General features: G+C 38.4%; 3 protein-coding genes, 1 long non-coding RNA gene and 3 pseudogenes across 5 annotated transcripts in view; 4 read left to right on the forward strand and 3 right to left on the reverse strand.

The window, feature by feature from the left end:
* LOC146463785 (neuronal pentraxin receptor-like) overlaps window positions 1-3,955 on the reverse strand; it is a 9,064-nt gene extending 5,109 nt beyond the window's left edge. Inside the window, exons 1-2 of the mRNA XM_085084378.1 lie at window positions 3,815-3,955; window positions 307-521 (exon numbers count right to left, since the gene is read on the reverse strand). Of these exons, the coding sequence (XP_084940504.1) occupies window positions 307-521; window positions 3,815-3,947 (348 nt within the window). The 5' untranslated portion in view covers window positions 3,948-3,955. The remainder of the gene's footprint in view (window positions 1-306; window positions 522-3,814) is intronic.
* A 4,407-nt stretch (window positions 3,956-8,362) lies between these two features.
* LOC146463786 (uncharacterized protein KIAA1958 homolog) lies at window positions 8,363-9,665 on the forward strand (annotated as a pseudogene).
* A 7,287-nt stretch (window positions 9,666-16,952) lies between these two features.
* Window positions 16,953-90,574, forward strand: LOC146463787 (uncharacterized). The gene is made up of 13 exons (XM_085084379.1): window positions 16,953-17,072; window positions 18,418-18,574; window positions 21,221-21,393; window positions 22,380-22,616; window positions 29,671-29,791; window positions 30,784-30,855; window positions 33,879-33,950; window positions 35,592-35,663; window positions 84,609-84,680; window positions 84,847-84,918; window positions 85,050-85,121; window positions 87,052-87,123; window positions 90,379-90,574. The coding sequence occupies exons 1-13, from the start codon at window positions 16,967-16,969 to the stop codon at window positions 90,572-90,574; spliced, it is 1,494 nt and encodes a 497-aa protein (XP_084940505.1). The 5' UTR covers window positions 16,953-16,966.
* LOC146463788 (uncharacterized) lies at window positions 24,751-27,344 on the reverse strand (annotated as a pseudogene).
* Window positions 53,208-54,579, reverse strand: LOC146463789 (uncharacterized). Of its 2 annotated transcripts, XR_014856820.1 has the most exons (3): window positions 54,169-54,579; window positions 53,930-54,050; window positions 53,210-53,832 (listed from the first exon to the last, which is right to left on the reverse strand). It is a non-coding gene; the product is annotated as an uncharacterized LOC146463789 (long non-coding RNA). The 2 variants fall into 2 exon arrangements; XR_014856821.1 differs by having other exon boundaries at window positions 53,208-54,050; window positions 54,165-54,579.
* A 10,124-nt stretch (window positions 90,575-100,698) lies between the features above and the next one.
* Window positions 100,699-115,943, forward strand: LOC146463790 (uncharacterized). Its single transcript, XM_085084380.1, has 13 exons — window positions 100,699-100,704; window positions 101,964-102,035; window positions 103,352-103,423; window positions 105,038-105,109; window positions 105,986-106,057; window positions 107,674-108,676; window positions 109,861-109,942; window positions 110,215-110,283; window positions 110,510-110,572; window positions 111,706-111,738; window positions 112,109-112,147; window positions 112,800-114,185; window positions 115,455-115,943. Exons 2-13 carry the CDS (start codon window positions 101,968-101,970, stop codon window positions 115,559-115,561), a joined length of 3,066 nt encoding a protein of 1,021 aa, XP_084940506.1. The 5' UTR covers window positions 100,699-100,704; window positions 101,964-101,967; the 3' UTR covers window positions 115,562-115,943.
* Window positions 115,944-123,953: 8,010 nt separating this feature from the next.
* Window positions 123,954-125,843, forward strand: LOC146463791 (putative ATP-dependent DNA helicase Q1; annotated as a pseudogene).
* Window positions 125,844-144,179: the final 18,336 nt, after the last annotated feature.

Genomic DNA, 144,179 nt, shown 5'->3' on the forward strand with positions numbered 1-144,179 from the left:
CCGACTTATGGAAATGGCCCAAAGTAAAACGGTTCCTTAAACTGTAAGCACCATTTTTTTTTCCTCAAAATTTTGTGCTATTCGTAGGCTTTCGAAATTCACTCGTACTTTCTAACAGTACGAGATTTCAACGTTTTAAAGTTGTTGAGTACAGAACCCGTTTTTGCGAACTGAGCTTTATTAACTGACTGTTTTGCAGTCTGGTTGATATCATTTTGTTGAGAGAGGAGTATGCAGGTAAGTTGAGTTGTTACTAATCGAATGAATTGAGTTTAACGTTTAAACATTCAAATATTAATTTCGTACCTTAGCATCATCATAGTAAACGACATCGTGCTCAGCATGATAACATTCTGGGCAAATTAGTCTGTTTGCGTTATTCAATTGACACTCGTGGGCTTCGCTGCTGATTGATTTATAGTTGAACGATAAACACTTTGTGTGGCGCAGACATCTGGTACCACAGTCCAATGCAGATGTCACGTGATAGCTGCCGATGACGTGATTATCTAGCATATGGCCTGCAAAAAAAAAAACGGTATCAGTATGAAATACGGTAAGTATGAAGGAATAAATGCCTGTGTAAGTGAGTGAGGGAGGTGGGGGAGGGGGATGGAAGAGAGGGAAGAAACAAGTGGGAAAATGAATAGCAATGTTAGTAATTATTGTAATAGTATATCTTTATTCCACCTTAATCAAAGGTAAGCATTTCTCTTAAAACACAGAAGAGTGAACCTCAACTAACAGAATGAAATAAAAACTTACAGAAAGTTACAGCAAAAGGGAAAAAAAGGTAAGTAGTTAATTCAAAAATAACATTTGGACTAAGGAACTCTTTTTTTCTGGAACATTACATTGGTATACTTTCCAACCAATTTAAACTTATCACTTATATCTAAATTAGCTAAATAAATATTTTTATTGCTGATAAGCAAGGAAGCGTCTGTTTTTCAAGTGTAAACTATCGTGTCCTCTCAATACATGAAATTCTGCTCATCTTCTAAGGAATTCTACCTTCAAATTGAGCGTATCCTTTCTATGTCTGGTTTTGATGATCATTTCGTTTCCCTGTTTCCTGCTTGTATTTTTAATGGCTAATTAAACTTCCAGTCGTAGGTAGTTTTGTTACACTGATTTTATGTACCGCATTTCTAACTATCTTAAGGTACTTTTCGATGGAATGGGTGGATTTATGACTGAACGAACGAACGGACGGATTAACGGACGGACGAACGAACTAGCGAACGAACGAACGAACGAACGAGCGAAAAAAAAGGATAGAGAGACGGATAGATACACGCCGGACAGACAGAAGGATGGATGGATGGATGGATGGATGGATGGATGGATGGATGGATGGATGGATGGATGAATGGATAGACGAACGAACGAATGAAGCATACCCCATTATAACAAACATGTGAAGGGTGACATAATCAGGTATTAAATAAATAATGGGGATCCTGTATATAGTAGACAACAGCTTTGAATACTCAAGGAATATGCATACCTCTAAGAGCGCAGACATGGTGAAAGCACAAATAATCTCCATGCAGTCAAATGAAATCGTGGGTTATTTAGTCATTTCTCGACATCGCCATGATCAAAAATAGCAAAATGATCTGAACAGTTCTTACGTTGTTTGGTATTTTAAAAATCTCCAAGAATTTGAGATAAAAGTATCCGTTCGTTGTGCTGAAAAAATTGTCCAAGTAATTCAGTGCAATGGTCAAAAACAGCCGTTTGAACAACTTTATGGTGAAACGTGGATCTAAACCCTATCTTCGTAGACCGGTTTTTTTTTTAGTCTCCTGGGATCGTGGGGAGGTGGGTGGATTGTGCCCTTCCCCCTCCATAGCTCTACAAGTATAAAAGCTATGATAGTGAGACTTAAAGGATAGATAGCAGGTTCGAGGTCTGCAACACGAAGTGATGTCGTCATATCACGGGGTAATAAGGTCGTGATTGCTAAATGGTGGCCATCTTGGATCCGTCATCTTGGATTTCTGAATTTTTCCAAAACCTTCAGGAAAGCGCCGAAATTGAACGAAAAGTAATCAATGACCAATACAGGAACCCTATTAAATAACAATTACGGGGAAAGATTCTGAATAAAATGCCTGTCAAAATTGGCTGCCATGGTAACATCAAATTTTATGAATACTAACCGTACACATCCAATTTTTTCCCAGATAAATTTTTGAAAATGTCCTAAATTTTGAAAGCGTTTGCTCAAATATTTAAAACGTTATTCAGGTTCAAAGTCGCCGCGGGTAGAATAAGCCCCCCCCCCCCCCCCCCCCCGCTTACCCCCTCGTCATCGGATAGGCTTAATTATTTTTATTTTCTATTGCACCCAACAAAAATTTGCTAGTTGCCATGGAGATAGCCTCTTCACTACGAAGAAAAAAAAGGGAAATACACAAAAAATTTACCGGTATCCTAACTTGAAGAAAATTGCGAGACAAGAGAATATGATTTCCTTTGTAACAGATACAATTTGGTGTTAATGTTTTAGTCAAAGCGTTTGCAACTCTCTCGAAAGCGTTCAAAAGAGATTGTGAATTGCCATATGATCACGTCGCGAAGGATAGAATTTCAGAACATTAACGCCTAATGTCCTACTCTTGCCTGACAGTAAGTTGACGATTGAACTACAATTTTTTTTACAGGTCTATTATCCAAATTGACTTCCCCTTATGATTTAAATTGTTGGTATCCATTATCAATATAGTGCTTCCTCATAACCAAGACAGCTGTATTGACATTTTTATGTATACAGTACAATCTTAATATATCCAACTTTATTTTTCCATGCAAAAATTACCCGCATGCAATTTTCTCTGCTTGGCTGTATTGCACTAATTTAAACCCCAAAACTCAAAAAAAATTGTTAACCGGGGCAACTTTGCAATTCAGCCCGTTCGAGTTAGCGCACAGTGAACCCATCTGCGGCAGATTACGAGAGAAAATAGAAATTGCTATATGCATCAGATTGCAGGAAGTTGGAAGTTGTTCTTACTTGTAATACCTTGACACCGCTTATTCTCATCCCGTTTCAGTCCGGTTGAATATAATTCGAGTTACGTTCATAGGAAACGAAATTTATTCAAAATTTTGGCCATTCGTTGGTCACGTTTGTTCTTGTAGGGCTTCAATGCTTTTTGAATTGACTAAAGTCAATACGATGTATGAATTGAGGCTAAGTGTTGTGGTTTTATTTTGGCGCTTTTTTTCTTTTAATGTTAAGCTCTAAAATTACAATTCGCACCGTATATTATTTATTTCAGGACATCCTGGATCATTACAGTAAATATATATATTGTTTTTAGTTTTTACTACTGAACTAGATGCACAATTATACAAACTGGCCGGCTAAAATACACAAAAATATTCCAATTCTAAAAGCCAACACGGATAGTCGTGCTGCTTTTAGTTTCAAAAATTTTTTTCCATAAAAAAGGATCAATGAAGATGACAAAAGCAGTCAGCGATATGCTATAATCGTCGAGCGACGAGTTCTCTTCTCAAGCGAAAAACATGCGTCTCAAATAGGCTTGTCAAATCCAAATAAAAATTGAAGTCACATTTAACTCTGCTTTCACAGTGATACTTTGAAGACGATGTTCATTTTAAACCATCTATACTGAGCTCAATGGAAGGGCTCTCGTTGATGTTTGGGAGACTCAATGAATATATACCGATGGAAATAGCCAGTAGTCACCAACGCAGACGTTTTCTGTGACTTATAATTACTCAACACCTTCAAAGAGTAGTTTAAAATATTTTAAAATTACCATAACTCTTGAATTACCTTCAAATGCTTGAAAATAAGCAGATCGTTGCGATGAACTCCGGTCTATCATCGAATCCACAGCGAAGAAAAAGACAGCCATGATAGAAATTATAGACCATACACACAACGGGTATGAACGCTGTCGACTCATTCTGTGATGGCTGAAAACAGAATTCTTGTGTTAGAACAACTTAAACTCTTCTCGACAAAATGAAACGGGCGTTTAAGTGTCGTTTTTGCAAAGGAAAGCTAAGTTGCCTCTATTTTTGATGTAAATGCTTTTTTAATATATGCCACCATCTATTAATGTGTATCTTTCATTTCTTGGTTGGCAAACGTAAAGACACTGTCAAGGTGTTAAGCATAAATTAGTTTGTACAGAGCAAGTCTTTAATTAAAATAAACGTGCTAGCATTGTGTTAATCTGATCAATAGCCGACGTACAAAGGTAAGAACGCTTAGCATGTCGATCCTAAATCGAGGGAAAAAAGTATCAAAGCTAATGTAATGAGACATTTTTAATAAAAAATATCTTATGGGGTGAACATTTTTCGGGAACTAATTCATAATATTTTAGTCTATTTCAACAAATTGCGACAGTAAACAAACAAGTGTCCTCAAAAAATTGTTCACGCAAAATTTTCGCCAAACTTCTAATACACCGACCGTTTGGCGGTATCACTATTTAAAACAAAACTGCGTTTGTGTGTATAATAGCTCAAAAAAAAAGAAAGAAAAGAAAAGAAATAAAGAAAGAAAGAAAGAAAATAAAAGAAGGACTCGTGTCTTTTAACATCACATTTGCTATACTCTTTTCATAGGATGTGATGTTTGGCGCAAAGCATCTCATAATTAACGAAGAAAGTTGTAAAATCCCAAACCAGATATCCATTTTGTTTAGTTTATACTGATCTATTTCTTTGAGTTGGAAGGACTTTGGGCATCTTATAACTTACGACCACATAACAGTTCTTTGATCACTAAGTAACTGAAAAGTTGTTCCGTATTCCAGGAAGAAAGAGGATTTCCCTTTTCCTCATAGATACCTCTGTTTTCGCATACACCACTAAAATGTTCTTGCTCTCCTTAAAAGTCTTTGACATTCTTGTAACTTGTTTCTTACTCCATTAGTTTCAGGATTGGTTAACCATAACTTGATTTTTTTTTTCAAAATGTCTAAGAAAAGGCTATTTGACGAGAGTGCATCGTATTAATTAATTGATTAATTAATTAATTTTAAAGATCAACTTGACGAGTTGCACTTATAATTATTTGATACAAAACTGAGAACAAAGATTTTATTTAAACGGCGTCTAAATTTCTTTGCGTTCATTCAAATTAGCCTCACTAGCTTCGTTCAAGGGTAATATTCTTTTGATTTTAGAACTCGAGAACGAGGTTGGTAGGGCCAATTTGAATGCATGCGCAAACAAAGAATTCTAAATGTCAGCCATTTTTGCATAGCGTCTATAAGTAGAATATTGTTTTCTCAAGATGCCTAAAAAAACTATTCCACGAGAGCGCACTGTATTTAAATTTAATATCAACTTTACGAGTTGCACTTATAATTATTTGATGCAGAACTGAGAAATAGACCTTAAACAAAAATGACTGACATTTTAACATTCATTTACCTGCGTAAGCCTCACTAACATCGTCCAAGGCTAATATTCTTTTGATTTTTCAACTCAAGAACGAGGTTAGTAGTGCTAATTTGAATGCAAACAAAAGATTACTAAAGTGTTAGCCACTTTTTGCATAGGGTCTTTAAGTAGAATAATTTTTGCTAACCATCGCTTACGAAATATTGTATACGGTCGTCGTCTTCTCAAACTGAATTATTTTAATTATTTTGGATTTCAAGGGATGTCTTTTAATTAAAGTAAAACTAAGACCAGTTAGGATAGTTCAAAAGTCTTCAGCACCTCGGATTTACCAAATATCCAGCATAAAGTTATCAGAACAGTTCAAACTGCGTTAGCTTGTAATACGACCCCATAAAGCAGAACAAGAAGCTTCGTTGCATAAAATCTTGATTCAACAGTCTTGGTATTGGAATCCTGTTTCGTCAAGCCAAAATTAAAATTAAATAATTGATACCATGATGCAATCCTACATGTTTATTTCCTTGGTAAAGCGACAGAGCGAAACATATAAACCTTCATAAATAATAAAATGTTTTCAACATACAGCGCCAAGACGTTTAAAACTATACCTTGAGAACAGGGGCCCGTTTCTCGAAAGTCCGGTAACTTAACGGGCCCGATAAGTGTCTTCGGTGATAAATGTTTCTTAACAGAAGTCAATTTTTGTTACCTTTGAATACTAAATTTCAAAATCTTATAATTCTATAAACACATTGGCCAAGTACCATGTCTGTAATCACAGTGTAATCGGCGAAAAAAACATTTAAAAATATATTTACCGGGCCCGGTAAGTTACGGGACTTTCGAGAAACGGGCCCCAGGGCTCAAAAAATTAAAATTCTGGGAGAAAAATCATCATTTTATTTTCCCAGACTCAGATCCCGATCGTTAGTTGGTATAGTCATCTCAAGCAGTTTAAGGCCTGGGTTAAGGGCTTTTAAGGGGAAAAATGGTTTATTCCAGATAACTTTAACAAATTCAATGGCACTGAACTGAAATTTGGAAGATCTTATCATTCTGAAAATTTCTAAGCGTAATAGCGTTTTTTTGGATTTCAATATAGCCACCATGGGAAATTTGACAGGTTTTTTATTGTTCGTACTACCAAACACGATATAAATTCATTTGCGTTGAAATTAAGAATTATTTGACAACATTTGTCTCCTAGGTTGGCAGATAATGCGAACGTTTTTTTAGTTTCAATTCTGGGAAACGGTCATTGGAGACTTCTCGTGCATATGGTGGATATATGTTTACATTGACCTCATTATATTTTTTTTTACCTGAATTCGAAATGTGCCAATAGGCCTCTGGTTGTAACATTGATATTCAGCTATGTCTTTGCCATGAAGGACATGTGATTGGGTACTTTTGAAAAGCTTGCGGGCAATTAGAAACAAAGGACGGCTGCAAAATATGCAATAGCCGATGATATAACCACATTAGGTAAACACAAAATCTTGTAACCGTTCGAGCCTTTATAGCAAAAAGTCAAATAATAAACCATTATAAACTTTTCTACTGGTGCAGAACTGTACTATTTCTTTGTTTCCCAACGAAATTTGAAATTAAATGGTATTTCCAGCAATGTAACTATTTTATATCGAAAGTGGAGGCTCCGTTTATTAACCTTTATCGAGCGCAGAGCCTAAAAGCAGCGCTGTACAGTAATTATTCCTTTAGAAAAAACCTTTTAATAGTCAGAAAATATTTTAACCTTTCCACAAGCATATTGCCAAATCTAGAGGATGACTGGCTAACGTACCAATAGCTCGAGACAGGTCTTAAAATGGTCTCCTTTTATGCAAAACAACTTTGCTGTTGTTTAACTTTATCGTTTGGTGATGCGATAATGAGACTTCTTTGAATGTCTGGTTATTCTTTTTTGTATCTTGCAAAGGAACTAATGAACATTATAATAATTTCATCGGCCATTGCGGCGTATTTTGCGGGCTAAAATGGAGAAAATGAGAGAGAAGAAAATAACGCAGCCAACCAATCAGAACTGGAAACCATTCAACTGTTCGCGCAGTTTTCTTCTTTGTTTGATTTGGTTTGACTGGAGGCGCTGCCATTTGCAAAGAAATTTTTTTGAGCTACAAAATGACTGAAAAACCTTACAAAGAAGCAAATTCTCCGTCGTCTGAGCTAGATGAAGAAGACTTACAGAAACTCGTGGGCGATGGTTGAAACAATACCTGCAGTAGCTCCATGGCCGACGGCGAGGTGAATGTAAATTTGTTTTCGTCGATTGAAACCTGCTCTGTTTAGCAACTGCACGATTAATTTTCACAGCTGTCACTATTTCTTCGCTGTTAACAAAATTCTGTTATTTTCCTTTTGAAAACCTAAAAGTAAAGATTCTTATGACAAATTTTGCGGTGTTCTGTTTAAGTTTTAAGTTTATGCGAAAATGAAAGCTTTTGTGCAATAAAATAAACCCCGACGCGACGCAGGCAACGTTCAAGATATCGCTTACTGTAGTGCTTTTGATTCCTTTTCTAAATGCCCTCTCAAATTATTAATATATTAGTATATTCTCAGCCCCGACTATTGCATTTCTAGCTCTCTAATTGGTTCAAAAACTCCGACTATGAGCCATTAGTCGGAGTTTTACCTAATATGGAAAATAGCGCGCCAAGCTTAAAACTTTTCCGCACGAAGTTTTTAACTTCAGCTCTCCATAATGACCGATACTGGCAGGTTTCAGGAGCTGTCTCCCACTAAACTTCAAGAGATACTAGACAATGCTGTTCCAGAAAAAACGAAAAAAGCCACAAAGTTCGGCATGAACATATTTAATGGTACGTATCTGGGGGTTTTACTCAAAAACAAGCAACAATTGTTACGTTCACTGTCGATATTTTGATAATTTTATAACTGCGTAACAACGACAATAATCTCACCTTGTTATTTACAGAATGGCTGTCAAGTCCTGTTGCCACAAAATTTTCGAAACAAATTGAAGACATGTCCAAAGAGGAGCTAAATGAATGCCTTAAATGTTTCTACACCTCCGCAAGGAAGAAAGACGGCACGTACTACAAAAACACATCCATGAAGTCCATTTGAGCCGCCATAGATCGCTTTCTTCGCTCGCCACCAAACAACAAGCCTTTTTCTATCATCTCCGACGCTGTGTTTAACGAAGCCATTAAAATTTTGGATGCGTTTGTAAAGGATCTCAGAAAAACGGGTAAAATAGCTGGAATTGTCCACAAGAAAGCAGTGTCAAAAGATCAAATCCAGAGGCTCTTTGAAAGCGGTGAGCTTGGGCCGGCCGACAGTCAAAATCCAGCCCAACTGCAGAGAACCGCATGGCTTTATCTCACCCTTTTCTTCGGACGACGAGGAAGAGAAAATCAGCGGCAGTTGAACCCTGGAATGCTCTCCCTAAGAACAACGCCACAAGGTGTCGAGTATTTTGAGTTAAACAGACGACAGCCAGGTTCCCTGCTCAGCACAAAAAATCATCAAGGCCGCCTTGGAGACTCTGAGGACGAAAGCGACGCGAAGATCTTTGCCGTTGCTGGTTCTCAGAGGCGCCCAGTGAAAACAATCAAGAACTACCTAGATCACCTGAACCCGAGTTCCGACGCTCTTTTCCAAAAGCCAAGAGACGGCCGATGTCAGAAATTCAGTCCAGCAGATAACAAAATCTGGTATTGCAATTCGCCGGTTGGCTCGAGCACGCTGGACAACATGTTGAAAAATATGAGCAGGCGAGCTGGCATAGAGCCCCATCTAACCAACCACTGCCTCAGGGCGACGGCAGTTACAGTTCTGTCTGACCACAAATGTGAAACCAGACACATAAAATCTGTTACGGGACACAGATCAGACCAGGCGGTCGAATCGCACAATGATCGCCCATCCATATAGAACAGCAGAAGAAGATGTCACACGTTCTCAGTGATTTTGTCTCAGCCAGAGCCTCTGAAGCTTCCCCATGCACTGGTATCTCTGCAGCTGAGAAAGAAAACGAATGCCATGGCCAGCAAGAACGGCAACCTCAAAGTGAAGGGACAGTATCAGTTCGTAAATACCGAGGTTCGGCAAAGCGAGCGAAGAAGCTTTCCGCAGGTTTTCTTCAACTGCAATGTCCAAGTTCACAACTATTACGGAGGCGGAGAATCAGGAAAATCTTCCTAAACTTTGAACACTATTTGACCACTTGAAAGCTTCCGAAACTGTCTTTTTTTCCTTGCATTTGAACGGTTGAATATTTCAAGGTTTATTTTCGTTAACAGTTGACCACAGTTTGTCGTAGCTGTCAAATTTCATTCAGCTCATCCAGTGATGTAATAATCAGGTGATCAGGGCGCGCATGTGACCGGAAGTTGTATGCTCTTTTGACCGCTTTGTAAAATTGTTGAAATAAAAATCAGCGGCAAAAACTCGATTCGAGAATATACTAAAACAATTATTCCATTCGACCTTGTTGGATATAAAGTGATCATAACCAACTCGCGCTACGCGCTCGTTGGTTATTTATCACTTCATATCCAACGCGGTCTCATGGAATAATTGTTATATAGTAATAGAGTTGATGTTCCTGGGCGTAAATATGTTTTTGGCCCGACTCAGAACTTATTTTAGCCCTCGCCGCAAAATGAGCCTGAGTCGGACCAAGAACATATTTAGCCCCCCCCCCCCCCCCCCCCCCTTCCCCTAAACTTCAACTCTATTGTTAAATTATATATTTGACAACTAGATTATGACCTTGAAATTTCTATCGCGTGATAGTTGTTCAAAACTTAACAACAAGACAGGTTCACACTTTTATTGAATTGTGATATAAATAGATCAAACCACGCATAGATGATTGACAACTGCACCTCATTGCATTAGCTTCTGTGTGCGCCTTTGCTTTTCATTCAAGATTTTATACTGAAACCGTCATTCGCTCGAAACTGAAGAGAGAAGCCGAGTTTTTTTTTTATTGTATATTGATAATCAAAGATACACTGACGTAAAAAAATCCCTTTGGGAGCCACGCTTTTAATCTGGAAAACGTAAATTTATGGAATGTTGAACGCAGTTCAGCAAAAAAAGTTGTTGTTTACAATTAAGAGCGTGCAATCATGGAACCTCAACGACAGAGAAAGATAGGCGTTTCATCGATGATAAACTTGGGATGCAACGACAGAAGAAGAAGTGGATGAATTTTTCTCGTTCAGAATCTGGACCTTAACAATGGAACAATTCCGAAGAGCTAGTGGCTGATCATCTTCTCCGGAGATGAATCCACTCAAAATATTTGAAATGTTCTCCTTCTGGTGGAAGGACGCCCGTGTGTTGTACAATTCAATCGAGCTGTATGATTTGTGGCCTGTCACTGCCTTGACTTGTGTCTTGCCTCCACATTGCTATCTGATAAAACGGTTACTGCTGTAGCTTTCACACAGTGGTTGTTAAGATGTGGAGTAATTGCAGCTGCCTTACCATTGGTTTTTATTATATTAATGAGTGTGAATTCACCGTCTGCTGAATTACAATACCACACGGTTTCATTCTGAGGATTAAATTTTCCTGAAACTTCCCTCGGTCTCTGGAACAGGCAGTCCAATTTGGGATTCAGATCCTTGAGGAAATTCTCAATTGTTTTCACTGGGCAGCGACTGGAATTAATTACTTCAAACATCTTTACATCGGCTTCGTCTGTTGAATCATTGAGTCCGCCTTGGTGGTTGTTGGTAGACATTAGAGCATCCCTTCAGAACTCATAGTACCACCTTACTTGGGGAGTAGTCGGCAGAACCAACATCTCTTTGGTAAGTTTTCTTTAATTTTCTCGTCCTCTTTTTCCAAAGCAAAAGATCAAGTAAAACCAAGCCGTTCGCAGTAGTTGTGGGGGATCTTTAGTGTTGGCGTCGCCAAGCTGACCGCTTGTGAACAATTCTTGCATTAGTTCGCTGTTTTGGGGATTTTTATTCACCAGGTTTTTCGCAACAGTCTGGTTGCGTAGATAACTGGGAGAATCTTTCTCTTATTTAATCTTTCATCTGCAGTGCGTATACTTGCTACACATATACATAAGTTTAATAAGGTTACCTCAGGTTAAAGCAAAACCCGGCTCGTGACTATCACAAATTAATAGAGTAGTGATCTGTATTACTTATTTATCTAATTATTTATCTATATATTCATTTTTATTACTTTAGTCTTAATTACCATTTTAAATAAAGTAATATAGTATTTCGTATTGTCACTGAAAAGCCCCACCCAGGGAGTGCCAATAATTTTATTATTATAAATGCAGTGTAAACTTGTGGATGCCCAGAACCCAAGCAAACGATGGTTGGGCGGCGAACCGTAGCCAACCTCGCGAAGACTAAACCGTAACAACTAATCACTAACTTCTAATCAAACCCCTAAATCCTAATATTCACTTAGAAAAATCATATACACTGAAGCTCTGAAAATGAATCAAATTATAAAAACCATCAATTACTTTTGGACTAAAATGCTTTGAAGACGTCTAAAATCCAAACCTCAGTCTTATATTTTCTTAAAATGAGCCTACGCAATTAGGCATCAAGATGGATTCCTGCAATAAAAATCTGAAAAATATTATTATTATTATTATTATTATTATTATTATTATTATTATTATTATTGATAATAATAATAATTCCCCCGCCTCCATAACTTTGCACTTTTATGACAGGGAGACTTGTATGATAGACAGCACGAGGCTTGAGGTCCGCAGCCCGAATTGAACCCGGTCTACATTGGGTTTTAATAGAGTAGATAAAGCCTATACATGGTTCCCCATTGAAGAGGGATTTTAGAAAAAATCAGCAGTGGTGAGGAGAAGGGAGCTTGAAGAGACAAAGTTGAAAGGGGAAATGGGAAAAAGTGTGTCCTGCCCTACTCCTCAGTCCATGCTCGGCCTTTTTCCTCACTATGGCGACGGTTCACAGAATCTTTTCTTTGTTTTTTACGTCAAGCAATGAATAAAACTTACAAAAAAAACACCCAACTTCACGCAAACTGGGACTTGTGTTGATAAGATCAAAAAGGTGATTTAAAAATATATTCAGGTAGTGGATAACAAGATGAATATTTCAGTAATGTTCAGATAATATTGCAATTACCACAAGTGTAGAAAACAGTTCTTTTACGTAATTCGTTGACCATCATAAACGTTTTGAGGCATCATAATTTTAAATATGGTTTAAACGTTTATTGAATTATTACACGGTTAAATAACAGCACAAGAACACAACAAGCAGCTTTCTCTTGCCTGATCGAAGACCAGCAGAAGAAACAGCGTCTGATAAAAACTACATCGTCCGCCATCTTGATTTTAAATTGAAAGCGGGACGCAACCCGGGATAATACCCGGTCCAATACTTGGGAAATATTGGACCAGCAATAGAGCAAGCTGATTGGTTGATTTAATTTCTTAGCCCCCTAACTGCCTTAGTCGTATAATAACACCAAATATTGATCACGTGTTTAAGTAATTGATAGGAAATTTCATCTAGCACTCACTTGCAATTGAATTAAAATGAAATGCCATTGTTGTTTCACAAAAAAGAACTTTATCTTCGGGAGAAAGACAGTATTACCCCTTTATTAGAATTTGAAAGTGAAATTAAATAATGAGCGAAAATTATGTAAGTCTTTAAACGACAGAAGGATGTATCACATGCTCACCTCTAACACTCGCATAATTATATGTTTTAAAATGAATTAACATTAAATCTTTAAACTGAAAGAATTAACGGTCACATAAATCCACACGTATATGTACAGTGGAGAAATTCAGAAGTGTTTATTTATTTTCATGGTAAAGCAAAAATATTGCAGGGAATATTTTCTTTCTTCAACAATATGGATCGTCCATTTCGCATAAATGCTGTCACATAAATGCAAAACGACACAAATGTCTATTTATTGAAGTTGAGTTCCGCGAAAAGTTTAACAGCTGATCGTCTTGAGGAGACTAAAAAGGAAACGCGTCAGTTTTTGGTTTTTATAAGCATTATTACTACAAGTTTTCAAGTAAGCTTTCAGTTAAAGAATTAAACAAATTTACTGCTAAATGGAGTACACATGTTTTTTTATGATTTAATGAGTTTTTCATGTTTCCCTTTTGGAGGTTGTCACAGAAAACAGCTGGACAGGGCTTTACTTTTCGAGAGCCTTCGGTGTTCTCACGCTGTTAATCCTGACGAAAAGTTTTTTGCAAAGATAACTCATTGTCATAATTCATTCAGGTAACTAGAGTTCTTTTTGTTTCTCACATTATCTATTTAATTGTTCTGCTCAATTTGGCTAAGGCATCCAGCGAGTGACACAATAAGAAGTAAAAAATTTAGGCGAAGAGAGATGCACAACACTGAGCGCTTTGGAAATGTCATAATTAACACAAATAAAACATCCTTTAAGCAGATAATTCAGTCTTAAACATCGCCTTGAGGAAATCTTGTATAGAAAAACTAAGTATTTTTCTCTGTTGGGCTATGGTGAACCGCGTTTTCGTAATTTCGTTTGAGTGAAAATTTCGCCACAGAATAACTTAAATGGGTATTACGCAGAGCATAATTATTACCAAATGCGACCGAACATTTATAAGTATTCACAAAGACAAAGGGCATGTCAAGGGTCCTGATAATAACGAATGCACTAAGGAAATAATTGCTATTTGCTCTTTTAAAACAAATCTATGAAATAAAGGTACCAGTATACAAGATATGAAATGGCTAACCATAGTTGAGCAGTGTTTTGCTTTGTTAAATTATCTTTAGTTTATTTACTTTTGTTATGAAGTAGGATACCTCCGATCAATGATAATGCAGCTTTTCTCCTTAAACATCTTAATATTACCACCGTTCTGTGTTTGAATTCGTATAAACTGACTCATTAATTTGTTTAAGGGTCCATAAGTGTTGTTATGGTGAAATTAAATGTCCGGTGTAAAAGCTGATAAAAATTTAGGGGTTACCAGATGCCGTTATCCTTATTGACTGCGCTACTTTGAATAAATTATCATACTGTTGACCAATTCAAGTTTCCATTTTATCATATTTGGCAAAATTTCATCACAGATTTTTCACAAAATGTCGAACATGGTCAAAACCTTGTTCCTCTCTGTATTTCCGAATCATTACAAAGTCCCCTTTATACACAATCAAACTCTTACTTATTGTAATTGCCAGTATGTTGCCAAACCTACAGTGAACGCCAGTTCCTCTCTGTATTTTATAATCATTACAAAGTCCCCTTTATACACAATCAAACTCTTACTTATTGTAATCGCCAGTATGATGCAAAACCTACAACGCCACTTAAAAGATCACTTTATGTCTGGGTATCGCTTGAGGGAATGTTATTTTTCTGCGTCTACCTCAGTTTCATTTTATTCCTTTTTCGTTGCTATTATTTTACCATGAGTGTTTCACATACATCGTAAATTGCCAAAAATCGTTAACACCAAGTTTCGTGTTATGTATTTACTCCAGCGCAAAGCATACATTTCACAACTCTTAATGTTTTACTTGGTCAATGTATCGCCAAACCTATTTTAGTAAATGACTGTTCAAGAAACTCCTTAAGTATTGGATATCGGTAGCACGAATGCTTGTTCTCTGCCATTACATCAGTTTAAGTGACTTATACACTCTGATTGGCTGTAGGAGTCTTCCAGCTTTTAGTCATCTGGAAGACTCGCATGTCATACGAAATTCTCTACTAAGGCAAATAACTATCTCATGCCATACGAAAAAGCTCACCGAATTTTTTTAAAAATAAAAATGTTTCGTATAAAGAAAATAAAAATATATATATATATTTAATAAAATATGATAATTCTGGGATTCATGTCACAGGATCAATCAATCATGGCATCATTTGTTCAAGTAACACGTCAAGCGCTAAAGAGAAAGCAAAATGCATCTGTTCCTTAATTAAAACTCTGAACGTTTCCAAAGCACACATTAACAACAAAACTTTCATCTCGCCGGCTCTTAAATGTCACGATAGGTATCCATGAAAGTCTCATGAGAAAGCTTCAAAATTGGGATGTTAACAAAGTGAAAAAAAAATTCCTCAAATCCTACTGCAAGAAAAAAGGCAATGAATTAACAGAAGCAATTATAAATTTATTTATAAAATACAAAGGGGTCAAGCTTGCATCATCAAACTTTTTCTTTTTCTCCAGTAACCTGCCGTTAATAGCAACACATAGTACTTTTATTTTCCGCCAAAAATGTGAGATTGGTGACTCTACTAACTATATTTATATTACAAAATTGCTACTTAATCTTGAACACTCGCCTTCAGTTCGTTGAGCCGTAATAATTAATGTATAAGATTAATGTTTTTAAAGTTAAATTAAGGTATCCAGCAGCTCTGGTGATAATTGCTATCTATTATTGTTATTATTATTTTATTTTAATATGTGGCGGCGTAAACAAAAGTTCCATTTTAGCAGAGAGCTTCTGGTTTACTACAGGAAGACGATTGTCTGCATTATAGTATTTTGACCAACACAATGAAAACATTTGCATTTCAACATAATGATTTCCTCATTAATTTTCATGTTAACCCATACAGTGGTCTCTCTGTGTTTGGTAACCTATAGAGGCTTCCAAAAGGGTCCTTTCCCATCCATGGACTCAATTTAACTGTCTTTAGTATTTTATGTAGGTGTTTCGCTATAGTGGCAGGTTCCTAGCTTTTACGTTGGTATAATTAACAGTTTTTTAACCCTATGTAGACCTAGGGGTCCCAATTCTGCCCGCGGGACTTTGAACCTGAATAACTTTTTCAATATTTAAGCAAACGGCCTGACATTTCAGGACTCACTCGGAAATTTATCTGAGAAGAATTTCATGCCATTTGTTACTGTTCATTGACTTTGATGTTGCCATGACAACCAATTTTTGACAAGCATATTTTCAGAAATGGAAAATTACTTTCTACTTACCGTAACTTTTATTTTTTTTTTCCCATATTAGTGTTCCTTTATTGGTTTTGATTACTTTTCGTTCAATTTCGGCGCTTTCCTAAAGTGTTGAGGAAATACAGAAATCCAATATGGCGGATACAAGATGGCCTCCATTTGACAATCATGATTTCATGGCATGACGAGCTGTGATTTCAGAACGATTTGAGCGCGATATCGTCTACGCCATCACTTCTCGTTGCGGACCTCACAGGAAAGATCTTTAGACGTATTATTTGTCCTCCAAGGCTCGTCGCCATAGCTTTTATACTTCTGAAATTGCGCAACCTGGCGCTGTGAAAAGGCAATGTAATTAACAGTCGTGCTATGAGGGCAAGTCTAAAGAAATCAAAATTGCTTATTTCGCCAACTCCAGGCATCTTATAAAACGATGCAACTAAAGTTACTTAATATAACTTACTGAAAAATTATCCAGGAGAATTAAACACAAGAAAAGGCAGTACTAATTTAGGACATTAGTTTTCAATGGTTTGCTTATTTGAACATTTAACTGAGCTACGATGACAGTTTTTTATTATCCTCTCTGCCTGTAGGAAGTAAAGGCTGATGATCGGTGCAATGGTGACGGCAAAAAATCATCTTTCCAGCATGGAAATGCTTGTCTTACTCTTTGTGCTGTTTTGGAGTGAGAACGGCATTATCGCCAGCCAAGGTGAGTTCATGTTGTTTCTCTTTCTGGCTGCAATATGTCTGTACATGTACACGTCCTTGACTTACAATCCATATCTTCAAAGCATGAAACATCTATTCCATGCTGTTCATGGACTGATACAACGAAAGTCTACCAGCGATCTAGGAATTACGAATTCTGGAACTGCCACGATACGTTGATCAGAATCTTTTAAGTGATAACTATTGTAGGGAAGATGAGCAACACGTCCTTAACACCTGTCAATTCTGGCTTGCGAAGGTTGCCACATTTTACATTGCCTTCACTTCTCTCACCTCCCTCCCCTGTTTCAAAATTGGGTGTCAGTGGTGACGTTTTATACATTTAATTGTCCACAAAGGATCCAACGATGAACCGTAAATGGGAAAAACGGCAAACAAAGACGGAAATTAAGTAACTTGGACCATCACCAGAAACTTACTTCAATGGGCTCCGTCAAACCATTCCAACAAAAAATGATAACCATTCCAGTTTAATTTAAAAAATAACAATGTAAGTCACTTAATCTTTTATTACAATGTAATGCCATTTAGGTGAGATATTAATCGGATATTTACTGAAGCCATGACTGGACTATTTGCTCCCGATATCCTATGCGTGATCCTTTGTAAATATAATTAGTGGTGTTGTCGTAAGTGGAATGTTTTCAGCATGTCAACCGCAATTAGTCAGGGACGGTGCCTACTAATACAGAGGTATTTTGCGCAGTTTATGACTATGTAGAAAAAGCAGATCTTATCAAGGGCTATTGGTATACAAAAAGAAAATTGCGGGTAACCACGCAACAATAATTCCAAAAAACTGAAACATTAAAAGCACTATATGGCATTTTTCCCCAAATTGAAGCTTTATTTTCACTGAAAAAAAAAGGGTTGCCCCAAATTTTCTTTTTGGATGCCAAGAGCACTTGCTAAGGTCTGGTTTTTCCGCATAGTTCAGTTTAAACCGCACAAAATAATATCCCTGTATTAGTAGGCACCACCCATAGAAAACTCGAGTATCTCGAAATGCGTAGAACGTATGCGCAGTAACAAAAGTAGTCACCGTTACAGTGATCGTTACAGTCATATGCTCCACATATAAAATACGTCCTGCAAAATCTGGGATCAGTGAAGTCGAAAACGTCCAGTGGGCTTCTTGATGAATAAAACAGATGGTAAATTCTGAGCTTCGTCGTGTGAAGAGTAAAATTGATTTACTTATTGCTATGGCCGGTAGAGGATGTTTCAATATCATAGAATTTTCTGTCACTGATTGTCTCACTATTTGTTTCATCGTGTCCATCTCGTAAGTAAGATGTTGATTGAACTACTTTTGCTTTGAATAGAATGTGGTTCAGTGGTAAACAACTCGCTTTCAAGTCCTGGATATCCAAACAACTACCCGAAAAATATGAACTGCAGTTATTCGGTTTCAGTTCTAGACGGCATGGCGCTGGTAATCAACTTTGACGAGTTTGACCTGGAGTATCACTGGTTATGTGAGTAAGTAAATGCACACCTGTTACCATGACATTAGCGATATAGTTTATTTACCTCTGCATGATGCCTTATTCATCGTTCATTCATTTTTTGACCAATAGTGTTAAGTGTACCCAAACGTCATAGATCGTAATTTTCATAATTAGGCGTTAGGCGTTAATCGTTTATCAGGGACTGAAACTTTAAAAGACGCAAACTTTAAATTGAAAGATATATTTAGTTTTTTTACGGGGAATCGTAGTTTGTGTAACATGTGATTGCAGAAAACAGTTACTGGAATCATCAAGCAACCTTTGAGATGAGGTGTTTTCCAATAACTACTCAAAACCTGTTTATACGTGCGGCTCAGTTTTGCACAACTTTTGACGCACTTTTTTAATAGTTGATTGATTGATTGATTGATTGATTGATTCCAGTGCGATTGATTGCCGAGATAATGGAGGGGTTTCGAACACAACTAAAACTTGTAAATTTGTATGGATATGTAAATTTACAGGATTTATTACATAACGTAGACGATATCGCGCTCAAATCGTTCTGAAATCACAGCTCGTTTGAACACAGGCGGCCCAAGCTCAAGCTGTGCAGTGAGCGGTGATCATCTTGCGTAATAGCGGTCACGGCGCAAATATAAGAGTTTGTATGGGAATATTTACGATCAGGTTTAGGAGGTACAAATATTGGAAAGTTCTAAATAAAAATGACATACCTTGCTTCTAAGGTGTATTGCTTATTGTTTGTTTGTTTGTTATTTTGTGCTGATCTGAGGCCATTTTAGCGAGTTATCACTTCCTAGGTTTCCCACTCCTAAGAGGCCATTTTAGTGAGTTATCACTTCCTAGGTTTCCCACTCCTAAGAGAAAGACTTTCTTTCTTCAGTTTCTTACTCTTAGGAGTGGGAAACCTAGGAAGTGATAACTCGCTAAAATGGCCTCAAATCAGCACAAAATAACAAACAGACAATACGCAATACACCTTAGAAGCAAGGTATGTCATTTTTATTTAGCACTTTCCAATATTTGTACCTCCTAAACCCAATAGTAAATATTCTCATACAAACTGTTACATTTGCGCCGTGACCGCTATAATTACGCAAGATGATCAACGCTCACTGCACAGCTTGAGCTTGGGCCGCCTGTGGTTTGAATGTGCGATTTGAAGACGCTACTTTTCAATAATAGAAACTCCCATGCTTTCCGTCTAACTTATGTTCGGACTATAATTAAGAAATTTTCTGTCTTTTTCCAAGAACCCAAATTTTCTAATTCGCTTGACAATGAAATCGTCAACTCAGGTTCTGTCTTTAATTAAAGAAATCTCTTAAGAATTGATTAATTCATTGATTACTATGAATAACATGAAATCTCTAAGCGTATGATTTAGTTTATCGTTTTGCTATCGACTTTATGCCATGTCTTTATCTCGACGCAAGTTAAATAATATTTCAAGCTTCCTTTGAGGAGGCGTCTTCGCATAATATAAGCCTTCTAGTTTCTTTTAAGTCATCTCGGCACTTTTTCTTCACATTTTATGTCCCATGTTCTAACTTCTTTGTTTGGTGGCAAAAAAAATAATAAGAAGAACTACGTAGTGCTGTAAAATCTCCCTCACACATTCGATTGTCCATGCAACTTTTGTCGCCAGTATCTAGAACTTCAAATTGGACGTGTGAACTGTCTGCTATTTTCATTGATATGATTGCGTCGAAATGACTTCGCGCGCTCCATAAATTAGCACACTTTTCCTCTTGAGACCTTTGTTATACCCATAGGTATTGGGCATAATATTCATACGCCCTGCACACTTGTAATCGCTCAAATATGATTTCAGGCCCCAAGAGGTCTGTTCATAGTTTCCCTTTTGCCCCACCCACCCTCCCCCAGCGACGGAAACTTCCACCTGCTGCACTTCTTCGCATGCGCGGAAATTATTTTCGCCCGTATGTTAGTATCTCCGCGCGTGCCATAGTTGCAGCTGGACACTGAGTAAGCATAAAAAAGTGCGACATTAGTCGAAAAAAAATTCGTATTAAAATGTAAACATGCCTTGAGACAACTTCAAGACATGAATTTTATTTATTTATTTTAGGTTAGTCTATAAAATATTAGTCATATTTTAATTGATAACAAACTTCACTAAATCAACGTATTTTACCTTGTCATTGCAGGAGTAACTTTAAGTAAATCCGCAACATGCTTTTACTTTTACAATCGTGTTTGTTCTTTCTTTATCGAGTCCCACGTCGTTTTAAAAGGATACCTTATTGAATGGAATTTTGACTTTTATTTCGCATATTACCCAAAATTACGAATAGGAAGAATTAAGGTGTAGCGAAAAATAATTGACGTGAAAGTCCCTTTTTTTCTATTATACTATTATCTTCAGAAAAAAAAAAAGCCTCCTGCAAGCACTCTGAAACAAACAGTAAAGTATTATTAAAATAATTGGGGATACTATCTTCTATATTCAAAACTACCTTCTTTATCACTGGTTTCTATCCTTCCCTCAGTGCAATACTTCATTTGGACCATACACGAAACTGTCTACCGGGTGCAACAATCATCCTTGTGACACCATTTCACTATTTCTACCTCTTTATACAACAACTCTGTTTGCATATCCTCTAAGGCTGACTATTTTGCTTTGTAGATGGGACTATTTGAAGATCACTAATGAGAAGAAACAATCACTTGGTGTGTATTGTGGTCAGAGGACTGGGGAGAAGATTTCTGTGACAGGGGGCAAGGCTGTGCTAACATTCCGCTCAGATAATATTATTCCAAGGAGAGGATTTCTATTGTCTTTCACCAGTGGTCCACCAGGTAGGAACGGATAACTGAAAATATCATCATCTTAAAATTACAAATTAAATATTAAGAAGTAAAAAACGTGAAGTTCAGTACCCACCCGACCTTATGTATTTCGAGGAAAATTTTAATAATTGTTAGTTTACAACAAGGCAATAATTGGGCAGATAGATGCGTATACTATAGTCCTGTGACACTCGCCTACGGAGTTGTTGTTGTGGTCGTTTTTGTTTAGTCTAACAGTAGTTCAACAAATACAATAGATACCACCTGCAGATGGCACAAGCTAATCACCGAGATGAGCGAAGCTGAAATAAATAAAAGCTTGTCGTAATTAATTTTAGAAATCAATTAAAGAAAACAGTAGGAATTATTTTAGAGTCACCCTGCGAGCAGAGACTCCCTTGATTCCCGGAAGGAAGAGAAAGAGAGGTTCTATAGAAATTGTGTTAAGTCCTAAAGTCACCGTAGTGTAGGCTGTTGGCCAAGTCACTCTGGTTTTCTGTCGGTAAACCGGTTTCAAAGTGCACGCTTTATTCTATTCTTGAACCTAATTTCAAAATGTAAACCAACTGTATTAACAAAAAATGATTCCGTTGAATCCGTGCTTTACGTAACTCCACTTCTGCACCTCCACCCCCACCCCCCCCCCCCCCCCACCCCTCTGTTTTGAAAGAAGAAGCAATACCCTCTTGCCGGAACAATGGACTCAGTGGAAGATCGAAATACACCAATCACAGCCGACCTTCGTGATACAATTGTTGCTACGTAATCATTTGACCTCATCGCCTGAAGAAGACTAGGAGTAAGCAGTCGAAAGGTGGCGAGTGACTACACCGCGAGATAAACGATAATACACTTTATTATTAATTCTCATTTATTTTATCTCGTTTTTTGTAAATGCTCTGTTTCATTTTCGTTTTTAATTTTTTTATTTTTGCTGTTATGGAGTGCCGCTAAGTTATACCTGTATTATATTTTTTTTTGTTTTCGTTTTTTAGTTTCACCAAAGGTGTTGTTACCAGCTACTGTTGTGCGAGCGGTACCAGGCCTCACACTACTGTGCTCAGCTTCAGGGTCCCTTCCCATACACATAGCGGTGATAAGGAACTCAACAACTCTGGTAAATGCAACTTCAAACATTGCAAGAGTCCAAGTAAATGAAGAAGGAAACTTTACATGCCGTGCCAGTAGCAAGTATGGAAGTGATGAGAAAAAGTTCGATGTTAATTTCATCGGTGAGTAACCAATAATGTTTCATTTTCAATGGTTCTGAGCATCTTGAACTCTTAAAATGTTGGCACCAATAATAATAATAATAATAATAATAATAATAATAATAATAATAATAATAATAATAAATTTAATAATAAAAGATAATATCGCTTAGTTTCTATAAAATATCTAACTGCGCCTAACAGTAAATTAAATTAATAGATAAAATGGGACTTAATAATAACTTTGCAGTAAGGTGAGTGAGTGTTACTGCATGGCCCTTTTGTCTTCTTGCATTATTTAAAATTATGTCAAAGTTATTTTGGTTGCTTTATATCCTTTCCACCCCAAAAGTTGAAATTCACTGTGACCACTCTGACGCATCTGCTAAGTGTCTGAAGGAGGCTGTTCGGTAATTTGCCTTTTCGAATTATAAATTTAAAAAGAAATGACTGCGACGTTTTGAGTTTTTTTTTTTTCTTTTTTAGCCTGAAGTATTCAGCGTTTTGGCTTTTATTATTATTTTTTTTAAAGTCTCTATATAGAATTGAAACTATGACAGACCAATATAGAGTTAAGTTAGTGGCCCGGAACATGTTTGCGGTGTGCAGTATCAGCTTGTGATTCGCATAAGGGGGAATCTAGTCTCGAGCCGTTCCAACCAGAAGGTGTCAAATTACCCCTTTTCGCACTGTCTAGATAAATAAATATTTTTGGTGCAATGGGCGACTGATTGGTTAACGTTTGCATCTGAGACAAACTAAAAAAGTCACCGTTTTTCATAGCTTTTTCTTGAATAAGTAAAACAAGTTATAAACATCGCAATGCAGTGCGTGCGGGTCACTTACCTCCCTCCCGGGTCTGCATCAACCCAAAAAGACAAAACAAGTAACTATAAGAATCCAAACCTACAGAAGCTCGTAGCATTAACAATTATCTTATTTTTATTTTAGCCTTTTGTAATTATTTCTTGTAAAACAACAACCGGCCTTCAATTGATAGGTCATACAATGTTCATTGTTCTCGTATTTTCCACTGTTTTTTGCTTGCTTGTTTGCGTCCGATGTTGCACCTTCTTTTTCTTTTTGTTATTACTAGTACTCAGTTCCCTCTATTTCCTAATGAAATTAAATTTGAAGTTTCTTTTCCTGATGCCGTATTTTGTTCACCATTTTGACGGTGAAATGTACCCAAGACTAGCTTCCTAAAGTTTCTTTAAGCTGTCAGCGATTCGCAACCACCTGAACTTTTGTCTTGCATGAAATGCATGCCACGTTGTACTTTAAGCCAAAGGAAATCTCGCGCGACAAAGAAATGTTGGACGTGTATAAGTAGTTTAAATTGTGGTTGTAAGCTGGTTATGACTACATTAAAAAGGCACCCATTCGAGGTGGGAGTGTTTGCTGCAAAATGCAGAAGTGCATCAAGCGGAATAAATTAGTTGAGGGAAATTGTCTTTGGCCATAGAGCACCAGAATCTCAGTCGATTTGTAGATTGCATTCTCCCTCTAATTTTCTTTTTAACTTTTGTCTCTGCCTGAGGGCGTTGAGAAAATTTATCTCCCTAGTATCAAAGAACTAGATACATTAGTTTTTCCGTATGCGGGTCAATCAAACCTTTTGAGAGGCAGTGCTTTCACTTTGAAATGTTCAACTTACAGATAGGCGTAATAATAGTCAGTTGATTGTTTCCATGGAAAGGTTTTCTTCAACTTAGTTCCCAGGGCTGTTTCTCTCGCTGTAAAATTGGGGTGGGGGGAGGGGAAGGGGGGCGGGGGGGAGGGCAAACATTCTGAACGATGTTTGTCAAATCATTTTGAAAATATATCTATCAGGGTCCCAAAGGGGCTTAGGGCTCCAGAGCTCCGGCCTTAAAAATGCAGGGCTCCAGGGCTCCAAGGCGAAATGTTCAGGGCTCTAGGGCTCCACATCATCTGCTTTAGGGCTCTGGGCTCCACTCTGGTCTACAATCTTGATATGTAAATATTATATTTTTAACGCTAAATCAAATACGCAAATAAAAAAGTCAGCAATTCCGATCAAGTTTTTAAACCCAAGCAGCCAGTTATTTTATCTCCTATTATTTAAGAGCGGATTAAATATTAAACCTATTTAAATGGGGCTGACAGACCTGCCTGACTCCCGCTGTGTGCCCGTTGTGTTGATAAAAGCCTTTATAGTTTTGCTTTAACAAGCATGTCTTTAAGCGACTTCCCTCTTCTATAAGAGATCAAGGAAGGTTCCTTGTAAATCTCTCTTAGTAGCGGCTGGTTTTTTATTAAATGCCATTTGTCCCAGTTAGAATATTTTTAAAACATGGCAGTGATGGTTGAAATTGTGTCACGAAGGGTAAACGATTTCCTTGTGCGCTTTCTGTTTTTGTGTAAGAGCGTTCTTTCCTTCTGCGAGGTTAACTTCAGAGGGGGTTTTGTCCACCAGGTTACTAGGATAACCTCTGGATGCCAGGCGTGTTTTAAAGTTTTTAATGTTTTCCTCAAACACTATTTTAGAAGAGTTTGTCCTCAGAAGCCTAAGGACTTCTCTTTTAATGAAGCCTTTTTTGACACCTGCTGGGTGGCAACTGTTGTGGTTTGTGTACTGAAATGTTTCAGCAGGTTTGTAATGTGTGCGCACGTCGAGAATCTATTCTTTCTCGAATCTTTCTCCCTTATAGACTGTTGTATTCAAGAATGTTGTTTCTAATTGTGAGACTTCAGCGGTAAACTTTATGGTAGGGTGGTACGAATTTGCTTGCTCTATGAAACGTTCTATTTCTTCTTTGTTTGTATCCCACAAGCAAAATACATCGCCAATGAACCTTTTCCACGTTAGTGGTCTGTTAACGCTCAGCCTTAAGATCTACCTTTCTATAGATGCCAAAAAGATGTTGGTAAAAAAGCTACTGCCATTTAAGTGCCCATGGCAGTTCCGTGTGTTTGGAGATAGTCTTTCCCGTTAAATTGGAAGGAGTTCTCCTTCAGTATAAGACTGAGCATTTCTCTGAGCAAATTTGTAGCTATAGGAGGGTTATTAGCATGAACGTCCTCGTATGCGTTGCATACTATAGTGATTCGTTCCTCCTGTGGGATATTCGTGTTTAGGCTAGTGATATCCATTGAGACTAGAAAAGCGTTTCTAGGCACCCTAATGCTTTCAATAAACCTTATGAAATGTGTCGTATCTTCAAGATACGAGTCCTGTATTTGTTAAGGCGCACAAACAAACACAAAAAGGCAGTAAGCAAGAATCAATGCAATCTGGGAGCTCGAATGATCAAACTTGAAAATGCTGGGCTCCGGGCTCCGCACAAAATGTCTTTGGGCTCCGGGCTCCACAGCCAAAAAAGGATCAGGGCTCCAGTCAGTAAAATGATAGGGCTCCGGGCTCCACAGCAGAAATTTCAGGGCTCCAGGGCTCCGCGGACCCCCCCTTTGGGACCCTGATCAATGTGAAAATTCCTTTTCAAAAGTATAGTCAAATATATAACGCTAATTAAATTTAAGCTTTAATTCTAGTCGAATTCGAACAGAGTAGGCCAATTTCAAGAAACTTTTAAGGTGGCCGAACACAGTTTGCGCGCGCTTGACAGGTTCATTCTTTTATTGATGGCAGTAAGAGCGCGCTAGGGTTATGGTAAGCAAAATATGGCGTCGATAAAGCGATCCCTTAATTTTATATCAAATGGATCACAAAGTTGAGTTTCGCTCTTAAAATAATCCAGTGTCGTTTGCGAACTCTTTTTCTTTCATCACCGAACAAAGAAAGTGATTTCACGAAGAGTTAACCCTTTTTGCACGCTTTTAATCTTTGCTGTGAAAACCCAATAAAATGACACGCATGCGCATTCGACCAAAAAATTGTGACTGGTTGTGTTAATGGAAATGAACTGTTTTCTAAGGAACCGCTCGTTAGAATTTCGTGAAATTTAACAAAACAGTAGTTCTCTAAAAGCGTAACTCGCCTGCAAACAAAAATCCAAATATGACAGAGGGTAGCTTCACAAAACATTAAAGTGCAAAACGGATATTTACAGAAAATCCCTCTGTTAAAGTTACATGAAAGCAGTATCATTATGTCAGTATTTTGTGAGTTTTTCTGGAGACAAAAAATGGAAAAAATCTAACGAGTGCATTTTCTAAAAATTAAGGAAAACTATTGTTTGGAGACGGTCAATAGCTCGCTGCGTTGCCATGGCAACGGGACCTAGCTCAACAACAAGTATTAAAATTCATTCCATTTTAGTTGATCTTGCACCACGCTAATTTTGGGCATCCAGAAGAACGTAGTTTCCAAATAACGCTTACTAACACCTGCATACTGGAAAACTGTGTTCGGCCACCTTAAGCAATGCAATTTGGGCAAAGTAAAGGCTGGTTTTCCCTAGGACATGAGCATAAGCATAAATGAAAGCAAATGAAAACGCTTCGTACATAAGCATAATGACAGACGCACGCGCTGAAAACTATTTCTTGACAAAATTCTCGACACCAGCTCCCCTCGAAGTTTAGCAAGATGCTTAAGTTGCAAGTGTTCTTATGTCCAAGTGAAAACCAGGCTTAAGCCTCGAGACTTGAGGAAAAGTAGGAAAGAGAGGGAGCTGGGTACCAGGAAAAATGATAACGGAGACAACCGAGACATGCTAGTAGTCCCGGTAGTCAAGTTCCAGAAATTAGTTGATTAAATGCATATTACATAAATTCTCCGATTTTCTCAAAAGGAAGCGTTGCGAGTCCATGCTCGACATTTGGCATCGTAAATGTTGTTAAAATAACTATATATTTTTGGCCGTTAAATGGCAACTGTCATGGCGACTTTACTGTGTTTTGGTCAAAACTGCTCAAATATTTGAACCTGGTTTGTAACATGAAATTGCTGTTACAACACCGGAAAGAAAATATTGAGGTTTTTCTCGTAGGAAGAACAGCATATAATTAGTTTTTAGTGCCTTGTCTAAAATACACAGGAAGAACTTGAGAAAGTTGGCCAACATTTTCAACTTGCAATCATAGCCTTACGGAGCTAAGTATAATTAAAAGTAGTTTCTGAGCACTTGTTGGGTTATTGTTAACAAGACTAGCACTCAACCATTATTTTAACGATTCCTTTAAAACAAAAAAGTTTTAAGCTTTTCAAAGTGACACTAAATTAGGTGCCAGTACCCCTTTAAATATTACCTGTATTTCGCGCCTATTTTTTGGGCTTTTCAAAGGTGGTTTTAACAAGTTACCTGCTAGAATCACAAAATGAATATAATTGAAACTGTTTAGAAGTGGGCAATAAACAAGAATAGATGTTCGGATTGTTCGAAAAGTTTGACTTCAAATGAAGTTTGTCGGTGTTTCGTTCCCTCAACTTATTTTGAACTCTTTTAGTTGGCCAGAAAACAGCACTTTCGCCGCATTTTGAAATTTTCACGAATATCTCAACAGGAAAAAGTCACTGGAACTTGAAAGTATGATTTTTGTGCAGGGTTCACAAAAATATTGTTTACCAGTATCTTCCTCGTTCCCAGGGGACTCTCTCTTCCCCCTTCGAGAAAGGGCCCTGATTTGGGCTGGTCACGTGACTGCACACGACAAACCTCTTCCCAGTTAGGGTACCCTCGATCTACTGTTTTGTTCGCAAGAGCCTAACAGAGATTTTCAAGCGGAGGCAAAAGCAAGAGAAAGGCGAGAGATTTGGTGCAGTTTCATGCAGCCTGTAAAAATCGTATATCAAGAACTCAAGAATCTGTTGAATTTCAAATGGTCAAAGAAGCATAGGTTGATAATTATTTTCACATCATGAATCGGAGTATTACCCGTAGTAGAACTGTTTCCAGGAAGTCCAGCAGAAATACCACTTATTCAAACTTAACACCGGTAATAGGTACGTCTTTTGCTCTGTAAAATGAAATTTAGTTCACACATAATGCTTTTGGTAACAGCATTACAATTTATCACTCAAATACATTGTTTTGGTTTATTTAATTCGCAATAATGAATACATATTTGGTCACCGATTTCCTATAACAAAGGACGTTGTTTTACAATCACAATCGAAAAATTCGGCTGAGGGCAATGTTTTTCATTTAACTACTACTTAAAGTTAGGCACGTAGGCAATAAAATAACATAAGAATTAGCTTTGAATTATATTCGCGTGCGGTTCGTTTCAATTCAGTCTGTCGGTATTTTTGAATACTCATAATTTAGTCAAATACCTCTCCTGCTTACATTCTAGTGCCAAAATATTCTTGGTGTTTCCTTCAGGAATACTAAAATAATCTTCTTTTCCACTTCACTCCATTTCTAGCTAGCTAGCTAGCGATACTTCTTCTCTAATCGCCTTGCATGTTTGGGTTTCGATTCAAGCGTCTGTCATCGTCTTTCGGCTCGCTCTGCAGTCCCAAAAATGACGGTTTTTAAGAAAATTTTTACCGATTAAAAACATTCTACCTGGAACATCTTCCAGGTCTCAAGTGCGTGATGGATGTGAAAATGTTTGGTTTTAAATCCGCTTGTTGTCACAAACTTCGCAGCTGGCTTCTCGGGCCCTTATGACAAGGTGAGAACTGTATACTTTACTACACCGCCCTAATGACAAATTAATTTGTCAAGTGCACGTGACCAGCCGCAGCCAGGGTCCTTTCTCGGGGGAGGAAGAGAGAGAACCCTGGGAACGAGGTTGTACCAACATCGCCATATATGCATGTACATTAGGTTTTCCTTTATCAACTAAGTATTTGGTAGGGGAAATAATAAACTCGTTCCTTTTTAGACTTATCTCCGCCATTAAACCAGTGGATTAAAATAAATAATTCAAAGTTCATAAAACGTTGACAAACGCGCTTATAGAAAAATTAAAAATATATGTAATTTCCCTGCACCTTTTAAGGGCCTTTTAAATGTATTTCTTTCCGTTGGAAAATTTATTATTTGTCAAATATCGTCAACTATCAGAATTTTTGATAATACCAACAACAAAACAAACACCTTGTGTGTGTGTTTACTTGTTTGATAGCCACATGAAAGAACAAATAAGAATATTTGTGGAATACCCTTCATTTAGTTTTTATGTACTTTCCCTCTTTTATCAGCATGCCCCAAGCCTTGCGTTTGTTCTCCATGGCTGCGCGATCGTACCTTGATAGAGGTCTCGTGTGCAGAGAAGCAACTAACGTCAGTCCCAGGATCATTGCCGGCCGATGCTAACGTGCTGTAAGCACCATCTTTCTAGTAATAAAACAAAGAGCGCACAATCATGGTGAAAAGCAAACACGAATAAGGGATGTGTTCAAACCGTATACAGTATTACGTTTCTATTACTGCGCTCATTGGCTGAGAATGGTATTCTATAAAACTGATTCAAAAAAGTCCACTTTTTCATGGATGAGTAAACCGGTAATTACGGAGTTTATGATTTCAGAGTGCAGACCACATTCAGTTTTTTTTTTTTTTTTTTACCGACATCCCATTTATGACTACTACTACTTACAACATTCCCACAAATTAAAAGTTGATAAGAACATGAGCAGCCATTTAAGCTGATTACATTTACCGCTCATCTCACGAACAAAAAAAGATTGTACTTTGTTAAAAATATCAAACTTTGCCTCCCTACTTTATGTCTATATCGTAATGGATATGGTCCGTTACGCGTTGGCCCCTGGGCCTTACCCATGACGTTAAATATTTTTAATGTTTTTAAATCTTATTCTTAGTCTTGTGTTATTCAAATCTTCTTTGTTGTTTTCTCCTTTTTTCTCCTTTCTTTTTTTTTGTAATTATGTGTCTCTACTTTTTCGCACTAAATCGAAAGACAAGCATAATTTAGCGAGGTCGTCTTGAGCTGTCGTCCCCTAAGGTTGTCAGTTTACTGGGGGTATGCTTTAAAAAGAAAAAAAATGGAATTTCTTTTTTTACTTACCAAACAAAAATTTTTTTTTTAGATCAGATGCAGAATAGCCACTTTACCAAAATTAAACAGGGATTACGATCAAAAGAAAATATTTCCCTTATCGGCAGGATATTTCTTTGAAATATCTTTGGCAACCTTTTATTTTTCAACAACAGGGCCGAACATATCTTTTTAAAAAGATTTTTTTTTTCTGATAACCCTCAATAAATTATAGTATCGACTACATTTTTAACTAAATATTAGATATATGTCACATGATAGTTGCCATCATGGTATGATTATCTGTTGGTAGGAACTTCGCTAACAACCAGCTGAAGGAACTTCCGAAAGGAGTTTTTGATAATAATACCCAGCTGCAGCGGCTGTAAGTATTACTTTTCTTCTTGGTCTCTAAAACAAACCTCGAGACGCCAGAGACGCTCTAGGAGAACCCTTAAGTTTGATTTACTCTCGAAAAAACTTCCCATATGCATCCATGGAATCGATGAAATAATGCTTAACTGTAGACTGGAAAATAGCCTTCAATTTTACTGACAACTGACAGTTTAAACCACTATAACTCACAACTGATAACTTAAGAAAAATCATTCGTATTAAAATACTCCTTCACCTCTTTACCTTTTTTCGCTGAATCAAATGACACATTATTTTGTGTGGTTTGTTAAACACCGGCTAAATGATTACACATCTCTGTCAAACATCGCGTTGGAAGAAAATTTTTCACTGTTAAGCCTCCCTCAACTTTGCATTTCAATGCTTTTCCAAGTTTGATCTAGGTGAGACATTTTAATCCAACATTTTGCTTCTCAAACAAATGATCGCTCGTTTAGCCACCTCTGACAGACAAAGCTTTCTGTCCGGAAAAAGGTAGTCAATCAGAAAAGGAATTTGCGTTCAAATAGTCACGTCCAAATTTCAGCGGCAGTGCGTTCTTTGGGCATCATATGTCAGTATGCGGCATCAACTATACTAAGCGACCTTGGCGTTTTAAGCATTCTAATTGGTCTAACAGTACTGATCCGTTCGAAGTTTGGCCATTAGCTGAGATCGGCTTACGTTTATTATAGTATTCTCTGGGAAAATTAAACTTAGCGCTGGCACTGTTTAATACGAGATTAAAATAGCTAAATTAAAAAAAAATACCTAAGTAGGTTTTGCCCGAGGAAGAAGATGGCAAGCGAACTCGAAGAAGAAGAAGAAGAAAATTTATGACCACAACTGAGTCATAAATCAAACTTGCTGAATGCCTGCTTCGCCTTGTATCGATGACAGTTCCACTCATAATTTAGTGGCTATTAGATCAAGTATCAACCGCGGCTATTTCTGGGTAATTCCCTTTGAAAGTCGAGAAGAATTTTGTCCCATTTGAAAACCGTTGTCTAACGGGTACAGACTGATAAACACAGCTACAGCTTCCACATCGGTACAGGAGCTTCATTTTTCTCGAAAGTAGCAAGCCAAATTATCCATTTTTAATCTCGAATTGGTCTAATGTTTATCAGTGAGCATGCGCTCAGCAAGCATGTGGAAAGTTCCAACTGTGCTGGTCTTTTCTTTATTCATTAGTAGGTTAACAGAAATGCAAATCGTCATCATTTATTTAACTTATTTATAATTGCAAAGTGCTCAAATTGTTTCAGAATCGACAGAGTTAGAATTTTTTAACCATCCTGCTAAGATTTTACAAACAGTAGGTCTAACTCGAAATTCCTAAATCCGAAATACAATTAAAGAGATGCATTGAATTCCAAGGGTCGCAAGTCTGCAAATGAAGTTTTACTTCAGTCAATGTACCTGTCAACTCAATGTAAATCCGGCCCTCCCCCAACCCCCTCCCACATTCCTAGAAGTGTGGGAAGACTTCTGGGAAGTTTAGCACAGGAAAAACAATTTTCCCCATCAACATCATCCTAGCCCCGGTTTAAACTTCGAATTTAACATGTGCCGAATCTAATTCAGCAATTAAATGCGTGTGAAGTTCGACTTCTAAATCAATTAAATTCGACGTATCTGAATTACATGCGACTTCTCCCGCATCTTCGACTCGGCCAGTCGAATATTCGAGGGAAGTTCGAGTGTTGCTTTATATGCCGAACTTCACATGTGCCGATTCGAATGCATAAATTTCTTTGAATTATGTTAAATTATGTTTTACCCACAATTCTACTTTTCCTCCTAAATGCTATGCGCGGTTCGGGAGAAAATAATATGGCGGAATCGGATGTGATGTGCAGCTCGATCTGTTTTTCTCCCACCAAATACACATGTTTAAAATGCGCTAATTTCATTTTGGATCAAATGCTCAGTATTTCAGCTTAATCGACGACAAGACCGAAGAGGAGATCTGGGGAAACGTGTGATGTTTCGTGCCTAAAGTAGCAACAGCAAAACAAGAGAAACCCCCAGAAGCAGTCTTCTCCTTGCTAGAACGTAGTTTAACGGCTTTTGTATAACGAATCTTATTCTTCTGTTGACAAGAATGAGCTCAGGAATATATAAGCAAATTAAAGGCAAGGCAAAACGCCTCCATTATCCGCCATGTTTGAAAATAGCGCGGTAAATGCTCGAAGCAAAAAAAGGAATAGGAAAGAAACTTACAAGACCTCTGTTATTAATTAAATGCGACTCTTTAAATTCGACGTCTAAATCAAATGTCGAATTTAATAATTTGAGTCGACCCAAATAGGTATTAAATTCGGCACATAATGTTGTCCAAACAATATTTCATAACAAAGGCCAATTCCCTCGATAAAATGACTGCGAATGATCGACATGGAATCTTAATGATTGAATGTGCGGTTCCAGTACGACATTCACCACTTTGCAAGGCATAGTCAGAAAATTCGATGAATCCTACGATATGAAATACGGAAAAAGATATGGCTGGCAATACAACGTAAATTAATACTGACATGTGAATTACATCGCTGCTGAGAATAATTTAATCTAAATCTCGCTTAAGCCACGTACAAAAGGCGAGAGAAATTGCTCACTTTTATTAGACCAGGAGTATAAGTCCCCACCATTTCTGAGTAATTTACTAAAATAGGGAAGTGAGTGCCAGATACAACATAAAGAAATATGATATTCAGGTAGAATAACAACAGAAACTCAACGATGGTGCTTTTGAACCAAACAAAAATTAAATTTTATTAACTAACCAAAACAACTGAAACTACATAGAGATTACGGAAAATATTTGCATTATCAGCGGAATCTTCCTTAGAAATATCTCTGGCAACCTTTAATCTTCAAGACAAGAATCGAACATACAATTTAAAAAAGATGATCATTTTTTTTTCCGATAACCCTAAATTAAACTAAACTAAATATGAAATATATATGTCACGTGATAGTCACCATCCAGGTACGATTATTTGTTGGTAGGTATCTGGGTAACAATCAACTGAAAGAACTACCCAAAGGAGTTTTTGATAAGAATACCCAGCTGAATGAACTGTGAGTAAAACTCTTCTTCGTGGTCTCTAAAACAAACCTCAAGACACTAAGATTCTTACAAGAGAACTCTTCTTAAATAAACCTCTGCTCCGAAAACAAATGCACGGTAAATTGTGGGAAATGGTGTCTAAATTCTAGATTTTAGTTTAAGCAGAAATAACATTCAAGTGTGTTTAAAACTAGATATGATTGTCGCCTATTTTCGCTTTTAAATTTCTCAGGCGCGGCTATCGTGGATTTCATGACGTCATTACGTTGTCGCTATTGTTCTCTATTGTTGCACACAGAAGAAGTTCTGTTTACTAACAATAGCGGCAACGCAATGACGTCAAAATAAAAAAAATGGCCGCGCCCAGGAAACTTAAAAGCGAAACATGATAGGTTGCAATCATTTGTATTAAATGTTAAGCACACTTGAATGTTAAAAACCTGTATTAAATGGGCACTGCAAAGAGGATGCACGTTGTTTGTCCACGTTTTAATAGATCGGTATTTTAATATTATCTGTCGCATCTTTGTAGACACTAAACAAACAGGAGCTACTATCTCTGTTGGCAGCCTGATTAACAAAAAGTGATCAAATTAGTAATACGTGACCTCATCGACAAAACGTTTGTGTGGCAAACAGGAAATTCGTGTACCTAGAGACATGTCTTTAAAACGTATTACATAATACAAATCCTTTATCAATTTTTGTCTCAAATAGTTACATGAAAACGTGTAACCTAAAGAGTACGAAGCTCCAAACGATACCCACCGATTTGCGCACCCTCTTTCCAGTAATTTTCACTTTTCCTGGGTTTGTTGGACGCTTTAAAGCTTTGGTTAACCACATGGCCATGATGTTTGGAACGCGCCCAACTACTTCCGTATAAGATTTGTTATTTCGTTTTGGTGTACAGTAGTGATCTGGTTTTCGGTCTGCCGAACACCTTTCCGTTCACGGGAATGGTATTTGACCCTTTCAAGGCCTTTTAATATCTAGGAATATTAATGTGACCCTTTTAAAACGAATTCTATAGGAATCTGTTTTCAGCGGACACCCCGTATTAATCGGACACTAACAAGGGTCCCGAGGGTGTGCGCTTAATACAGGTTTAACTGTAGCCGGTTTAAAAAACATAGTAAACTCGTCAGTACAGATTAAAATAACAAAATCAACCTTAAAAATTTACTCCAAGATCGGAAATCCTGCTTTACATGAATAAGAAGAGGGCACGAAAGTATAGCTGATGACAGAAATCATTTAGTGATTCTGCTTTCCGAAAATCAGAGGGTAAGCTGTTCCAAAGGACCGGGGTACTACAGCTAAAGCTGTCTATGAGAAAGTTGGGGCGAGGCAATTGAGCTGCAGGTTTGTTCACTGAGTCTCTTAGTCTTTATATTGCCTTGAAATGTGCGGTCTCACCATAAATTTTATTTGAAACCGTCTATGTCACGGAAAAACTGAAACGTTAACATATGATAAATGAAAGAGACATGAATAAGATTGACATGCCGGTATAAATTTTACTTAGGTACCCGGTACTGTTCCTTTTTAACTGCTTAATTTCAGGAAAAATGATCATCAAATACGACCTAACCTCCAACACATTCTAAGAAAAAATAGGTCAAATGATAGTCACCATTATTTGTCGGTAGGGGCTTGAGTACCAACCAGCTAAAGGAACTTCCCAAAGGAGTTTTTGACAACAATACTCAGCTATTGTGGCTGTACGTATAACTCTTCTTCTTTCTCTGTAAACAAAACTTGTAAGGCTGGTGTTGTTTTAGAAGAAGCCTCAAGTTTGTAACTTAACACTAAAATGTTGCTCACAATTTTAAAAACAACTGACATTTGAAACAACGTTAACTCAAAACTAGCAAAACTCGTGAAACTCTTCTAAAACCTGTTGCATTACAATACTCTTCTTATAAGCTGGAAGTGAAAAGTATGCATTTATCAGGAAAATAATCCAAGATCTTCGAACGGAGTCGAACCAATGATCATCCGATTACTTGTCCCGATGATCTGTCACTGAGTTATAAGAGACTGGTGGGAGTGAGGGCATTAAACTATTGTCACATCATATAACAAACATCTTGTGTACAAAGTCTAAAAATGACATATGAGCATGCAATAAAAGAAATGGGATATTACGTGTCTTTAACCTGGTGATTGAATTAAAGGATATTTTCGGTACGTGACACAGGCATACCTTGAATAATTAACAGTCTGCAGATATCCGCCTAACAGTGGTGGAATTCTTGATCCTTCGATTCTGAAACGGAAAAGAGGAAGTCAAAGGATCAAATTCCGCTTGTGAGGAGTTTTCCGAGCATTCTTATCTCAGTGATCAAAACATAATTCTCATTTTAATCGCCAAGATAACAAAAGTGCCATCGTATAAAGTGTTTTCATTCACGTGACTACCGGCCATCTTGGTATACTGAAACAAAAAAAGTATTTGCATAAAAATAGAGTTCCATTCCCAGAGGTTTAGTTTGGGACACCAACAAGGACGCCATTTCTTTGTTTTGGGACACCAACATGGCCCACCGTGACATCATGTGAAAACACTCTATATCTTTCAAAACTAGAAGTGTTTAGATCTCCCTAAGAATTTTTCGAGGAATTGCCGCCAGACAAAGTCAGACAGGGTGTTTTGATCTTAAGTGGTTCAAAGTAAAGTTATATAAGAATGAATGAACAGACGTGGCGCTGCTTCCAATGAGATATGCTTCCTAGAAAGTAACTTTTGTTTTATCAAAGTCAATTCGGGTCACGTCTGAAGGAAGATACTTTTCCTTTCTATGAACGTTCTATTTAGCTCTTCTTTATAAGTCCCGCTCACTAAAATATGCAATACTCTTGTGCAATTTTTTTTGCGCCGCAAATAAATTAGTTATCCGTTTTTGAGGCGGAATATGGAATTATTTGACAACTTCAATATACTACTAATAATAATCTTTTATTAGGAAGCTTCCGTTCACTAAACGTGGTTTTCAGAAAGGTCCTATAAAGATTAAATATACAAAAGGTTAAAAAATACAATATATAAGACAAAATTACAAAATGAGAAAAACAGCACTTCAAACTAGAAGCTGAAACTACAAAGATATCATCGATGGGGTTAAAAACTTCAAATTGATAAAAAATAAAAAATGATAAAAGCAAAAAAGCTAAAACTACAAAAATTCTTACCGATAGGGTTAATTAAAAAACCTGGCAAACATGTTTCGCTTAAAAGTAGCAATATTCGGTGCATTTCTGGTCTCTCTCTCTAATTCATTCCAGTCTTTTGAAGAATGATGGCAAACTCCCTGCTTTCCCCAATTTCTGGTAACACGGGGTATTCTGAGCATGTCTTTGTTCCTTGTATTATAATTATGAATGTCACTGTTTGTTAGTAAATTCATAGAGTGGTCCATCAGTCCATTAATGCACTTGTAAATATATATACAACGATGGTTAGATCTACGTTGTTCTAGGTTCAGCCACTTTAAAGTTACCAGGGCATCAGTAGCTGACGAAAAAAGTGGCCTGTCTAGAATAATTTTTGCGGCCTTGTTCTGCAAAACCTGTAGGTCGTTCATAAGAGTCACGTTGTTCTTGTCGCCCCACACAAGATCGCCATAATCAAAAACTGGAAGAACAAGACTGTTGTAGAATAGTAGGCGAGCGGTGAAAGGTAACAAATGCTTAATCCTACGTAAAAGACCTAGTCGCTGATTAACTTTAGAAATTACATAATTTACATGATCAGACTATGTGAAGTCTGAGGCCAGCATAATCCCTAAATACTTAAGAGCCACTGTCTGTAAATATCGAGAATCCGGCGTCAGTCGTGAAATTTTCAATTTCTTCATATTTTGCCCAAATAACCTCTATAGTGAGTTATTTTCGAAAATACTATTCAAAGGACCTGGAGCGCTTTAGTTTTTTCAAAATCTAAGAAAGTTCGAAAAACGCCATTTTGGCCCTTCCGGCGGCGTCGAAACTACAATAAAACTACGCATTTTCGTTTGACTCGTTCAGATCAACGCAATAACATCTATCGATGTACTTTGGTTAACTCATAACAGAACTCTTGATCTCCCTGAATCACTAAATTATTTTGAGAAAGCTGTTGAAAACTGCTTGTTTTTGGCTGTTACAATTACCCTTATTACAGCGCTTTAGCGAATAAAGTAATTTTAGCTAACTTTAACAGCAACAAAAGCCCACTGGTACATGTAATTTGAAGTTGAAACTAGCATGGCCTTAAAGCCCATTCTTTATAGTTTGTTGTATAAAAATTGCTAAGGCGGCCCGACAAAAGTGTCCTGTCGAGAGACGGAAACGTGAAGTGTACTTTCTGGAATTTCGACCTTTCACGAAGCGAACAAGAAGCATCCCGATTCCGAATTAACAGAACCGCACATTGTAAAATCTACCGATGGAAACCTGTTTCGAAATCCTGAATGCATCAAAACAGTCTTGTACTCAAAGCTACAATCCCTTTTGATTGAAAATATTATTTTGTTAACACTTGTAGAAAACAGGAGACGTGTAGTTCAAGCCGTGAAATATGTAATTCAACGCCGCGTCTACAGTACCACGCACGTGTACATGACGCAAGATTGCTATTTCGTTCGGCTATTATTTTACCGTTAAAACTAAATAGAAGATCCTCAATGTCATGCATGTTGTCGTCTTCCTTCTTTCATTCTTATCTCGAGAGCTCTGAAGGGAACACGCCACACGCCAAAAAACAAAACAAAACAAAACAAACAAACAGGACGATCAAATTCCAAGACAAATGCAAATAGCTAAAAATTCAGGCCCGATTTAGTATTCAGTTGATTAAGACAACCACACATTTGTTTTATATTCCAGTGATAAGGCATAATGTACATCAAATGATTATGTAGACAAAGTAAAAACAAACCGAAACTATCGGCAATGCCAAAGTACCATGGGAAAGCAACTGTTAACAAGGTAAACAAAACAATTTCAACCTCACCGGTCTTTTTGCAATCCTTGAGAAAATGTAGTGAATTCCTTGCTTCTATAGTTATGTATGCCAAACTTGCTTCTATAGATGTATTTGGCAGCCGGTAGACATGTTTCCTCCAAAGGATGTGATAAAATTCAGTACGCTGGAGTATTGCAATAATCTTTCGTCAGGTACAAAAGTTCCTTTTATAATTGGTCAATCACGCCATATGGTCCAGATTTCTTCCTCAACAAAACGTTCCAGAACGTCGTTTGTGGCCGGATTTTGAAGTAGTTTTGTTGGCCTGTCTCAATAATGTTTTTTCTCTGGGAAGCCTGCTAACGGTCACTGTTATGGCCTTGTCGGGATCCGTGCGTAAATACATGTATACGACTTTGGTTGGTGGTTTGTGCGGCTCCAGTTCAGAGAATCCAGCAACTGTTGGAATGCGTGACAGTCTATCGCGCGTCCAAGGGCATCTCGCATTTTGCCAAGAAAGGACAGTTAGCGACGATTGTGGAGTGGACAGTGAATCAAAATTGCTGCTTTCCCAAGCAGGTAAGGTGTCAAATAATTATAAACTTCACAGTACACATTGTCACGGTTTTTAGCGCTCAAATCAGTGGAGCCGCGTGCGTTGCGCGTTACGCGTTGGGAGGGGGTAGGTGGGTGGGCAATGAAACTGGAAGGTGGAAAAAAAATCACAGGAAATTGTTCAACAAGGCTGCCGCTAAGGCCTTGTTTTGTTTGGCTCCTGTGTTTAAATGCAAATGGTTCTTTTTAGACCTAAAAATTAAAATAAAATTATTTCCAAGACAAAAGTTTAAAAAATCCAATTGCTTAAAAAAATCGTCCAGCATCAACATCCCTTCCTCCACTGTGCACGCGCCCGAAAAGAAAAAGGTAAGAGGAGAGAGCGGTCGGTCCCTTGGAAGATTAGAACTTCTAGCTAGCAGGATTCCAGCTTGATTATAGCTCTCAGAGTTAGAGCCCTTGCTCTGAAATGAAAATGATGATGATGATGATGATGATGATGATGATGATGATGATGATGATGATGATGAGGAGGAGGAGGAGGAGGAGGAGGAGGAGGATGATGATGATGATGATGATGATCATTTAAATATGAGCGAGCACGATACACTCCTTTTTTTAGTTTGTAACTTTACATTTAAAGTGAAGTAATTTATTTAACGTCAAAATCACATTACTTGCGCAATCTCCCGAGCCAGAGGCGCATGATAAAGTGCTTCCCTATAATTATTAGTAGATTGGAATTCAATTTGATTTTTGAGGAGAGGGGAAAATTGGAGTACTCGGAGAGAAATCTCTCCAAGAAAGGACGAGAACAAACCATTAACTAAGCCCTCTTATGACACTGAGAACTAGAATCGAACCCGGGCCATATTCAAACCAAATTTCCGGAATAACTACCTACATGATAATGACGACGAGGTGTGCTTCTTTTTCATCTTTTGTCATGTTCAGCCAAGCCTGACGTTTCGGCTCGTTCGATGGATGCCCGATGGCTATGCCATGCTGATGAGCCCGAAACAGTTGTCTACACAGGACTACACACTCAGAGCAAGAGGGGGAGTCGTAATCTTCCAAAGGACCGACCGTTTTCTCTTCTTACCATTTTTGTTTGTTTGTTTGTTTGTTTGTTTTTCGCGGAGGGTAAGGGCCGGGCCTGATGCTGATGCTTCTGAGCAACTGAATTCTTTTTTCAACTTTAGTTTTGGGAATAAGTTTTATTTTTTAGGTCCTGAAAGAACCATTTGCATTTAAACACAGGAACCAAAGAAAACAAGGCCTTAGCAGGGACCTTGTTGAAATTTTTCCTTTGACTCAATGTGCGCGAGTTTTTCCACCTTCTAGTTTCATTAGGCTCGTTTCCCGAACAGCGGCTGGAAATCGAGCCTAACCCATACCCCCACTCCCCCCAACTCCCAACGGGCGCCTCCACTGATTTGAGCCCTAAAAACCGTGACAATGTGTAGTCTGAACCTTCAATTATTTGACATCTTACCTGCTCGGGAAAGCAGTAATGTCGTTGCTAACTGTCCGCGAGATACCCTTGGAAGTCCGCGCGATAGACTGTCACGCATTCCACAGTTGCTGGACCGCACAGGCACCAAGTCGAATATTTACACACCGTTCCCGACAAGGCCATAACAGTGCCCGTTTGCAAGCTTCCCAGAGGACAAAAGTTATTGGGACACGCCAACAAAACTACTTCAAAATCCGGCCACAAACGACGTTCTGAAACGTTTTGTAGAGGGAGAAATCTGGACCATATGGCGTGATTGGTGAACTATAAAAGTAACTTTTGTACTTGACGGAAGGTAATTGCAATACTCCAGTGTAAATTCACAGCCTTTGGAGGAAACAAGTCTACCGGTTTGCTAACTTTACATATAGGAGCAAGTTTGTCATACATAGCAATAGAAAAAGGGATTGCCAAAAGACCGGCGAGGTTGACATTCTTTTGTTTCCAACTACAAATTAATTTAAAAAGCTTGTTAACAGTTGCTTTCCCACGGTACTTTGACATCGCTGAAAGTTTGTTTCTACTTTGTTTACGAAATAATTTGATGTATATTATGCCTTATCACTGGAATATAAAATAAATGTGCATTAATCAACTGAATACTAAATCGGGCCTGGATTTGTAGCTACTGAGTTTGCATTTGAATTTGATCGCCCTGTTTGTTTGTTTTCTTTTTTGTCTTTTTTTTTTTTTTTTGGCGTGTGGCGTGTTCCCTTCAGAGCTTAAAAATCTCGAGATAAGAATGAACGAAGGAAGACGACAACATGCATGATATTGGGCATATGGTAAAACATGGACTGGAGTGGAGTGGACTGGATTTGTAAAACATGGACTGGATTAGTAAAAGGTGGATTAGTAAAAGGTGGATTGGTAAAAGGTGGATTAGTAAAAGGTGGATTAGTAAAAGGTGGATTGGTAAAAGGTGGATTAGTAAAAGGTGGATTGGTAAAAGATGGATTGGTAAAAGGTGGATTGGTAAAACAATAAATGAAACAATAAACTTTATTTTGTTTGCAGATCCTTTTCGTTCTCTTTTTATCTTGATTATCCATACAGTGATCCGATCAAACAATGTCAATGGTATACATTCCAAATAATTCATTCTTTACTTTTACTATTAATTCACTTCAACATTAACTGTAACGAAATCATAATAAGCAATAATTCCCTAGTTTTCTTTATATTGTATCAGAACGTAAATGTAATATTTCCGCATTAGTTCAACGACAACAACAACAACAAAAAAAGAAACGCTGTTTTAACACTGTTGAATCAACAAAAGTTTTGCAATAATGTCCAAACGTTCGGCCTAGTAACGAAACAACAGCAACAATAAATGTAAATGTGACGCTGGTCACCTCGCTAAACCTAATACAAGATGATGAAAAACCTAATACATCATGATGCTCCCCTGATTCGATAGGTGATCTAAAAAACCGTTATACTCTTCAGCTTAGTAGCTGTGAACTAAAGTTAGCGCGATTTGTTTTGCATCAATTTTTTTTAAGATCGTAATCGTAACCTCTTGCAGGCGCAAAAAAAAAACCTGTGATATAAACGCTTTTAACAAACGTTGTTCATTACTTGCTTAATATTTACATATATATCTCGATAACGACTATGATCCAATCTAATAAACCGCGCGCGTTAGTTTCCGTCAGACTAAACCTCGCCTATGTTTTTTCTTATTCTATGACGGAGACGCTAAAATTTACACCAAACTGCTTACTCAATGTAATGATGTCATAGGAAATGTAAACGTGACGCCGGTTACTTCGCCAAACCTAATTTTCTAAAGTGTAGAATTTGTTTGATATACTAATCGTTCTAGTGCGACTAATAGTTATGTTTGTGACGCTCCCCTTATTTTTCTACACATAATTGAAAATTAAATTATAAAACAAACCCGTTACACTCTTCAGCTAAAGAATGAAAAAAGACGGTACCTACATGCAAAATTTCGCGAGCGATTTTTGTTGAAACATCTTTTTTTTTTTTTCAGCAATAGTTACCTATACTACTAATAGTTACCGTGTCGGGATGTTTAATTTAGAAAAAAAAAACTAAATAGAAACGCCAAGTCTGGTGAAAGCCATAGCCTTGTGCTCTGGAAGAAGAAAATGGCACGAGGTCGGACGGCGCGTGGACACTTTTTCTCAACGCCAAGGGGACCGAAGTCGAAGCACGAATGCTCCATCATGATTGCGTGGGGCTCCTGGCAAAACTTTAAAAAACAGGAGATGTTTCGGTGGCCTTTCACGCTATGCAATATAGCAGCTTCTTTTTCGAAACGTCGTTTAGCATCTGCCGCTTCCCCTTTGAGTTTCTTGATGACAACACAATGCTCCTCGTCGGTGCATTTCGCCAAATAAACAGATCCAAATGTGCCACTCCCTATCTCTTCCTTTATGCATACTGTATTCCATCTAAACTCTGGCAAAGAAAACTGCCGTCTTCGCTTTTTAATAGAAAGAGATGGAAGCTTGGAAGCCGCCATCTCGATCACGAGCGCGCCGTGAAGCTTTCGCGCCAAAATTTAAATTATGCCAAATTAAATTGGTCAAAGGTCAAAACATTTATTCCAGCCGTACTATTTATGGATGCATGTATCAGTGGTTTTCACTGTCACGCCATCAAAAAATAAATTCAAAACCATTTCATGAAAAAAGCTGATAAATTCAAATGTTATAAAATGGTAATAAATAAACAACATCTCCCAGTCTCAGTTCTGTTGTTTCGTTACTAGGCCGAACGTTTGGACATTATTGCAAAACTTTTGTTGATTCAACAGTGTTAAAACAGCGTTTCTTTTTTTGTTGTTGTTGTTGTCGTTGAACTAATGCGGAAATATTACATTTACGTTCTGATACAATATAAAGAAAACTAGGAAATTATTGCTTATTATGATTTCGTTACAGTTAATGTTGAAGTGAATTAATAGTAAAAGTAAAGAATGAATTATTTGGAATGTATACCATTGACATTGTTTGATCGGATCACTGTATGGATAATCAAGATAAAAAGAGAACGAAAAGGATCTGCAAACAAAATAAAGTTTATTGTTTCATTTATTGTTTTACCAATCCACCTTTTACCAATCCATCTTTTACCAATCCACCTTTTACTAATCCACCTTTTACTAATCCACCTTTTACTAATCCATCTTTTACCAATCCACCTTTTACTAATCCACCTTTTACCAATCCACCTTTTACCAATCCACCTTTTACTAATCCACCTTTTACCAATCCACCTTTTACTAATCCACCTTTTACCAATCCAGTCCATGTTTTACAAATCCAGTCCACTCCACTCCAGTCCATGTTTTACCATATGCCATGATATTGAGGATCTTCTTTTTAGTTTTAACGGTAAAATAATAGCGGAACGAAATAGCAATCTTGCGACATGTACACGTGCGTGGTACTGTAGATATCTGCTCGGCACGGCGTTGAATGACATATTTCACGGCTTGAACTACACGTCTCCTGTTTTCCACAAGTGTTAACATAATAAAATTTTCAATCAAAAGGGATTGTAGCTTTGAGTACAAGACTGTTTTGATGCATCCAGGATTCCGAAACAGGTTTCCATCGGTAGATTTTACAATGTGCGGTTCTGTTCGGAATCGGGATGCTTCTTGTTCGCTTCGTGAAAGGTCGAAATTCCAGAAAGTACACTTCACGTTTCTGTCTCTCGACAGGACACTTTTGTCGGGCCGCATTAGCAATTTTTATTCAACAAACTATAAAGAATGAGCTTTAAGACCATGCTAGTTTCAACTTCAAATTACATGTACCAGTGGGCTTTTGTTGCTGTTAAAGTTAGCTAAAATTACTTTATCCGCTAAAGTGCTGTATCTAAGGTAATTGTCACAGCCAAAAACAAGCAGTTTCCAACAGCTTTCTCAAAATAATTTAGTGATTCAGGAAGATCAAGAGTTCTGTTATGAGTTAACCAAAGTACATCGATAGATGTTATTGCGTTGATCTGAACGAGCGAAAAGAAAATGCATAATTTTATTGCAGTTTCGACGCCGTTGGAAGGCCAAAATGGCGTTTTTCGAACTTTCTTAGATTTTGAAAAAACTAAAGCGCTTCAGGTCCTTTGAATAGTATTTTCGAAAATAACTCACTATAGAGGTTATTTGGGCAAAATATGAAGAAATTGAAAATTTCACGACTGACGCCGGATTCTCGATATTTACAGACAGTGGCTCTTAAACTTATTTACACTATCAAGGTCACAATCATATATAGATAGAGACAGCGAGGAAACATTAACTAATTTTCTGTTGCTTCGGTGCAGTGCACTAAAATTAAAAGTTCTCATATGTTTTGTTGCCCAGCCTAAAAGGATATACACTATATACTGCAACAAAATCTACCTGGCAGATTTCGTGGTGGTAGTGGCATATTTAGAGATCTTCGCAATTGCTTGCAACAGTCGATAAGAAGTGACAGTCCCTTACTGATGGCAAACTGAAAAATAATGATATACAGCCTTGTGAAAGAGAAAGTTAGTCTGTAACAGCTACATACTAATAAAACCTATTTAGGAATTTATAATGGCTGTAAGGAATGGAAAAAAATTTAAGCACTACTTAGATACCATCCCCAGCATGTCATGGAGGCTTTCGGCACCCAAGACGAGAAACTGGAGTAGTGGACTCTACTGATCTTCCACGTTTTGGAGGAAACGTTTTCTGCAATCTGGATAGACTTCTATTGCAAAATTATCACCTCTACAATCTGCAGAGACATATATCAGGCGAGTTTGGTTATTTCAGTTTAAGAAAACTAAATGTAGCTGAGGTGAAAGTAAGTAATCAAAACTTGTCTTCTGAGTGTTTGAAAAAGCATTGTATTTTTGGAAGAAATCAAAGTAAGATTTCAACAAAGTTTGTGACAATTGAGATCACATTTTCTAATTTACTTTTTGGTAGAGATTTTCTTTGATTTCTTTTCATAAATTATTACTGAGTCCGAAAAAAATTACTGCAAGTCTTAAATGAAAATGAATCAATAGGCTGTGATAACATTGCCCCTCCTCCCCTACGATCCTGGACCTTGCAGCAACAGAACATGCACTCTCCCTGGAATATGTCTTTAATCGATCCACAAAACTTGGAAAGTACCCAGTACACACAAAAAATGACCGGGGGATAAAAAGGAACTACAGGGCCATCACATCCGAGCAAACACCGTCACTTAAATTTTAAAACAGTAACTGCACCGTCCGTTCAATTATACAGAGTATAGGTGTCAATCTCAATACGCACATGTCATTCTATTGCTCTGCTAAAAGTTGTGGAAAACATTACTGAACATAATATTAAAGACTGGAAGTCTGCAATAAATAATAAAACCGTAGGGAGTCTATTGACAGGTAAAGGGAAAGCTTTCGAATCTTTATACCCATCATTATTTTTGACAAATTTAAAAGCATGCACCTTTTTAAAACAAAAGTTCAAAATAGTTATCTAGATCACAGTCTGCGTTTCGGCAAGATAGAGTCAAAGTAATCAGGGCTACCTGCACCCTGCTTGTACATCAAAACAGCATGACCACAATGATCATTGTTCCGACCCTCTCTCTAAAAAATTATTGAAAACGATATGTTTGACACAGTCGGTGGTTGGAATTATCTATGTACGTAGACTGACGATCACCCCGGCCCTACACAACTAGCACGCCGCATTGATTTCAACGATGGTAAGCCACAAGGTCCCTCACTCTTGGCAGCCTTCTTTTTGTGGTGTATGTAAGTGAGCTGTTTAGTCCACTCGGAGAACATCTAGCAGGTGTATGAGCGAACACTGATGACACACAGTTGTACATCTCATTTATTCCGGAATCCGATGCTAAACAATGTACAGCTGTTTGCTCGTCGGTAAGGAGGTTATTACAGGATCACATCTTCTGGGAATGTCAAATATCTGGTCATTTAAGTCTTATTCCAAAAGATCCCAGAAGAATCTTAACATATGTTTCAAATACTGCTAACCCTTGGCCTATTTTAAAGCAACTATCCTGTCAAAATCGTCTCTTTCAAACTTCTTCCACTGCGATGATGGTCGCTACCTGAGGTGCGCAATTGTTATAGACGAGTGAGATGATTCTCTTAAGCGCACGTGGAATTACTTTGTCAGGTTGTGCGCTCTGTCACTGTCTCTCCCGCGTTCGGTTCTCCGCCTACAAAGCTACCTTGCCATCTTTACCACATGTAGTAGAAAGGGTGGCAACACTGAATGAGGGACGGAGAATCTTACAGGAAATGATGTCTTGCAATGTGACTTGAGCCAATATTTATTATTCAGGAGTGGGTTTTTGGCAACACTGTCTTATCAGTTGGAAATAATCCATTATTAACTCAATCTAGACCAGTATTGTTTTCGTTTACGGTGGCCGGAGGACGATGGCGGGTTCCTCTGGAGGGTACTTCTCCGTCTGCACACCATCGTTGTCGCACTTGTGGTCATATTTCCACCGTCACCACCCAGCAGGGTCCTAAATGCTCCATCGTCATCAGACAGGCGTTCACCTTGCTTCTCCTGTCGTCGTTGTCCTCCTCTTTGTCAGAGAAACTGGCCGTACACTCAGGCAACGCTTTTGTGAGCACCTACGCAGCACTAAGAAAAACCTGCCCGGTTTTCCAGTCGCGGAGCATTTCAGTGCTAACAGCCATTGTCTGTGCGACGCACAGGTCTGCGGCATTATGCTCTGCGCAGGAAACAAACATCGTAAACGACAAGAAATGCGGCTTATTTTTCAAACTCGGTACCAGTGAGCCGTTTGGCCTCAATGCCGACTTTCGATTCCCTTGAGTTGTTCGCGTGCGCGCGCTCACATTTCAAAATATTGGCGTGGTAACGAGCTTTTCTCAACGAACTAACTTCATATTGATCCACTGAAGGGGGTGGGGGGGGGGGGGGGGGGAGGGAAGCCTGAAACGTATGAATTTTTCTTCAACTACTATTTGGCACTTTGATTTTCTATCACCTAGAGATGCTTCTTTCAGATAAAATTTAGCCCACCGTATCGCAGAACCTTTATTAACACTAGCAAAACTGATTGAGGAGAAGCGCTACGTTTGTAACTGAAATTAAGCTGCTTAAAATTTAATAGACAAGTGACATCTGAAACAACCTTAACTCACCTACTTAGAAAACCATTGGATCACTGTTTGCTTTAAAACTGTCTTATAACTGTTCTTTTTTTTTTGTGGAGGTGCCTTATGCTAGACATGTCTACCTGGTTATTTATTTTTTTACTCTTCATATGAAGATGGGCGTTTGACCCATGGTCAATCTGAAACCGTTTTTCACTTCTGCACCAGGTGTGAAGACCGGTTCAGCAGACCAAAATATAATCAGCCGAACTTAATTAGATCAAACACCGTACTTAACAGAAGTCGAACACAATACAACTAATTAACATGAATTAAGTTCGTGTGAAGTTCTGCGTTTGACCCAATCAAGAAAGAAGAAAATGTCTGATCGTTTAGCCGAGGTTTCGAAGTTACTGCAATGGCTTATTTGATATGTTGAGGGAGACTATATTTTTCTCTTTCAAGATTGGTGTTACCAGAGACAATGTTTAATTATATGGGCAGTCAGTGATTCCCTATCTCAAGCCTACCTGACCTATTGCTCGGTAGTCTGGCAGGATATTTAGCCATCGGGTGCGTCCAAACTCGAAAGAATTCAAGAAACAGCTGTCAGAGTCGTACACCGCGAGAAAAGTAGTACCTAAGACAAGCTACTTTCCACAACTAGAGTTGCGACTCTCTAAACCGAAAACCATAAGGCATGTCATTAATGGGGATAATGTAATAAATGTACCAAGTGAAGAACCATTCTATGTTCACAATACTTAATTCATTTATTTAAAACAAAAGACAGTGGCTAAGACTTAGAAATCTGAAAATTTTTTTTCTACTCGTTTCAACAGAGTGACCTACCAGACACATAATTCCCAAGATACTCAAACATGTCAAAAGTCTTAGCTTCAGCATTTCAGAAGCGAAGGTTTATAAGAACTAAAGGCCAGAAGGAAAGGATAAATAATAATCCTGTAACCGGCAAATATAAACAGTAGGTCAACGGTTACGAGTCACAAGTGATAGGTCATTGGTTACTGGCATTTAAAAGACACAAACCTTTGAGTGGCCAAAACGAGCGGCCTTAGTATTATAGCGCTAGGCAATATCAATATGTACCCGCAAGCCTGCTTGCATGCAATTATTGTGATTGTGGTCACTAGTGACTTGGATGAGATATTTTAAAGAAAGACAAGGGCAGATGATGAGCCACGAAATATTTTACTTAAGTTGTTTAAACAGAGATCAACTTTGGATCCCATAAATATGAAATCCATTACGTAATATTACTCATTTATAAAAAAGAAAAACCTGAATCATTGTATAATGCAATTCCAGGGATTTGATTTGATTTATTTTATTTTATAAGCTTGGCCTATTTCACGATAAAGAAAAATAAAGGAATAAGTATATGCTTCAACAAGGAATAAGAAATGGTTTACGAGGTTTTCTTACTGCATAATTAATTAGCTCGTTGCATAAATTTTAGTAATCTATTCGAATTCCCCCGCGCTCGCGCATGCTCTGTTGTGTTAGTAATTCTTTTCACTCCTCGTGTATAAATTTGGTCCCTCTATATGAAACGTGGTCACTTCATCGGTACTCCGGGACGGCAGTCAACTTCGCGATACAGTGCCAGTGCTTGTCAAACAACATCAGCGTTACGGCTGACCTTGTTCTTCCTCGCCCACCTGCTCTTGACGCTGCTTCGGCTGTTGAACTTGCTACTGATAATCTTGAACCTCCACCTAATCCACGTCTGGTGCCAGCATTAGAAGCAGAGCCGGCCAGGTACTCGTTGGAGCGCTGGGTGAGGTACTTCACTGGGAAGTTCCATAATCCTTTAATTTAGTCACTTAGGGCTTTTTCCGGTTTATGTTTCTTGTTTACCCGCTAGTTTTTGCTTTCGAACTTAAGTTCGCGTTTTTCTTCCGTTAGTCTACTTTTACTCGGAGGCGTGAAGTTTTCTTTTTCTTGCCGCTGCGCAGTTTTCCATAGTCTTGCTTTCATGTCGTCACGTTTCGTTTACTATCAAAAAAACTTCCCATGTGCATCCATGAAATCGATGTAATAATGCTCACCTTTAAACTGGAAGGTAGCTTTTAATTTTATAGACAACTGGCAGTTTAAACCACTATAACTCAATCCTGACAATTATAGAAAAAATCCTTTGTTTTAAAAATACTCCTTTACCTCTTTACCTTTTCTTGCTGAATCAAATGACACCGTTATTTTGTGTGGTTTGTTAAACACCGGCTAAACGATTACACATCTCTGTCAAACATCGCATTGGAAGAAAATTTTTCACTGTTACGCCTTTCTCAACTTTGCATTTCAAATCCTTTCGATGTTTGATCTAGGTGAAACATTTTTATTCAACATTTTGCGTCTCAAACAAATGTTTGCTCTTATAACCACCTCTGACAGACAAAGCTTGACTGAGCGGGAAAAGGTTTATTTATCAGAAACCGAATTTGCGTTCAACTAGTCACGTCACGATTCAGCGCTAATGCGTTCTTTGGGCATCAGATATCAGTATGCGGCATCAACTATACTAAGCGACCTTGGCGTTTAAGAGGCAGTCCGCGTTAGAACGGATAAGGCAAATTTCGACTTTTCACCGATTTCGCTAATTTTTTTCAATGAACATCAATCATTATATCCCATCAACAGATATCACATTTACTGACCTCTGAATGCGATTTTTCTCGTTGTTAGCGAGACGGTTTACAAGGTGACCTCAAAACTACCTAATTTACCTTCGGGGACTCTTCAATTTATCTATACATTACCGGTGCTGTCAAAACGCTATTCCTAGCTCAGACAACTTGAATATTTTAAACATTGAAGTTCCATTTGTCAATAACAATTTAAAGGTTTAACTTTTGTTTTTTGTGAAATTGTGACTGAGTTCCAATTTTTTCAATATACCCCTTCCTTAACTTCAGAATGCATTAAACGTGACATACATGTAGTTAAAGCCTATTTTCACAAAAGTGGGACCTTACTTAGGGTCAAGTCTATTTTAACTCAAAAGCACTAATCTACTAATGTATGGAATAAAATTTGTGGGCACTTTACGCTGCGTGCCGTAAAGAGCTCCGCGATATCCCTAATATTCACGGATTTCAATCGAAACTATAAACAAAAAGCCGTCAGACCGATAGACACATTTCTGACCAGAACTCTTTTAGAAGTACAGTTATAATCGCTAGGTAAATATTTCTGGCCATTTGGCCATATTTTAGAGAAGATCTAACCTTTTATTGGTATTTTAAATGAAACCTCTTGAGCTATTTTTTTCTTTTCCACGATGTGCTGTAGCAGTGTTTTGCGTAACTGACAGTTGTTCATTTGAAGGCCTATATAAATTATTCAATATTCGTTCTACACTCAATTTAAAACGTTACCTTTCTTGTATGTATAAATAAAATCAGTAGTTAAAAATTCTCTCCAAGACAAAGAATTAGCTGCTTAAAAATTTCCTTTCTCCCTCTTATAATATGTGAACTGGTTTCCAGTTTACGTTTTGTGACGCAGTGTTTATTTATCAACGTATCAATACTCCGTTGTTCATCTCAGTCTTATTTCATTTAAACCCAGATCTAGAGGTGTTTCTTTTTGAATATTTTGTCAAAATTCTCCAAGCACATTCCGAAAGGTGGGTTTTACTTAAAAATGTCTGCTATTCTATCCATTTGTTTCCTGCATAAAAAATTACCCTCACTGTGGATCCAGCAGAGACAAGGACAAGGTTTTCAATAATTCTTTGTTGCGTCACTTGTCTATTGGACTTTGCAAGGAGGCGTGACCGTTAATCAAATTCGCGTATCCTGGTTGACGAAATTGTAAAAAAAAGTTTGTTGGGTGGCCACGGTAAGGCGCGTCGCACTGTAAATGGTATGAAAAGTTTGGTGTCAAAACATTTCTTTTTGCATAGTTATGATCCGTTGCGATTAGCACGGTCTTTTATGAAACACGTAATTCAGTTAACAAGAAAGTTGTTTCGCTATTGAATAGTGTAAATAAAAGTCAGATATATATTTTCTTTCTTTTTTTTGCTTTTTCTGTGTAAGTTGTCGTATGCTGATTGGCTTGTGAGTAGGGGATTTTCGAGCGTTCGGAAGAGCTAGGGGGGAGAGATCTGTACGAGTGGTGGTATTTTGCCAGGTACAAAGCATCATGGGGAGATTTGTTGTAGACATCAAGTACATATTTAAGTGTCGTTCTGGTGTGTTTTAAAGCTTTACGTTTAAAAGGGACCGCCTTATCCGGAATACTAACGCCATAGGCTTAAATCTACAGCATTTGAAATCTGAAGCTAACTTTTGAAAATTTCACTGGGCTCCTGACTGATGTTATAATTTTTCATGAGCTACAAAAACTGTTTCCCAAGTGACTTTAACCTTCGTTAAAATTTTCGGCATGTACTAAAGCCCGAAACGGCGAAACGAAACCACGGAAACCACCGAAACGGCCAAAACGAAACGAAACGAAACGACCGAAATATCCCAAACAAACGAAACGAAAAGAAATGACCGAAACACTCGAGGCCCAGTTTATCCCGGTCACCGGGTGGTGCGAAAACTTGTTTTTCCCTCGCTTCTCGTGAAAGCGCTAGGGCTATGGAGGAGGACTCGCAAGACTCCGAAAACTCACAAGACGAAAATGTCTATTTTATTCTGTAATTGATGTGGAACATGCCTTCTCATTGAAAACTTTGCTAAATAAATATAAGCATTAAAAAGAAAGACTTACTTTGGTCGACGACTCGCATAAAGAGTAGCAAAAAACAGTGATCGTAGCAGCAGCAAATATCATCCGACGACAACTTCAATGGTAGCAGAATCAAAATATGTTTTTACCTTTGCTGCGTGTCGTCTTCCAGTATAAGAAAGTATACATGCGGGAGCGGGTGATATAACAACGACCTTCATTCTCAGAAAAGGTAAATTTCCGTATTCTACCGTATTTCAAGTCATTTCAGAGGTTTCGTTTCGCCGTTTCGGGTTTTAGTACATGCCGGTATACAGATGCAACGCCAAAATCATTGACATAAGTTCTCTAATCCATAGAATAGGATAAACACAGATTGCGTTAAGGGTACTTCCTGGGTTCGATAGGGTAAAAAAGGGAAAAAACATTTTTTTCGACCAAATATAATTTGCGGATTTTATCTAACATTTACTAAAAAAAAAATTTAAAAATATTAAAAAGCGCGCGAGATATTTAGGAAAACGTATTTCCATCTAAAAGTAAATAAATAAAAAAGGTGTCATAATCTTCTTAGTGCGAGACGCCCCAGAGGAATTTTCGCGGCAAACGCTTCACCCAGGAGCTCTTATTTCAGAAATAAGCATATTTTGTTTACATCTCGCCTGCAGAAAATTTCTCACTTCGAATTTTATATTCTTTGCCGGCGCTTCCCACATGGAAAAGTCATCAAAAAACGAAAAGAGCCTGTGGATAAAATCCCGGAAGAAGCCAGGGCCTAAGAAAAAGGGAAAGATAGGTTTCAGCGAAGATCGAAAACGTGATCTTTCAGAGAGCAACAAAGGCTCTTGGTTCGACCAAGAAACTCTAGTCGACGTTGAAGGTTCTGTCGAAGGTGATCACGAAGAACTGGAGCAGCGGCCTTCAAATTAATCCACTGTTATTGGATCAAGTACACAGAGGTCGATTGCCGTGCAAAAGTCCTGCAGGGTAACTTTGCAAGCGTCCTGTGAAAATATCAAATATCATATTCTGCATCCTCTGGGACGATTTCTTTCTTCTGCAGCTAGATAAAACCAAATAACGTTTTACTGCGCGTTTGTAATGAAACATTGGAATAAAATCAGCAAGAATTAGACCGATGAAATAGAACTCACCAGAAGCGTATCAGCCCACGTGTAATACTGGAGATAGCGCGTTCTGCGTGGCCCTTTCTCTCGCTTTTTGCTCCGCTCCACGCTATCTTGAATATTTCTTACGAAGAAATCACCATCGTACCTAAATAACAGTAAAAATGCGATTTTCTTTCATTATGCATTTCCTTTGATACGAAATGAATAATCGCTTTAGCTTGAAGCGTAAATTACATTACACGCAATCAAAACGAACAACCTACCCAATAGATTTCATCTCTGTTATCAGTGCACTCCTCCGAGGAGTGCACAGTTTGGCAAACTCTCCGCTGACGCGCTTCTGGTTTCGTTAGCCTTGGTTTTTCCCCGTTTTCCTGGTTGATTTTTACGTTTTCCTTTCGCCACTTTCCCCATCGCGCTCGATCACAACAGCGGAGTCTAAAACGTGTCTGCAACGCGATACTTTTTCCGCGAAATTCTGTGCTATTGTTGTTGACGCCATGGGGTCCTGTTGCTCGATTGGCTCGCCACCTAATGAGGTGTCATAATCTCCTGTGGAGGCTTGTTTTTCTTACAAACCTTTATCGAGCGAAAACTCGCACTTGAATTTTGGCAGAGTATGTCGACTTTGAACGAATTAATAGGGTATGTGGTTTTGACGGATTGTCGTGAAATTTGGCCAGAAGATTTGAGGAATAATGACAAACAAAATAGTGTCAGGGAATTTTCATTTTCAAAATATTTTTCCCGTGGCGACTGTTTACGCAACAGGACTCAAATATTTTTTGCTACTCAAACTTTAAACGTGGATATCTAAATAACCAATCAGAATTTCGAAAAAGCCTGACACCTTTTTGTTGATTGATGCCTTGTGAATAACACTGTGCAGCGATTTCGTTCTTCGCGCGGCGTTCGATAACCGATTAATTCAATGGAACGACCATCGGTCGAGGGTCTACTGGCTCCTGGCACTTAAAAAAGGAAAAGATCGCTCAATTATATTTTTTATAGGAAACTACATTTATTAAGCTTTATAATGATATATAGTTTGTTAGAGGTTTATTAAAACTTGCGCGCGTACGATTTTTTTTCCAAAGGACACCCGCGAACCCAGGAAGTATCCTTAAATATTACAGGTAATACTTGAGATGGAGGTGAACAGGTGAACACTTTTTTTTTTTTTTTTTTTTTGAGGTCAAGTAATTGGAACCATATTGGGCTGGTGTTCCCTAGGTGTTGTATATACACTCGATTGCAAAAACGTTGACACCTAAAAAGTATAAACCGTGAACGATGAAACCCAGCGGATTTGTGGGTAGTGTTTAAGCAATAACCTCATTTCCATAATCAATAATTTACCATTCTCATTCTTTGCAAGAAAAAATACAGTGCTGACTTAATTCTTCCGAATAATTTTCTACCAAATATTGCTTAAGTTCATTGACTGATTTGAACTTAGACAAATCGCAATATTACTCAAATTGGCCCTTGTTGGCTAACTTGGACACTTTAAGGAAAGCTTGGACAGTTTCCATCATTCACCACGTGCAACTAATTTTGGTCCAGTCAAACTTCGCACGAGAATAGAATATTATGCAAATAAATTTAGTACACTGATACCCATAAAGCCTTTGGGTCGCATCGTTCACGGTTTATGCTTTTTAGGTGTCAACGTTTTTGCAATCGAGTGTATATCAATTAATCCCGACCACAAATTGATTTGTATAGTTTTTCGAAGAATGACGGCTCATTGATACTGGTTCACTTCAAAAGAGCGCCAACGGCAATCCTGACTCAAAAGACTTTCTTTACTTGCGTTTGAAACCAGGTAAAAAGAAAACGCAATCTGACACTCGGTGCATCCATACCTTCAGATCAAAGCGTGTTTTTTAGAGATTCGGTTTTCCTTAGAAATTGTACGTTGACGGCGAGGTAAACTTTGCGATACCGAAAATAAACCTTAATGGAAACGAACGACGGAAAAAATACACCACAGCCTAAAGGGTAATCGTACTTACGCGAACCAACAGCGGCGATTTTGCCAAACATAAGAATCATTTATCGACCACTTCAGTTATCACTTGTCTCCCCGCCACACTTACAATCTTCCCAGCAAGCGCACTGGCACGACTTTGTCCATCTCCATGTCTCAGGCATATAGACAAGCTCGCAAACCGGGTCGCTGACGAGCCACGAATACCCGCTCTTTTCCCAAGATCAGCTCTGCTTCGCTAATATCGCCCCATTTTGATAAGTAACAGCTCGCCAAATGCGCCGATATATTTGAGTCGCTTTCAGAAAGCAAAACAAAGCTCTCCTTGTCTGGATCCAACTAGTCTGTAATTTTTTTATGCCGGGATAGTAGGGATAGCAGACATTTTTAGTTAATACCGACCTTTCGGAATGTGCCAGGAGAATTTTGACAAAATATTCAAAATGAAACACCTCTGGGCTTTAATGAAATAAGACTGAGATGAACAACGGAGTATTGATACGTTGATAAATAAACACTGCGTCACAAAACGTAAACTGGAAACCAGTTCACATATTATAAGAAGAAGAAAGAAAATTTTTAAGCAGCTAATTCTTTGTCTTGGAGAGAATTTTTAACTACTGATTTTATTCATACATACAAGAAAGGTAACGTTTTAAATTGAGTGTAGAACGAATATTGAATAATTTATATAGGCCTTCAAATGAACAACTGTCAGTCACGCAAAACACTGCTACAGCACATCGTGGAAAAGAAAAAAATAGCTCAAGAGGTTTCATTTAAAATACCAATAAAAGGTTAGATCTTCTCTAAAATATGGCCAAATGGCCAGAAATATTTACCTAGCGATTATTATTGTATTTCTAAAAGAGTTCTGGTCAGAAATGTGTCAATCGGTCTGACGGCTTTTTGTTTACTTTCGATTGAAATCCGTGAATATTAGGGATATCGCGGAGCTCTTTACGGCACGCAACGTAAAGTGCCCACAAATTTTATTCCATACATTAGTAGATTAGTGTTAGTGCTTTTGAGTTAAAATAGACTTGACCCTAAGTCAGGTCCCACTTTTGTGAAAATAGGCGAGAGCAATTGCCCAATTTTATTAAATCAGGAGTAAAAGTCCCCACCATTTCTGAGTAAAATACTTAAATAGGGAAGTGAGTGTCAGATATAACATAACAAAATGTGATCTTCAGGTAGGATAACAATAGAACTCATCAGTGGTGCTTTAGAAGCAAACAAAAATGGATATATTATTGACTAAGCAAAGCAAATGAAAGATTTTTAGTTAGATCATCTGCGGAAAACTACAGGAGAACTCTTATGTTTCGATTACTCTAAAAAATCTTCCCATGTGCATCCATGAAATCGACGAAATAATGTGTAACTGAAAATAGCCTTAATTATTTGCTAACAACAGGCATTTGACGCTCTTTAACTCACAACTGACAGATATGGAAAACTCCTCCATATTAAAATAGTCTTTCATATTTTTACCTTTATTTACTGAATCAAACAACACATCATTTTGTATAGCTTGTTATTAACCGGCTAAATGACTTTTTATTGCACATCTCTGGCCAACACATATTGGAAGAAAATGTTTCACTGTTTAGCCGCCTCTCTCAACTTTGCATTTAAATAAATGTTTTTCTATGTTTAATCTTGGTGAAACATTTTGATCCAGCAGTTTGTGTCACAAACAAAAGTTCGTTTAGTCACCGCATTGCTTGTCTGAGCAAGAAAGGAAACCAATCAGAAATGAACAATGATTTGAAATGGTCGAAACACGCTACAATAATTTTTGCGAAAGCAACTAAAGTATTGGGTATTATTAAGCGGAACTTTTGGAATTGTCCAAAGAGCGTTAAGACAACTGCCTATACAGCTATAGTCCGTCCGAAGCTGGAATATGCCTGTCCCGCTTGGGATCCACATCTTTAAAAAGGCATCGTTCAGTTTGAGAGGATCCAGGGAAAGGCAGCTCGGTTCTGTACTAACAACTACAGCCAGTGTTACCGAAATGCTTCATGACCTAGGATGGACTAGCCTGGAGTTAAGGAGAACTGTGACCCGATTAACCCTTCTATACTAAACAAGTCTTGGGCAAATTGATATCAATGTCAAGACTTATCTCAACCCCCATACAGAACGTAGAAGTCGGGGAAGCCCTCTTTATAGATATAGACAGGAAAAGGGAAACGTTTCTAGTGTTTGATTTGTGGCCTGGGGCCCGTTTCTCGAACGTCCCGGTAACTTACCGGGCCCGATAAGTATATTTTTTTAAATCTTTTTTCGCCGATTGCACAGTGATTACAGACATGGTACTTGACCAATCTTTTCATAGAATTGTAAGATTTTAAAAATTTAGTATTCAAAGCTAACGAAAATTGACTTCTGTTAAGAAATATTTATCGCCAAAGACACTTATCGGGCCCGGTTAACTTACCGGGACTTTCGAGAAACGGGCCTCTGGTTCTGTTTTGAATTAAAGTGCCCCTGGGGCGAAAATTCTCATTTTTCATCTTTTTGCATTTTCGTGTAGAATATGACCTTCTTACTCATGTTACCAAATTTCAATCTTTTACGGCGATTGGAAGTATTTTTTTTTAAGTCTTTTATTCGAGATTTCACGGCCGCCATTACTTGGCCTTGTTCCGGAAGTTAACAAGGCCGCTTGCTGCAAATTACAGGAACTGAGGTCATTGGCTCAACACGAAAAATTCCACATGGCTAATTTTCATATGGATTCTACTTCATAAACTGTATTCTGCTGTTATTTAGTTCGCAACAGCAGAATACAGTTTATGAAGTAGAATCCATATGAAAATTAGCCATGTGGAATTTTTCATGTTGAGCCAATGACGTCACTTCCCAGGGTACAAACCAGGGCAGATAGCTATTGGGCGGTGAAACGAGCGGATCCGAGCAAAAGGGTGTGATGCAGTAGACTGGGCTCGAATTGTAAGCTTAATCAAAATGGCGGCGAGTACTGAGCAAAACGGCAAGGCTAGAGCCTTAATTTGAATGAGAGTGAAACTTCTTCAGAGTTTTCATTGCACCAATCGTCAATGCATCATCGCTACTAGCGTTAGAGAAGCTTTTAATAGGTTGGCAGACAGGTTTCAACTGTCGAACAGTCATTTACTGCATTATTTGTAAAGAGTTGAAACGGATAGATGTACGTAATTTTTTTAACATTGGTTGCTGATTAAATATTATCTTTGTTCTCCCTATCTAATTCTTTCGTTCATATTAGTATTTGTAAAAAATAATATTTTCCTTTCTCCGGCCCTGTACAACTGAAGATCCAGAAACCAGTCTGTAAATTAAAAGGCAAGATTTCCGCACGGCTCGATATATCTACCTATACATTTTGTGGCTCAAGCTCTATTCATGCTTGCTGTTTTTGAAAAAGGATTAGTATGACAGTGGTTTATGTATATAATTGTTAATGTGGAGGGCGGTGCGGATTAAAATCTTTCCGAAGGAGAAAGGAGTATAAAATACAGGCAAACAAATAAAAATGAGCAAATAATATAAAAACTGCAAACTTTCTCATGTACTGTTTCTATGTACTCATCTGGCATTTTTTTTAACCATACGAATGGCCAATTTATTTACTGATCTTACCTTTACCAAAATTCTTACATGTTATTAATTGTTCCACCCAAAAAATGTATATCAGCCAACACCTGAACTCTACAGTGCTTGTGGGGTTATGTAGCAATTTTTGGGAGCTTTATCTTTACATTTTTATTCAAGATGCGGGTCTAGTACTGGGTTAGGACATTGTATTGTTATTAGTTTATTTTTGTTGCACACAAGGTTAGTCTACATGAGAGCAACATAAACAGTAAAATGTATTGCAACATTATAGAGCATTTGTTATTTGTGTAGTAAAAAAAACGTCTAGCAGTGATCTCATGGTAAAAAAAAAAATGGTTTGCTACCTTGTACAATCAATTATCATATACATAATTTGTTTCCTTTGTTCATAGTTTTCTTGTGACACATCCTAAAGTACCAGTGTAAAATGTTTGGTCAAGGGTAACAAATCTCTCAATGGTCGTTTTGGTGTCAAGAGAATTAACCAAAACTGAAAAGTAGCAGAAAATGACTGGAAATTCTGCATTACTCAAGAGTTAAATACGGGTCAAAGTTTCAGACACAAAATCCACAATGCATATGCTTGGAGCATTTGTAGGTTCTAACTCTGCCATTTTGATATTTGTACTTGTTCACCTAAGAATATTTGGATAATGAAGGTACAAGTAGATCAACTGCCCAAGTTATATCAAGGTTGGTATGGCCATCTGTCCTTGGGAGATGCTCATTTGATTGCCCAAGATATAAACATTCCTCAAGTTCATTGACATTTGACTGGTTAATGTTCTTGATAATTAAATTAAGTCTTGAGCATCAAAGGCAACTAGACTAATCATATTGTAGCCTTTTAAGTAAAAAGTGACATGTTTTGTGAACATAAACACATTTGTCACTGTAAGGAATATTAAAGGACTTGAGAAATATCTTGATTTAGTCTCTTTGGAAGGACAGATACATTCCCATAATCAGAATTGGACTCATCAGTGTTAGTAAGGAAATGTAAAGTAGTTGTTCCCATAAGGATAAAAAAAATGAACAGTGTTCATCACCCTGAATTTACGTAGAATTGGAGTTCATTTGCCATAGTTGTAGTTCCCGGTATGCAAAAGTGGGATGGGTGAAGGTCACGCCTAAAATAGTATCTCTATAGTGTCAATTTAAGTTCTAGAAGAAAACCATTTAATTTCCTACTGAATATTACCCAATCGATGCCAAAGAATAAAGGAAATGTGGTCCACAATTGAAGCCACACTTGCAGTTCAGTATATTTCATACCGTTCTAATTTGATAATAATGTTGAAATGAAACGACTAAACAACTGAATAAAAGCGAGAAGCAGGCCAAACTAATAAGATGAAAATGTGATAATTTGCCATGATGATGATGGTATATTTTATCGACTCATAATTCGTACAAGGTCGATTTATGTTACAAAAACTCTCACATGCCTATTCATTTTAGGAAAAGCTTACAGGAAAAGCGATGCTTCCTTCCAAATGAATTCTCACTCTGCAGTGACAATTTGTACTTTGTTGAGTTTTTGCAAGAGGAATGAAGAAAGAAATCTTAGAAAAATGTTTGTTTACAATTTAAATGTTGCGCGCCATTAATCGAGTAAACGCCGTAAGCGCGATACAGCAAGATGTAAAGTTTGAAGTTTTGTAACGCTGCTATATCCAAATATATCCAGTTAATTTTCTGTTATATATTATGAAAAAATTATCGGTCTTTAACACATGTAAAGTTTAGGGTGAGTAGTTTGGAGCTTTTGCAAAACAGGACTCGAACACTACTTGTGCACGATTAGCGTAAGTACTATAATTCACACTGTTCAAATCCACACAAATTTAACCAACTTAAGACGCAAAAGATTGACTAATATACTTCAGACAAAAACATGTTTAAGTTCTGGGCCAAAAGTATTCATAAACCTATTGGACAGGTTTCACCAGGGCCTGAAAAATAAGGGAAGAAAACTAGATTTCCGGTTTGTCGAAAGGAAACTTTTGCCAGCCATTACACAAACCGGAAGCGCGAAAAAAGCGCTCGTGCCTGCTCCGCATCACAAATCGCACGAAGAGCGGACCGCTCGTTTCACCGCCCAATACCTATCCGCCCCTGGTACAAACTGATGAACACAGCCGTGGCTTCCACATCGGTACAGGAACTTCATTTTCCTCAAAAGTACCATAACAAAGTCTCCTTTTTTGTCTAATGTTTATCAGTGAGCATGCTCTTAAAGAGTTGAAGGGATTTGGGTAAGGTTTTCCGAGTTTGATAATTTGTGGAAAGTTCCAACTGCGATGGTCTTTCATTTATTCATTACTAGGTTAACTAAAATGCAAATCATCATCGTTTATTTAATTTATTTATAATTGCAAAGAATTTTTTAACCATCCAGCTAAGATTTTACAAATATTAGGCCTTACTCGAAATTCCTAAATCCAAGATATAATTACAGAGATGTATTAAATACCAAGAGTCACAAGTCTGTAAATGAAGTTCTACCTCAGTAAATGTACCTGTCAACTCAATGTAAATCCCCTCCAACCCCCCACCCCCTCTCGGTCCTGGAAATGCGGGAAGTTTAGCGCAAAAAAAACAATTTTCCCCCTTCAACAGCATCCTAAGGCCCGGTTTAAACGTCGAATTTCACATGTCCCGAATCTAATTCAGCAATCAATGCATGTGAACTCGGTTCGACGTCTAAATCAATTAAATTCGACAGATCTGAATTAAATGCGACGTCTCCCGCATCTTCGACTCGGCCAGTTGAATATTCGATGGAAGCTCGACTGTTGCTTTATAGGTCGAACTTCACATGTGCCGAATTGAATGCACATTTTTTTTTTTATTTATTTTAAATTATGTTTTACCCACAATTCTACTTTTCTTCCTAATGCCATGCGTGGCTCAAGAGAAAAAAAAAATGGCGGAATCGGACGCGATGTGTAGCTCGATCTCTTTTTCTCCTACCAAATACACAAGTTTAAAATGCGCTCTTTCATTTTGCATGAAATGCTCAGTATTCCGGCTTAATCGACGCCAAGATAGTAGACGAGATCTGGGTACACGTGTGATGTTTCGTGCATAAAGTAGCAACAGCAAAACAAGAGAAACCCCCAGAAACAGTCTTCTCCTTGATAGAACGCAGTGTAACGCCACCTGCATAACGAGTCTTCTTGTTCTGTTGACACGAATGAGCTGAGAAATATATAAGCGAAGGCAAGGCGAAAAGCTTCCATTATCCGCCATGTTTGAATTAGCGCGGGAAGATACACAAAGCAAAAGAGGCCTGGGAACGAAACTTATAAAAGCCCTGTTATAAATTAATGCACTAGTCAATTGAAACCCCCACCCCCCCGGACCCGGGACAGATTGGGGGATAATAGGGGCATATAAGCACTTTTGATCAGAGATCTGTCCCCTGGGGGTGGTAGATAACATGTGTTTTGCTTCTTTACAGTGTCCCCACCTCGGGGAATCAGGGAGGTTTGACTGTGGCTGACTCAGGTACTGAAGTTCTTCGCGAAGTGAATCTACTGCACGTTGTCATTTTCGCCCCATTCACATTGGCTGATTATTGGCGAAATGCTTCGCAAAATTTGGTTTAAAGACAATTCAAAAGAAAGAAGAAAATTCATTCCAGCTCTTTGTAAAACTCTGCCTACAAACCCATGGTGCAGCCATGGGTACAAAAATGGCAGTCGCCTTTGCGGAGATTTTAAAAACGGAGATTTTAAAACCGCTCATTTGGAAACGATATATAGACGACATATTTTCCCTCTGGACTTAAGGAGAGGAGATAATGCAGTTCATTGAGGAAGCAAACAAACACCACCCCATAATTAAATTTACGGCTGAAATTTCAGAAACAGAAACATTTCTCGATACAAACATTTATAAAGGTGAAAGATTCAGAAGCAATTCAGTTCTTGATGTGCGTACGCACTTCAAACCTACTGAAACATTTCAATATACACATTTCTCTTCGTGCCACCCACCAGGGGTCAAAAAAGGCTTCATCAAAGGCAAAGCACTGAGACTTATCAGAACAAACTCTTTTAAAAACATATTTGAAGAGTAAATTCAAAATCCTAAATCACGCCTACAGGAAAGAGGTTGTCCCGAGAACTTAAACTTAAAACAAATCCTCATGAAAGCCTGGCATTTAATAGAGCAACAACCATGGATATGGCTCAAAGAAATCTACAAAGACCTTCCCCTCATATGTTACACTGAGAGGGCGGTCAGTCAAAGATATACCCGTGAGAGCTAAATTATAAAGAAGGCTTAAACACGCGCTAATCCTGGCTGCCCTATAGAGTGGTTCCATTTCAAATGCATGGGACTTGTGGATGTACCAAATCGAAAGCGGCTTTACGCTGACTCTGCTGTTTAACATTTTCAAAGCTACCACTGTTCAGAAATGCTCTGTTGTAATGTGAAATTCACATTCTTGCAAAATTTAATAATTCACAACAAGTTTTGTTAAGATGTATTAAAAGAAAGCTATTGCCTTATTAAATAATATTTTGCTCCTGATTGATCCAGTGTGAACGGTTTCTTTTGTCTTGTTTTGTTTGGTTTGGGCTTTTTTTTAACGCCTTGCTAATTTGTTCCCAGGGGGAGGGGAATTTAATCTCAAGATTTTCCCCAGGGGCTGGAGGTTTTGGTATGATTTGATCAGGGCCTTTGTCAAATCCCCCTACCTGTCCCGGGTCCGGGGGGGTGGGGGTTTCAATTGACTAGTGCATAAATGCGACTCCATATATTCGACGTCTTAATCAAATGTGGAATTTAAAAATTTGATTCGACCCAATTAGGTATTAAATTCAGCACATGTGAAATGAGACGTTTAAACCGGGCGTAATTCTCATAGTCGTAGATGACATTTGTTTCTTTGCTATACGAAATGGGAATTTTGTGTACAGAATCTTGTGTCGGCTGAAGGCTGCCTGTAAGAATCGAGAACTGCATTTCAGCGACCACTTGGTCGAATTTCTGATATTTCGTCTGAAGATACCCTTGGATTAACTATTTTCGAAAATCATATTTTAAAGTTCCAAGGTATTTTATTTTTTGAGAAAATTGCAAGAGTTTGAAATGCGGCCTAGGTGCGGTCACGGGCCGAAGAAAACCGCGAAAATTTAGGTCAAAGGACGAAGCCCCGTTCACGGTGTAAAATAACCCAATGAAATTGAAACTTTGCACAAACCTAGACCAACCATTTCACAAGAAAATTAATACAAAAAAACATCCCAAACTCGCTGGCAGCTTTCTAAAGCATGTAGATTTGTGTACGCTATTCAAAATGGCCTTGAAACTAATGCCTATTTTCATTAAATAAAAAGTGTTTCTGGTATGTCATTTTCTCTAAATTAAATCTCATATATCGAAAGACAAAGAAAAGAACTTTATTTGTTCCAAGTTTCAAGCTCTGATTCAAACTTTTTCCCACTCAAGGAAGATCGAATATGCGTGCGATACTTGCGGCTCGCAATTCACGTCACGAATTATGAGATCAGAACCGATTCACAAACGCTTGACACCTGGAGCTCGTGAATGTTTCCAAACATCACATATTGGTCCCCAAAACTAATCAGACTGACTGAAGACAGCCATTCAATGTTTTCCGATCCCAGATTTCTTTCCTATTCTGCTCTAAAATAATATATTTATTCCGGTCAATTAGCCTACGAAACATGTGATAAAAATTTGCATGCCATTTCGATGTCGCAGGAAAAAGTAATGGAGATCAAACTTTACAGCTCCTTAATCTTCTTAAATGAGGCAGTCGATCAGTAAAATGGAGAAAAACGTGTGACTTTGTTCCTGCCATGTTGTTTTTAGTGTTCGTTTTCTCCAGCGACGGCTCAAATCAATAAGCCAATGTGACACTGAACTTTCACTTCGCTGATGTGGGTAACGCGCACGTGATCCTGGCCAGGCATTTCGGTATAAAATCCTGCGCGTAGAGGGCGCTTTTAGAAACTGTAAACAGTGAAAAGTACTGCTTGTGGGCCAAGCTACGACTACCCTGGTGATGAAAACTTTGTCAAGCTAAAAGACTGTACAAGAGATGCGAGAGCCCGTCTTGCCAGCTTTGTACTTTTTTTTTTTTTTCGCGGAAAAAAATTCAAGTATTAGTGTCATTTCGTTTTTTAACTTACAGTTATACAGACCCTGGAACGTCGATTTTTTCGCGACAAAAAAAAAAAAAAAGACATCCACAACCACCATCCTCACAATTAAAAATATGAAATCTGTATATTTGAGTAGTGAATTCCCCACCACCCCGACCTCTCCCCTCCCCCCTAGCTATAAGCGTCAATAACATTGTGGTTATTGTTTACTTTCCTAGACCGTTTTCTCGCTGCTCCTGCCAGTTTCTTTCAACTCCGTGAAAAAAAAAATAATAACATGAAATCTGAAATTGGAAAATTAATGGGCGAAATACGGCCCTCACCCGCTCGTGCTAGTAATAAGGTAGTTACGGCCCTCACCCGCTCGTGCTAGTAATAGGGTAGATACGGCCCTCATCCGCTTGCGCTGGTAATAAGTTAGTTTTCGTGGCCTTCACCAGACAGACCAAGGCTGGCAAGATTCCTATCTTCTCGGAAATTGAAAGAAACTGGCAGGAACAACGAGAAAACCGGTTTAGGAAAGTAAACAATAACCACAATTGACGCTTATCGCCAGGGGGGATGGGGGTGGGGGAGGTCGGGTTGGTCGGTGGGAAATTCACTACTCTGATATCCTCCAAGTTACAAATTTTATATTTTTAATCGTGGGGATGATGGTTATGGGTAGATTTTTTTTCGCAAAACATCGACGTTCCAGGATCTGCATTACTGTAAGTCAAAAAACCAAAAACTGACACTAATTCTTGAACGTCGATTTTTTTTTTTTTTTTTTTTTTTTTTTTTTTTGCGGAAAAAAACTAAAGCTGGAAAGGTGGGCTCTCGGATCTGTTGTACAGTCCTTAGGCTTGACAAGGTCATCATCACCAGAGTAGTCGTAGCTCACAAGCAGTACTTTTCTAAAAGCGCCCAAAACGCGTAAGTGCCTGGCCAGGATCACGTGCGCGTTACCGGCATCAGCGAAGTGAATATCGAGTTACAGTTGGTTTGTCACATTGGCTTATTCTTGGTTTTCACATGACGTCATAAAAAACTGAAATTCATAACTAAACACAATTTTGGGTTTTTATCTTCATCACATATAAGAAAATCTAAATTTCCATCGGCTTGCTTGTTTTCAGCAGGATAGCATTCTTTGTTTTGAAAATAGAGCAGTTTGAATTTTAGATTTTTGCGCAGTGTGTGACAGAAGGATTGCTGCTCTAAACATGTCACGTACATGAAAACATGGATTCGCCTCGTGTTTTTTTTAGGTCTGATCAGCTAACATGTAATAGAAGCGTAAATGTCAATGTGTGAAAGTTCAGCAGAGAGAAGAAAGGCTTTGAAATAGCCAAGGGAAACTCCAGATGTTTTTGCTGGTTTCCGGCCGCCATGTTGGTGCCCATCAGACGGGGCACCAACATGGCGTCCCATACTAAACTCTGTTATTTTGCGTGGTACATTTTCTCGAATAACTCGATTAGGAGATATGGCACAGCCCTGTGGCTTTCACACGTTGTTTATGTATCACTCTTCTACAACATATCAATTTCTTGACTTTATCTATTGAATGGTTGAGGATTTTATTTTTTCACTTGCGTGACGATGTGTGAGGTGAAAACCACCTATTGATTCAGAGCCGTCGCTGTTAAAAACGAACACTCAAAACAACACGACAGGTACAAAGTCACACGTTTTTCTCCATTTTACTGATCGACTGCTTCATTTAAGAAGATAAAGGAGTTGTAAAGTTTGATTTGCACTACTTTTTCCAGCGACATCGAAATGGTATGCAAATTTGTTGCACATGTTTCGTAGGCTAATTGACCGGAATAAATATATTATTTTAGAGCAGAATAGGAAAGAAATCTGGGATCGGAAAACATTAAATGGCTGTTTTCAGTCAGTCTGATTAGTTTTAGGGACCAATATGTGATGTTTGGAAACATTCACGGGCTCCAGATGTCAAGTGTTTGTGAATCGGTTCTGATCTCATAATTCGTGACGTGAATTGCGAGCCGCAAGTATCGCACGCATATTCGATCTTCCTTGAGTCGGAAAGAGTTTGAATCAGAGCTTGAAACTTGGACCAAATAAAGTTCTTTTCTTTGTCTTTCGATATATGAGATTTAATTTAGAGAAAATGACATACCAGAAACACTTTTTATTTAATGAAAATAGGCATTAGTTTCAAGGCCATTTTGAATGGCGTACACAAATCTGCATGCTTTAGAAAGCAGCCAGCGAGTTTGGGATGTTTATTGTATTAATTTTCTTGTGAAATGGTTGGCTAGGTTTGTGTAAAGTTTCAAGTTCATTGGGTTATTTTACACCGTGAACGGGGCTTCGTCCTTTGACCTAAATTTTCGCGGTTTTCATCGGCCCGTGACCGCACCTAGGCCGCATTTCAATCTCTTGCAATTTTCTCAAAAAATAAAATACCTTGGAACTTTAAAATATGATTTTCGAAAATAGTTAATCCAAGGGTATCTTCAGACGAAATATCAGAAATTCGACCAAGTGGTCGCTGAAATGCAGTTCTCGATTCTTACAGGCAGCCGCTCTTAATAACAACGGCCAATTCCCTCGATAAAATGACTGCGAATGATCTACATGGAATCTAAATGATTGAATGTTCGGTTCCAGTACGACATTCACCGCTTTGCAAGGCATGGTCAGAAAATTTGATAAATCTTACGATATGAAATACAGAAAAAGACATGGCTGACAATACAACGTAAATTAATACTGACATGTGAATTACCTCGTTGCTGGGAATGATTTAATCTAAATCTCGCTTAAGCCAAAAGGCGAGAGTAATTACTCACTTTTATTGAACCAGAAGTAAAAGTCCCCACCATTTCTGAGTAATTTACCTAAATAGGGAAGTGAGTGCCTGGAAGATGTAACATAACAAAATATGATATTCAGGTAGAATAACAGTAGAAACTCATCGGTGGTGTTTTAGAACCAATTAAAAATGGAAAATTATTGATTAACCCAAGCAACTGAACGATTTTTTGTTAGATTATGTGCGGAAAACTACATAGGGACTACAGAAAATATTTGTATTATCAGCGGGATCTTCCCTGGGCAACCTTTTAATCTTCAAGACAAGAATCGAACAGAAAATTTAAAAAAAATGTTTTTTTTTTCTGATAACCCTCGATAAGTAATAGTATCCTAAACATTAAACTTAATATGAAATATATATGTCACGTGATAGTCACCATCCGGGTATGATTATTTGTTGGTAGGTGGCTGAGTGACAACCAACTGAAAGAACTGCCCAAAGGAGTTTTTGATAAGAATGCCCAGCTGATTGGACTGTAAGTAAAACTCTTCTTCTTGGTCTCTAAAACAAGGCCTCGAGAGACGCAAGGGTTCCTCCATGAGAACTCTTACGTTTCTCTTGCTATCTAAAAACTTCCCATTTGTATCCACATTTCAATGGAACAATGTTTAACTGTAAACTGGAAAATAGCCTTCAATTTTAATGACAACGGGCATTTTAAGCAACTTTAACTCACAATTGACAGCTGTAGAAAAATCCTTCCTATTAAAAATAGTACCTCATTTCTTTACCTTTATTCCTTGAATCAAATGACACATGTTCTTTTGTGTGGTTTGTTAAATACCGGCTAAAAGACTCATTAGTGCACATCTCCGTCCAACATGTTTCACTTTTTAGCCTCATCTCTAAACTTTTCATTTTAAAGGGGCAGTATCATGGGAGATATCATGATTTTTGGCAAAAATTCACAAAATTTAAACTTTGAACACTGTGTTAATTAATTTCTAAATCGATAATTTAAAGAAATATTAATAGTGATTCTGAGACGAAAGGTTGAACAAAAATATAGTACAGCCAGCAATTTTTAGTGCGTTAAGACGACGAAATTTGAAAACGTCTGCCAGACGTTTTCAAATTTGAACCACTCTTTATCTTGGCCAACTGCCGGCTAAAATATCCGTGGATAGTTTCTTCGCATTCTGATAGTCTTTTAATGGAATTTTGTCATTATATCTTGGCTGCTTTCAACCAAATAGTGTCTTTTTGATTTTCAATGTGTTACTAAAAATAGCGTGACACTGTCCCTTTAAATGCTTTTCTATGTTTGATCTAGGTGAGGCATTTTGATCCAACATTTTTCGTCACAAACAAAAGTTCGCTCGTTCAGCCACCGCATTGCTTTTCTGGGCTAGAAAGGCAACCAATCACAAGTAGAATTTGCGTTTAACTACTCACATCACAATTTGAAAAGGTAATCAGATGATTTCGAGTGCAATTTGGGATAAATCAGCACGAGTAAATTTTTCCAAGGCTAACCAAATTGCACGAGCCCGTAGGTCGTGTGCAATTTGTAGTCTTTGAAAAATTTTCGAGTGCTGATTTATCCCAAATTGCACGACACAAATCATGTGATTATTTTGCGTCACGGCTCACTGGTACCGCCTACGTTAACGTTATTATTAAAAAAATGACAACCTTGATTGACATGCGAGCACTTGTGGAAACTTAGGCCCGGCTCATAAGTCGAACTTTACATGAGCCAAACCTAATACCTATTAAGGTCGACCCCAATAATTAAGTTCGGCAGTTGATTCAGACGTCGAACCTAATTGAAGTCGAACTGAAAGCTAAAGTGAGAAAATAGATTTTCGTGGTCAGCCGCTGTTTTTTTTGTTACTCAACAAGATACAAAAAGCGGGAAAGATGAATTCTGACATGGAAGAGCTTGTTTGGTAAAATGAATATGACCTTCAAAGCTAATTTGCTCTTAGGAGTACGTCTTTCAAAGATCTCCCTTTTCTGTACGAAAGTAGGGAAGGGTCTTTGTAGATCTCTCTTAGCAGATGCTGATTTTCTATCAAGTGCCAATAACTCGTCTGAATGGTTTTAGGTTAGGCACATAAGGGCGATATTCCAAAACAAACGGTAAAATGTCTTTGTGCGTTTTTTGTTTGTTTTGTAGTGCCGACATTCTTTCGCTGAAATTGACTTCTGAGAAGTTTTATCTATAAGGTTATCGAGGTAACCTCTATAGCGTAATCTCTGTTTGAATAGAGAAATGTTTTCTTCAAATGTTATTTTTGAAGATTTTGTTCTGAGAAGTCTTGAGGCTTCGCCTTTGATATAGCCTGTATTGGAAAGTTTCTGTCGGTTTGAAGTGCGTGTGCACATCAAGAATAGATTCTTTTTTTTTTTTTGATCTTTCGCATCTCAGACAAGTATATTTAGTTGTTTCGAAAGAAGAAGAACAAGAACATTCCTCTTTTCCCGCCATCTTGTTCAGAATGAAGTCATTTGCGCATGCCAAGTCGATGGGACGCGCAGACCTCTGGGATAGATACAATTTATATTATTTATACGTAACGTATGTATTTGGCTCGGCACATGTAAAAGTTCGACGTCTGAATAGAAGTAGAACTTTTGCCGCTCTATTCGACTGGCGCAGTCGAATACAACGGCGGGTCGACCCAAATACAAATCTGTCGAACCTAACTGATTCATACGTCAATCTTTACATGCGCCCAACCAAATGATTAGGTTCGACTCATGTAAAGTTCGACTTATGAACCGGGCCTTACAGACCAAAAATATCCTCTTAATCGATAAAGATCAAGTTCTGGAAGCATTTATCATTCTAAAGCGTTTACATTTTATGGACCTCAAGGAGAAAAGAGGTGTGAAAAGACGTCAAAACTTGTTTATTTGAAGAAGTCAACTTGATGTTATTTGTTGTCGAATCTGAGGCGAAATCGATCAACATTTTCAAAACTTGAAGCTTTTTGAACTTGTGAATCAGTGAGAAATACTGTCCTCGCCAAGCGGTGCGGCTGACTGTGGCTTTACGGGAGCTGCTGTGTTTCCCATGTTGAAAGTGACTTGACATTGGTGGAAATGGTTTATGTTCGTGAAACACTGACGCTGATCATTCTGGCCAGAGATATAACTTGGCATCTGAAACGCCGCGAAAGCTGCTTGGTTGAAGTTGTTTCCACATTGAGCCGATTGAGTGTCTGGCGAGAACGGGTTAAAAATATTGCTGGAGCTGCTGGTGCTACTATTAAAGCTGTTTCCTCGAGCTAACTGGCTGCTGATGTTTTAAGCGTGGCTGATGGTGTGGGAAAGCTGTCACTGTTCTCTTTTATCTCCTTCGTCATAGCCATCCACTGACTTCTCGTTTCTGTGGCCCGTTACTTTAACAATTGAACTTCGCTCTAGGCCTGCTGTCTTCAACTTCTTTACAACTGTTTTCCTGGTGCTGTGGTTTGAAAAGGTCTTCAATGAATCTTCTAGGGTCGTTCCTTTGATGACGGACTTCATGAAGTCGTTGATTTTGTTCACTCCCATCGACTGCCGCTTATACCAAACTTGTGAGGACGGATTTGGCACACAAGACAGATAAAGTGGACCGGTTGTCCGTATTTCGGGAGGACGACGCGACAGAAACTCTTTGAAGATTGCAACGCCACGGGACATCTGTCATCTCCAGTTGCAAACATTTTTGGAAGGAAGCTTCTGGGCTTTGTGGACAGTCCGGACTGGCGTGTTTTTGTCGGGTTCTCGATGAATTCGACGTACTCTGTGTTGTTTTCATCCAATCCAAAGGAAAAATCTTCAACCGTCATGCTGTGGTTTTCCTGTCGACCTCGAAGACCATAATATTGGGTCAGAAGCCACCAAACTGTTTGGACAAGGACTTGCGGACTTCCCTTTCCCAGCTTCTTTTTTTCCCACAGCTCATTTTCCTCGGTTGTTGTCAGACTTCTCGCCTTGTTGGGCCGCTTGTCTTTGCCTTGTTGCCGCAGTAGGCGGGCTTTTCCCGCCAGAACTTGCTTCGAGCTTTTAAACTCTCTGTCGCGAATAATTGAGTGTTTTTACTCTTTCTCTGTTAGGTATCGGTCAATAGCAGTCACCATTACGCGAAGGCTATCAGGCTCGTAGTCTTCCCCGTCTTTCTTACGAACTGTTGCGTAAAACTCCTCCAGAATATTTTGTTCAGGGCTTCCGGTTCGTACTTTTCAATACTTTCGTCCTGGCCCTTTTGAGAAGCCTAAGACTTCCAGACTTTAAGCCAATTATTTGTGCTTTGTTGGGTGTTTTTGTTCTTAGCATTCTCCTTCAAACTCTGAATTAAAACGTTGTTACCGACTTTCTCGTAACTTGTCCGCCATTTTGTGTTGTTGCGCTTTCGCGACTTTCCTGTCAATCAATTTAATTTCAACTTTCTGCACTCAATTTTAACTTGTTGCACTCAATTTCAACTTTCTGCACTGTTTGGGATTAATTGACGTGCTCTCAGCTAATGAGCATGCTGAAATTTTTGTATTTTAATTTTTTTTAATTTTTGTATTACGGCACCATTGCTTCACATGAGTCGAACCTAATTACGGTTTAGGTCGACCAAAATTAATTAAGTTCGTCCAGCCGGGCAAACCGTCGAACTTAATTAGTCGCCAGATCAAATAAAAAGGAAAGCGGTCAAGAAATACATGTCAAGGATATCAGACAATTACCAAAAGAAAGAATGAAAATATGGGTTTATTGGCAAAAAAAAAAAAAATAGAATTAAATAATATAATGAAGGATTTTCTTCAATAAATTTTGCATGTTTAATTTAAATTTATCGGTTTCGATTAGTTATCCATAGAAAACGACAATACAAATAAACGAATCAAAAATTATTATTGATGAAAAATACGGGTAGAATCATATTTAAGACAACGTTTCGGTGTCCTCATGACACCATCATCAGGTCAAAATATAATATTCGACAGATAACAAGAATATTAATGTTCAAGTCATGAGGACACCTATATGATTCTACCCGCATTTTCATCATCAAATCGATAACATTATCATGCTTTATAAAGATTATTATTATTGAGAATTAAGTGATAAGGTCTTGAAGGGAAACGTTTTTCTTTTTTGATCTGTGGCCTAGTTCTATTTTGAATTAAGCGAAAACCAAAATTCGAAGTTGGGTCATTTTTCAGCCCAGCACTAGCCCTGTTTTATTCAGAAAGACATTAAGGTAATTCATGCATTAGCTTCGGCTCATGTGAAGACGGGCGTTTGACCCAAGGTCAATCTTTAACCGTTCTTCACGCCTGGTGCGGTTCAGCCGATCCAAATATAATTAGTCGAACTCAAACACCGTACTTAACATGAGTCGAACACAATTCAACTAATTAACATGAATTGAGTTCGTGTGAAGTTCCGCGTTTGACCCAATCAAGAAAGAAGAAAATGTCTCATCGTTTAGCCGAGGCTTTACATTTGCCGCTATGGCTTATTTGATATGTTGGGAGAGAGACTATATTTTTCTCCTTCAATTTTGGTGTTACCAGAGACAATGTTTGATCATGTGGGCATTCAGTGATTCCCTATCCCAAGCCTATCTGACCGATTGCTCGGTAGTCTGGCAGGATACTAAACCATCGGATGCGTCCAAAGTCGAAAGAATTCAAGAAACAGCTGTCAGAGTCGTGCACCACGAGAAACGTAGTACCTAAGACGAGCTACTTTCCACAACTACTAGACTTGTGACTCTCTAAACCGAAAACCATAAAGCATGTCATTAATAGAGCTAATGTAATAAATGTACCAAGTGGATGTTCACAATAATTTATTAATTTATTTTTAAAAACGAAAGACCGCAGCCACGGCTTAGAAAATTGAAATTCTTTTCCTACTCGTTTCAAGAGAGTCACCTATCGAACACATTTAATAAAGAAACCAGTCCCACAGATATGACCCAAGTCTTAGATTCAGGAATTTTAGAAGCGAGGGTTTATAATAAAGAAAGGCGTAAAAGAAAGGATAAATGATATGGATAAGAGGGTTATTTTCTACACAAATTGTGTAAGCTTCGTTTCTTCGGTTCTACTTTGATAGGAGAAGAAGTTGAGCTGTCTACTATTCCCTCGTTGCTATGAAATTCATTAGATGATGTTCGTCTACGCAAGTTTGAATTGCAATTTAATCAGTTGGTTGGTTTCCTCCGCGAGCATACTGTGTGATTTATGTAAATAAGGTAGTGCGTGAGAGACATAACAAAATATCGTATTCAGTTAATGTCAATGATTAGCTTGATTGTTGGGTAATTTCTGTTTTAAGAGTTCAGAAGATACAGGATCGTGTTGCAGTTCAGTTTTCCCGTCGTTTTCGAAATAGACACAGGGCACCCAACGGATCGTTTTGGTAAATTACCTGTTGGGAAGGTCCTTAATCCCCTCCAATTTTCTGAGGGGAATTTTCACCTCGAACTTTCGTGATATGGAAAATTTAAGGCCTAGTGTTTTCGGATTGATAAAAATGTCGTTTCGAGTACCGAAAAAAGGTCAGCCAAGATTTTCGGAAAGGAAATAAGACCTGAGGTTTTCGGGAAATGGACAAAAATGCCCTAGTTATTTCGAAAAGACCGAAGTTCCCCTATAATGACCGAACAGATAAAAATGTTATAGCGCAGCCTAAAATGAACCCACAGAGCTTTAAAGGCACTCCAGATAGCCTAAAATAGCGTTTAAAAGGATCTGAGAGAAAACTGTCGTTGCCTTTTTGGGTGCCCCTGTAGACAGACACATTTTTAGAAAGAGTGAAAGAATCAAAGCGTCTATTTAAGGTACATGGGAGGAGAAAGACGTATGATGACGTTTTTTGGCTATCTTGCATCCGTAGTGATTGTTACATTTCAAGCACGTATTTCATAAGATAGATTCGCTGCACGGGTGATCAATTAATCTTTCTTTAAATTCAAGCTTTAATTATAAGCTTTAATTATAATTTTCTTCTCAGGTTTTACGTTATTCCATCAAGCCACTAAATTTATATATCAAGAAAGAAGGACTGGTCTGTTGGAGTTCTAGTAAATGCTTTCTCGTTCTTATCAACATTGGAGTTCGAGCTCCTCCCGCTACAGTTAAGATAACAGCAGAAACTCATCGGGGGTCTTAAACCATGCAACTCGTCCTAAAACATACGAATATTTATATTTCTAACTAGCCTGTCAGGAAAAGGCGCTGAAACATGCGATGTTTTTAAAATTAGTTTTCACCGAACTGCAAACCCGGCAAATTTATTTATAGGAGGTAAACGGTTACGGGTCATGGGTAACAGGTGATAGGTCAATGGTTGGCGGTATGAGGGCTGAGCGAATGACCAATACAGGCCGCCTGCCGCCTATTTTTGTAGCGCTAAGCAATATCAATACATTCCGTAATCCTGAAAGCTCGTTGTCATTGCCCTTGTGGTCACTGGTGAGTTGGTAGGAATTTTAAAGAAACTCAAGGGCAGATGATGAGCCATCAGTTGTTTAAACAGAGATCAACGTTAGATTGCTCGCATTTGAAAATTCACTAGGTCGTATTAATTATTATAGCAGTTTATCTTCTTAAATTTTCGGACTAATTTTACTGTAAAGCAATATAAAATGTATCAGTGAATCACTAAAATGTATCGATGAATCCTTCGCATTAAAACAGTCCTCTGTCTCTTTTCTCTAATTAGCTGATGTCATTCATATTTAATTTCATATTTTCGGATTGATTTTTTTTTTTTTTGCGTCTCCTTGCATCTCTTTACCTTTCAAGTTTACACTGAATCAAAAGGCACATGATTTTGCGACTAAACGTTTACACATCTCCATCCAAAATCGTGTTGAAATCAGAAGGGGTTAAAGTTCAATCGATCACTCATGTACTTTTAAAGGCATTCTCATCGACTGGGAGGACAAAAAATAAATCCAGCATTGTACAAAAAAAAAAAAAAGTACAGAACTGGCCAGCTTGTGGGAGGAGACCAAGGTGTATGCTTAATTTCATCGGTTCTACTCGGCAGGAGGAGAATAAGAGAATGACTCAGAATAACAAAACAAAAAATAATTTGTTTAATCAACACAACTTACCTCTAGCTTACAAATCATTCTAAGTAAATATAAGTCAAGTGTTAGTACCCATCAGGATGTGATTATTTGTTGCATTAGTTGGAGCTTTAATAACAGCTAACATTAATTTAACAAATAGACTCCAATTTGCCGTGCATCTGTACTCTGACAGAGCACAGATGACGTCAAAACAGAACGAAGACGTAGCTACCAGCAGCAGGCGAGTAGCGTAACTAATGTTCTTTGCACAAATTGACGTCCTCTGTGTGTTATCAGAGTACAGACCCACGGCAAAATGGAATCTATTTGTTTTATACAATAACCAAGACATTCCAACACAATTCGTGAGCGACCATCGCGTTGACTGAGCTGAGTCAAAAACTTTCCAGCAAACTTTTAGAGTACTACTACACTCATGGAGTTGTGATCCTCTAAAGGATTTCCCTAACAATATATATTTTCAGAACTAACCTTTCTACCAGGAGGAAATCCTTACCCCAAAATATTGCAGCATGTCACTCGCTTCACTGCGATTTGTGGTCGATTACTCGCCATTACCGGATTTCTATCGAAGACATATTTGGACAAATATTTCCTTCCTTTTCACATCACAACAAAGTTATGGCTTTGTTTCCCTTGTTGAGGTCACTTGCAACGGTCTTTGTCCAATTTTTCATCGGACAGTTTTACGTTCTTGTGAAAATTTGCCTATGTTTGTTTGGAAAACTTTGTTGATCAGTTACTCTGGCTGGACTCTAGCCTCTGATCACGTGCGCCGGTTACACCATTTGAGATATATAAGATAGCTGATTGGACACTCGAAAATAGGATGGTACTCAATGCTTCTAAAACGAAAAGTCTACTTGTAGCTGGCAAACGCCTAGAGAAGAAAACTCCACACAAGATTCTTAAAATTTCATGCAACGGTAGCGAGATTGAGAAAATTAGACAATTGCCTTAATTTTACCGAACATATTGATAATCTTTGCAAAAAAGTGTCAGAACGGATTGCAGTAATTAAGAAGATTAAGCGTAGTCTTCCCCTCGCAGAAGGTAATCTGTATGTTAACGCGTTGGTCAAGCCGATAACCCTGTACAGATCATGCGCATGGGGCACTGCGTCAGAAGAGAACGTCAAAGGTGAACCTAAACTGCAAAAGCGAGCAGTTCGTGTAATTTTGGAAGCAGATATCGGAGAAAAGTGTGAGATGCTATATAGACGGCATAATTGGCTGCCGCTCAAGGACGAATTAAATAAAAAAAAAATAAAACTTAAATATTTAGGCGCATCAAAAATGAAAACGAGTGCCCAAGGTATATAACGCAACTCGGCCCGTAATAGCAGAACTATTCGATATGGAAAGTACAACTTGGTGTGTCCTTACTATAACAGGGAAACAGACAGGATTTGTTCTTTTTAAGTTCGTGGGGTGAAACTCTGGAACAGCATTTCTTTCGATGTGCGCAAGAAGGAGACCATTGGCTCTTTTAAGTCTGCTTTTAAAAAATAACTTTTAGCTCATTAATTCTTAGTTTGTAGCGTGCATTACGTTCTTAACTAATATATTCAATCCATGTACATATTTTTAACTTCCACATATTTCAGCATTTTCAATTTTGAGTTTTGTAACCTACTGTCACTATGTTAGGTCTATTTTAAGTAACTGAATAATTTTTAAGGATAGAGGGCCACTAGTTTATCAGATACATTAATTGCCCGCGTAAAAGAACCTCAATTTTTCAATTTAGCCTAAATAGGTTCTTATATAAATGGTACTTAAAGCAAATTTAGGCTACCAAGGTTCTTAAAATAGGTTTTTGTATTTTCATATGAATTTCATCTAAATATATACTATATATTATATTATATTATATTATATTATATTATATTATATTATATTATATTATATTATATTATATTATATTATATTATATTATATTATATTATATTATATTATATTATATTATATTATATTATATTATATTATATTATATTATAAATATCATCTCATAATACAGTATAATGGCAAACACAATTGACATACAACATGGTACTTAAGCTTGAAAGAAAAAAAAAAGTTATGTCAAGTTACTTTTAAATAGATAATGATCTTAATTCAGCAATTTCTACCTATACACTTTCACAGCAACCCCACTGATAAGAACCTAACTTAAAATTTTAGCCTAAATAGGTTCTTATGTGGAGGGGGCTTAAAATGAAAATTTTAGCCTAACAAGTTCTTAAAACCCAGGTTCTTATACGCGGGCTATTACTGTATTCTGTTATGTGTTACCCTCCTTGAATAAAACTTACTTGCTTGCTTGCTTGCTTACTTGCTTACTTACTACACATCTAGCACACATTGATTTCAATTAAGGTGTGCCACAAGGTTCCTCTCTTGGCAGTCGTCTCTTTGTCATCAGTATGCAAGTGAGCTGTTCAGTGCATTCGAAAGACATCTAACAGCTTTGCAGGCGACCGCAGATGACACACAGTTGTGCATTCCAGTCCGGAATCAGGTGCTATACAATGTGCATCTCTTTGCTCCTCAGTGAGATTATTTTCAAAATTTTCTTGGGGGTAAAAAATCTAAGTTGCTGCTTTGACACTTAACTCCCACGCGCATATCTCGTTTCTCGCGCTCAAATCACAGACCCTAATCGGTGATAAACTCAAAAATAATTTGAAGCGTTCTAAGCAAGTATTGTTGTAATCCCAGATCTCAAAGACCATGCAATGATAAGCAGTATTGTGAATGATAAAGTAAACCCGTAAGACGCACCTACAAAAAGTAATCTTAATTGGTAAATAATAATGCGTGTAAGTACCATTCCCTGCATGTCATGGCGGCTTTCGCTACACTAAACGACAAGCTGGAGTAATGGACTCTACTGATCTCTCAAGCTAATGAAGAAGAAAGTATGGTCCAAGGATGTCCTCAACACTTTTAGGTAGCAAGAGTCTTCGAACAGGAGGAAAACTATTTAACAAATAGATTATGACCTCGAGATTTCTATCGCGTGATAATCGAGAAATCGAGAGCGAATAATCTAATTGTAGTATAAATCTACTAGTCGTTAAAAATTAAACAAGTAAATTATCTATATGCTCGTCGCAGACACTTCGAAAACGCGACGAAGCGGCCGCCATTTTGTTGAAAACCGCTACTCACTATCTATCACAGAATAGATAGCGAGTGATAGGCATTCGTGATAGAACACTAGTACATTTATGCTAATAATGTTTAGACCAATGAAGAAATTGAAAATTAAATTGCGCTTAGTCACTGTCTTCAACGCCTTCGATTCCCCGCCTAAAATGCTACCTTGCCACCCGGACGACCTGCAAAAGATAGGTTGACAACATTCGATGAGGAAGTGGAAATTGGAAGAGGAAATGTTGGCTTTCATTAATAATTACTAAAGTAATATATAATTAAAATAAGAACCTTCCCAGAATACCTTGCACCTGATAAAATTTGAACGCAAAATAACTGTCAGCTTGATGTCCAAAAGGGTGCGACTCAACGTGGAAATAATGCATGCCAACAAATATCTGTCATGCCAAACTAAGGACGATTACGTCATAAGTGTTTTACTTCACTATGAGAATTGGGTGTCATAAACTGGAAAAAAAAAGAACATGGTTGGAAGGCTCTTTATGAGGGTTACTCAAAATTGGACCTCTCACTCGTTTTTAAAATCTTAAGGGGGCAAAGAGTAACTGTGAAGATAAGGAAGACCGAGTACTAGTCATTTTGGATGGCCATATCTTCGCCAGTTGGAGGCACGAGGCAACCAAAGTCAATATGTTAATAGAATTCCCTGTAAAGAACGTTATTCAGAATCCTTGTCATTTTGACGTCATCGGTCACGTGACCGCGCTGCACGGAAAATTCCAGTGCCTTGTAAGACTACGTTAATTGTCTAATTAGCTCTTCTTCATTTCTCATTTGATCTTCTTCGGACGTGTTAACTCTCTCTTCGACTTCTTGCTCTGCTTCCGTAGATTCAAGTGATTCTTTAAGCGACTTGACTTTCTCGCATAGTAAAGAGATTTCTGCATTTTTTTGGTCGAGTTCAGCTTTTTTATTATTTAGTCACCTCGTGTTGGCTTCTTTTTTGCTTCCAAGCGTCGGTCTCTGTTCCAAGAGTTCGAGATAAACCGAATCGCCATCTTGATCGCTTGTAGAACTGCCTTCCCTCGCTCTCTTTCCTTTATTTATATTTGGAGTTTTTCACATCCTTTTACTCTTTTGTAAGTTTTGACGAAATAATAAGGCAAGAGAGTTCTAGAGAGATTAATTAGGTTCGTTTTGTACGAATTTTTATCGGAGCGCCAAAGCACATTTTCGACACTCTAGCGACTCATCTCTTGTGTCATTTCCTTAATTTAATACCTCACCTAAGTAAAAACGTATTTGTTGGCGTAATATGCTCTATTACACTAGTTTCATAAAGAAGTCCGTCGCTCCTGTGGAGGTCTAAGTCTCCTCTCTTCAAATTTTAAAACAATAAATTTGCCTTGTTGAATAACTTAGTTAGAAGATAGTGTTTGGAAGCGGCTATAATTACCACATGGTGAGATATAAACTGATGTGGATAAGACACCACGATCGCGAAATGCAAATTGCCAATTTTTTGGGAAGGACACAACGGTTAATCAGAAAAGTCGTGCCTAAGAGCAAAGCAGTGACGCTGGTTTTGAAAAAAATATCAAGTCTTTGATATTGTTTCTTCCTAGTTTCTTGGACAATAATCAGTTGAACAGCTTGAATGAAGGAGTTTTTGATTCCAATTCTCAACTGCTTTGGCTGTAAGTAGAGTTCTTTATCGTAAAGGAATGTTAAGTAATAAGGTTACGTTAACTACGCAGTTGCATTAACAAATAAACCTCCAGTTGCGCTTCAATGTATGTAGTGACTATTTTTAATCCTAACTGAGGAACTTAGATAACAACGAACTAGAAGACTTACCTGCAGGGGTGTTTGATCAACTGTCTCAACTGGGACGTTTGTAAGTACAACTTTAAAGAACTGTAAAGAACGTTTTTCAGAATCCTTGTCATTTTGACGTCATCGGTCACGTGACCGCGCTGCACTGACAATTCCAGTGCCTTGTAAAACTACGTTAATTGTCTAATTAGCTCTTCTTTATTTCTCATTTGATCTTCTTCGGACGTGTTAACTCTCTCTTCGACTTCTTGCTCTGCTTCCGTAGATTCAAGTGATTCTTTAAGCGACTTGACTTTCTCGCATAGTAAAGAGATTTCTGCATTTTTTTGGTCGAGTTCAGCTTTTTTATTATTTAGTCACCTCGTGTTGGCTTCTTTTTTGCTTCCAAGCGTCGGTCTCTGTTCCAAGAGTTCGAGATAAACCGAATCGCCATCTTGATCGCTTGTAGAACTACCTTCCCTCGCTCTCTTTCCTTTATTTATATTTGGAGTTTTTCACATCCTTTTACTCTTTTGAAAGTTTTGACGAAATAATAAGGCAAGAGAGTTCTAGAGAGATTAATTAGGTTCGTTTTGTACGAATTTTTATCGGAGCGCCAAAGCACATTTCCGACACTGTAGCGACTCATCTCTAGTGTCATTTCCTTAATTTAATACCTCACCTAAGTAAAAACGTATTTGTTGGCGTAATATGCTCTATTACACTAGTTTCATAAAGAAGTCCGTTGCTCCTGTGGAGGTCTAAGTCTCCTCTCTTCAAATTTTAAAACAATAAATTTGCCTTGTTGAATAACTTAGTTAGAAGATAGTGTTTGGAAGCGGCTATAATTACCACATGGTGAGATATAAACTGATGTGGATAAGACACCACGATCGCGAAATGCAAATTGCCAATTTTTTGGGAAGGACACAACGGTTAATCAGAAAAGTCGTGCCTAAGAGCAAAGCAGTGACGCTGGTTTTGAAAAAAATATCAAGTCTTTGATATTGTTTCTTCCTAGTTTCTTGGACAATAATCAGTTGAACAGCTTGAATGAAGGAGTTTTTGATTCCAATTCTCAACTGTTTTGGCTGTAAGTAGAGTTCTTTATCGTAAAGGAATGTTAAGTAATAAGGTTACGTTAACTACGCAGTTGTATTAACAAATAAACCTCCAGTTGCGCTTCAATGTATGTAGTGACTATTTTTAATCCTAACTGAGGAACTTAGATAACAACGAACTAGAAGACTTACCTGCAGGGGTGTTTGATCAACTGTCTCAACTGGGACGTTTGTAAGTACAAGTTTAAAGAACTGTAAAGAACGTTTTTCAGAATCCTTGTCATTTTGACGTCATCGGTCACGTGACCGCGTTGCACTGACAATTCCAGTGCCTTGTAAAACTACGTTAATTGTTAATTAGCTCTTCTTCATTTCTCATTTGATCTTCTTCGGACGTGTTAACTCTCTCTTCGACTTCTTGCTCTGCTTCCGTAGATTCAAGTGATTCTTTAAGCGACTTGACTTTCTCGCATAGTAAAGAGATTTCTGCATTTTTTTGGTCGAGTTCAGCTTTTTTATTATTTAGTCACCTCGTGTTGGCTTCTTTTTTGCTTCCAAGCGTCGGTCTCTGTTCCAAGAGTTCGAGATAAACCGAATCGCCATCTTGATCGCTTGTAGAACTGCCTTCCCTCGCTCTCTTTCCTTTATTTATATTTGGAGTTTTTCACATCCTTTTACTCTTTTGTAAGTTTTGACGAAATAATAAGGCAAGAGAGTTCCAGGAAGATTAATAAGGTTTGTTTTGTATGAATTTTTATCGGAGCGCCAAAGCACACTTCCGACACTGTAGCGCCTCATCTCCAGTTTCATTTCCTTAATTTAATATCTCACCTAAGTAAAAACGTATTTGCTGGCGTAATATGCTCTATTACACTAGTTTCATAAAGAAGTCCGTTGCTCCTGTGGAAGTCTAAGTCTCTTCTCTTCAAATTTTAAAACAGGAAATTTGCCTTGTTGAGTAAATTAGTTAGAAGATAGTGTTTGGAAGCGGCTATAATTACCACATGGTGAGATATAAACTGATGTGGATAAGACACCACGATCGCAAAATGCAAAGGTCACAACGGTTAATCAGAAACGTCGTGCCTAAGAGCAAAGCAAAGACTCTTTTGTAGTGACGCCGGTTTTTGAAAAAATATTCGCCAAATGGAGCTAATCATGATCATAAAGAGAAAATATATCAAAATATGCGTTTCCCGCATCCCTTACTCCTCACCAAAACTTCTTCCCACCCCACCCCCCACCCCTCACCGCTCAACCCTCTCTGCTCACGTCTGACTTAGTAGACTTGTCGTTTCTAAAGGATTTAAACATAATACAGTTATTCCCCTGTAGATACGCTTCCATATAAGTTATATAGGCATGTGTAACCCCAAGGGACATGAGTGTTATCGACTTAGGGCTCAGGGGCGGATTCATTAAACCAGATAAGGATAAGTGTTTCCTAACATTCGGAAAAAAATATTGTAGCAATGGCTGTCCATTTAGGCGTCAGGTTAAGTCAAGATAACGTTTGTAGGGAAATTCAAATCTATTAGCCCGCATATATATGATAAAGGGTTTCAAGGTGGGAAACGCACATCCATATCCTCACCTTAAATTAAAGATTCACGAAGATTATTCAATACTACAAATTAAATGCACAGGTTTTCCTTAATTTAACTAAACTTTCAATAGCTTAAATATGGTTAACTATTAAGTGGAATGAAATAATTTGTAGCGTTTGAAAAGTGTTAAGTTCCTTTATTATTTCATTCGTTAAGTCGTCGCGCAGTTTTAAGTACTTTGAAACAATCAATGACTGGTAGCCATAAATACGAAATTTACAGCACCACTTAGCAAAACAGATTAATAGAAAAAACAAATGTAACAACAAATTTTAGCTCTACACTGTTATTGTTTTTAATAGATCGCTACGTGGCAACACTTATTTTGTCAGCCAGTTAAGTCAAACTGTTCTTCGTCTACAAAACAATGATTCCACCTATAATCACGCAATTCTGTTGCTTGTGGTGCGTAATATATAATTATCCAATAACATTAGTCAGTAGGCTGATAGTAACAAGCTCTTTTTTCTTGTTTTTGATAGATCTCTAAGTAAGAACCTGTTGACGAACTTGCCTTCAGGAGTCTTCAATAATAACACTCAGCTGGAAAGGCTGTGAGTTGTTTTCCTGACTTGTCCAAAAAATGAAAAAAAAAAAGGAAAAATATATTCCGACTCGAATTATGCAAGCTTGTTTTTTGTTGTGGGCTTTATACGATTATTCAATATCACGCATACGTAGACTGCTAGTTACCAAGTCATTGATATTGTTTCTTCCTAGTTTCTTGGACAATAATCAGTTGAACAGCTTGAATGAAGGAGTTTTTGATTCCAATTCTCAACTGTTTTGGCTGTAAGTAGAGTTCTTTATCGTAAAGGAATGTTGAGTAATGAGGCTACGTCATGTTAACTATGCAGTTGTATTAATAAGTAAACTGCCAGTTGCGCTTCAATTTATGTAGTGACTATTTTTAATTCTAACAGGAACTTAGATAACAACGAACTAGAAGACTTACCTGCAGGGGTGTTTGATCGACTCACTCAACTGAGACGTTTGTAAGTACAACTTTTGCCATAAAACAGACAGAATGTTATCCCGTTACATTATATAGTCTTATATTCCATAAAAGTAACACGTTATCTGAAAGTTACCTTCAATTTATAACTTACATCTTGACAGAAATCTGAATGACAACCAGTTGAAAGTCTTGCCCCCAGGTGTTTTTGATAACAATATTCGGCTGGGACTGGAGTTGTAAGTAGACCTTTTTCTTCGATAAATAACAAGAAAACCTCTGGATTTTGGAAGCCAAGCTGAAGCCTTATCTTTCCTACGTCTGTAAAAAGTGTCAAAAATCTTGTTTCAGTACAAACCGCTCGTCAGCCGCCTCTTGTTTAATTTAGGGAGCTTAAAGCCAGCGAAAAACTTGGCGATTTTATACGCCGGTCGCCGTGATCGGCGAAAATAGCCAGGTATGCCCGGTGCAGCGATTGCAATTTTCGCCGATCGCGGCGATCGGCGTATAAAATGGCCCGTATCTGACATGTCAGATATTGGCGATTAAATTCGCCGGCATTCACCAAGTGTGCCCGTTCCTGCGATTTTCTACGTTTATTGCTGCGAATCGCCAGTAAAGGCATCCCATCAGGTTGGAGATTTTATCACGAGTTTTCAAAATGCCACATATCGCCGCGATCGGCGAAAAAAATCGCCAGGTGTGTCCGCATCACTCGGTGGGGAAACTCTCTTGCGATTTTCGCTGGTGATTAAATTCGCCTCGATCGGCGTATAAAATCGCCAGGTGTGTCGCTGGCTTAAGCCAGCGACACACCTGGCGATTTTGATCGGCAGCGAAAATCGCAAGAGAGTTTCCCCACCGATTGATGCGGGCACAACTGGCGATTTTTTTCGCCGATCGCGGCGATGTGGCACTTCAGCCTTGTTCCCGGGCTCCATCGAGGGGCGTTTTGAGAAGTCATGTGATAACATCGCCCAACCTGATTGGTTGAATTTACTGGCGATTCGCAGCAATAAACGTAGGAAATCGCTGGAACGGTCACACTTGGCGAATGCCGGCGAATTTAATCGCCGATATCTGACATGTCAGATATCGGCGAAAATCGAAATCGCTGCACCAGTCACACCTGGCGATTTTCCCCGATCGCGCCGATCGGCGTATAAAATCGCCAGGTGTGTCGCTGGCTTTAAGCAACGGGGACGGTGACGGCAACGACAATGCCGCAAAACAATAGGTTTAACGAACAAAAACAATCGACCTGCACGTGCGTTTTAAATTTTGGTACATTTCTTCTACCGTCCTTTGCAAAACGACAACGTGAAATAACCAAATTCAAGGTTCTGTGGAGGACGCGAGTACACGACAATAAATTTTTCATTTTCTTTCTTAACCTGAACGCCACTCCTACCAATTTGGTTCCTAGTGGGTAGAATTTGAACGAGTTGAAATAATCGCGAAGTAGCGCAACTGAAAAGTTATATTTTTCCGGTGTCGTTTTCGCTGGCGTTGCCGTCCTCGCTCACTGATTGGTTGAATGCTGTGTTTCCATGTCTTTGTGGTAGCACGCTAAAATGCTCATTTATTTCTCTGGGAGGGAACCTTTAAGTTTTACAAGCCCCATGGTTTTTAGTAGGTTTCCTCGCCTTTTCTATCTCTTGTACTTTAGTCACTGTAACTTTGTAATCATTTGTAACCATTGTAATCATTGTAATCATTGTAATTTATTAATCATTGTAACTTAATTGTGTGTGGCAAATAAACTAAATAACAACAATAAATAAATAGTAATAAAAATTAAAAAAATTGGTATAGAATAGAAATGGAAAACAGTTTTTGCGTGAAAGCAGAGTATGTTATAGAAACGTGATTAACCGATAGGTTGCTAGCAGCTTGGGTCCATGTCATTAATGAAGAGTAAAAACTAATGAAACTGATAACCAAATTACGTTTCTATTTGTCTTTGGCAGGGAATGGGCATCATGGGTGCTACCAAACCTAGATCCTGAATCTCACGATAAAGAGGAATATCCATATGGACTGTACGTAAATTCATATTAGACTTATTTCATCAGCTTAGTTTGTGTTGTTAGGCTAAGACCACAAACGACGCCTCAGGCTTGTCAGTATGCATCTATATGAAATCCTTTTCTCGAGACGTGCCGACTGATACCGACAATGTGTCAATAATTTCCAGCGCTTACGACAAAACTGCGTTTGTGTAATAGCAATTTCAATTTCAATTTAGCGCTGATAAGTAATTTAAAGGGTTAACATAGTAGGAAGGTAAACAAGAAACACCAGCAGCAAAATTGTTAAACAGCCTTGTAAGACCAGATTAAAGGCTTTACATTCTCACCTAAAGAATTTGTTATTTTTTCAAACGTAAACAACTTTTTGTGTGTCTTAAAATCACGACCCGGCTATGTTACAGGAAGATGGATCACTAAGTGTTAAAATCAAGTAACGTTGATCTTAGTGAAGAGAAAATGTGTAATCAAAATTGTGTTATAACAAATTTTAATTTTTAGAGCCGCCTAAAACAAACACATAACGCGCGAATGAAACCATTGAATAATAGAAAAAACAACCCCTACGCGTTTCCATCAGGACCAAATATCTTTCAGTTGATCTATGTCTCGTTTGATCGCTATGTCTAGTTCAGATACTTAACGCTTTTGAACAAGTTAGTAAACATCGATAACAGTAGACGCTAAATCTCTAATTTGCGTTCAATATTAATAAACTTTTGAACAACCACCGATGGACAGTCTACGAAATGGCCTTTCTTTAGCAGAAAGTAAGTTAAATTTTTCATACGGCGCTTTAATACAACATTTTCGATATATTAAAATTCCAGCTTGCCTAAGAGGCTTGGGGAAAAAAACAAAAGACATAATCATTCTGAACCTCAATATAATTTTTGTTGTTTTAATACCCCAAGCCTCGTAGCCAAGCTAGAATTTTAATATATCGGAAATGGTCTATCCGTTGTCCTTTAAAGCCTAGGCTACAAGACCGTAAAGTGATATGGGTAATTTATTTTACCCTTTACGAAACCCACCCTCGGAAAAAATAAATCCCAAGGGAAAAGGTTTAGGGTATTTTTTCCAACCCTTTCGTACTGCTAACCGTAAACTTACAGACAACTTATAACATGTTACAGCTACCCATAAGACCTTTCGGTCTTGACGCATAAGCCTAAAGAGTACTCATGAACTGCATCCTATTGAAAAATTGTAATGAAATAAAAACGTGCTGGCCATCAAGGCTTTGTCAACTTGAGATAAAAATGCAGGGGATGTTTGTACAACATCAATAAGTTAACTAACAAATAACAGCAACTATGATTGTTTGTTGATAGATTTTTGTCAAATAACGAGCTGAAGAACTTGTCGTCTGGCGTTTTTGATAAGAATACTCGGCTGAAAACTTTGTAAGTTAAGTTATCGTTTTACTGTCGCACTCACCTACAGAAGTGAAATTCAGATAATTTAGACTGTTTAATGCGACTGTTATTTATTTATCTGCAACACGTAAATACAGCCATTGTTTCTGTGACAGTGTTATCTTTGTGTCATGTGTTTTGGCACGTAAAGTGTAAATTTTCTCTTACATACTGAACAGTTTGTGGATCTTTAGGTTGAGTGTATTCAAACCCAGGCATAACTAATCGATAATCAATGAAATCAATTGGTAATCAAGGAGTAATCGATGGGTAATCAGTTGATAAGTCATTGATTATTGGCGATGATCAATGAGTCATCGATGAGTAGTCGAAGCCCAAAAATTTTGTGGCCTATCGATGAGCGATGACATCGATTACTCACTGATGTTATTGATTACTCATCGATGACCCATCGATTGCTCATCGACTTTTATACCGCCTAGCCCTCCTTTAGACACAGCAGAACTTAGCCGCCAAGAAGCACTGCGCCTTTTGCGAGTGAACAAAATTCCAATCGCGCAGTTTGTTACCCACGTGATGGAAAGTTACCAAGGTAGAGGATCCGAAATTGTCAACAAACCTAAGAGGGAGGAGGGAAGAGAGCCCTACCGAGAGATAAAGAACTGACTTTAACAAGAAGATCCTATAGCAGATCTGAGAGGAAAGATAAAAGGTACATGAATCCCTTATGAACACGTGTTATTCAATCAATTCGCAAGAACTATTTCCGTTGCACAATCCATATGCGTTGTGTACTGTCATTAGTACACGGACGTCTTTCCGAGGAATGTTTTTACGAGATGTTTATTCATCAGCTTTGCATATAGATAAGTAAATAAATACTTGTTCAATTAAATTTACCTAATTTCATTTTGTCTTTGCTTTACAGGAAAAAGGAAACGAGCGGCTTCATCAACCACACATATTAAAATGAAATTTTCCCATCTACAAAAAATGGCCCATGAGGCCCTGTATAAAGGGAGGAGATATCCATCCCAAGGTGTGATAGGAGAATTTTCCAACCTTGACGGGACAACCGTCAAGGTTTGATTCAATAATAAACGACAACGAGATACGGGGGAACAAAATAGGACTTCTGAAGCTTAATTCACATGTACTGTAAACTGGATAGAATAAAGCTGGAAACATCTTTTTACATTTAATAAGTTGTTTTTATTTTGTTCTTATTCGCCGAATACGGTCGTCAGCCACGAGATGATATCGATGAGTAATGAATGAAATCAATGACTAATCGATGCAATCGATAACTAATCGATAACCTTAATTTTTGTGGCTTATCGATTAGTCAACGATTACTCATTGATCATCGTCAATAATGATCAATGACTAATCAACTGATTACCTATCGATTACCTATTGATTACTCATTGATTTCATTGATGTCATTGATGTCATCGATTTGTTATGCCTGGTCAAACGCATAGTCTTGGTACCATTTGAGTACAAGTCTTTGTAACATGTAACATAAGCAGAAAACAGAATTGGCTTAATTATCTGATGACAGTGCTAATAGATATTTAAAGTTCTCATTGCTTTCAGCTAATAACGCCATTATTGTGTTCGTACACATGATATAAGTTAAAAGGTGCGTTGATAAAAATAATTATCTGGAGAATATGGGGTGGCTAGAAAGAAAGAAAGGCTGTCCAATAGCGTAGATGAAGGCGAAATTAATTGTTGTTTAATTTTGTTTTTTATTCTGGCGTTTTTGTTCTCGAGATCCAGAAGAAGAATTTTCTAGAACAATACAACATCTAATCAACTTGCCTTCAATGGTTGTATTTTTAGTTTACATCTATTATCTTTCGGTTTTCATTAATTTTTCTAGGTGGCTAGAAAACAACGAGCTACAAGAGTTGCCAGCAGGAATATTTGACAACAATCCTGAGCTGGAGACCATGTTAGTCAACAATTACGATGTACAGATTAACCTAATTTACAAGCATTACGAGCCCTTTCCTCAAAGTATAATAATGTTAAAGCATAAAGACCTTGAGAAAAGAGTCATTCATACAATTGCTTAAGATAGCTAAGTCAAGTATGAGCATTCACAATGTTATCATGAGCAATCTTTATGCTGTAAGCAGGTTGAAACATGTTTTTCCCTTATTGTTTGTTTGTTTATTTTTGTTGTTGTTGTTGTTGTTTTTTTGTCTGTTTAATTTTACTATTTCCATAGTAGCTACATCTTACCTAAAAAAAAGTTGAATTCCTGTATTGTCAAAAGACTTAAAATCAAATTCTTTTTTGATAGCGCAATTTTAAAAGGTAATCAATTTTAATCATCTGAATGAGTATGGTACAAAGCGTTTTCACTTTAAATTCAACCGGCCAGTATATCTGATATCTTTTCCTTTTGAATGATCTGCAGTCTTCTCGACGACAACAAGTTATCCCAGCTGAACGAAAGTGTTTTCCGTGGGTTGGAGAATTTAACGTATTTGTAAGTAAAAAACTTTTTGTAACAGTTTGCACACCAAAAAACTGTATCATTGAACAGGTTATAATCAATAAATTAAACTCATCAACAATAGATGAGCTTAGCAGCAGGTGCCTAGAAAGTTGGTGGAGCAAGCCAGCAATCAGGCAACGGGAATGAGGTTACCATGGCAACCGTTCGAGCGACCACCACCAACGGCACCGTCACAGTAAACCCAATCACTGGAATACTTACAAGACCCGATACTTACCAAAGGGAGGGCGGAGAGAGGAGGGGGGGGGGGGGGGGTGGGCTTGACAATAAGGCAAGCAAAATGACCTCAGGCCAGGAAGCAAGCAAATGCGATGTGAACCATGGGGCGCCCCCAAGCAGAGAATACAATGGTCTCCCCTGAGCCGTGACAAGAGGGGACCACTGACCTGCATTGAGCTGACTTTAACCTAGCCTTAATTACATTTAGCCAAATTTAAACTCATCAACAATAGATGAGCTAGGGAGCTGGGCCTCGAAGGTTGGTGGAGCCAGGCAGCAATCAGGCACGGGGAAGGAGGGATCCATGGCAACCTAGCGAGTGGCCCCCACTAAGACCCCATAACCCTTAGTGCTTGTACAAAGAGAGGCCCGCGACACAGGACGGGGGCGGGGGGGAGGGGGAGTAGGGGGCAAAGGATCTCCGACTTCGACAACCTCAAGCAAGACCCACTTAAAGGCTAAAGAATAAGAGACTTACCACGCCATGACCATCAGCTCTACGAGCGGCGGGAAAGGCACAGCGAATGGCACTCATACAGGCCCAAGTCGAGGAGCACTGGCATGCAAGCCACTTTGAGCAACGAATACCACCACGCAATCGATGGCGCTTGGCGACCCTCAAAAATTAGAAGTAGGAGGCAAAAAGTTGAGCGACGCATGGGCCAATTAACTCAAGCTAGAGAATGGCACAAGTCAGCCAGATATTCGGATGGAGTCCTGATATAAAGCTGGTAAGTGTTGTTGATCCAGCGCCTGGATAAGAGTCTGGGTAAGATGATCTGGAACACCATTCCAAGCTGCCACTGTAGCTGCACCAACCGAAAGCTGTGACTGGAGAAGTTACCAGGAATCCCGCAGCAGACATTGCCTGCCGTATCCAGTCAGTCAAGATGGCACGAAACAGCGGCTATCCATTCTGCAGGAGGAACAATAGTCCAGGGGAATCGCCTTGGAGGAAAAGTTAAGCCAATTGCATGAACGGCACACAAAGGGAGGTTTCCACGACCAATGTAAATAAAACAATCCTTGCGAAAGGGATGCCTTAGATGCCCTTATCCTGACACGCAAGCAAGATGAAACGAGGCTAGAGTCTACAGCTATGTCTGCAACTGACAAGTGGATAGTAGAAGAGAGGCTGGCTAAGTTGGGAACAGTAGATTCAGTGGAGCGTAGGAAGCCAAAGTAACCCAAGGTACAGGCTGCCCAGAACATGCAATTATCGGGGGTGAGGTTACATTCAAGGCCTGTCGGATGACGGTCATGATGCTATCAGTAATGGGCAAGCGCGAAGAAACAGGGGAACCCTGAAAGCGCTTAATTCCCCTCATAACTCGTTGCAGGCGTAAGCAGTTGAGCATTGGGCCAGGAAAACCCTGTTCAACGTAAAGGGAACGGATAGCTGATAGATAGACTTTGATTGAGACATGTTGAATGGAATCAGCAAGAAAAGGAAACAAACAAGCACAGCGTCCATTCCTCAACCGGACACGGCGAGCCATCAAGGTGTAGTTTCCCTGCCTGACGACAAAATTCGATTAATCACCGCTGACCAGACGCGTAAGACTTGCACGTAGACTGCGTTAACCCGTGCGCAAGAAAGAATCGGTACCGATCCCGCTAGCAAGAAGGAATTAAACTGAGGTACTGTGCATGGAGCTGCCTGAGCCTCTGGAGCCAGACGCCGGAATCCCTGCAAACGAAAACGAGATACTGCATCAGCACCTTTGTTATCAACACCTGGAAGATGGGCAGCACTGAAAGTGAAACCCCAGCGTGCTGCCGATAAAAGCAGGTCACGAAGAAGATGAACTAACACGGAGCACTCCAACGTTCTAGCTGACGGAATGGCAACCACAGCCTCGTTGTCGGAGCGAAAGAGCACATGCTTCTTTGACCAACGACAGCCCCACAAATGGGCGGCGACTACCACGAGAAACAGCTCTTTATAGGCAATGGACTGATGTGCCTGAGTTGGAGCCCAAGAGCCGTAAAACCACTTACCCCGAGCGTAGGCACCATAGCCTAAGATATCAGCCGCATCAGATGTGACTTCGAGGTCCGAAATTGCATTCATGCCAGGGAACAGCCAAAACCCAACCCCATTACACGAGGACAGGAACAGCTGCCACCACTGAAGGTCCAAACGAAACTCCCTGTTGAGGTGAATTGGGTGTTTCTTATTGCGAGAGCAACACAGCAGATCAGTCATCCTGCGAAGAAATGTTCTTCTGGGCCAGACTACCTTAGCAACGTGCTGAAAGTGACCAATGAGCGCCTCTAACTCCCGCCTATTCCACCAGCGATGTGGGAGCCAAGAATGTAAGGTTTTGTGCACATAGAGGGGACTGAGGGGGCCCCGCAGTGATGAAGTCATCCAAATAGTGTGATAAATCCGAAACACAGTGGGAGTTAAGGAGAATCCATTGGACCATGTCTACCACTGAGTTGAAAATGAAGGGCGCTAAGCGCATACCAAAGGGGAAGACGAGATCCACATAAAATTGACCCCTCCACTTCATGCCCAGCAAGAAACGTTCGTCTGGATTAGTTGCGATGTTTCGATATGCGGCTTCAACATCAAACTTGGCCATCAGAGTCTCAGGGCCATAGTTCGCAACCATACGAATGTTCTGATCAACCGTAATATACTGAAGGGTGAAAAGCTGGGAGTAAATTCCATCGTTTACGCTAGCCCCACCGAGGGACGACAAGTCAACTATCATTCAGCCGCCACTTGCCAGGCTGCCCTTTCTTGGGAATAACGCCAAAACTGCTAACGTGCAAACGGAGTAGTGGTGGGGATTTGCAGGGGCCAGCAATCTAGCCTAAGGCTACCTCGTTGGCCAAATACTCGTCAATCACCTTCGCATGTTGCAATGCGAAAGGGTTATTCTTTTTGGCACGTCTAAGCCTGTGGGTGGCTGAAACCCTAGCTTAGAACCATGGCGGATGTCCTGAAAAACAAAAGCAACCTGTTGTTGGTCAGGATGGGAAAACAATTTTCTGCAAAATTCATCCACGTTCAACGGGCTAGCTGAAGAGTCTGGCGGAAATGCAGAACTTGCTGAGAGAGAGAGAGAGAGGAAAACAAAAATTCACTAATAAATCACTCAAAAATGGCAACAGGATTTAAAAAGCCTTAATACACGAGAATAACAAATAAGCTATAATGTTCACATCTACCAAAGCAATTATTATACTATGTAAACATTGATTTGCCATCAGTTCATTTTTCACATAGTCGAGTAACAAGAAACAACACGCGAAATGGAAACCAAAACTAGAATGCAACCTCAGTCAAAAACAGCATGTACAATCATTACAACATGTAATGTTTAACAATTAAACAAAAGGGAGAGGGAGTCCATCAAAGGCGTTTGGAACGAGAGGTGGACGAACTCGAAGACAGCGAAGCAGACTTGCGTTTCCGATCCTTTTTGGACGCATTATCCGTATGGGGAGAACTGGCACGAGCTCGATGGGGACCATGACAATGGCTGGAACGATGAGCAAAGCGACAAGACATTGATTGGGCGGAAGAACGACCTCTGTTCCCCGTCCTGCATACGAAAAGGCCGCTCCGGAAGGTTCAGGCAAGTCGTTAAAAGCACTGTCGAATCCGCCACGTACCGACGCCCCAGCAGCACAGAAATTGTATAGCTGTACGTTCAGAGTCGACCAATCAACGATCCTCGCTGCCGCTACTTGCTCGCGGAAAGCTTTATCGTACGCCAGCCACACGCGCCCACTGAACTGACGGTACGTGCGAAGAATAAGCAATTTGTAGTTGGTCAAATCCTTCCAGCGGTGAGGAAAGTATAAAGTAAGAATGAGCGTGAAAATAGCGAAAGCTTCGCAGCACGAACCAATACCCTCAACTCCAGGACGATTATTATTATTTTTTTTTTTTGGTGAATGGACCAAACGCCCATTTAACAGGACCTGCAACTGCGGCTTGGTGTGTACAATGTTCGCTGAGAGCAAGTCGCTCAGATCGACAAATTTACCACTGACGATCTGATTAACAGTCTTGGCTGGGACCGGGGAAAAGCCAGGACCAACGACGAAAGGCTTTTAAGGGAGAGGACCAGACGGCAAGCTAGTAGAGGATGTGACGCTAGCATCACAAGGAATCGTAGCCGGGATCGGCGAATTGAGAGAAATCACTGAGCTTGTATTGGCAGATGCCAACACCCGACGCAAGGAAAATCGCTGTGCGAGCGCCCAAGTCCGTCTGTTGAGAGGGAACGCCCTCCGAAACACGCCACGTAGACGAAATCGAAGTTTCAGGCATCGAAACCGGAGGGGTACGACATCCGACGAAGCGGAGGTTTGGTCAGGAGCCAACACAACTTTTACTGCATGGACAACAGCGCCAAGGAGGGCTAGGTCAGGCAGATTCGCCGCAGGAAAAGATGGAGCTGTCGGTGAACTCGTTGGGACCGCCAAAGAAACAACAGAAGATCAGAAGAGGCCTCAGCGCCACAAGACACGGGAAAGAGCGACGGATCGCTAAAAAGATCGACTGAGCGACTATTTTTCGTCTGACGAGAAGACGACATGACAACGAAAAGGCTTGACCAAAAGGGAGCTTGACAATAAGGCAGACAAAATGAACTATCTCGCAAGCCAGCAAGCAAGCAAATGCCATGCTAACCATGGGGCGCCTCCCAACAGAGAATACAAAGGTCGCCCCTGAGCTGTGACAAGATGCGACCACTGACCTGCATTGAGCTGCCTTTAACCTTTCCTAAACTACATTTAGCCACATTTAGCGCAATGTAAAATTGGTTGATTGGTTTTTACAAATAAATTTTAATTTACCGGGCGTCTGTACTTCGATAACCCATAGATGGCGTAAAAATGTGGTAAGAACATAAAAGTACGCTACTTGCATCCGGCTGGTAGCGTGACTGATGTTCTTACCAAGTTTTGACGACCTCTGTGCGTTATCAGAGTACAGACCCACGACAAATGAAATATTTTTGTTTAATACAATGAACAAGATCATTTCATGAGCGAGCACCACATTGACTGAGCCGACTCAAAAACTTTCAAGCAAAGTTCTAGACTAATGCACCCACGCGCACACACAGTTGTGATCCTTGTAAGAGTATAATCCAAAAGAATTTTACAAACAAAATTTCAAAACTAGCCATTATTCCAGAAGGAATTTCTGACCCTAAATAATTACAGCATGTCAGTCACATAAATGCGATTTCTGACGCCGACATATTTGGACAATTTTTTCCTTCATTTCCACATCACAAAAAAGTTCTAGCTTTTAATCTGGTTGAGGTCACTTGCAACGGTCGTTGTCGAATTTTTATCGGAGAGTTTTACTTTACTGCAAAAAAATTGCTTTTAACGCCAAAAACATTGTTGAAACAATTTCCAAAACTTTGTTGACCAGGTTGGACTGTAGATTCTGATCACGTGCGCTGGTCACACTACTCAATGACGTCATTGGTAGTCTACACTCGAAAAACTCCGCTGCACCAATCAAAGCCGGGAGTTTTACTGTATAATTTTAATTAGCCTATAAAATTGATCATAGTTAATAAAAGGCAGGTTGTGAAGTCAGAAAAACTTCGTCTTATATGTTTTTGTTAGCATTTATGACCTCGACCGTGCACAAACCACAATAAATTTTCAAATGTGTTAGAGCAACTGACCAATAGAAACGACCCAGGTAACATATTCACCTGTAGTGTCAACGATTAAACCATTTGTGCACATTCGCACCATTTTCAGCAACTTTCGAGATATCAGGGTTTCATAACCAGTTCCTTAAATAACTATGTGCTAAAGTACACCTGCCAAAAATATATTATTGACTGTAAATTCACAACTGAACCAGCAAACAATTAAGCAACAGCTTTGCCGTGGTGTCGTTTCTTCGAAAGTGATTTGGTATGGGCGTAAGCTTGAAATTAGATTAATAATTAGATTAATGAGAACTTTTCTGTCGACCGATGGATTTGCAATAAAAAATACGAAAACGTTACTGATGTCTTCATCAAACTCAATTTGCAATGTCATATTGCCTCATTTAGTCACTTTCACTGTGATTTCGTAGCCATACGCCAGTAAACACCATCGCAACTTAGAAGTGTTTGCATTGCTAAATGGCCAGCTGTTTACTTTACTAGCTGCTTTACTCTGATTTTACAAACTGCGCTGTCAAATGTCAAGAATCGCGAGCACACACACCTTCTTGTGTATGTGCAAATGCATGGTTGCCAAGACATCTGACCAGTCGACGTGTAAGCGGTCAATAAAACTGCCGTTTATTTCTTGAAGCAGTTTCGTTTATTCATTGGTGTAGGTATCTGCAATATAACAATTTACAAGACATATCACCAAACACCTTTGCCAACAACAAAAAGCTGCTCCGTCTGTAAGTAAAATGTCAGTCTTTTTCTTATCAACCACGCACCTTCCATTTTTGCCACACGGTCGACAGTAAACGAAATCTTCCAGCAATTACCAACTCCCTCAAGATTGGCAGCACAATAGTTCATTGTTTTGTCCCTTAACTAATAATCTGCCCTTTAAGATTAATTATATTAAAAATTCCCTTTGATTATTAACACTCTTTACCTAATAAAACTCCCTCAGACCCACATTAAAAATTACATTAAGTACTACTCTGGAAATTTTAAATTTCTGCGGTATTCCGATTTGCTGCCACCGTTATTGTGCTGCTTGTATATGAAGATTTATTTAGAAATAATGGGTTTGCCTGAATGTGTTGATCATCAACCCTTGTTCAATTTCTTTAGTAACAGTAACTCTGTATCTCTTCTTTAATGGTACAGGCGATTGAACAACAACAACTTAACGCTGCTCAATGAAAGTCTGTTTCGAGGCTTGAGGCTTTTGGATGAACTGTGAGTTAATTTGATTTAGCTTCATTAAAGTCGAAACTGTAATAATGGATAAAAATCTGGACATGCACGCATTTTTGAAAAAAAAAACAAGTGACTGTTGGATCGACAACTTTACTAGGTCATAAGAATGTGAAACGTTTTTTTGACTATACCGTAAATGTTCGATAGATGTAAATACCTCATCCATACCAGGCTCCTTTTTCGCCCCAAAATTTGTGTGAAACTGTATTCGTTAACAGGCCTGTATACAGGGGATGAACATGCGGATGTCACTTTACTTTTTTTTCTAAGTGGATGCGTTAGAAGGGATAGCGAGATCTCTTACAACAGGGATGCGTTTCTCGGTTTGTTTTCATCTCCTATCCAAGCATTACGATCCTTCATAAGCTTTTATTACATAGCCAGAAATTCCACGCAACCAATTGCAGATTCGGTAATTGTTAGGATGCTTCGTAATCTTGTTAATCACGTTAATGACGTTCACGCAAACTCAATCTGTTCCTCGCTTTGCGGAATCTTTTTCTCGGACAAGTGGCTTATCGCGACAGAATAAAATAAATATTTGGTCGAGAAAATGGGCAAAGAATTAAAGAGGCTCAGACCTTTGTCATTTTGAAGATTCGTTCGTGTGGATGTTTTTCAGGCTTTTGTCACGTTCTTCGTCGTACACCTGCATACATTTCCATCGAAGATTCTATAAGACAATTGCTTCATGCATTTAGCTGTGCGTATATCGAGTTATGATACACGTGGGGAGTTTTATACGCTTCTCTCGTGTTCTCCAAACTTCCCGAGTGCATTATAACTTAATACATATACGCGTACGCTAGAGGATGACCAATCGTTAAAAGACGTTCGGAATGTTTTAGAATCGAAGAAATCGACTTTGACCTTGCAGCGCCAAAGTCATAGACGTCAAAAAGACTTACAAAGTCCAAATAAAATAACTTTTGGCCCCTTTAAGGAGGCTCGGAGGGGTTTTAGCCGTGTGCGCATGCGTACTCCAACCACGCGCGATATATAGTTTCCTCTAACTAAGGTCTCTTTGAGTTACGTAATAGGAAGTTTTGATGTCATATGAAGCGGAGATGGCGTCACGATGTCAAAATGGTGGGCATTTTGGATATCTTGATTTTGCTAAAACCTCAGAAAACCACCAAAATTCGAATCAGGATGTAAAGAAAAACTTCAAGATGATACGAAAGTATCAAAGTCAATGTCTGTAGAACGAAAACGAGAATCTTGCAATTTCTGAAGTGCGTCTCTGTCTATATCAATTTCGTGAACCCTTAACTATCATACCAAAGTGTTACCAGATAAATATCTGAAAAAGTCACGAAGTTTCGCCCCGTCTGCACAAATATTAAAAGAACGTTCGAACTCGGCACGGTTAAAATCCACCCCCGTTCTAGAGAGGCTAAACGTAGTACTATGAAATTCAACAATGATTTTGTCAAAGAACAGAAATATTACTTAGTCCTAGCTTACTTGATTGGCTTTTCGTTCTGTATTTCCTCTTTTCATGATTTCTGGTGTTAATTACACTGTTTATTGTGAAGCTATTTAGTTCTGTGCAAACATCGTAAACATCACAAATGTTAACCTAGGCTCAACCAAATATGTTTTCTTTTCCGTGCAATGTAGATGGTTACACGAGAACAATATCGAGGTGTTACGTGATAGACTGTTTGCAGATCTCAGGAATTTGGACGAACTGTGAGTATCAACAGATATTCCTCGGTATTTACTGAACAAATTAATTTAAATTAATAAAAACTTAAGTTACAACCAACTTGCAACTTTTAACTTTTTTCGCAAAAGAAACATTTTACATGCCTGCAGTTAATGAAGATGAACTGAAATACATAGATTATAGTTCATGAAATTCCGTGCACTTTACAAGCTTTTTGATCGGTTCAAAGCTATGCCTAGTGATTAGGAATAGAAAGAAATTAATAAATTAGGCGGGGGGTAACAATTTCTAAAGAAACTGTGAAACTGCACTGATGTGCAACTCATTTAGCTGATTTAGCTGAGTTGACAATTTACTCTTTCAACACTGCTGATATATTACATTGGAATGACGAAAGCTGACTATTATTTTTGCTGGATTCCTAACTTTATATGTTTTCTGGTTCAACAGGGATTTATCTCACAATGATATCAAGCGTTTGCCACGCAGGATTTTTGGTAACCTTGTCAATCTGACACAGCTGTAAGTGAGAACCATCTGCGGAGTGGAATACGCCAAAAATACTCCATTTTTTGTTTGTCAGTCAGTAGACTTCTATGTTAATTTGATGTTACAACTCCTCCTTCGTCTTGTTATTGAGGCATATTAACGACTAACATCCAGGATCACTGTTAAAGAAACACAACCTATGCCACTCGTAAACCAATATTATTCCACAGGATTTTGGGCCAAAGGGCTTTTCAATAATGCGTTCATTTTTGGCGTAAGTTGCATTTTTCCACCTAAAATGTGTGTCTTATGCAGGTGGATGGCTGACAACAAACTTGATGATCTCCCCTATGACGTCTTTAAAAACCTGACTAAGCTAAAGATACTGTAAGCGAGGTTCATGCTTAACTCATGTAAAGTAAGATTGGTAAAATAAGAAAAAAGAACAATGACAGCAGCCAACAGATACCAAACTTATTTTAGGAGGGTTTTTCTAGTTCCTGAGCCTTGGGGGGGGGGGGGGGGGGGAGGGGTTCGGATAATTTTCACAACCCCTTGTAACTTCAAAAGCATCCAACCTGTGGCAATGAAACCCGAACGGAGAAAATAGTTTCTCCCAAATTGTTGTTAATGGGGTAAAGAGTCAAAGAGGTCACATCTTAGATCTGCCATTTCTCAAAAAATGGTTAAAATTTATTTTAATAATGACAATTTATGAAAACCGTTTTCCTGGTATAAAATTGGAAAAGTTCAGACACTATATTGAAAAATCCTCACAAGAGGCCGAAACCTTGAAAATAAAAATTGGATGCACGAGCTTTTCAAAATGGTTGTAACTATGGGAAAATGTAGTTACGTGAACAATGATGGGTCATGTAAAATTGTTTCCCAATAAATGTGGAAAGGCATACGACGTTTGGTGACCTTGATATTTAAATGATAAAAAGGGTGAATATTCACTTTTTCCTACCTTTTCCCTGCCCCCAACACCTCCACAATGTGTTTTTTCTAGGAAACATGGATAATAATTTCTAAAATAAAAAGATAATACTACTTGTTGTTATCGCACAGTTTGTTATTATAGTCATTGTTGTTAAATAATCTTGGGCACAGTTCGCGATGCAATTTCTCAATGATCCTTCACTTAGAGGTATCAGCCGTTGTTTAAGTCAATTGAAGGCTGACAATTGTAACTAATGGGCTTAAATTTGTTTTCATACCAATCCCAACAACAGCAGTCTATATATAAATAATGTAGCTATTTCTTCTTTACGCCGTTCTCAAGGCTTTGTTACTTACAATATACAGCTATTTCAATTAACGTTGTCGGATCAAACTAAAGCTAAAAGACAAGACCGCAATGTTTTGTGGGATTATTTTTTATGAATAATTTTATCAAAATCATCCCTGCACGTGCAGGTCATTGTACTGCTAATTACAACCTATTGTTTTCTCCAGGCATGACTGATTTTGATGAATTTATTCATAAAAATCCCACGTAAACTTTCGGTCTTGTCTTTTAGCTTCATGCTTTCATCCGACAACGTTAATTGAAATAGCTGTATACAAATGTAACTTTCCTGTTACTCATCATCATGATCATCAACTCACTTGCTTTATTTTAATGTGTGCTGTTAATATATCAGGCAAATGGAGAAAAACAACATATCAAAGCTTGATCGTCATCAGTTTAAAGGCTTGGTGCATTTATATGATTTGTAAGTAATGCCATTTATGCCCATACTACACTCAAGTTAATTGCTTAACACTTATCTAAGTTTCATATTGTAACTTTCAGTAGACCTACTAATATTGATTGACATTGACCTTTAGACTTGACGGGAGTTGAGTTTTTCTTTGAGGAGCATCATTTCAAACATAAATCACATTAGGATTGAGGTTAAATTTCTTCCAAAGAACTAACCTACATTTATGTAAATGTTCCAAAATAGAAATAGAAAATAGAGCCTCGCCGTACTCGTTTGCGAGGAACAAAAGGTTTTAAATATCTGAGTCAAGGCTTTTTTTAAAGAAAAAAGTGACGGTAATCGAGGAACTTTTATTCAATAAAAAATGGTGAAGATCTCATTTTAACGGTCTTGTTTGCTGAAAATAAGTCGCATTTCTTTTAAAACTATTCCGTGACAGGATGACTCTAGAAAAATCATGAAACATGCCTATTAGAACACTTACTTTTATTTAGATACGAAAATGTGCTATTTCTAGCGGTGGAATGTCATTGATATTCACGTACTGCCCAGGAGGCGTTATTAAGTTAAGAAATCTGTAAACCGGCAAAAAAATGTTTACAAGCCGTTTTGCAAACTTCAAAACCCCATTTTTAAACCATTTGAATGGGATACATCCTACATTTTACGAATAGTAACCAACTTCCCTGGGACCTTCAAATTAAGAATTTTAATGGGAAATTAAGATTGAATGGGATTTAAAGGAAGGAAGAAAGTTCGACTTTGCTGCCATGGGCGGAAGAGGTACCCACTTTATAAAAGGACAAAACTCAAGAACGAGGTTCAAAATGAACACAGTATACAAGGAATTTTTTGGCTACGCAAGAGATTCCGGGTCTATGACGACTAGACAACAAAAAAGGGAAAATACTTGGTTCACATGGAAAGGAAACCTCGATGCTCACTTTTTATTGATTGTAACTCTGAGAGCGTGTTCCTAGGTTGTTTTCTTGTTTCTCTAAACTACAAACATGCGAACGTTACATCACAGTCAAATTTGTTTACCTTGGCACTGAAAAGAGAAAAAAAACACGGCTTCTTTATACGTAGTGGCCCTTGCACATCTGTCATGTCCATCCCCTCCCTTAAAATAATCGAAGAGACGACCACGGAGCACTGGCTAGTTTTCTACCAACCCTAAATTTACCAATGGTGTCCATTTCCGCCCTTAGAAGAAATGGAGAGCCCTGTCTCGTGATTTCTGTCAAGTGATGACACGGTGGCATGTGGAACCGCATGTCGAGTTCTTGGTTATAAATACCCTTACGTTTGTTTTGTTCTTCAAGGTATCTGTCGGAAAACCGTATTAAGGAACTACCCAAACAGCTTTTCAAGGGGCTGAGGGGTCTTATTTCCATGTGAGTACATAGTCCATAGTTCCTTAATTACTGAAATATTTTAAACAAGCATTCAGTCTGAATGCTTGGATAATTGAAACGATCCTTAGAGTATAGAGCAAAATATTGAAAATCTAGGCAGATTTCAATCTTAACACCCCTAATTAATATGATACATACATTTTCTCACTAAATAATGTTTGGCTTTATCAACAGAGTTGATGACTTAAGGTAAACTGACCGTTTTAAAGATACAGTAGGGCACTTGTGTTCGGCTAAGATTTGCGGACTCAAATAAAGTTGTTACTATTATTATTATTCGAGTGCTGAAGTTAGCCCTTCGCCAGAGCGAATCCAACTATCATCGTTGTTGATAAACCAAACACTCCTCCCAACCTCCCTCCGACTAAACACTAAAACACTAAACAGTTAGTTTTTAAACTTTAAATTACCGGAGTGGACAATAGAGCAGTTTAGCGTGTGCTGAAAGACTAGTTTTTCTGATGTGCAGGCAGATATATATACTCACCGGGAAAAGAAAGGAAAGGAAAAGCAAGGAAAGGAAAGGAAACGAAAGGAAGAGAAGGGAAGGAAAGGAAAGGAAGGAAAGGAAAAGAAGAGGAGGGAGGGAGGGGAAGGAAACGAAGAGAAGGAAAGGGAAGGGAAGGACAGGAAAGGAAAGGAAAGGGAGGGAAGAGAACGGAAGAGAAGAGAAGGAAAGGAAAGGAAAGGAAAGGAAAGGGAAGGGAAGGGAAGAGAAGAGAAGGAAAGGAAAGGAAAGGAAGGAAAGGAAAAGAAGAGAAGGGAGGGAAGGGAAGGAAACGAAGAGAAGGAAAGGGAAGGGAAGGACAGGAAAGGAAAGGAAAGGGAGGGAAGAGAACGGAAGAGAAGAGAAGGAAAGGAAAGGAAAGGAAAGGAAAGGGAAGGGAAGGGAAGAGAAGAGAAGGAAAGGAAAGGAAAGGAAGGAAAGGAAAAGAAGAGAAGGGAGGGAAGGGAAGGAAACGAAGAGAAGGAAAGGGAAGGGAAGGACAGGGAAGGAAAGGAAAGGGAGGGAAGGTGAGGAAAGGAAGGAAAGGAAGGAAAGGAAAGGAAGATAAGGGAGGGAAGGGAAGGAAAGGAAGGAAAGGAAAGGAAGAGAAGTGAGGGAAGGAAAGGGAGGGAAGGGAAGGAAAGGAAAAGAAAAAAAGGAAAGAAAAGGGAGGGAAGGGAAGGGAAGAGAAGAGAAGAGAAGGGAAGGAAAGGAAGAGAAGGAAAGAGAAGGGAAGGGAAGGGAAAGAAAAGAAAGGAAAGAAAAGGAAAGGAAAGGGAGGGAAGGGAAAAGAAGAGAAGGGTAGGGAAGGAAAGGTAAGGAAGACAAGGGAAGAGAAGGGAAGGAAAGGAAGGAAAGGAAGAGAAGGGAAGGGAAGGAAAGGAAAGGGAAGAAAAGGAAAGGGAGGGAAGGGAAGGAAAGGAAAGGGAATGAAAGGAAATGGCTTTCCATCTCTACCCATGGTTTTTCTTCCTTAGAGTATGTCAACCTACTCCTATGATCAAGAGATTGCCTATCACACAAAGTGGTCACGTGGTAATTTGAGCCTCAGTGTTATGTTCTTCTTATGAATATAATAATTTAAACCAAACGTCTGTTTCCTTTAGTCAGATTCAGGACAATGAAATACTCAACGTCTCCAAAGAAACTTTCCAAGACGTTAAATCATTGCGAACTTTGTAAGTAGTAATTTGCGTGCCAGTGTGCCACTATGTCGATGTCGATGCACTTTTTGCTTAATGAATAAGTGAATGATCATCTATGAGTGTATGAATTTCCATGTATTCACTTTCTTGGCATAAGTTGGTTGTGTTGAAAAAAGGTCTTACTTGAACTCTTTGGGTGTTCAAAGTTTTCTATTCATAATTTACTTTTAAAGAGCTTCTTTTAATTTACGACTGTTTGAGTAGAAGCTAACATTTTGAAACAAGCAGACGTTGGAAGAGCCGTTGAAGTGCTTAAAATTGAAAAAAAAAAACTCTATAAACGACTGCTTGAAATAGCTTCCAGTCTTAAAAGGAGCATTTTACACCTGAGCTAAGCATTTTAACATTTTTTTAGTTCGTTTATTGTTCTTTATGACATTGTTTCGTACCAGACACTTTGTAACCCAACTGCTATCAGTCAGTGCATGACATTTGTTACAGTCGCTTTGTTTTCTCTATTGTAGCTTCCGTGTACGATTATTATCTATGTTTTTGTAAGCCACTCACATATATAGAGCTGTTTCATTCGGTTTTCAATAAACAGAGGATGGAACTAGTCATGCCGAAGTTGCTTTAGTATTAATATTCTCCTGCCAACAAGAAGAAACTACTAATCGATATATCCTAACGGTCTGCTGGAAGCTAAGTGACTTTTATTGCGTATATGTCACTCATTGACACTTCAATCCTAGCAGTATACAGGATGTTTTTCCCATGAACCTAGTTAAATGGCCTTAGCTCCCACGACTCTCCTGTAGCTCAGCACTCGGACTTTCTTTTTCCGAGTTTGCCTGTGTCATTACTGAGTAATACATCAATCGCATTGAATTTCTTTACTTTGAATTTCAGACTGATGCACTATAATCTGATGGCCGAGCTTCCTAAAGATTTCTTCGAGGGGATGGATAACATTACGAGGATGTAATACTCGCTAATTAACTATATTTGTTTGTTAACTTGAAAAAATACTAATCAGTAATATTGTTACAAACCTTTTCAGCGGTTTTCAGAGTCAATAACTATCGCACAGTAAGAAGGGCCAGAAAACTGCATTAAAAACGTGTATTTGTAACTAAGCAAAAGAAAAATTTCCCAACTGTTGTTAAGCGACTGTCAAGCTTAATCTAAACTGTGCCTTAGTCGTTTTTGTTTCATAATAGGCTTTGAAAAAAATCAGTTTTGTGGTTAAGTTAAATGATGTCTAAGCTGATACTCTCAGGTAGAGATAGTTTGAAGATAAGGACTCAAATAATCACTTTGTGCGTGTTTAATCGCGGTCGACTATCGCAGTGAGTAAACGAGAGACTTGGGCCTGGGATGTTAATAAGCCTCCTTACGCTGTAAATGACGGATTTCGTTCCATTTTGTCAGTGCTACATTTCTAAAGTTTGTAGGTCGTCGCCGTAGTTATGACTGACAGCAGTGCAACAAAAATAAAAACCAAAAGAATCCAGACAAACAAACTGGATTTAACTAAGGCCTTTACTCGGGTTTTTTTTTTTGTCTTTTAAAACTGGGGGCGGGGGGGAGCGCAATCCGCCCCCGAACTTCACCCTTCTTCATAACTTCGCAACTATAGAATCTATGAATATGATAAAGAGGTCTGTAGGATACATGGTACTTCTAAACATGTTTCGTTTGAGGTTTGCAACGAGCAGTGATGACGTCATGTGACATGATTGCCAAATGGTGGATGTCTTGAATTGGCATCTTGGATTTCCTCCAAAACTATAGAAAAGCACCGTAATTAGGCGAATAGTAATCAAAACCAATAACAAAACACTAATATTAGCTAAAAACACAAAAGTTATAGGAAATAAGTAATTTTTCTTCACTTCACTACAAAACAAGTGGTTATCAATTGGTTGCCATGGTGATATTAAGTCAATCAACCCTAAGCGACCACATCAAAGTTTCCCACATATTTTTTTTAAAAGTCTTCAAATTTCATGGCGTTTGTTCAAACTTATTTAAGTTCAAAATTTGCCACAGGTAGAATCGGTCCAACCCCCCACCCCCCACCCCCCTTCGCCAAGACGTTGGCGAAAGAAGGTATTTGGCATTACATTCCCCCTCTCCGGGAAAGGAAAATAGTCAGACGCCCGGGGTGTGCCTCAGAAGAAGAGTTGTAGAACAGTGTATAAGTAGGTTCGTATGTAACATGCGACCTGGCACTAACGGTTATGTTCCAAACCTCGTAGATTTGATCAGCCTTGGGACCTGAGCGAAACTTTTAGATCGGCCGGCGTCATGCTGAATGACAGAGAATTGGCAAAAACACTGCAAGCCGAAAACGCTGATAGGCTTCTTATATTCCCGTAAAAGGTCACTTAGATTGTATTATAGTCTACCTTGCCATAGGCCAACCTCGCACATCAAGAGAATGCTTTCAAGACTGATCACAGCGCTTGAGTGATCTCATTAAAAGTCATATTCCAGCCTTTAAAGTTAACAGATATGTTTTAAGGGGACAATTTCAGCCGTCTACAGCCATAAATGAATTTAAAATTTCTTTCTTCTTTTTAATTGTCTTGCAGAATACTTGATACCAATCTTATGTGCTGCCATGCGGAATTCAAAGAAGACGCCGGCTGTGCTTATGTCGTCAATGACAATTTCGCAAACTGTGACAGTATGTTTCGGGACCGAAACCCTAAGAGGTGTATCTGGGTGGTTGGGATTCTGTCGCTTCTTGGGGCTGTGTTTGTGATTGTCTGGCGATTGTTCTATAAAGAAAAGAACGTCGTGCAGACGATTCTGTTGATGCACGTTGCTTTTGCAGATGGACTTATGGGAGTGTACCTTATCACCGTCGGGGTAATGGATGCTGTCTGGTCTGGTGAATATTATCTGCATGACTTTGAGTGGCGAACCGGTTTCAGATGCCAGGTGGTAGGGGGGATGTCGGTGATGTCCAGCCAGGTATCCATCATGACACTGGCGCTCCTCGCGATTGAGCGAGTGAAGAAGATCGTGTTCCCTTATCAACTCAAGGGACTCACTCGAAAGAAGGCCCATAAGTTTTGCGTTTCGATCTGGGTGATCGGTTTCCTTTTTGCTTACCTGCCAACCTTCGGCATCCGCTATTTCCATGATCATGACAAAAGCATATTCTACTATGGTAAGTCAGTCGTGTGTATCCCCCTCCAGCTTGACCCCGACTTTATTTCGGGATGGGAGTATTCAATTGCCGTATTTGTGGGTTTGAATGTGGTTCTGGTTATCGTTATTATTGTGGCGTACTCCATGATTTTGTACAAGACCTGCATGTCGAGATGGCGGCTCACCCGTCAAGGTACGAAAAGGGAACGAAAGGCTAGGGCAAGAGATGCCAAGAGAGAAACGTCCCTCGCCAAACGTGTGTTTTGGATTATTTTAACCGACCTTGTATCCTGGGTCCCGATTGTGGTGATCGGTTTGAAGTCGGTGTTAAACGAAGCCTTTGAGCCACCTGACGATATCGCCGTGTGGATTGCTGTCTTTGTCCTACCAATTAACTCAGCAATGAATCCAGTGCTCTACACCTTATCAACACCACAGGTATGAAGTAACTACTTGTATCTTTTACTGAACAACCTACAAAGACAAAATTCAGCTAGTCCAAATATAAAGATACTTTATTCATTTCATTTCACTTTTTATTTCGCCACTAATAAATTACATTTAAACTTAAGAAAACCAATACACATCAAATTAATCGCACATATTGTGTGAATATAGATAAGATGGGGGAGCATTGCCTTTCTTTATTGTACTTCAATCTGGTAATTGTTCATCTATTTTTCTACAATAGTAGTAGTGTATGACAAACAACTTCCTGTTGTTGTTTTTCCATGCCCATTATGCCTAGGGACAACGGAGCCCTGACCTTTTTTATCTTGATTTCTCGCGAAAACCTCTCAAATAGAAGAAAGATCCTCGCAGTTAGTACGCAACTTAGGCAGTTGCGAAAAGAAAGCCTGAAAAAAAATCAGGCTTTAACGGGATTCGAACCCATGACCTCTGCGATGCCGGTGCATTGCTCTACCAACTAAGCTATCAAGCCAACTGAGAGCTGGTCATATTGTTGTAATGTATGCCGGGATACTCACAAGCTTATTATAGGATAGGGAGCCTGAGAGAATCTGTAATGTCGGTTTATGTTGAGTTTGATCTCGTGGATTAAATCCCGTTCAATCACACTGATTTGCTTAAATGCGTGTTTACAAAGTCTACAATTGTGAGTCCGTAATGTATCCGTGAAGGATGAATAAATGAAAGTAAATATATGAAACATATTTTTTGAACTGCGGATGCAAGATCAAATAGCAGAAAGATCCTCTTTCTTCTATTTGATCTTTCATCTGCAGTTCAAAATATGTGTTTCATATATTTTCTTTCATTTGAAAAACCTCTCAATACGACAAAATTGGCCAACAGTACTTACAAGCAGAAAAATACAGGACGATTCAATAATGTAAAATTAATCACAGGAAGGTTAAATAATTGATGAAGAAAGCAATAGAGAAAAACGTAATTACTGTTGCTGAAATGTGTAACTATGGTAACATCAACAAAGATTTGAAGCCTCCTCGCAATCCAAGATTCGTTTAAACGCAATACCGGCCGATTCGGCTCCCTTACCTGTTGTAAATATGATTGTTTGTTTTACCATAGTTTGTGTCTAAATGTATAATTTAAAATAATCAATTCTTTCAAAAGTAACTAAACGGCTCATTTGTCAGGTACGAGGGATCTTAGAACAGAAAATGCTCAAGCTGTGGAGCTATTTGCGCGGAGTTCCCTTCTGTGTACAGGACGACGAAGGTCAGTACAGTTTACCTCTCCTTATAAACTTACGGTGTTTCTCATTACCACTAGCAAAAAAAGGGTGCTAAAAAAACGTACATTTTCTGAGGTAATATTACATTCACAGTACCAAGTACCATGGGCACTTTCATGTCAACTGGTCTACCGATATCGCAGTGTAAACGATCCGCATGGAAACCAGCTGTTCGTAGCCAGTATATCAAAATAAAGCTGTTGAAGTGAAATTTAAGTTCTTAGTACCATTTACGCTTTTATGTTGCTTGTAATAGAGCATGGAGGGGAAGAGGAGCATGATGAATCGGAAGACGAGGACACTGACGACTATGAGAGCGACCAGGGTAAATTTGAATGCTATTCTAATGGTCGGAGTGTGTACTATGAGCTGTACCTTCATCCTCTCTTGCTGTGCATCAATAACTTTGCACTTTTTTCAAACTCTAGTTTCAGTTGTTGTCCTCGTTATCTATTTGTCTTCATTTATTTACTTACTTAAGCCTTAAAAGCATTAAAATTAACTACTCGTTACTGATTGGTTACATTTCTTTCTGGCTTTACTTTTGCTAGACGACGAACAAGACCAGGAAATGCTGGAGATGCAGGTTCTCGGTGTAGCATCTGCTGAGCAAGGTGCTTCGATTGGTAACTAAGTGTGCCGTTACAGAATAGTTAGAGAATCTAAGACGATGAAAATGAAAGAAAGATCGACTCTTGTATAAAATGAATCTTTAAAATTCAGGAGATTGCTCCGCACAGAAAAAAGCCAATATCAATTTCCACTTGTAGACAGAAATACCGTATTTCCTCGAATAATAGCCGTCCCTTGATTAATCGCCTCCCTCGAATAATAATCGCCCCCCTTTGATGAAAATATTTAAAATAATCGCCTCCCTCGAATAATCGCCCCTCCCCCCTCGCCATTGTCTCTTTCTTTTATCCCCTCCCCCTCAAGTTAAAAATTGTCATCGTGTGTAACAAACGAGCTTTCATTTAATTGTTCACAACTGAATGGTTACAAGAACACCGTTTTTTGCAGTTTTTTCTATGGTAGTGTTCATGTATTTCACTTTTTTCTTTATTGATTGGAGCTGTTTATTTAGCACATCGGATATGTTCTTGCTCCTTGCTTAGCTTGCAATGAATAAATCCCTGTAACCACAAGTCCATTTTCTAAAGTCCGCTTTCCGATAACCTCGGCATCGCCTTCATTGCTATCATCTGCATTCAGGAAAGTGCGAACAAGATGGGATAGTTCAATAGGTACTAACCAGCTAGAACATCATAGCCGCCACTGCTGAAATGGAGTCTGATCCAGTAAAAGCGCTAAAGTAATCAGTAATGATTCAGGCCCTGACGCCGAAGATATCGGCATTGAAACACTCAAAAAGCATATGTTCGGTTTATTTTTGATTTTATTAGTTTTTTTTTTTGATTTAATGGTATAACAAAACAAAATATTTAGGACACGACCTCCTGGGAGAAATATTTCAAATAATCGCCTTCCCTCGAATAATGGCCGCCTTTCGGTGTGAAAAAGGAAATAATCGCCCTCGGCTGTTATTCGAGGAAATAGGGTACGCATTTCATTATTCTTATCAGACAACCATGCAAATGGACTAGGTAGCTTCTACTTTCTACCTGGCTCCTAAAGTTTTTTTTTCCCTATTTTGGACTGCAGGGTCATATCAGTATTACGAATATCTGTAAACATCCTTCTAAACTTATTTGATATGACTTCATCACTGGTCTCTTATTGGTTGCAGATTCAGAAGCAGGCGATGCATCATCGGACACAGGTATGTCTGTATTACACCCTGAAGCTTCTCATTGACAGTTAGTTGTCGACAAGATTATACCCAACCCTTTTATCTTTCGAAAATATTCATCTGAGGGCGACGTTATGATAGCATCTAATTCAAATTTCAACTCTCCATGAACGTATCAGTGAATGAGAATCAAAACATTAAGAACTGAAATAAATGAATGCGTATTAATAAAAACGCACTATTAAGCCACGGATTAAATGACACTGGTTCTTAATGTGTGCAACAGTGAGTATGGAAGGTCCAGGAGACCCCTAAGACGAACCTACCTCTATTAAAAGTCTACTAAGACATATGTCGCCTTTGATGGCAACAGTCTTTACCATGATTTTTCTTAATGCAGATTATGAAGAAGAAGAGCCAGTGATCGTCGTCGCGGAAGGTAAAGTACTTAATTATTATTGATTTTATCTTCACCTAACAGTCCGCTGAAGATAAGAGAACACGTAAGAAGTTAGAGGTCCCAGCTACTGACAATTTGTCCGGTTTTCATAGCTGCTAAAAAATATAGTGACAGTGTTATCCTGTGAAAAACCAGCTTGTGTCAGCATTGCTTTATAACTAAAAAAAAATCGCTGAAAGTCGTGACCGAATAGTAGAAGTTGAGCAGAATTGTAATTGACATAAGCGTAGGGCTGGGGGTGGCTTCTTTTTCCAACAACATCACCTCTCCCCTCCCCTCCTCCCCCTTCCCCCCCCCCCCCCCAAAAAAAAAACAATGGGAGCAACTCAGGTTTTTAGAGGTTTCCATTTTTGCCCCAAGAGCATTCAGAGTGACAAAAGTTTAAATAACGTATGACAAATAGCACCAGCAGTAGATCTTGAAAAATTGGTTTTGCTCTTTGGCGTGGAATCTTGAATTAAACTCATATCCCACCAAATAACGAATTCCAAAGAAATTTAATTTCTTTTTGCTTTAGCCACCATACATCTTCATCCCAAACTTACTTAATCATCATATCTTTTTACAATTGTTGTATGTTGAATACTATTAAACAGAGTATGTCATATTGAAGTGCCTTTTTTTGATACAGGACCTGGTACCGACATGTTAGAACAAGAAGGAAAAGAGGACGAAGCGGAAGACCAAGAGCAAAAACTAGAAACAAAAGATGAAGGAAGGCCGGAAGCTGTGGAGGGTGATAAGGACACTGAAACTCAGGCTGAAGTAGGACAAGGAGAAGAAGCTGGGGCAACATCGAGAAAAGTTGATACTCAGTTAGGGGCAGCTGACATGGTGGAAGCTGAAACTGGAGAAGAAGCGGTTCATGCTGAAGGAAGGAAGGCTGTGACAATGGAAGCTGAAACTGAAGTAGCAGGAGCAGACTTTAAAGCAGAAAAAGGAGAAGAAGACGTTGACGAAGAAGAAGAAGAAGAAGAAGAAGAAGAAGAAGAAGAAGAAGAAGAAGAAGAAGAAGAAGAAGAAGTAGCAACAAAAGCTGAGGATAAAGAACCAGGAGATGAATGTAAAACTGCGGAAGCTGAAGTTGACGCAGACGAAGCGGTGGGTGTGGCAGCGGAGGCTGACAGTAAAGCACTGGACGCTGAAGATCAAACAATGGAAACTGAGGTGAAAAGAGAGGAGAGTGAGGATAAAGAAATCAAAGCGGAAGATGAAACAGCCGGAACTGGAAACAAAGAATGGGAGACCCTGGGTGAAGCAGCAAAGGCCAAAGTTGAAGCAGCGGAAGTTGAAGATGAAGCAGTAGGAGACATCTTTAAGACGACAGAGGCTAAAGATGACGCAGCGGATGCTGAGGATAAAACAGTGGATGGGGATGATGGAGCAATGGAAGTTACAGATGAAGCAGCAAAGGGTGAAAATGGATCAGTGGGGTGTGAGGATAAAGTTAGCGAGGCTGCAGATGAAGGTGAGAAGCTCAATGATAAAGCAGTGGAAGTCAAAGGGGAAATAGTGAAAACAGAGGATGGAGAAGCTGAGGCTAAGGGTGAGGCCGTGAAAGGAAAGGCTGAAACCAAAATAAAGGTAGCAGAATCTGAAGAAGCAGAGAAAGTTGATGGTGAGTCAGCGCCAGACGAAGATGAAGTAGGGGAAGCCCAGCATGAAGCAAAACAGATAAAGGGAGCTGCAGAGGAAGCCAAAGCTAAGGCATGGGAATGTGAGGATGAAGTCTCTGAAGCTCAAAGTGAAGCGGTGAAAGCTGAAGAAGTAAAGGGAGTTGATGTTGAAGTAGCGGTGACTGAGGATGAGCCAGTGGAGACTGAAGCAGCCAAACAAAAGGAAGAAGCAATACAATCTGTGGATGAAACCTCAGAAGCTGAAGAAGTAAAGGGAGTAGATGTTGCCGAAAAGAAGGCTCCCGATGGATCATTGGAAACAGTGGGAGCCAAACGTGAAGCAGTAGAAACAGATGAAGCGGAAAATCAAGAAGTAGAAACAGCAGATGCTGAGAGTGAAGGTGAGGTTCCAAAGTAGGAGCAAAAGCTGCTTTCGATGTAGTCTCTTATTCCCTTAATTAAATAATAAATTTAAAATAATAAGACATGAAGCCACATCCAAATAAATGTTAACTTTAGTGAGAGATTTTGAAATCCAAAAAGAATTTTGGGGGTAACCATGCATTTTTGATAGGTAATTAAGCAAGTATTTTGTCTCAGATTGAAGCTTAATAATCCGTTTGAAAATGCGTGGTTACCCCCAATTTTCCCTTTTCGGATTTTAAGAACCCTTGCTTAGATCTTTTTTCCAACACAGTAATAAACCACACAAAAAGACCGTTGCATTAGTAAGCGCTGACCTAAATAAATCAAGGTTTCTCGGATCTTTCCGAGAGGTGTAGAACAACAGCAGCAAAAGGAGGTCCTTAGGCTCCATTGTGGCTGTAGGGCGACAGATTCGTGACACTCTCCATAACTTCAAAATTATTGAACCTATGGCAATGAAATCTGAAGAATGAAGAGTACGTCCAAGGATGTTTTTCCTTTGAGGCATACAAGGGAAAGTAATGTCGTTAAAAGAGGTGGGATAACGTCATTATTTCCAAACGGCCGCCATCTTTTATCCCAATCTAGGATTTCTGTCTTTTCCTAAAAATGCAGTACGCACAAAAAAAAAAATGTGAAAAAGCCATCAAAAACCAAAAGCAGAAAACAAAAGTGATGTAGCAACATGAAGATTACCGTAAAAATGGTAATATTTGTCCATTAAAAACAGTTTATTCCAACTTCTGAAAAAAAAAAACTGCCCTCAAATTATATTTGCTATGATATCATCAAATTCAACAAACATTGCTCTACCAATCATTCATATGAGTAACTTTCATATTGCTCGCTTTAATATGTTAGTATATATATATAGTGTTCGTAGTGTTTTATTAAATATTTATTTATTTATGTATTTTGAGGTCATGAGAGTATCAATTTAATTCCTGGCAAATGCTACCTCCTTTGAAAAAATTCTTACGTACTTGCTTACAATCAAAACGGTTTTGTTTAGTGGCGCATGCTCACATTTTACAGATGTTGTAAACGTTCAAAGAGGTGTAAGCAAACTCCGCCTACCCCCGGTCTAGAAATGGTTAAATCAAGACACCTCAGTGTACTAGAGGAATGCAGGCATCACTTGACTCGGTCCGCCGGGCTTTAGCCTGTTCAACAATTCAGTTTGCTTTACTATCCAAAGGCTGAGTTCACTAACTAAACGATTTTTGTTTTTATTTCCGGTCCAGGAATAGAGCAAAATGAAGAAATTGGCATTGGTGAATGGCAACCGCCTCGAGATAACGGAACATCAGCTCCCGCTGAAAAAACAACTGTCTTTGACACAAGGTTGTAAACAACTCTCAATGAACACGCGACGATCAGTCTCGCAACTTTTGCTTTTGATCGTTCTTTATTTCATCCTTAATATAATGTACAATAATGTAGCTGGATTATAAGAGAAACTTACGTTATCATCGCAGAGAGTAAAGTTGTTAACGTACACTACTAGGCATTAATGAAAAACATACAATGATTGGAAAATATTGTTAGATGGGAAGAAGGGCTTTTGAACTAAAAATGGCATACGTTCGGCATGATGGAAAGCCACAAAAACAATGAAAATCAACATACCATGACGAAAAGCCACACTGAAAGGAGTAGCTGTCAATACGTCATGTGTTACTATTCTGCTTCATCTGGCGGTAAATGTCAGCAGCTGCTGTTAGTCTTTAGTAGTTCTTTGAGACTTCTTCTATTTCGATAGTTAATTTTCGTTACGGGAAATCCGGAGTAATTGTCAACAATTATTGTCAGTTATTCTTAGGGTTAGTGTTTGTGAGGCAAACGTTGTTGGCAGTACTTTCTGTAGTCATTGCTGTAGCTGTACTTTAATAGTACATTTTGTAGTAGATACAGGTCCCGTGACATTATAGTTCACAGTAGCACGTTGTAGTTGTGTTCGTGTTTGCAGTTGTACTCCAGTGGAAGCTTGTGGAGTTAAATGGTCGTAATTGACGATTGTGGCAAAAATCTTTGGAGCCCTATATGTACCTATACATCTAGTTCCCTTAGTGCTAGTTAAAGTACTAGCAGGGACAGACACACCAGTAGTAGTAGTAGTAGTAGTAGTAGTAGTAGTAGTAGTAGTAGTAGTAGTAGTAGTAGTAGTAGTAGTAGTAGTAGTAGTAGTAGCAGAAGTAGCTGTAGCATCACTAGTAGTAGTAGTAGTGCAAGTAGTAGTAGTAGTAGTAGTAGCAGAAGTAGCTGTAGCATCACTAGTAGTAGTAGTAGTGCAAGTAGTAGTAGTAGTAGTAGTAGTAGTAGTAGTAGTAGTAGCAGCAGCAGCAGTAGTAGTAGTAGCAGAAGTAGCTGTAGCATCACTAGTAGTAGTAGTAGTAGTAGTAGTAGTAGTAGTAGTAGTAGCTGCAGCAGCAGTAGCAGCAGCAGCAGTAGTAGTAGCAGAAGTAGCTGTAGCATCACTAGTAGTAGTAGTAGTGTAAGTAGTAGTAGTAGTAGTAGTAGTAGTAGTAGTAGTAGTAGTAGTAGTAGTAGTAGTAGTAGTAGTAGTAGTAGTAGTAGTAGTAGTAGTAGTAGTAGTGGTAGTGGTAGTGGTAGTGGTAGTGGTAGTGGTAGTGGTAGTGGTAGTGGTAGTGGTAGTGGTGGTGGTGGTGGTGGTCGTCGTCGTCGTCGTCGTCGTCGTCGTAGTAGTAGTAGTAGTAGTAGTAGTAGTAGTAGTTGCAGCAACAGCAGCAGCAGCAGCAGTAGTAGTAGTAGTAGTAGTTTGTTGTTGTTGTTGTTGTTGTTGTTGTTGTTGTTGTTTAGTTGCAGTTCCTCTAAATACTGATTTGTGTTTGTCGTTGTCTATAGTTGTTATTCCGTTAGGTCTTGGAAGTTTCTTGTAGCTGCAAATATTTTCGGCAGGTGCTGGCAAATGCTAATAGAGTGTGACAGAAGTGAAGGGAAAGGACTGGGAAAGGTTCATGGTATTACACGGACAGGACAACTAGCTTTTCTCCATTTATCTTTAGCCATGTTAGCTCAAAGGCCCTTTTTCAATTTTGGTGTCAATTATTGACTCTCTTGATGCTAGTTTGTGAAAGTAGTCATTATATTCCCTTATTCACGGTTGTCTTTTATTCCTGGTTCAAAGAATATATTGCTTAGGTGAAACCTAGGTTGACAGAATATTTCTCGGGGTATCTTGGCAAATTATTTCATAGTAACAATTCCGCAAGTATCCCAGCAAGACACCACGTTAGATTATGTTCGTTGCCGGCATTTCAATGTAATCTTTTCTTCATAATTGTTGTTACTAACGGCATACCTGCAAAAAAAAAACAAACAGCTCAGATCAGTACCTGGTTTATAGAAGCGGTCTGTTTTGCCGATGGAACAGTCCTCGTGTAAGACCTTTAGTTGTCAGTTGAGACCAAAGAAATCCGGGGATGTTCAATTTTGTTCCGACCAGGATTTGTGCAATCACCTTTTCAAGAACCAGGTGTGCTAGCTGTTTTTATTAGAAGGTAAACTTACTATTTCGGTAGTCAAAGATTTAACCTGCGTCTCCCTTCGAAAATTATAAAACTCTCGTGTATCAACATGGAAGACCAGAAAATTATGCGAAATCTTTGTCATTGAAAAGAATATGCCGTGCACTATATTAGCTTTTGTTTTTCTCCTTTAATGGCAATTGCCCTTAAGGTTATATGCATGTTTTTTATTTACTTCTATTGTACTATTAACGGATTTCTCTTTCCTATAACTAGCCTATAAAATCTAACTTGCTTTAGCTTTTTTCGTAAAAAGGGTTATATTACTTACTGAAGAGTGTTTACACAGCAGTCCTGAAGTGGCGCGTGACACATTGTTTAGGACACTAAGTGTCGTTATAATCCTTTGTAAGAAACCAATGTTTAATGTGTGCATCATACCACATAAGGTTTCATTTAAGGCAACGCTGTAAATCCAATACTTTTTCTTAAAATAAAAAAAAGGAGAGAGATATAATATATGCAGTCTGAGTGCTTGCTATATCTAACTTTCAAAGTAACCGTGATTCTCTGAAGAGAACATGTTTCGCTTACTCACTAAGCCATCTTCAGTGGTAACCTTAGAACAAGTAGTATTTATAGCATAGAGAAGGTGATAAATGAAGCTGTATCAAAACATTACTTCATTGCCATTATGACTTCTCGTTGCATTACGTCATTTTTTCTATAAGCAACCCAGTGGAGGGGGGTGGGGACTCTCGTATGAAAGGGGCGAGGATGCTCGTCGGTAATTTTGAATTAAACCCCTAAAGGAGACCAATCCGGACGTGGCCCCTAAAAGAGACCATTTTTTAAAAGACACAGACAAATTAAAGATACAGTGACTTTTCAATTGCAAACCTAAACGAGACCTTCACCTCTAACTATAATGACGTTTTTTTCCCAGAACACCCTAAGTGAGACCAAAATCCGAGATTTACACACATAAGAGAGACGATGAGCATCCCAGCCCTTTCATATGATATTCCTTCTCTAGGGATTAAATTTTCTCAATTCATTTTATTTAGAACTGAAGTTGAGTCATCCGAATAGACCAAAACATTTCTTGTTCTTTTCTAAGAACCGCGGTAACTTTTCAGGTGACATTTAACTTTACAAGAAAACATGTTGGAGTTATGTTCGTATTCGACGAGCGTCTTTGTCACGTTCAAGCTATTCCAGTCGGGGATCCTTCGCGATCATTTGCGGTTCCGGGATAATTTGCAGGGCGGTTGTAGTTAGGCTCGATTTCCGCCGCTCACTCGGTTCCGGGCTTTCCTTCCCGCTGTCTCTCTCGGGGAGGAAAGCCCGGACCCGAGTGAGCGGCGGATTGTAGTGAAACTATTTCAATCTGAATCAATTAAGCACTTTAGCATGTAGAAGGGTACTAACGTATACAAGAGAGGCATTTGCAAACCTTTCCTAAGATTAATAAGTTTCAGTGAATGAAGTTTAAGGTAGAGGGTAAACGGCAATTCCTGTCTCTGATTTTGTTTTCTCTTCCTCAAATCCTTAAATAAATCCAACACAAAAAAGGAAAATAAATCTCCAATTCACAGCAAATGAAATATTCTTACTTTAGTGTACAAACGGCTCAAAGCTACGGACAAGAGTTTGATTTTCCCGTTTTTAAAACCACTGCACGTGATGTTTTATCGACCATTTGATAGGTCAATGGGCTTATGAATTATGAATGACTTGTTCAGAAAACCGGAATAAAAGAAAACGTCTCGAAACGAGTTATATATAGCAGTGTTGATCGAAATACAATCTTCACATTAACTGATTTTTACGTAAGCTTTAAAACGCCATAATGGATCGAATTCGTTTCAATATTTGAAACAAAATTGAAACTAACAACACGAACGAAACTGGAACGTAACAAAACGAAAGCTCAGCCTTTCTTTTTGACGTTCATCTCTGCTATGCCATAATTGTCTGAAAGAAGTACAGAGAGCTGTGAAAGTGCTTCATATCACTTAAAACAAGGAAAGCTTGAGGGGTGGGGCTTTTGGTTTACATGTAGATGGGCCTATAACCGGGGGGGGGAGGGGTGGGGGGTAGAAGCGGCAGTTTACGGTAGTTCCAACATATTTCGTCAAGAGCGGACTGACCTCAGTTACTTTACTAAGAAAAACGTTCAAGCCACCAAGAAACAAAAGAATATAAGAATTATCTGACCGTTTTTAGATTTTTCGTGCCAGATTTGAGTCAAACCAAGTTTTTTTTCTGCTGATAGGGGGTGGCAATTGATTATTAAAGGTTAACATTTTTTTTACACCAAGATGACATACAGTTCATACAATGCACACCGTAAAAATCCGAAGATAAGCCTCACATTCGCTTCGAGAAATTTCCAGTGGGTTATTCAGTCGGGTGTGTTCGTCAGTTTCGTGAACTTGCTCTATAACAAGCTTGGTGCCACTTGACAATAAAAACGGCTTCAAAAACACAGCTGTCTTGGGATTTGATATTATCGGAAGGATCAGTTTTTGTTAAAATTTTATAGTTACGGGTCTAATGTTTTTGGAAGATGAAGGGGTGGTTTGAAGGGAGACTAGCTAAGAAGATTTTACAGTAAGAATTAATTTAACAGTAGCTTTAGTATAACGGAGAGTAATCCCCTGACCACAAAAGTATATCTAATAATTTCATTTATTTTAGTCGAACCGTGAGAAGAATCTTCTTCAGTATTAAGGAGATTATTAGTGGAAGATTAATTTACTGTTGGCTGCGAATTGATCACAGTTGACGTTTGTTTTATTTTCGTTTTTTTTTTTTTTTTGTGGAGTCTACGTTCCGGGAAGACAACTTAAACCACTGAGGTCTATCGAGGCCTGCTTACATTCCTCTAAGCGTTATTTTGATTTGCAAATTCTAATGCTTCACGGTTTTCCCTTATTTGTCAAGAGAAAAAAATAGCTTTGCGCTTATTGCACGTAATGACGACTAAAATGTGATGCAGCGAACACAAAGAAGGTGCAAATTTCTTTTGCAAATGTTGTACATTTTCATTAGAATTTGCAAAGATATTGTGCTGCTTTAGACACTGTGGAGCCGCGCGAAGGAAATCGTGGTTTTTGCGGCGCCGTATTTAATCAACATTTGTGTAAATGAAGGGATTAGGCCTGTGTGGGTTCGTCTGTGAATTCCAAACAGTTGACCACAAAATTGATAGCTTGTACAAGTAGCTCGATCAATTCTGATGATATGACGAAAAAAAGACACGATTTTGAATTGGATTTTGGAACCTTTATATTGACAACTGTTTACAAAACTTATGTTGTTCGGCTTATACAAGTCTCATAAAAGACCTCAGCAATCTAGCTAATTCACTGATGATATTTTTCACAGCGGACCAGAGAAGCAATGTTGTGTTACAGAAGTATGCTAAAAAGCCACAACAACTTTCAACCTTTTCGAACCCCTACAAACAAGATCAAACTGATTTTTGCTTATTTTTGTGGGAAAGTAAAACAAACAAAGGCCAAATTAACGCCTGCAATGCTGGATGCTGGCCTTCTGTGACTCTCAACCAAAACTATCACAATGTAATATTAAAATTATAAAGTTGATATTAATTAAAATTATCAGCAGGGGGATGGGTGGGGAATACTTGTATTGACATGACCTGACTTTTGAATTTCCTCATGGCACTGGTATAACACTCGCTACAATGCAATTCGTCAACCTAAATTGATTGCAGAGACGACACTACGGCAAAGGACAGCTCAAGATCTACGGATCCTGAAGAAGACTGGTCAGTACTCGACTCGTTGACAGTTGTTCAAAACTGCCCTTGCCGTCGCGGGTCGTAGTGTCAGCCCTGTATTCGGTTTGGTTCACGTAAAGTGATGTCTGACTGAAGTGCAGCTCCGCAACAAGAGATCCGGTATTAAACGAAAAGTACTCAGAACAATTTACAATTATGTAGTCTCCCGCATTCAATAGTTTCATGATTTCTTTGTGATCGTATTTATTTTATTTTATTTTTATATTGTTCTTTGCTTCCAAAGCTGTCCAACATAAAACTGATTTTGCCACAAACAAAATGAAGTTCAGTTTGACCAGCTATTTAAAAATTTGGCAGCAAAGTAGCCGGCATGCAATCATGAAAACTTATCTACACATCGACACTCAAATCAACGAATGTTGCACATTCTGATTATGGCTTCTGACAGGCTTAAAATTAAAAACAAATCAAAATGAAGAATTTATTTTGCATAATTAACATCACCTGCGCTTAATAAAATTACAAGATTGATATCTTTGTCTGAATTAACTTATTTTCTAGCCACTGAAATAACTGTAGTGCGTGACAAGAGCGTTATGTTTCATTGAGATAACGCCATTCATTCTTTATTTCCCCGCCCCTATTCAATTTCAGTGATATAGACCGATGTCGTAAGCGCTTCGTTATTAAAGTGCAGTTGTTTATTGTATTCAACAGCCAAAACAAATGTTTGTTGAGAGATAGCAGAGCTCACTGGATTAGACTTACCTGAGTTCATTGAGATGATCTTGTGAGTTATTCCAGCGATATAATGTGACTATAACGTGAAGGCATCAACGAAAAATTCAGATCTTCTCTACGGGATATCGTAGCGAGAACTGCGAGAGCAAGTGTTGTCGAAGTTTTATGGATGTGTGAGCAGCGATGCGATGCGAGTCTTCACACGGGCTAAAAGACTTCGTTTCTCTCGAAAGTTATTCCTAGCTGTAATTCCTCTCGGCTGGCTTGTGATTTTTATCGCTCTCTCCTAGTACAATGACCACGAGAATACCGGTAAGTTTTTAATACGCGTGCTTAGCTTCCTTTCACAAATTGCTGTCAAAGAGCAGAGACGCTCTAATAACGACTCCGCAGGCATGCAGCGAACAAATGTTTCTATAACCGTACAATCTTTGCTTAGATACAAACAGTTTAGATGAAGAATATCGCTGTTTGTTCTTGGTATACTTCAAGCGGTCATTTATATTGAACACGGTTTAAAGAGAGCGCTTGAACTGCATGCTTCGCCAATATCCTAACAAGAATGCACAGGCATGTGACTCAAAATTCACGATGAAAATTGTAAATTCTTTTCCCCATTCTGTTGAGAGCAACTCTTGCCTTTTATACAAAATCTGCGGGTGACCAAATGCCCAGTAATTGTGGTTGTGTTAAGGTATATTTTCCAATTCTGGCATGTCCGTAAACAGTGATGCGATGGTACAATTTATCCATCTTGACGGAATTTGTCTTGATGAACCGCGAGGGAAGTTGCCATATCTTTTGTAAACTGGCAAATCGTGCTTTAGTAGCTTAATTTCATGACACTGGGAAAAGATTAGACGAGATTTGCCATCTTTATTTCGAATTTAGTATGTGGCCACGAGGAACAATTGTTAAAAATTGTGAAGAAAGAAGAATGGAAAGCATAGTTATAATTTTTAACTTGCCACGATAGTTCTTAACTCTGAAGAAGAACCAGCGCATTTCTTTTCTTATTTACTGCTAGCATGGATGCGTATTTCGTTCACTTTGTCCCTTAAAGCCGTGTGTAAATTGTAGAGCTTATATTTTATTGGCCTCTGTAAAACTCGCTTTCATCGACACAAGTTATGAGGTTAATTTACACGAGATATAGTTGTCTTTGTTTTCAAATTACTATACGCTTTTAAAAAGCTAAAGAGATAGAAGACAGCCGATTTCAGCATTAAACCGACGCTAGATCTTGACTAATTTAGTGATACGCCCGTTCTTTATCGGGAGTCTTTTGAAGGCGATAGGTCGCGTGTTATTGGTAACCGCTGTAATGTGTGGTCCCGAGGAAAACAAAACTAGCTAGTTTCACGAGGGACCATACATTAAGTGCTTTGTTATATATTAAGACTTTCCCTTCAACAATCACAGCAAAACAAAGAAACAACTGGGAGGGCAACAACTGCGGAATTGTATCCCGGTCGGGATACATTTGTATTTGATCAGGGGCACGTAACCAAGAATCAACTAATAAAACAACTTCGTTCCCAGGGTCCTCTCCTACTCAGCCCCCATGGCGAGAGAGAGAGAGACCCTGGTCTGGTCTGGTCACGTGTCCCTTGGACAATTGATATCATGAGGGAGGGGTCCTTCGATTTCAATATTTTGTTGACAATATTTTTGTCAACTTCAAAGGAAGGCTATTTGGAGTCACGAAGCATTTCGACCGCCATCCGCCATAACGTGCGAATATGTTTCTCAGTAACCTTCACCTTGCAATCTCCAACAGCAGTTACTCTAATATCAATCTTAAAGCAATTCAGGTTCAGTGTCTAGAGGCAATTTATCGTGGCTGAGATGTAGTGGCTGTGTTGCTAACAGGATATGGAAAATCGTTGATTTTTCATATTCTTCCAGCGCTACTCCGTGACAAGATGAATGGACAATCGCCGCCATCGAAAGATCGCGCTGTTGTTATTGTGGTTTCTCCGCTGAACGCTCTGATCAAAGATCAAATTAGAAGAAGTTCAGACGGATCTTTAAAAGCTGCAGCTCTAAGTGTGAGCAGGAAAAGAAATTCGACGGATTTAGAACTGGATGTCGGCGACGCCAATTTCAGTCGTTTGAAAGATGCTGGCTATGACCTCGTGTTTTGTCACCCCGAAGCATTTTTATCATGCAAGGAAGGAATGAGCCTCTTTCAGAGTCCAACCTATCAGCACACAGTGAAAGCAATAGTGGTTGATGAAGCACATTGTATCTTAGAATGGTAAGGTTGTTTCAAAGTATAATTTGCTTTGTAGTATATAAAACTGTAGTAAGCTTGAGTAAGCTAATTCGCTCCATTCATTCCTGTACGTTTTACCTTCTTAAAATTCTTAACGGAACGCAATAGTTTCCCCGTTCCCTGTTCTGGTTGGAGATCAGGGCTAAAAGACATTCTAGGGCCTGTTTATTTATTTGTTGCACGGTGATCTGTATTTGACCTGTGAAATGTGACCTTCAAAAATACCTTCCACTCGTGATCGTATATTGATGTCTTTTAGGTACAGTTAGGGTGAGGCTTTAGAGCTAATTATCAAGAAAAATAAAAAGTAAGATTTCCGTATAACCCCATACATTTATCAAGCATGCACCAATTTTCATACTTTTTCTCACAAATAGTTTAATGTGAATGGAGTCGAAACATGTATGCATATAGTAAATGTATGGGATCATAAGGAAATCTTACCAAATAAAACTAAATAAAGGTAAAAAAAATTGTAAAAACGTGCATTTTTCTTGTTTTCTTTTCTTCATAGGGGGGATGATTTCAGGAAAGATTACTCCAGGCTTGCAATGTTATGTGCCACATTTCCTTCTGTCCCTGTGGTGGCCCTAACCGCTACAGCCAGCAAGAAAGATGTCTCTGCGATCAAAGAATCTCTAAATTTAAAATCTCTTCTTGAAGTCATTGCAAATCCAAATGGGAGCAACATATTTTATGAAAAAGTCTTCCGCCAAGGCGAAGATGTCGATTTTATGGTAGAAATTCTGGAGCCCATTGTAACACAGCTTAAAGAAAAAACAGTGACATATCCACTAACTGTTTTATATCTTCCTTTGAAATGGTGTGGTTTTGCGTTTAAGTATTTCGGAAACAATTTGGGAACTGAACAGTACTACCCTTCCACTGCAGAAGCACTACCAGAAAACAGGCTGTTTGCTCAATTTCATGCTCCACAGACAAAGGCAATGAAGGATCAAATTCTAACCAAACTTGCCTCACCAATCTCTAAAGTGAAGGTCATATTTGCCACAGTTGCAATGGGAATGAGAGTCGATATTCCTGAAATACGACATGTCATTCATGTAGGACCACCACGGTCCATTCGTGAATATTTTCAAGAGACAGGAAGAGCAGGCCGAGATGGAAAACCCGCCACTTCTACATTATATTATAACAATGTAGACATTGCAAAGAACAAACCTGGAATGAGTGATGACATCAGGTCATATTGTCGTCTGGAAAGTGAATGCTTGCGGAAATTCTTTTGAAGTGTCTAAATGCAGTAGATGTTTACTCAAATACTGTAGGTCACTCTTGTTGCTCATATTGTAAGTCTACATGTAGGTGCCAGGATTGTTTCAAAGTAATGTAAGTGATAGATCAAACACGAGGAAGAGTGTTTCCTCCAATTTCCAAACACCGAGAAGTAGGTTGGAAAAACGAGGCGCAGCCAAGTTTTTTTTAACCAACTTCGAGGTGTTTGGAAATAGGAGGTAACACTCTTCCTGGTGTTTGATATAGCTTCTCAAACTAGTGATAATTCTTGGAGAAATTCGAAGCAAAAGTTCACAAAATTTTATGATATGGTAATTAGGATCACATTTCCAAACTTCCTTCACGGTAGTGATTTCCTTTGCTTTCTCTTCATGAATTATTAATGAGTTTGCGAATGAGCGATCTTTAATTGCTTTTTCATGCATATGCTGATTGCTCAGTTTTTCAAAAGGTCTACAAGTCTGTACTTGAAAAAAATGAATTCTAGCTTGTCCTTTTGGGCATGCAGCTCTCACATTTTGCTAGCTTGGGCCTTCGTCTTGTTTGTCTTACAGCAAGCTGCTTTTTACCCTTTTGTTTGACTTGCCTGGACCCTTACCCATTACTTTAAAGGGACACAGTCACCTGGTGCACATGCGCATTAGATACCATTTCTTAGCTGATTTGCATATCACACTTCATCACAAGTCTCGCGCTGAGAAGCGCATCCTTTGAAAAATGTAAACAAACCTTGTCGAGTCGAAGTATTTGCTAGTCAAAATTATTATAGTGATTAACAGGGGTCTATCTATTTCCGGAGGGTTTTTTTAATTCCGGAGTACATAATTTTACAGTTATTACTCATGACATGTGTACTTTGTCCTTAATAATCTAAAAAAGTGTACTTTGTAGTTATTAATCAGGAAATTCATCTTTTATGATTAATAATCGTGCGTGTTACGATTAATAATCGTACCCTTCAAGATTATTAAGTACGTTTGACACATTATACAGTTAATAATCGTAAAGTACGCGATTATTAATCGCGTTTGACAGGAAATGCAGTTATTAATCGTAAATTGCGTTTTCTCGGTCAAAACAACAATCATGGGGCGAATTCACTTGACGGCCGCCATTTCGAAAATTATTACGAAGTCAACCACTGCTCTTCACTGCGCTTGCTTTGAAATAAATCTTACACAAACGAATTCCTTATAGGACTATACTTCCCTCGAGGTTTACTTCTAGTTTGCCCGTGAGTTCGCGAATGTTATTTTCCGCCTCATTTTCCCTCTTCGACAAACAACAACGCGAGCGGAATTCGTCACGTACGGCAGTGCGATAATTATCTGAAATGTTTGCGAAACTTTTCAAACAAAACGAAGATCTTTTCAAGTCTTATGTTTTAAAACAAGCAAAAGAAAAATTTGTGAAACGGGTTCACAAATTCAGTCCATTTGACGTTTGTATTTTGTTCGCGTTTCGAAGCTTATAACACACCGTGAAATCAACAAGTGGTCGAAAGCTTCGCTGGTATACTCGCATAATATTTTCGCTAATTTGCACCGTTTCGCATGTAATTTTTGGGAACACATGATTTCAAATAAAGAAAAAAAAAGGAAAACGAAAAGTAGGTCGCTTTGACCTGATATTATTTCTGCTTTTGAGGATTTCTACGAAATTAAAACTTAGAAATTTATCACAAACTGGGAAAGAGAAAGCCCGACGAAAACAATTGAAAACGCTATCTCAAAATTCGCGAACGACGTTTTCACTCACCAGCGGTACATGACAAATCAAAACAATAAACCGGTCGTAAAAACTACTCATAAACTGAAGGCTGAGCTTAGATTCTGAATTAACTAATAAATTTAATATACGATACAGTCTGTGCAGACTACGATTAACAACTGTATCTGGGTCGAAGCGTTTCTAATTATGTATGCAAAGTCGACTACTTTGACAAAACAGAATTCTGTATCAGTTACAGGTCTGATGCGAATCGAAGCGCCGCCAAAGCACGACCAGAAAACTTCGAAAGCGAGATGTTTTCCTGCGACGGGAATCCAGCGAAATACAATGGTTCGCTAATTCGTCGAATCCGAAGCAAGATTTATCGATGTGATCTCTGCAAGAATACCTTCGATTCGTACGCAAATCTTCAGAAATCTTACAATGTAGATCCGTTCAGTCAAAGCAATCGCGAAGCCGCTCGTTGACGCGGCTTCGCCGCGACCTTCGCGGTTTACGCCCCATTTAAGCCGCAGCTGCACCACTCGTTAAGCAATAAGCTTGCCAATCAGCCGAAATTTCCCGGAAAGCCGCCTACAACACTAAGTTTTATTAAAAAGACTTTGTTAAATATTTCTTTCAGGAAAACCATGTTCGAGACTTTTTTAGAACGCAGTTCTGCCAATGCGTAAACTTCCGACGTGTTTTGAAGTTTTTATTTTATCCGTCAGTCGAACGGCCAATTTTAATAACCCTATAAACTGGCTAAAAAACGTATTAAACAACAAGATTATATTCAGATGGCTAAAATTATTTTTATTTAGCCAGAAATACAATTTTTACAAGCAGTCATTCATAAACTTGACGACCAATTCTGTAAGTTTAAGTATTTTGCGCGGGAAAAAACAGTGAATCAGAAATCAAATAATCGATTGACAAGGCTGTGTAGGATACAGTAGAGATATTATACTATTTAATGCGTTCTTTTATCCCTTGGAATTTTAGATAATACATTTACTGAATTTGAACTCACCTTTTACATTCCGGTGTTTACTCGTTCACTGAAAGAAGCCGACGCAAGTACGGAAGGACAGGCCTCAGCGTTGTTGTGATACACAATCCATTCTTTAAGTCTTCACCTTTAAATTTGGTCTTTCCACAGCTACCATCGATTTAAAGAGCTGGCGATGATTAAATCTTTAAAATTGACGTTCAGTCACTCAGCTTCGGCCGCTGTGAGGTAAAATAATCGCACGCAAAATTTAAGTTTGCGAAGTTTACATTTCTTGCCAAGTTCAGGATCAACCGCTGCGAACATAACTTGATAAGTGTAATCCACCTTTGATAATTAGCAATGCAAAATCCGTTCCTCTTGTAATTCAGCAGGTATTTAGATCGGCACACAGATAGTTCCCAAAGAGAAAGTCAGCGTCTCCGAACATAGCTTACCATGATGTAAAGTCAGTAAATAAAAGCATTCAATTTTCATGTGTTCTCACGGAAACTACAGCGATGACCAATTCTGTAAATGTTTCTGGATCGTACTGTTTTTTTTTTAGATCACACTAGCGCTTCTTTTACGGCGAAAGAAATACTCTGACTCGAAGCTCGACTGTGATCAGTACGAAGAATTTCTTCAACGGTCATTGAGCTTTGTGTGAGAACGCACCAGCTAATGGCGCGTTCCATTTGACCAATTACAGAAGTAGCTGTCAAAATGTGTCCAATCCAATCACCGGAGCCGGTTGTCATTTATGAGGATAAGTTCAACCCACTCAAACTCTGAAACACCGGTAAGAAATCCCGGCGCCCTTGTAGATAATTCGAAAGAAGAGGCTTCCAAGGGCCCTTCCAAGTTGGGTACAGGACAAAGAGAAAAATCTGCGATCAGGGGGAGCGAAGCGCGGTTCAAGTTTTCTCTTTGCCGTACACACGACTTGGGAACCTGTTTAAAGGGCTATATGATTGAAAAATGATTGCCGAGGAATGATATCCTTAAACGATTGGACCGCACATATAAACGGTCATATTCACATGTAAGGATGAACGTAATTTTGAAGGGGTGATATCGCACCAGTAAATGCAGCCACTCATCTCACCTCGAATAAAAATAAAATATGCCGAAAAGCTTATAGAAGTTTACGGACAGGCGTAAATTTAATGGGGAGGGGGTTAAGTGACAATAACAAGTGGAGGACCACCAATGTAAAGTCCATAACAAAAATACAAAGTTAGACAAACAAATTTAACAGGGCCAATAAAATCCAAGGTCAGCTTAAGAGCAATTCTCCAGGAAAGTGAAGCAAAGTTGGAAATGAAAATTTTTAACCCCCCTTCATTTTTTGTGTGGAGGTAGGTTACCTGGAGGGATGAACAAAAACAGCCATATTTGGATCGGCAGGTGCGTCGTTGCCATGGAAACCGCACTTGATCACGTCGGCCTGAGGTCTATGTTTTGACCGAAAAATTCACTCACAAATAGTAAAAATAAACGAGTCTGGTTCTCGAGTACTTGTGAACCAATTCAAATAAAATTCATACAGATGGTAGAACCACTCTCCCAGTTTATAAAATTTGCTGTTAGAGTATTTTGGGGTCTATAATCAAGAGGACCTTGGTCGTATTACTATGTTGCCTGTCAGCCATTTTGACAAGAAGGAAAAACAAGCACAACCATATTCGTTATTTCTCCGAAAGTACTCTTTCCACAAAAACCAACTTAATAGCAGAGCTTACATAGATATTGAAGTTTCTAAATATCATAAAATCTATTTGGGGAAAACTATATTCTGGCCATGGGTGTTGAAGACATCCGAGGCAAGTTACAAAAAATTGCAAAATTGGAAATGTTGAGGGCTCCAGTATTTGGTTCAAACAGGCTTTAGATAGTGAATATCAGCTTCAGAGGTTTTTTCATTCATCTTATCTGTTATTTACATTTGATTGATTAGGTTTTGGCCAACGAATTTGCTGAAATATAAATTAAAACAAAGCCTACCTTGCAACTTTTGGGAATTTCTTCAGGATGCTTTTGTCGTATAGGATGGTTGTCTCCTCAGTTCGCTCGCTCCATTTTCTTGACCAAATCTTGCACAGACTCTAGCGGAAAGGACAAATCTAACTGCCTAGCCTCGCCGAACATCTTCTTTTAGACCAAAGATGATGATGCATTAACCCGAATAAAGAACAGTCGAACAGGTCAAACACAGTCGTGTGTCGAGTATCGAAATAATTCACTAATACAATCCATTCAGGAAGTTAAATAGATGCATCAAGATCACAGCTGAGTAAATGTATGTTTGCGACGATTCTGAATAACGTCTTTGGCTAAATCGAGCCGTACATTCCGTGGTGCATGGTTGAGAAGCAAAGAAATCGTTGTTTACGACCTGTTTAGGACCAAACATATGTAGACCGGAAATGCGAGTAGCAAAACTGCTGACCGGATGTACTTTTAAATGCGATATACACGTTTTGTGTTTGTTTTATCTCTTCTTTAGATATTTTTGGTACAATTTATCATTGATAGGGGGATAAAAGGTCGACTTTTGATCCGCTTTTATGACTGTTTTACAGTGGTGAATAAAGAGGACAAAATAAAAGCGCTTCACTAGTCGTTTTACGTAACCACAATAATACCGCCCATGTTTCCTAGGTTTCTTTGTTTGTTTGTTTGTTTTAATTCATTGCTTATTGGATGTTAAGGATGGCCTGCATGTAAGATACGTCGCTGATCTGCAGCATTAGCGTACACATTAGAAGTTACGAAGTTGGAATTTTTGACCCACCTCTCCAGAAATAAATAAGTCCTCTTCAAGCTGATAAATTTTCACATTCAGTACCTAATATCTGCCCAAATTTTGGCATTCTTTCTGTTTATTTCTTTCTTTATTTTTTTGCTGTTGTTTTTTTGGTGGGGGAGGGGTGGCCGGACGTAAATTTGTGCCGTCGATCAAAAACACTGCGAAGGAAAATATCCTGGTCGGTACAATAGAAAGTTGGTCTCTTTCAAATCTCAAAAGGGACGTTTCGGTTTGTGAGTGCAGTGGAAACAATATAAAACTCAGTCAATGTCAAAGGGATATTTCCAGGCACGTGCAAGCCTACAGACTTAGTATAAACCGTGATGAAATCAGCAACGAAATGGATCTTATTCTTTGCCGTGCAGGTAAATAATTATAAGATTTGAACAATTAAACGTCAACAAATAGCCAAAATGAGCGACCGAGTATCCAGTGAGAGACTATGCACTAGTAGCTTAAGTCACGTTTTTCTCAAATTCTACCTGTATGACCCCACCTGAAAATTTCAGGAATACGAAATTGGGTCTGATTTAACATTCATGCAAAGTAAAATAAAAATCTGTAAGACAGTTTTTGTGCAAACTAAGAGAATGTGAAATCAAAAATAGCTCAAAATCTGTCTTACAGATTTTTCAAAAATTTTGGCTCCAAACGTGATTCACCCGAACAAATCAACCCTGAAAATTTCATCATAAGTTGTACGGTAAGTTTTCGAGCAATCCTCGATCAAAGACAGGTTTTTACAACCTTGGACGAGAATTGAATTGCGCATGCCCTTTATTTAAGCGGGCGCTCATGTAAAGCCATGTATCGCGTGCGAGAAAGGTACCGTAAATTAGAGCTCTTTTACCGAATGTTTATCAAACTTTTTTGCAATATTTTTTTGGCCCTAGGCTTGATTACATGTTTGAACGGAATTTTGAAACTATCGCTACATATACCAAAGAGATTTGACGCCTTTCAAGTGCTGAAGTGGTTTGTGTTACTTCTTGAGGTTACTTGCGTCATTTTTGCACGCGCGACGAATACTGACGTGTGGCAGGCTATCATAGCGCGCGCCACTAAGTCTCGGAAAAACTGTAGTAAGCCACTTTAACATCACATTTGCTGTGCTCTTTTTATAGGATGTGATGTTTGGCGCAAAACAGCGGACTAGAAAATCTCTCATAATTAACGAAGAAAGTTGTAAAATCCCAAACCAGAATCCATTTTTTTTTAGTTTAAACTGATCTATTTCTTTGAGTTGGAAGGACTTTGGGCATCTTATAACTTACGACCACATAACAGTTCTTTGATCACTAAGTGACTGAAAAGTTGTTCCGTATTCCAGGAAGAAAGAGGATTTCTCTTTTCCTCATACATACATCTGTTTTCGCATACACCACTTGTATGTTCTTGCTCTCCTTAAAAGTCTTTGACAGACTTGTAACTTGTTTCGTACTCCATTAGTTTCAGGATCGATTAACCATAACTTGATTTTTTTACTCAAAATGTCTAAGAAAAGGCTATATTGGATTTCAAGGGATGTCTTTTAATTAAAGTAAAACTAAGACCAGTTAGGATAGTTCAAAAGTCCTCAGCACCTCGGATTTACCAAATACCCAGCATAAAGTTATCAGAACAGTTCAAACTGCGTTAGCTTGTAATACGACCCCATAAAGCAGAACAAGAAGCTTCGTTGCATAAAATCTTGATTCAACAGTCTTGGTGTTGGAATCCTGTTTCGTCAAGCCAAAATTAAAATTAAATAATTGATACCATGATGCAATCCTACATGTTTATTTCCTTGGTAAAGCGACAGAGCGAAACATATAAACCTTCACAAATAATAAAATGTTTTCAACATACAGCGCCAAGACGTTTAAAACTATACCTTGAGAACAGGGCTCAAAAAATTAAAATTCTGGGAGAAAAATCATCATCTTATTTTCTCAGACTCAGATCCCGATCGTTAGTTGGTATGGTCATAGCATTCTACAGTTTGTCGGCATTCGATGTCAAGAAAAACGTACTTGTGAACAATAGCTAATTATTATGCATGTCTCTTATACTGTGACTGTATTCATTCAAAGGAAAGCTCTCGGGCAATTCCTTTAACATTATGGTATGAAAAGAATTCTGAAGATAACCACTCTAAATCAGTTTGGAAAATCTTTTGACTTGCTTCCTCCTGGTGTGCTGTTTATTCGCTATACAAACCGGTGGTTGTAATACTGCGTATTATAATTATATAGACACTAGTGTTTTACTGGAAAATACACGACTCGTAAAATTCATACGAAAAAAACATCCGGGACCCGAATGGCGTAATTTTTTTGCGTCCTCCTCAGTGAGGATATTGATGACGTCATTTCTCGCTTTTTCACAGTTGTTTGCGCAAACAGTCTGTGAAAAATAGCGACGGATAGATTTGTTTATATAATAGAAAGAAGGTTACACGGTGGCTTGAACATATGAATTTTATTTTTTCTCTCTCTTTTTTTTTACTTACTCACTGCGCTGGTTGGCAAAATATTGTTTTTACCTCTCGAAAAAAAAATTCATATCTTCGCGCCACCGTGTAATATCTTCTATATATGTCTGTAACGCTGGTAAAATCCTAATGCGTTCCTGAAAGCTGCTGAACAGACATTTCCTTCGGTTTCATGACGAAGTTAACAGCAGTGAAAACTAGGTCACCTAGCACGATGTTGCTAACTTACCTTAACTCACTTCGCCGTGTACAAAGCTTATGATGAAGCGTGCAATCCTCGTTGCACGTTTTTCGGGCGTAGTCCTGTATCCATTTACAGCAAACTTTCCCGTTTGTCCTGTTTCAGAATAAGACACAAATAATTTTGTGTTGCGCTAAGGTAAGAGTTCGTCACGGCTCGTCAATAATAACAACGAACCACCTGTCAACTAGAATGAAACGGGTAAATAGGCGGCTGCATTTGATATGCAAATTCCGTTTGCTTGAATAAGACATTGGCATATGCGTAAAACTGTTACTGCTGTTTATAAAGCGTGACACGTGACACGTGACACGTTGAGACAAAATACGCGATTTTCCATCAGTAACATGTAACAGTACAACAGGAAACAGTAACATGATTTGGAAGAAAAATTAAACAGTAAGCAACAACAACAACAACAACAAATATCGTTTCTTAAATTATGCAATGTGACATAACACATGGAGAATTACCAGCATAGTCGTTATATCACTCAAGGCAATGTTGTTATTAAACATCGCCAGATATTTATTAATAAATGTGGCAAAAGCCTTGTATCCATTTATGGCTTAAACGATGAAAAGCCTTCACGCCTCATTTTATATTGAAATGTGGCAAAGCTTTGAACACATTTATGACTTAAACAATGAAAAACCTTGAGGTCTTATTTTATAACTGGAGATAGACGTTTGACATACGCATTTGAGGCTTTGCCTATCCAGATCTACTGATATATGTCATTATATTGTGATGGAAGGGGGGCGCTCAACAATCCTAACCTTGAAGCCAATTAGGGCGAGTGTAGAACAACTTGTAACGAACAGAAGTTAATGTCGCACAGTCGTACAAAAGGCAACCAATCAACCTCAACATCATACTGAATAAACGCAAGTAAGCCAGAGAGATAAACAATGCAGTGAATGATAACACGTGGATACATTTCTAATGATAGCGTCAGTGTAGACCAAGAAGCCATGAGAGAAGATGCAAATATAATGGATCGTTTTTTGGATGTCTTAAGCTTTACTTTTAATTATGTGTGATTATTTAATTGTCTGCCATGACTGGGGAAGGCCAATAAATTAGCTTTAAATTAGTTACAGTCGATATTGAATCATTTGCGACTACAAACTAATATCATAATCAGGTAATCAATATAGCCACCAGAAGAAATTTGACAGGTTTTTTACTGTTCATACTACCAAACACGGTATAAATTCATATGCGTTGAAATTACGAATTCCCTAAGAAGATTTGTCTACTAGGTTGGCAGTTTATGCGAACATTTTTTAGTTTCAATTCTGGGAAATGGTTATTGGAGACTTCTCGTGCATGTGGTGGATATTTGTTTATATGAACGTCTTTTAAATATTTTTTATACCTGAATTTGAAATGTACCAATAGGCATCTGGTTATAACACTGATAATCAGCTATGTCTTTGCCATGAAGGACATGCGATCGGACACTTAAAAATTTGCGAGCAATTAGATACAAAGGACGGCTGTAATAGCCGATAATATAACCAAAATCTTGTAAACGTTCCAGCCTCTATAGTAAAAAGTCAAATAATAAACCGTTATGAACTTTTCTACTGGTGCAGAAGTACTATTTCTTTGTTTTTCAACGAAATTTGAAATTAAATGATATTTCCCGCATTGTAGCTATTTTATATCGAAAGTGAAGGTTTCGATTAATCTTATCGAGCGCAGAGCCTAAAAGCAGCGCTGTACGGTATATATTCCTTTAGAAAAAACCTTTTAAAGTCAGAAAATATTTTAACCTTTCTACAAGCATATTGCCAAATCTAGAAGATGACTGGCTAATGTATCAATAGCTCGAGACAGGTCTTAAAATGGTCTCCTTTTGTATAAGATAACTTGGCTGTTGTCTATCTTTATCGATTGGTGAAGCGATAACGAGATTTCTTTGAATGTCTGGTTATTCTTTTATGTATCTTTCAAAGGGACTAATGAACATTGTAATAATTTTATCGGGCATTGCGGCCTATTTTGCGGGCTAAAATGGAGAATTCTGCTCCGCTGCTCTGAGCCAATGAGAGAAAAGAAACTAACACAGCCAACCAATCAGAACTGGAAACCATTCAACTGTTCGCACCGTGTTCTTCTTTGTTTGGTTTTGTTTGACTGAAAGCGCGCCATTTGGAAAGAAACTGTTTTGAGCTACGAAATGGCTGAAAAACCTAATATAGAAGCAAATTCTTAGTGGTCCGAAAAGGACTTACAGAAGCACGTTGGCGATGGGCGAAATAATGCCTGTAGTAGCTCCATGGCCTACGGCGAGGTGAATGTAAATTTGTTTTCGTCGATCGAAACCTGCTCTGTCAAGTAACTGCACAATTAATTTCAACAGCTGTGACAATTTCTTCGCTGTTTACAAAATTCTGTTATTTTCCTTTTGAAAACTTAAAAGCAAAGATTCTTTAGACAAATTTTTCGGTTTTCTGTTAAAGTTTTAAGCTTATGCAAAAATGAAAGCTTTTCTGAGTTTACGAATCGACGTCTTTTGCACGACGCCGCCGTTAGATTGCGTGACATGCTCACTGCGCATGCCTTTCTGAGTACATGCCAAGTCGACGACGTTGATAAGAGCGATTTACCGGCGTCTTAGAAACAGGAGGAGGTATGGTTAGTTTTCGAAGTTTTATCTCGATACTTCGGGTATTTTTGCCAGCTAATTTAAGTATCACATTAGGGGCATTTCCTTGACGTTTGATTTCAGTTTTTTTTTCTGTTTTCGTTTATGAAACGACCTTCTACAGTACCATGGCAAACGCTATGAGTTCAAACAACACTGAAAGCGGTCAAGGCACGACACGGTATGAATGAAAAGTAAATTGCTGTAGCTGTAGCTGTTCAACAAGTTTAAAAATGTCCCCCCTGTAGAAACGAAACTCGGCCTTGCATTCGTCGTTTGATTTCTCGTTTAAATCGAACCTGTCGTAGTTCTAGTACGGAAACTCTGGATTTGTTGACTTGTGACAGTCGTACAAAAGTACAAATTCTTGTTCTTTTATAAAGTTGCTTCCATAAGCGTATGCGATACAAGCTCTCGTTTCTCTGAAGTAAGCCTTTTGATTTAAACAACTCGCCTTGTCAAAAGATAAAAACAAACTTCAAAAACGGCGGGAAAATTTGCCGGTCGCGCATAAACGTCGTCGTCTTTACTGCGAATCGTAAATTCAAATTTCTACAGGACGACGACGCCGGACTATAAGGTGACCCAACGGCGCCGTCGTGCGAAAGTCGTCGATTCATAAGCTCCCTTTTTATAGGAGTTTAAGATAGGACGACTACGGGCTACTGACTATGCTAGGACGCGCCAGGCCATACAAATCGTCGACTGGCGCGAGTACGCTGAAAGGGCAGGAAAATCGAAGTGCATTTTTACATTAAGATTTCCAGTCTACGCAACGTTAGACTAAGGATGAAAAAATAAGCAATAATAGAAGGCACAATTGGAGTACATTAAAAGGCAATTGTTTATTCCTGTACCAGAGACTACAGAGTGAAAACATAAGCTTCTAATACTTTGTAGACCAAGAAACCACATCTGCACTGCCTCTGAAAAGTAAACAAATGTTAAAATTAAGCTTAATTGCTTATGGTAGCAATATCGATTTTAAAAGTGTGAATCATCTCTAAACATAACTTACCTAGTAGTATCTTCTTTCTTAGACATTGTGAATTCTGCGTTAAAAGAGAAAAAACAAGAAATTACAGTAAGCTTATGATAGCTTAGTGTGCTTTGTTTACATGGTCGTCACATCGTACCGCGTCAGTTAATTTGCGGCGATAAATGAACAAAAACACATCTGCTCCACTACTTTAACTCAAAAGAAGAAGGTTTCGGTTTGTTTCACCTAACATTGTAACATAGGAAAGGAATACTGGCAAGAAACAGGAAAAAAATACTTACGTAGTCGCCACTACGTGAAACACACCGACTACTCTCCGTAGCAGAAGGACTACGAACTCGCATGCTAATGATCATGCGCAGTCTGACTCGATCCAGGCGCCGACTCAAGTCCAACCGTAGCCGTAGTCCGTAGTCGTCCTATCTTAAAGCCCTTATAAACGCTGACGCGACGCCCGCAACGATCAAGATATTGCTTACTGTACTGCCTTTGATTCTTTTTCTGAATGCTCTCTCAAATTATTACTATAATAGTAATAGAGTTGATGTTTCTGGGCTTAAATATATTTTTGGCCTGACTCAGAACTCAGTTTAGCCCTCGCCGTAAAATGAGCCTAAGTCGGGCCAAATGTATATTAAGGCCCGCGAACATCAACTCTATTGTTATCTTATGTATTTGACAACTAGATTATAACCTTGAAATTTCTATCGCGTGATAGTTGTTCAAAACTTAACAACAAGACAAATTCACGTTTTCATTGAATTGTGATCTAAATAGGTCAAACCGCGGATGGATAATTGACAACTTCACCACATTGCATTGGCTTCTGTGTGCGCCTTTGCTTTTCGTTCGAGATTTTATACTGAAACTGTCATTCGCTCGAAACTGAAACGAGGAGCAGAGTTTTTTTTTATTGACTGTATAATGACAATCAAAGATACACTGACGTAAAAGTTCCCTTTAGGAGGAACGTATTTAGTCTGGAAAACGTAAGTTTACGGAAAGTTGAACGCAGTTCAGCGAAAAAAAGTTGTTGTTTACAATTAAGAGCGTGCAATCATGGAACCTCAACGACAGAGAAAGATAGACGTTTCATTGGTGATAAACTTGGGATGCAACGACAGGAGAAGAAGTGGATGAATTTTTCTCGTTCAGAATCTGGACCTTAACAATGGAATAATTCCGAAGAGCTAGCAGCTGATCATCTTCTCCGGGGATGAATCCGCTCAAAATATTCGAAATGTTCTCCTTCTGGTGGAAGGACGCCCGTGTGTTGTACGATTCAATCGAGCTGTATGATTTGTGGCCTGTCTCTGCCTTGACTTGTGTCTTGCCTTCACATTGCTATCTGATAAAACGGTTACTGCTGTAGCTTTCACACAGTGGTTGTTAAGATGTGGAGTAATTGCAGCTGCCTTACCATTGGTTTTTATCATATTAGCGAGTGTGACTTCACCGCCTGCTGGATTACAATACCACGCGGTTTCATTCTCAGGATTAAATTTTCCTGAAACTTCCCTCGGTCTCTGAAACAGGCAGTCTAATTTGGGATTCAGATCCTTGAGGAAATTCTCAATTGTTTTCACTGGGCAGCGACTGGAATTAATTACTTCAAACATCTTTACATCGGCTTCGTCTGTTGAATCATTGAGTCCGCCTTGGTGGTTTTTGGTGGGCATTAGAGCATCCCTTCGAAACTCATAGTACCGCCTTACTTGGGGAGTAGTCTGCAGAACCAGCATCTCTTTGGTAAGTTTTCTTTGATTTTCTCGTACTCTTTTTCCAAAGTAAAGGATCAAGTAAAACCAAGCCGATCGAAGTATTTGGGAGGAATCTTTTCTTTTGGCGTCGCCAAGTTGACCGCTTGTGAATAATTCTTGCATTAGTTCGCTGTTTTGGGGTCTTTTATGCACCAGGTTTTTCACAACAGTCAGGTTGCGTAGATAACTGGGAGAATCTTTCTCTTATTTAATCTTTCATCTGCAGTGCGTATACTTGTTACCCATGTACATAAGTTTAATAAGCTTAAGGTTACGTCAGGTAAAAGTAAAACCCGGCTCGTGACTATCACAAATTAATAGAATAGTGATCTGTATTAGTGATATTTATTTATCTAATTATTTATCTATATATTCATTTTTATTACTTAAGTCTTAATTGCCATTTTAAATAAAGTAATATAGTATTTCGTATTGTCAATGAAAAGCCCCACCCAGGGAGTGCCAATAATTTTATTATTATAAAGGCAGTGTAAACTTCTGGATACCCAGAACCAAAGCAAACGATGGTTGAGCGGCAAACCGTAGCCAACCTCGCGAAGACTAAACCGTAACAACTAATCACTAACTTCTAATCAAACCCCTAAATCGTAATGTTCACTTAGAAAAATCATATACACTGAAGCTCTAAAAATGAATCAAATTATAAAACGCTTAAATTACTTCTGGACTAAAATGCTTTGAAAAAGTCTAATAGAAAATCCAAACTTCTTATGTTTTCTTAAAATGAGCCTATGCAATAATGCATGAAAATGGATTCATGTAATAAAAATCTAAAAAATCTTATTATTGTTATCATTATTATTATTATTGTTATTATTATTATTATTATTATTATTATTATTATTATTATTATTATTATTATTATTATTATTGTTAAAGACTCTCCTGGAAATGACAAAGAAAGTAATACAATGCCCTCGAGATCTGTTATTATCTTTTTTGAATTTTATCATCTTTTTTTTTTAGCATTATTTAAGAAATGCTTTTGTAATTGTATCGCGTTTGCTCTGAAAATATTTTATGTATAGACCATTCCTGAGTTGCTTATGAAAGAGAGGCTAAGTGCAAAGTTTTTGTTATGAAAATTAGTTTTCATTCATATGCAAACAAAACTAATTTTCATATGAAAAGTTTTGCACTTAGCCTCGCTTTCATAGTGAGGTTCATAGCAACTCAGAAATGGCCTATTGTAAATATTGATTATTCTTATGATGATGTCTATTTTATTGAATAACTTTTCAGTTTACAATTTGTTCTGAAACCTTCTGCGGACAGTGTCTGGGCAAAAGTTCCTGGACTAGGAAAAAGAAAAAAAATATTATTATTATTATTATTATTATTATTATTATTATTATTATTATTATTATTAATATTATTATTATCTCTTTATTAACATATACCAAGCAAATTGTTATTTACAAGTTAAAAGTTGAAAAAGGAACTATTAAAACCTATTTACAATTTACTTCGATTTCGAGACTAATTTTCAAGCACAAATTTTTTAAAGAAAAAAACAAATGTCATAATAATAATAATAATAATAATAATAATAATAATAATAACAGTAAAAAACAACATCTTTATCAACATATTCCAATCTACTTACAAGTTAAAAGTTCCAATTCCAAAAAATTCAAATCACAGAAAATCAACGGACACACACTTGGCCAGCGTTTAGGCGACAGTCATCGATGAAATCCCCTTCTGAAATTTTGTGGAAAGGTGTCCTGGAGCCTCTTACGCATGTGTGTACCGACCTTAAAATCTCAAAAGAAAGCAATATTACAAATGTTGTTATTATTATCATTATTATTATTATTATTATTATTATTATTATTATTATTATTATTATTATTTTTATTATTATTATTATTATTATTATTATTATTATTATTATTATTATTATGCGCAGTAAAATTATCCGTATGCAGAGTATCAGAAAGCAACACAGGGCGCGTATTATTATTATTATTATTATTATTATTATTATTATTATTATTATTATTATTATTGCTAATAAATAAAAGCAAGAAGTCTGAGTAACAAGAAAAGGCAACAACAGCAAAACTTGGTTTAATTAAAAACCTCCCTAACCGGGAGGGAGGGGCGATTTTGCTCTGGTGACTTCTTCAGAAATTTATTCTGGGAGAAATTTGCGGTGGTAGATAGATAGATAGAGCCACAGGCTGAATTACGTCTGATTTAAAATAAAATATATAAAAATGAACGAATGACAATACCAAGCTAAAAAAAGCTAATATAAAAGGACAAAATATATAATTAAGAGAAACAATATTACATCATTGCTTTATGGACATAGTGACAGATAAAACTATTGCGAGTACGGGTGGTGTGGAGGCGCCGCGTAGTAAAAGAGTGCTGACTCCTTAAATTGACTTCGCAATCATTCTTGGGAGGCAGTAAGCTATACAGCTTGTACGAGGAATTAGACAGGATGGAATTAAAGAGCTTATCACATAAGAACTCGCGGCGCTCGTGTAAGGGAACTAGACCAGTCAAAAGAAGCGCCTCATTGTACGAAAAGTCTGGACAGATAATACGCAAAGCTCGGCTTTGACATCTCTCTAGATCTACTTAAAGGTATTGCGGGAGGCTATGATGATAAACAGGGCATGCGTATTCAGTAACAGGCCTTATACAAGTCAAATAGAAGAGCAAAAGTTCCTCCGACTTGACTGGTGCACGCTTAAGCTGACGCAAAAATACAGGCGCTTGTCTGTTGGGTGATTCAATTTACCATGACAACCAATTTTTTGACAGGCAAAAAATAGAAAATCCTTTTATTTACACCAGAAGTGCCAGGACCCCCTAAAACGCATAAACCATTTCACAAGGAAACAAGGCCTAAACAATATCATGTCCGTTTTTTTTTTTTTTTTTTTGTCTTCTGGGGCCGGACGAGGGAGGAGGGGGGGGGGGGGGGGGCGGATTGTGTACCCCGCCTCCGTAACTTTGCATCTATAATAGCTATGACAGGGAGACTTGTATGATAGACAGCACGTTTAAAGATGTCTCCTTTGAGGTCCGCAGCCCGAAGTGAACCCGGTCTACATAGGGATTTTTAAAGAGTAGACGAGGCCTATGCATGGTTCCCCAATGAGGAGAGATTTTAGAAAAAATCAGCAGTGGTGAGAAGAAGGGAGCTTGAGGAGACAAAGTTGAGAGGAGAAATGGGAAAAAGTGTGTCCTGCCCTACTCCTCAGTCCACGCTCGGCCTTTTTCCTCACTATGGAGACGGTTCACAGAATCTTTTCTTTGGTTTTGCGTCAAGCAATGAATAAAACTTACAAATAAACACCAAACTTCACGCACACTGGGACTTTTCTGGGATATTTCAGTAATGTTCAGATAGTATTGCAATCACCAAAAGTGTGCAAAACAGTTCTTTTTCTTAATTCGTTAACCACCATAAGGGCTTTGAGGCATCATAATTTTAAATATGGTTAAAACATTTATCGAATTATTACACGGTTAAATAACAGTACAAGAACACAACAAGCAGCTTTCTCTTGCCTGATTGAAGACCAGCAGCAGAAACAGCGTCTGATAAAAACTTGCATCGTCCGCTATCTTGATTTTAAATTGAAAGCGGGACGCAATGCGGGACAATACTCGGCAATAGGGCGATCTGATTGGTTGATTTATTTATTTTATTTTATTGGCCCCCTAATACAAATTATTGATCACGTGTTTAAGTAATTGTCAGAAATTTAATCTAGCACTCACTTGCAATTGAATTAAAATAAAAAGCCATTGTTGCTTGACAAAAAAGAACTTTATCTTCGGGACAAAGACAGTATTACCCCTTTACTATAATTTGAAAGTGAACTTAAATAATCAGCGAAAATTACGTAGGTCTTTAAAGAACAGAAGGATGTATCGGTCACATAAATCCACACATATGTGTACAGCGGGGAAATTCAGAGGTGCTTATTTATTTTCATGGTAAAGCAAAAATATTGCTGGGGAATATTTTCTTCCTTCAACAATATGGGTCGTCTATTTCGCACAGATGCTGTCACATAAATGCAAAACGACGCAATTGTCTATTTATTGAAGTTGAGTTCTGCGAAAAGTTTAACAGCTGATCGTCTTGAGGGCACTTAAAAGGAAACGCATCGGTTTTTTGGTCAGCTGTTTTTATAAGCAATATTATTACAAGTTTTCAAGTAAGCTTTCAGTTAAAAAAATAAACAAATTTACCGCTAAATGGAGTACACATGTTCTGTTCTGAATTAATAAGTTTTTCATGTTTCCTTTTTTGAAGTTATCACAAAAAACAGCTGCACAGGGCTTTACTTTTTGAGTGCCCTCGGTGTTCTTACGTTGTTCATCCTGACGAAAAGCGTCTTGCAAAGGTAACTCATTGGCATCATTCATTCCGGTAAGTAGAGTTCTTTTTGTTTCTCACTTTAGCCATTTAATTGTTCTGCTCAATTTGGCAAAGGCATCCTGCGAGTGACGCAATTAGAAGTGAAAAATTGAGGTGGATAAATATGCACAACACGGAGCGCTTTCGAAATGTCATAATTAACACAAATAAAACATCCTTTAAGCAGATAATTCAGTCTTAAACATCGTCTTGAAGAAATCTTTTATAGAAAAACTAAGTATTTTCTCTGTTGGGCTATGGTGAACCGCGTTTCTGTAATTGCGTTTGTGAAAATTTCGCCACAGAATACCTTAAATGGGTTTTACGCAGAGCATGATTACTACCAAATGCGACCGAACATTTAAAAATATTCACA

This window comes from Pavona decussata, unplaced genomic scaffold (genome assembly GCF_977016875.1).
Source record: "Pavona decussata unplaced genomic scaffold, jaPavDecu1.1 SCAFFOLD_175, whole genome shotgun sequence".
Lineage (NCBI taxonomy): Eukaryota > Metazoa > Cnidaria > Anthozoa > Scleractinia > Agariciidae > Pavona > Pavona decussata.

Coding starts and splice junctions, on each gene's coding strand:
- LOC146463787 (XM_085084379.1), top strand. CDS start 16,967: ATGATCGGTGCAATGGTGACGGCAAAAAATCATCTTTCCAGCATGGAA. Junction 22,617..29,670: donor GTTCGATGTTAATTTCATCG/GTGAGTAACCAA, acceptor CTCTTTTATCAG/CATGCCCCAAGCCTTGCGTT. Junction 87,124..90,378: donor GAGGAATATCCATATGGACT/GTACGTAAATTC, acceptor TAATTTTTCTAG/GTGGCTAGAAAACAACGAGC.
- LOC146463790 (XM_085084380.1), top strand. CDS start 101,968: ATGGAGAAAAACAACATATCAAAGCTTGATCGTCATCAGTTTAAAGGC. Junction 102,036..103,351: donor TTGGTGCATTTATATGATTT/GTAAGTAATGCC, acceptor TTGTTCTTCAAG/GTATCTGTCGGAAAACCGTA. Junction 110,284..110,509: donor CGACTATGAGAGCGACCAGG/GTAAATTTGAAT, acceptor TACTTTTGCTAG/ACGACGAACAAGACCAGGAA.